Source organism: Passer domesticus, chromosome 10 (assembly GCF_036417665.1).
Source record: "Passer domesticus isolate bPasDom1 chromosome 10, bPasDom1.hap1, whole genome shotgun sequence".
Classification (NCBI taxonomy): Eukaryota; Metazoa; Chordata; class Aves; order Passeriformes; family Passeridae; genus Passer; species Passer domesticus.
In genome coordinates, this window is record NC_087483.1 from 56,600 (window position 1) to 190,163 (window position 133,564).

At 49.7% G+C, this 133,564-nt stretch overlaps 2 protein-coding genes and 5 long non-coding RNA genes across 9 annotated transcripts; 1 reads left to right on the plus strand and 6 right to left on the minus strand.

Annotated features, from left to right (window-relative positions):
- Positions 1-10,403: 10,403 nt before the first annotated feature.
- Positions 10,404-114,699, minus strand: LOC135308414 (uncharacterized). Of its 3 annotated transcripts, XM_064433323.1 has the most exons (10): positions 114,464-114,699; positions 113,770-113,868; positions 113,211-113,318; positions 112,851-112,922; positions 112,691-112,762; positions 112,567-112,602; positions 111,930-112,037; positions 111,293-111,467; positions 110,520-110,585; positions 109,824-110,067 (listed from the first exon to the last, which is right to left on the minus strand). In XM_064433323.1, the coding sequence occupies exons 1-9, from the start codon at positions 114,519-114,521 to the stop codon at positions 110,561-110,563; spliced, it is 753 nt and encodes a 250-aa protein (XP_064289393.1). In that variant the 5' UTR covers positions 114,522-114,699; the 3' UTR covers positions 109,824-110,067; positions 110,520-110,560. The 3 variants fall into 3 exon arrangements, with proteins under 3 accessions (XP_064289394.1, XP_064289393.1, XP_064289395.1); XM_064433325.1 differs by lacking the exon at positions 112,567-112,602; XM_064433324.1 differs by lacking the exons at positions 109,824-110,067; positions 110,520-110,585; positions 111,293-111,467; ... (2 more) ...; positions 112,691-112,762; positions 112,851-112,922 and adding exons at positions 10,404-12,891; positions 12,979-13,050; positions 13,139-13,210.
- On the minus strand, positions 13,863-17,015 carry LOC135308415 (uncharacterized). Its single transcript, XR_010368851.1, has 5 exons — positions 16,621-17,015; positions 14,874-14,945; positions 14,601-14,672; positions 14,412-14,513; positions 13,863-13,970 (listed from the first exon to the last, which is right to left on the minus strand). It is a non-coding gene; the product is annotated as an uncharacterized LOC135308415 (long non-coding RNA).
- LOC135309317 (uncharacterized) lies at positions 69,055-69,582 on the minus strand. The gene is made up of 3 exons (XR_010369639.1): positions 69,502-69,582; positions 69,320-69,391; positions 69,055-69,232 (listed from the first exon to the last, which is right to left on the minus strand). It is a non-coding gene; the product is annotated as an uncharacterized LOC135309317 (long non-coding RNA).
- Positions 82,984-95,527, minus strand: LOC135308413 (complex I assembly factor ACAD9, mitochondrial-like). Its single transcript, XM_064433322.1, has 16 exons — positions 95,426-95,527; positions 95,151-95,257; positions 94,338-94,438; positions 93,599-93,677; positions 92,518-92,692; positions 91,846-91,919; positions 90,549-90,624; positions 89,789-89,859; positions 89,339-89,458; positions 88,585-88,713; positions 87,752-87,831; positions 87,136-87,262; positions 86,354-86,431; positions 84,426-84,554; positions 83,612-83,684; positions 82,984-83,161 (listed from the first exon to the last, which is right to left on the minus strand). Exons 1-16 carry the CDS (start codon positions 95,445-95,447, stop codon positions 83,061-83,063), a joined length of 1,542 nt encoding a protein of 513 aa, XP_064289392.1. The 5' UTR covers positions 95,448-95,527; the 3' UTR covers positions 82,984-83,060.
- Positions 99,545-103,793, plus strand: LOC135309367 (uncharacterized). The gene is made up of 3 exons (XR_010369642.1): positions 99,545-100,120; positions 100,890-101,456; positions 103,620-103,793. It is a non-coding gene; the product is annotated as an uncharacterized LOC135309367 (long non-coding RNA).
- An 858-nt stretch (positions 114,700-115,557) lies between the features above and the next one.
- LOC135309368 (uncharacterized) lies at positions 115,558-117,381 on the minus strand. Its single transcript, XR_010369643.1, has 3 exons — positions 117,114-117,381; positions 116,602-116,776; positions 115,558-116,077 (listed from the first exon to the last, which is right to left on the minus strand). It is a non-coding gene; the product is annotated as an uncharacterized LOC135309368 (long non-coding RNA).
- Positions 117,382-117,727: 346 nt separating this feature from the next.
- On the minus strand, positions 117,728-118,403 carry LOC135309316 (uncharacterized). Its single transcript, XR_010369638.1, has 3 exons — positions 118,214-118,403; positions 118,010-118,081; positions 117,728-117,927 (listed from the first exon to the last, which is right to left on the minus strand). It is a non-coding gene; the product is annotated as an uncharacterized LOC135309316 (long non-coding RNA).
- Between the last annotated feature and the right edge of the window lie 15,161 nt (positions 118,404-133,564).

The following is a 133,564-nucleotide window of genomic DNA, read 5'->3' on the forward strand; positions in this document are numbered from 1 at the left end:
CCTTATTTTAAGTGAAATTATTTGTGTTTAAAATTATCTGTCATCTTTCTCAGTTTTGTTTTAAAATATTTATCCAAGATTCAAGGTTTTAAGAATTGTTGATGTTGAGTTTATAATCTTTGTTATTTTTAGTTTTTGTAAGTAATGCTGATAGATAGTGATTGTTGTTAATACTAGATGAATACTTTGGGAAGGTTGTCTTAACCCCTTCAAGCACTTCTTGTTAGGGAGTTTTCAGATTTTTGTGATGAAAATTGTTGTTGGTATATTGTAACATTTGCAGCCGACTTTCATGTGCTTTCCTTTCATGTGTTTTTCTATGTTTTTTGTGTGATCACCTACAAGACACATGTCTCTTCAGGATCCTGTCTTTTTATTTCCTAACTATTTAGATGTTTCTGAGGGTTTTTATCCAAATTGCCAGTTTTGTGGTTCTTTTAATTATTATTACAGGAATACTCCAGCAGAGAATTCAAGAAGTTTGCTGTGTTTGGAAAATCTTTGTCTTGACAGAAACTTCAGAAGGATTCAATTATTTGCTAGTTTAATTAGTTTGTAACCCTAAGGTTTCTTGTTTATAACAGTTGTTTTTAAAAGCCCTGTTTAAAAAATGTGTTAAGTGACACTCACCAATTAGAGTTCGGGCTCTGGCCAAGTTCTAACTCTATTTGGATGGAGTGACTGACAGTCAACCCAGATGTTTTCTGCATCAAAAAGTATTCAAGTCCTTTTGACTTGGCAATTTGACCATCTATGACAGCTGAGCCATTTTCAAAAGTGATTTGGAGAAACATGAATCCGGACATGATTTCTCCAATTCTCTGTCATTTTAAAGTTTGTCAGCTGTCGCAGACTCTGGGATAAGAGTTCAGTGCTATAGTGTTTAGTAATTTTTTGATCTTGTATGTGTTGTTGATTGTGTGTATTATCTAAATTAATTCCTAATTACTCTTAACATTTCTTTATGTAACATTACAAAATGAAACCAGGACCCATTCTTCACCTCCAGGATTTTGAGAAGATTCTTCAGTCCTGCAGGGATGTGGGATTTGTTTGTGTTTTAACAGGTGCCCTGTCTCAGCTTGAAAAGAAAACGGGGGAGCTCAGGGTATTGGAGTGGCTCTCTCCACCGCTACAGCAACAGAAAACTGTGAGACTGAAAATTGAAATGATTGCATCCCTCATAAAGAAAGGACGTCTTAGAGCAATCCAAGTTACAGGAGCAGAGCCTTCCACGATACGATTGCCCATCAAAAAGGGACACGCTTGACTGGTATTTGGTAAACTCTGGGGAGCTCCAGGAAGCCCTTTTAGGAGCTGGAGCTGTCGTGGAGATTGGGAAACTGCATCCTAGTCCCCTCCAATGGATGACAGAATGGGACTGGATAACAAAGCCCATTCGGAGTCTGTCACCATTAAGGGGGGCTATCATGGCCTTTACGGACGCTGGTAAAAAGTCCAGGAGAGCAGCCGTGACATGGAAACAGCAAGGACAGTGGCGACAACATTTGTTAGATGCAGATGCCAGGGACAGTCTACAGACATTGGAACTTTTAGCTGTAGTATAGGCAATGATGAATTTAAAAGGTCCTTTGAATATTGTGACTGACTCCCTTTATGTAGCAGGAGTAGCTGCCAGGGTACTATACTGGGGGAGGAGATATCTTTGTGTTTCTCCAACAGGACCCTTGTGGATCCCCGAAAAGTGGACTCGAGCTGTACCAGATGTTCAGGACCATCGCGGCCTTGTCACCGGAGGACAAAGAGAGGGTGCACAACAAACTGACGCTGATATTTGCAGCGCCTCCAGCCCTACTCTAACGACGCGCGACGTGCCTGCGTTCATCTTCCTGACGATTGGATCGAGTGGTGTCAGGACCTTACGGTAGAAGTTAAAGCCCCTCAATCACAGCCATGCCTGGACTGGGGACAATAAATGCGCTGCATAGATCGCGCTAGACTGTGGAGGCTGTAATAAGGTGTTTTGGTTGGAGCAATCGACCATTCGGCAGAACTGGTGCCCAAGCTGCCGATTCTCCTGGAACTTGCAGAACTCGTGGCAGCGAGCACTAAGGGATTTTACAGGGCTTGATTTGAGAGAATCGTTAGGCTTGTATGAAGCCCCGGAGCAAATTATTTTGGCATATGTTATTTGGCAACTTAAGACCTTGTGTGAGCGAGCTGAAACAGGTAGTAGTAGCCACACTTTTACCTGGAGGGGCAGCTAATAAGGCCATGAATTTGGGCAAGCAATTAGGCTGCTGGGCCAAAGACGAGCTGAACGCCACCTCCCAGGTATTGGACATGCTGTCTCAAGATGTACAAAGTGTAAATTACGCAGTATTGCAGAATAGAGCAGCAATCGATTTCTTATTATTAGCTCAAGGCCATGGTTGTGAAGAATTTGAGAGTATGTGTTGTATGAATTTATCAGATCATTCTGTATCAATATGCTATAGAGATATTGTGTGATAGTATTGCTAATGCTTGTATTACCATGCTTGCTTAATTGCATACAAAGAATAGTGAGTCAGATGATAGAAAGGGCTTAGAAAACAACACTTCTGGCCCAAAAAGAAAACGGGGGAAATGTTGAGAGCTTTGTAACAAGCTAGCTCCCAGCTAAAGCTCACAGTGAGATTAATTTGACCAAGATACCGAATGAAGGGAGTTGCTATCCCAATTAAACTGTGTCCTTGGCCCACGGATGAAGTAATGCACAGACACAGGTGGTGGAGCAAATAGCCTGGGAAAGTGGAATAGTTATACTAAAAACAGCACGTAGTTAGCTGATAGCTAGTTAGCCAATGGTGAGCTGGGATTTTGCACTATGCATGAGCTAATTAAAAGGTGTATAATAATCGGTGATTCGGGAATAAAGACGAGACTCGTCGAGCATCATATGGTGAGCAAGTCTTCCTTCTCCATCAACGTTACATGGTTTTCAGAGTAACTGTAATCTGCAGACCAGGGCTGTCCAATTCCGCAGGGGAATATCATGGCCCTGTTCAGCCAAGAATCCTTCTACACCTTGGAATAAAAGGCAGTGCCCACTGCAAAGACATTTCCCTGTCCTGTGGGCTCCATAAACCACACATGAACATGGCACTTTTCCTGAGTGCTTCCCAAAGCTTCTCTGCAAAAAGCACTGGAGAAGTGCATGGGGTAAGAGTTCTGCAAGTGCCAGGCTCTTCTGCAGCAGAAAAGGTCTAAAAAAATCAAAATTCTAGCAAGCAAAATAAATCCATCCTTTAGGGCTTGTAAATACTCCAATGAATCTCAGTTACTTTGGGACAAAAACAAACACAGGGCAAACTTTCCCAAGTATGGTTGCATGACAAAATTCCCATTTGTCTGCTCCTGTTTGTGGGAGAAGACAAGGTTACAAGCTGCCCAGCTGAAGAAAGAAAGGAGGATCTACACTTCCCTGTCATATTTTCCTACTGACAAAGGAATTAAGACAGAGAATTTGGGTAAATGGAGGGATAAGACTGGAGTACGGATGAAGTTTCACATCTAAGATACTTCATTTGCTAAAATAGAAGCACTTTTGTTGTACATGGATCTCCTTGCTGAACCTCTTTGTCTTCAAACTCCCTTCCTCCATGGCAGAACTGAGCAAGCTCCATGTGTCAGAGCTTCGAGTTAAAAGCTCTGTGAAGAGTTAGTTTTAATGGATCCATTTCCAGTCCGTGGGGTTGCTGTCATGAGGAGCTCAGGTGGCTTTTTGTTGAGATCAAAATCAATGTGCCATTTGTCCCAGCTCCACCTGTCCTGAGGCAGCACTGGCTCCACTGTGCCATTTCTAATGAAAATTGAACCTCCTAAAGAAGCCAGGCCAAAATCACAAGAGAGTAGTCACAAAAATTAATTTCGGCAGTTTGCTGGGTATTGATCAAACAGCTACCAGCATCCCAAAGTCCAGGCAACAGTTAACAAGGCTCTTTGCTCTGTAGGCAGCCTTTCAATTGGTAGTGTTTCATACCCATGCAGAAGAACAAAAAGCCACTTCCACTGTAGAAACATGAGCTGCAGCTACGCAGTAAGTTGTGCTCAGTAGCTGACCTGCTGCTTTAGTTTTGGGGCAGGAGATACTGCCATAAAATTTCACAAGAAAACTATCAAGTATCTAAACTATGCAGCATTATGTTATTTTCTACCTCCAGTATTGCCAGCACATAGCTTAAGGAAGACAGGTATTTACCAGCCACCATAGATGAAAAAATTAGAATGAAAAAAGGGCTTTTAAGGAAATCAGAGTGATGGCCACCAGTCATTTTCCAGCTTTGCAGGATTTTGGTTCAAAGTCAATCTAAACAATCCAGCATATGTCTAGCAAGAAGGAAATCACAATTCAGGTTTGCTCCTACACCCAAGCTTTGCTATATCAAAGATAGATGGTTTTCTTTTCCAGCTCTCAAGAGATGTGTCATAATTTCCAAATAAACAAAATATCATACATAGAAATATTTCATAGATTGTAGCAGTTTGTTTGGGTGAGGCTCCCCAGGGAGTCCCCGGAGGGCTCCCTGGGCTGTTAGTTCGCTGGCAGCAGCAGGCACGCAAGGAGACTCCACACAGCTTCTGAGGGTGCTGATTAGATGAGGGTTTATTGGGGGTCCCAGCTCCGAGAGTAACATGGTTTCTGAGGGAGAAGGGGGAAAGGGAAAGGGAGGGTGAGCCTAGGGGGAGCCTAGGGGAGAGACGGGCCATGAGAGAATCTGGTCCTCCTCACACAGCTTAAGAGGGAAATTCAAAGTGGGCACGAAATAAGATTTGGGCCAATGGGATTACAGATTCATGAGACTTCAGGGGAGGAACACAGCTTGGAATAAATCATACATTTTTGAGGGGTACATTTTCGAGATAGAGCATACCATTTGAATGAAATGCAACACCACAATAGATTAATAAGATAGATGATAGATAGATAGATAGATAGATAGATAGATAGATAGATAGATAGACAAGGAAAATAGAGATATATGAATGCACTTGCCTGTATAACTTTGTATAGAAAGGGATGGGGATGTGACAGGTTATTCTTTTCTACACACGGGAAACAATCTTTTTCCCAGAAAAATCAGCTTCCTTCTTCAATGACCACCAGGGTATCTGAAGACCCCACCAAGATGGCCCTGTGATGCCAATGGCCTGTGCAATCCAGCAAGTCAAGAAAGTAAGGCCTGCCTCTTAATACTACAGTGGTGTTAAAGAGGTTTATTCTCGGTTTTTGGTACCAAGAGGAACAAACTGAAGCCCCTTGCCATAAAATGCCTGCACAAGCACCAGTGCAAATCACAGCCAAAGGAAGGATGAAGCCAAGGTGTCCCACAACCACAGCCCAAGTGGCCAGAGATCCTCCTTCAACCGTGGCTGCATTGAAGCCCCACTGACTGCCAAGAAGAAAAGCGCCCTACTTAGAGCAAGCAAACTTAACCCTCTGCCAGGACACAAATTCAGAGGGAAAAAAATTTTAAAACACCCACACCACCAGACACACTTCCCAGTGAGAAGGGTTGGAACTCTCTGCCCCCCAGCACTTGCCCGGCAGGCAGGTTCACAAAGGTGCTGGGAGCTAAGCTGTGCCCTGCGAGGGAACAGAGCCAGCCTCCCTTCAGTGGGAGAAGGCGCGGCCTCAGCTGTAGCCCCGGGTGCCTGCGGTGGCCCAGGGCACGGCCATGGCTGTCAATGTGTTGGGCTGCAGCACAGGGCAGGCCGGAGCTCAGCAGCCTCAGCAGAGCCCAGGGCCGCGGCCCTTCCCTGCCGGGGCCCGAGCCTGGCCCGGCCCGGCCCGGCCTGAGCAGCCCGGACTGGCCCAGGGGATGGGCTGCGCCCGCCCGCTGTGCCCACAGGCTGGGCCCAAGCCTTTGCAAGAGGCTTTCTCCCAGCTTGGCAAAACCTCGGCCAAGTGTCCCTGTGCTGTGCTGAGAAGAGTAAAAAACCACTTCAAATTTAACCCTGCTGCCCAACGCATGAGGGATCCCTGCACACCTTAGGAGAGGCCATCAATACTCCTTTGTGCCTCATGAGGGATCCCTGCACGCCTCTGCAGGGACCCCAAAATATCCCAGTGTGGCTCATGAGGTCCAGGCCCAGCTGATGCCAAAGAAGGAAACGTGTCCTCAGCGCAGGGACGCTCAGCATGGGCTCCCCCATCCCCTCAGGGCCCCGCCGCTGGGCACAGCAGCCCCTGCCTGGCTCCTGCCTGCCCACACCGTGGCCATCCACGGCTGCTCCTGGGCACGGAGCTCAGCCAGTGCTGATGCCAGGTGGGCTTTGCTGCTGCTACCACATGGACATAACTGTGAAAACTCTATTTCTTTATTTAAACATAAAATGTGGGACAAGCCCTGCCCTGCCAGACAAGGGGTGCCCACCTTCAGTCCTGGCCGGGGAACAGGACCAGGGGGCTCAGTGGGAGAGGGTCTCGTTGAGGAGGGGTGGGTTTTGGGACGGCCGCATGGTGGGGATGCAGCCATGGCAAGGCAGATAGGGGCAGAAGTGAAGAGCTGGGGTAAACTATCAGGTTGTCATTGCCTCTGTTTGTAGGTTTGTCTTCTGAAGATACACACGAGCACCTGTGAAGAGAGGAGGTGGCTGAGGCCACAGCTGCCAGTGGCACACAGGGAGCCTCCTGCACAGCAGGGCCCATAACTGGCAAGGCTCCCCAGCACGGCTGGAGCTGCTGGCACAGCTGGGCCCAGCTGGACAGCTGCCCCTCAAGGCCCCGGCCAGCAGGGCACGGCTCTGGGCAGGGTCCCTGGCCAGGAGCGGGCCCCAGAGCGCCTCTGCCTTTCAAGGGCAATCTCGGCCCTGCTCTTTCTCCTCCCCACCTCCCTCTGCCTCTGCCCTGTGCCCCTGGGGCTGCTCTTGGCCAGGCAGCCTCAGTGGGAGCCAGCTCTGGCTGCAGCCCCAGCGGGGCCCCCAGGACAAGGCCCAGCAATTAAGAGGCCAATGGAAGCACTGGGCAGCAGCAGAACCCTCAGCAGAGTTATTTGGACAATCATGGACTGGCCACAACTCCACTGCAGCCTCAAAGGGCATGTTCCCTGTCCACGTTAGACTTTCAAAAGAAGCTGTTGGAGGGGGAGAGCACAAAACACTCACTGTTTTCTGTTCCAAGAATACCAGATTCCAATGCAGCACAATATGAAGACAAGCTCCAAAGAAAGCACGCCTGCCAGTAACCCTCGCCAACAGCCTGTTCCCTGACAGAAACCCCTTCTGAGGCCATCCTGGGCATTGGGAACAGGTCTTGTGGTGCCGGCTGCATCTGTGGGAGCAATGGGGAGCGTGAGCCCGTGCTGTCCTGCACTGCTGAGCTGGCAGCACGGTGGATACGGGCAGGACGTTCTCTGTTTCCCCCAGAGCTGGGGCCTGCAGGCACCTTGCCGGCCCTGGCACAGGCTGTGCCAGCCAACAAAGCCCAGCAGGCCGGGAGGAGAGCCCGGGGGCAGCGCAGCTGCTTGGGCAGTGGCTGCTGCCAGGGACACGGGCCAAAGCCATCCCTGAGCAGCCACTGCCACCCCTGGCCCTCCCTGTCCCGTGACAGCTCCCCCAGCCCCAGGGGACAGGCTCAGGCCCTGTCAGGACCCAGCGCAGCCCCTGCCCAGTCGGGAGCCAGGGCTGGCTCTGGCCCTGGGCTGGCGGCAGGGCTCCCGCTTGGGGCTGCTCCTGTGCCTTGGGCCTCTGGGCACTCAGGGCCAGCTCCGCAGCAGCTGCAGCGCCAGGGACGTTGCTGCACCAGTCCCGTTTCCCCGGGGCTCTGAACCAGCTCCAGAGGCCTGGAAGCCCAGGCGCCTCCAGCTTTGGCTGCTGCCGGGCCGGGCAAGGGCAGGCCCTGGGGGAAGAGCTGCTGCCACACAGCCCCGGCCAGGGCTGAGCCCGGCACAGCAATTACCTGCTGTGCCTGTGCCCATGTCTGGCATCGCCTTCCTTCCTGCAGCTGGGGCTGGCACCGAAGATAGAGTGCTTCCTTCAGGAAATGCCACCTTCCACTGAAGCACTATGTCCCTCTCTTGACAAAGGAAGGGAGACAGCTGCATCAGATGGGGCTGTTTCCCACTTGGGCGGTGGCATCAGAGGTAATATTTGTGAAATTTATGGAGCAGGAAAATAGCCAGATTACAGTGGCATGATGAGAGCACTTCCACCTCCAAACAGCCACCCTTTTCCTAATCTGCAGGGCTGGATATAGTGGAGGATCTCAGGGTGTGCTACAGTTTGGGCTGCCTGTCAGTTACAGAATCACAGAATCATGAGGTTGGAAGAGACCTCTAAGATCATCAAGTCCAACCTATGCCCTAACATCTCAACTAGACTATAGCACCAAGTGCCATGTCCAGTCTTTTTTTAAACACATCCAGAGATGGTGATTCCACCACCTCCCTGGGAAGACAATTCCAGTGCTTTATTATTCTTTCAGTGAAAATTTTTTTCCTAATATCTAACCTATACTTTCCCTGACGTAGCTTGAGACTGTGTCCCCTTGTTCTGTCAGTTGCTGCCCGGTGGAAGAGACCGACCCCCACCTGTCTACAACCTCCCTTCAGGAAGTTGTAGAGAGCAATAAGGTCACATCTAAGCCTCCTCTTCTCCAGGCTAAACAACCCCAGCTCCCTCAAACGTTCCTCGTAGGGCTTGTTTTCCAAGCCCCTCACCAGCCTCGTTGCTCTCCTCTGGACACGCTCAAGTATCTCAATATCCTTCCTAAATTGAGGGGCCCAGAACTGGACACAGTACTCAAGATGTGGCCTCACCAGTGCCGAGTACAGGGGGAGAATGACCTCCCTGCTCCTGCTGCTCACACAAGTCCTAATGCAGGCCAGGATGCCGTTGGCCTTCTTGGCCACCAAGGCACATTGCTGGCTCATATCCAATCGGCTGTCAACCAGCACCCCCAGGTCCCTTTCTGCCTGAACACTATCCAGCCACACCGTCCCCAGCCTGTAACGCTGTAGGGGATTTGTGTGGCCAAAATGCAGAACTCGGCACTTAGACTTATTAAACTTCATACTGTTGGACTCTGCCCATCCATCCAACCGACTAAGGCTCTCTGCAGAGCCTTCCTTCCTTCCAATAGATCAACACAAGCTCCCAGCTTAGTGTCGTCTGCAAATTTACTAATGAAGGACTCGATGCCCTCATCCATGTCATCTATAAAAATATTAAATAGAACTGGTCCCAGTACAGACCCCTGAGGGACACCACTGGTGACTGGCCGCCAGCTGGATGCAGCACCGTTCACCATCACTCTCTGGGCCCAGCCATCCAGCCAGTTCCTAACCCAGCGAAGAGTGCTCCTATCCAAGCCACGGGCTGCCAGCTTTTCCAGGAGTGTGCTGTGGGAGACAGTATCAAAGGCCTTGCTGAAGTCTAAATAGACAACATCCACAGCCTTTCCTGCATCCATCAGACGAGTTACCTGGTCATAGAAGGAGACCAGGTTGGTCAGACATGACCTACCCTTCATAAACCCATGCTGACTTGGTCTGATACCCTGGCCATCCTGTAAGTGCTGTGTGATAGCACTTAGTATGAACCGTTCCATTATCTTACCTGGTACTGAGGTCAGGCTAACTGGCCTGTAATTACCAGGATCCTCCTTCCCACCTTTTTTGTAAACAGGTGTCACATTGGCCAGTTTCCAATCATCTGGAACCTCACCAGTGAGCCACGACTCCTGGTAAATGATGGAGAGCGGCTTGGCAACCTCATCTGCCAGCTCCCTCATCACCCTAGGGTGAATCCCATCTGGTCCCATTGATTTATAAATATCCAAGTGTCCCAGCAGTTCTCTGACTGCCTCCTCTTGGATAATAAGAGGACCATTCTGATCCCTGGCACCACCTACCAACCCTTGAGGACAGTTGTCATGAGGATAAGCTGTCTTACCACTAAAGACTGAGGTGAAGAAAACTTTAAGCACTTCCGCCTTTTCCGCATCTTTAGTAACTAGTTTGCCTGCTCCATCCAATAAGGAACCGAGGTTGGTTATACCCTTCCTTTTACCATTAATATATTTGTAAAAACTTTTTTTATTATTTTTAACAGAAGTTGCCAAGTTGAGTTCAAACTGAGCTTTGGCCTCCCTAATTTTTTTTCTACATGCCCTGGCAGCACCCTTAAATAATTCCTCAGAAATCACTCCCTCCTTAAAAAGATGATACATCTTTTTCTTATTTCTAAGTTCCTTCAAAACCTCATTACTCATCCAGACTGGACGTTTGTCTCGTCTACTCATCTTTCGGCACAGGGACAGTCTGTTCTTGTGCCCTCAAGATCTCTGCTTTGAAGCACACCCATCTCTCCTGGACTCCTTTGTTTTTAAAGGCTCTTTCCCAAGGAATTCTCTGGATAAGTCTTTTAAATAGGCCAAAATCTGCCCTCCGGAAGTCCAATGTAGAGATCTTATTGATATTCCTCCTTATTTCACCAATTATTGAGAATTCTATAGTTTCATGATCACTATGCCCCAAGCGGCCTACAACCTCCACATCACCTACCAGTCCATCTCTATTTGTAAACAATAGGTCTAACATAGCCCCTCCCCTGGTGGGTTTGCCCACCAGTTGTGACAAAAAGTTATCCTCCACACATTCTAAAAACCTTCTAGATTGCTGGTTTTTTGCTGTATTGAGTTCCCAGCAGATGTCTGGTAGGTTGAAGTCACCCACAAGAACAAGGGCTGATGATCCTGAGACTTTGTTCAGTTGTTTATAGAATAAGTTGTCCACCTCTTCATCCTGGTTGGGTGGACGATAGCAGACTCCCAGTAGGATGTCAGCCTTGTTGGCCTTCCCCTTAATTTTTACCCATAGGGACTCAACTGCATCATCCTTAGTCTCAATACCTGTGACATCCAAAACCTCCCTAATATAAAGGGCCACCCCTCCACCTCTTCTCCCTTTTCTGTCTTTTCTGAAGAGCTTGTAGCCATCCAGTGCAGTGCTCCAACTATGTGAGTCATCCCACCACGTTTCTGTGATGGCAACTACATCATAGTCCTGCTGATGCACCATGGCCTCCAGCTCTTCTTGTTTGTTACCCATGCTGCGTGCATTGGTATGCATGCATCTCAGCTGGGCTGCTTTCTCCCCTAACACAGTCTTACCACCCTTGGGCCTGCTTCCAAACAGCCCAGTTGCATCCCCTTCCCCCTTCAAACCTAGTTTAAAGCCCTCTCAATAAAGTCTGCCAGTTCATGAGCTAAAAACCTCCTACCCTTAACAGAGAGATGTACCCCATCTGATTCCAGTAGAGCAGGTGCCATAAAGGTTGCTCCATGATCAAAGAATCCAAAATTTTGCCGATAACACCAACCCTTGAGCCATTTCTTACTGATATACGTTTTCCTATTCCTTTCATTATTTTTCTCTGCCACCAAAGGGACTGAGCAGAACACTACCTGTGCACCTGTCCTATCAACCACTTGACCCAGTGCCCTAAACTCCCTTTTAATCACCTTGACACTCCTCTTTTCAATCTCATCACTGCCAGCTTGGAGTATCAGCAGTGGGTAATAATCAAAGGACTGAATCAGCCTAGGAAGTTTCTCAGTGATGTTTTGTACCTGGGCCCCAGGGAGGCAGCAGACCTCCCTGTGGGATGGGTCAGGTCAACATACGGGGCCCTCCGTCCCCCTCAGAAGGGGATCACCCACCACGATTACCCTTCTTTTTTTCTTGACATTAGAGGTGGTAATCCTTTTTTTAGGCAAGTCATAATTGGGAGGCTCACTGGGTAGGTGATTTTCCTCTAAATCATCTCTCTGGCTGTCTAGATCCAGTGCCTCATACCTATTCTGAAGTGGCACCTGGCTAGCGGATGGGGGGCAGGAGGGACTTTTGTTATTACCACCCCGAGCAGGGACCCATTTCCACTCCCCTTCATCTACCAGCTGCCCCTCTATTGCCTGAGAGTGAAAGACATATGAGCCCTCTGACTCCTGGTGGACCTCCCTTAAAGATGTAAGGGCTGAACTCCACCAGTCTATTTCCTTTTCACTATCCCTGATACTCCTTAACCTTTCGACTTCTTCCCTAAGCTCAGCCACTAGCGAAAGGAGGTCATTCACTTCTTCACACCTCAGGCAGGCCTTCTCCATAACATCCCCTGAAGCCACTGATAAGCTCAAACACTCCGGGCAGGAATGGGTCTGTACGGACGCATCCTTTTTGGAGGGTTCTACTTGATCATGTACACTTGTACCAACCACAGATTTTGACTGGGTTAAAACCATTGCCTAAGAGAAAGCCCAAAATCAATCAACCAATAAAACAATACTTCACCAAGCTAGCTGGAACCTGCAGCCCCACCTGCTTGCCCTGCCTGCGCGAACTGCTGCGCAAACTGCTGTGACCCTGTTTACCTGCTCCTGTTCGCCGCACTCTGGGTCGCCGCGCTCCCCAGAGGTCTCCTATAATGGGTAACTCCGGAACAAGGAAGCTCCACCTCCTGCTCCTGAGTGGCTCACAAAGCAAAGCCCCACACCTGTTCAGTATTACCTATAATGGGTCACTCCGGAACAAGGAAGCTCCACCTCCTGCTCCTGAGTGGCTCACAAGCAAAGCCCCACGCCTGATGCCAAATGCCTTCCTACAGAGGCTGGGCAGAAGCTGCAGCCAGGCCAGGCTGGGAAACAGCCCTGCAGGGCGTGAAAGCAGCAGCGGGGCAGTGAGGCTTCCATGGATTCCTTCCCGCTGTGCCGGGCATGGTGTGTCCAGATGTGCAGCCATAGCCCCTGTGTGCTGAGTCCCAGGGGAAGCATGAGGGAAATGCACCCACCTTCTCTTGTCTGCAGGGGTTCCTTCAGCTCTTGCCTAATCTGTTTGGATGGTTCCAGGGATATCTTATCTGTTGTATCTTGGATTTTCCCTGTTGGAGTACCTTAGAGAAAAATATTTCCATTTCCCAGGAATGGATCCCACAAAAGCAAGGCTCGGCCTGTGGGGCCAGCAGGGACACACTACTCACCACTGTGATGGGAGCTGGGCTTGAGTGCAACATCCAAGGTAGGAGCTGGAGAAGTCCTCCCTGTAGACACATCTGTAACACAACACCCACAGAAGCTTCTGTCACCTGGTGCCTGCCCGCTTGTCTACAATTCTTCCTTGGTGGCACACTGAGAACATACCTGCAGGAGGCTCCAAGGGCTTCAAAACTTTATTCATCCAAGCTGATGGAGAAGCCTTCCCAGCAACCTCATCTGGAACGGAGCACAGATGAGAACACTTTCCAGGGTGTGCTGGGATCCCCTTCTGCCACAGGGAACTGGGCACTGCACGGCGGTCAGCTAAGGCTGTGGGAGCCAGATGTGAATAGATATGGCCAAAGCTGCACAGGGGCCTGGGGAGCTCTGGGCTGGCTCCTGGTCACTCTCCACACTCTTTCCCTGCCCTCAGCAACATCCCTGGGAGGGGTGGCTGGAGCAGCGCAGGGCCCCCGGGTTCACTCCCTCAGACACAGAGGAAATCCTCTCTAAAACCCCGGGGAAAACTGCAGCAGGCAGTGCCACAGCTATCCATCCCGCCCTCTGTCCCTCCTGTCCTCCTTCTGCTGGGAAAGCTACTAGATCCCAAGGGCAAACAGCCAGGCCCTCTCAGGACACACTGCAGCCTTGCTCTCCCCCTCTGTCCTTTCCCCACCGTGGGCACCCCGTGCAGTCGCTGCCAGATTTCAGGAAGTGTCTCCCACGGAGGGACCCCAGCAGGACTGCTCAGGACCCGAGTGCCCTGAGCCTGCTCGGGATAATTCCCCTGGGCTGTGCCGCTCTAGTCCAGGCTGTGCCTGCACTGCCAAGCAGCAGAGAGGGCAGCTCAAGCCTCAGCAGGTCTCAGGCCCAGAGGCACAGCAATTACCTCCTGGGCCTGGGCCTGGCATCGCCTCTCTTCCTGCAGCAGAGGCTGGCACGGAACCACTGCTTCCTCTGGGAAACGCCGCCTTATGCCCAGCCTCTGCATCCACTTCTGGAGAAAGGAAGAGGGACAGCTGGATCAGGTGGGGCTGTTCCCCACTGGGGAGGTGGCGCCTTCAGGAGGGAATGCTTGTCAAAGACATGGCTAAGAATCAGGAAATCCCTATAAACATTTTGGGAAGGCCAGGGCCCTCCCTTCTCCAAACTGCTGCCCTTTCTGTTCTACCCGGTGACTGGAAAATTGCAGGGGATCTCAGTCCTGTGCTGTAATTAGGTGGCCTGTCAGCTGATGCCAAATGCCTTCCTGCAGGGGCTGGGCAGAAGCTGCAGCCAGGCCAGGCTGGGAAACAGCCCTGCAGGGCGTGAAAGCAGCAGCAGGGCAGCGAGGCTGCCATGGATCCCTTCCCACTGTGCCAGGCACGGCGTGTCCAGATGTGCAGCCAAAGCCCACAGATGCTGAGTCCCAGGGGAAGCACGAGGGAAATGCACCCACCTTCTCCTGCCTGCTGCATTTCCTTCAGCATTTGCCTCATGTTTTTGGATGGATCATGGAGTTTCTGGTGTCCTGTAGCTTGGTCCTTCCCCCTCAGAGGACCTTGGAGCAACAGAATTCCATTTCCCAGGAACAGATCCCTCAAAAGCAGGGCTCAGCCTGTGGGGTCAGCAGGGACACACTACTCACCCCTGCGATGGTTGCCAGGCTTCTGTGTAGGAATCAGCAAAGGAGCTGGACAAGTCCTCCCTGCAGACACACCTGTAACTCAACAGCCACAGAAGCTTCTGCCATCTCTGCTGATCTGCACGGGCACCACTGAGCCGCAGGAGCGGTGAGGGGATCGCACAGGGCGAGGGCACACACGTGCATGGTTCTGTGCTGGCACCTGCAGCGATGCCTCCCTGGCCCAGCTTTGGGCTCTGAGCTGGCAGCTCTCCCAGGGGAAAGGCCTTGACCTACCCTCGGCATCTCCCACAGCCTCAGTCCTGGACGTGGCTTGGGAAGCTGCACCACCTTCACCAGCAGGTTCAGCTGCAAAGAAAGACAGGACAGAAGACCTGTAAATCCACCAACAGAAACACCAGCCAAACCTCACTAAAAAGTCACGACTATCCTTGAAGTAAAATAGACTGATGCATGTTCAGACCTAAGCTTGTAAGCTGTAAAACCAATTGTTATGAGAAGTAAAATATTTTATTTTAAACTGTATTATTCATGAGGTTGTTTTAAGTGAACTGAATATTTAGATTGTGATATGCAAATTTATTTCAAAAAATAAAATATTTTTGTGCTTTTGTCAGAATAGAGAAAAGAAACAGAAGTAAAAGCTAATGAAACACTGTAAAGAATATATTAGAACAAGTAATATGATGCGTGAAAAATCTGAAAAAATTAAGTATATAAGATACAAACCAGATTTAAGTTCCAAGAAACATTAAAAGTAAAATTAAATCAGATAGCGTATAACAAAAGCCATTAGATATTTAATAAGGATCAAATTAAACTAAAGGAAAACAGCCAAGTATTGCTGAAGGAAAGAGAAGTGTACAGACTAATTACAACTTCAGAGCTAAAATGTCAAAGAAATAAAACTATAACAATTAGAAATGAGGAGATGCTATCATAAATCCCGAAAAACAATTTAAAAGGCTCTTCTAAATCTTATGAAGTAAATACTGAGAATGAGACGAATGACACCAGTGACTAGATCCCAAGGTGTAAGCTCTGCTACCAAGAAGATACACATCTTGGCCCTTTGGCTGCAACCCAAAGGGGCTTTGAGAGAGCTAGAGAGTTAAAACTGCAGAGGATTATTGTCACTGTATCAGTCATCCAAGCCCAAAAAGAATGAGCCATATGCACACTCCCAAGTTAGTGCAGTACGCTATAAGTTTAACAAAATCAGAATGTGCACTATGAGTAGTAAAAGACACTGCAATAAAGAAAATGTGGAATAGAGCAAAAAGAATAAAATGGCAAAATTTGTAAGCAATATATTAAAACCTTTTCTTCTGTAAGAGCTAGAGAAGAAATAAATCCTGAGAGTAGAATATAGCAAATTGCTCGAGAGTTAAGAAAACAAGTACATGAGACAGTTGTAAAGACGTATTTTAGCAGGCAACATAAGAATACATGAAAAACTTATTTTACAAATATTACCAGCCTTAAACGACTATGGAGTCAAAATATATCTAAATTACAATAAGCACATGCATTGATATAAAAAAATATAACTGACAATCCAAAGAAAAGAAATTAAAGATTTAGAATAATCTACCTTATGAGAAGAGCTGTTAATTTTAGACCCTGACTAGTAGTATAAAAGTGTAGTTGTTAAGTTTTATAAATACTAAATATAAAATTCAAAAATAAGTAAGCTTTGTCAAAGTGTATCCTAAAAGTACAAATTTAATAAATTAATATAGAAAGGGATGGATTCTGATAGATTGTATGTACAAATTCATGCTGAGACTACAGTAATCTCGCCTAATGAAAATCCTAGCATACCAAAAGAGGGTTCTGGGCAATCAACATGCACCAAAATCCTAGCCTGAATATTCGTCCCCGGAAATGCTGATTCCAGAAGATTATTTGTCTGACCAAACCTCTGCAATGTGCATTCAATTTGCATCATCTATAAGATAAATGTGTGCCTCCTAGAATGCATATTCCAGGAGATTTTCTTCTAACAATGTGAATTATTTACCAGTTTTGGGGAAACTCTCAGCAAGAGCTGCAGCAAGAAAGGAAAAACTACATGAAAATGCAAAAAGGATAAGATCAACCATAAGAAAGCAGAAAAACGCCTGCCCCCAACAACCCTTGGAGCTTGGAAATGTACAAAAACACTTTGTGAGAGCTGTCCCTTAGTGATGCACAGGGGAGAGAAATGCCCCACCTGTCTCACCTGACGCTGTCAGCCTGCTTCAGGGCCAATCTGATATTTGCTTCTAGACATTCTAAGACTGTATTTTAATTATGAAATAAATTCTCCTTATTAATCAAAAAAAGCTAATTATTTAAAACATGCGGGACACCTGGGACCCTCATCAGGGACCCCAAAATATCCCTTTGTGCCTCTTCAGGTCCAGGCCCAGATGATGCCACAGAAGGAAATGTGCCCTCAGCCCAGGGATGCTCAGCATGGGCTCCCCCATCCCCTCGGGCCCCGCCGCTGGGCACAGCAGCCCCTGCCTGGCTCCTGCCTGCCCACACTGTGGCCATCCACGGCTGCTCCTGGGCATGGAGCTCAGCCACTGCTGCTGCCGGGTGGGCTTTGCTGGTGCTACCACCAGGACAATCTGGTCACAGCTGCATCTCTCTACTGCAATAGAAGAGCTGATTTGGGAAGTGCTGTGTTGCCCCATTTCTTCAGCCCCACTAGCTGCCCACACCCACAGTGGCACTGGGCTGCCCCCAGAAAACTGTCGAATCTGGGCTGTGGCTGCAGGGCACAGCTGCTCTACAGCACAGGTGGACTGCCTTGGGGGAAGCACTGCCCTGAGGGTAGGAACAAGGAACAGGGAGAGGTCTTCTCTATGTTTTCCAAAGGTGATTACTCTACAGACCATCAGGGCCAGACCAACACTGCATTAAAGGCATACACCAACTTCCAAACTTGGCAGGGTCCCAGGGGAGGATACAATCTTTAGCCAATTGGGAGAAACTGAGGGTGGAACACCAGGCGGGGAATACAAGGTTTAAACCAATTGGGGATTACAGGGGAGGGGAAGAACTTAAACAAACCAATGGGGTTCCGAAGGATGCAAAATTGATAGGGAAGTTTCTAGAGCAAGGGGCAGGCTTGGAGAGAGACTGACATGCAATGGGAGGAGGAACAGTGAACAAAAGGGCAGGTCTTTGGAGAGATGGACAAGTGGGGCAAAACCAACATCACAGGGGGGAAAGGAGCAACCCATTGGTAATAAAATATGCTATAACAATAGAAAATAAGGGGAGGGGTATAAAACTGACTGCTAGGACTGAATTACAGTCAAAAATTTTGTTATATTTCTCCAATTACTGTATCATGAAAGAAAACCAAGCAAATTAAATGTTGCAGCAATTTTAATGAAGTAGCTGAAAAGTATATGAAATTGAATCCAGTCAAAATATTGACAATATAATTTGGTTATGATAAGGGATAATTTGGTTCTTATAATAGCGCATAAGGAAAAATAACCGTGCGGGGTACACGGGGGGTACGGAGGGCAGGGCTTGACCCCTGTCCCCTCACATACAAATTGCCAAGCTTGAAATTCTCCTTTTTACACTGTACATCATCACCATCTCCTCCCATTTTCAATTTGTCACACTTGTATCTCCACCTTCATTATCACTTTTACCACGCATGCTCCACCGTTTTTTAGGTGGTTGCACTGTTCTTTGGGGTCATCTCTGATGAAGGCCTCTCCTCTTCCTCGATGTCCTTTGATTCACCTTTTGGATTACACATGCGCACCAAGCTGGTATAATGTAAGCCAAAGCTAATATCGTACAAGCCAATACTATGTTCTAGCATCAAAGCAATAAATCTCCTATAATTAACATTTTCCTGGATGTCCAACCAAACTTTCCTCTCTTCCAACTAAATTCAGTAATACTTATCTCTTGCTTCTTCCTGTTCTGAACATCTGCAGGAGAACGGGGGGAGCCCCTCCTCTCCCTTTCTTCCTTGGCATTACACCTTCTAACTGTTTTACTGTTTCAAAATATTAATTATTATATCAATATTCATTACTTTACAATTTTATCAGCAGGAATCACACCTATTTATTACAACATGAACTGCAATGGAGAAGCTCTGAGTCAAGGCTCGGATGAGCTCTTCAAATAATTTCCTGTCAGAAACAGATAGCCAAACTTGCCCTTATCCCATGCAAACAGAGGGTTCCAAAAATAGCAACACCTTCCGAGGCCCTTCTGGGCATCGGGAACACGTGTTGTGGTGCCGGCTGCATCTGTGGGAGCAATGGGGAGCGTGAGCCTGTGCTGTGCTGCACTGCTGAGCCGGCAGCACGGTGGATACGGGCAGGACGTTCTCTGTTTCCCCCAGAGCTGGGGCCTGCAGGCACCTTGCCGGCCCTTGGCACAGGCTGTGCCAGCCAACAAAGCCCAGCAGGCCGGGAGGAGAGCCCGGGGGCAGTGCAGCTGCTTGGGCAGTGGCTGCTGCCAGGGACACGGGCCAAAGCCGTCCCTGAGCAGCCACTGCCAGCCCTGGCCCTCCCTGCCCCGTGACAGCTCCCCCAGCCCCAGGGGACAGACTGTCAAAAAGTCCACAGCCAGCAAAGAGATTGTCCCAGGAATTGTGTGCTGCTTTTCCTTCCTGCAGTTGGTCCCAGAAACATCCCTCAGACTGCTGTAAATGGCCACACGTGGTCTGATCAGCCCCTATGCTTTTCCAGTCTGCTCTCCGAAATTCTGCAACATATCCACCAATAAATTCCAGGTTACCTCTGTTTATTGCACACTACAGTTTCCTTCATTTTTTCCGAATAGCTGGAAGTTTCTATATATAGCAATGCCCTTGAGGATCTCTGATTCTTTTCAGTATTTTTTTTTTCTATTCAGACATATGAAACAGCCTTATTGGTTTTTATTTTGGCAGGTCTGTTTTTTTTCTTAGCATGATGGTTTACTTATTACCTATATGTAAACTTGTTATTATTTATGGTTATTCATTCCCCAAGTAATTATTTTCACAATCTGTCATTCACTTCCTAGTTAATGTTCCATACATGAACAACTTGGACTCTCTTTTTATAGGAATAGAAAGATCTCAGAAAGCTGAATTTTTTATTTTGATGACACTCTTTCTGCCCACTCCCACCTATAACGGTGATTCCTTTTGAAACATATCTGAGGACATGTGGAGTTTTTGGGAAATGCTTAGCTTAACCTGGGTATTGGATTATTATTTTCAGTGCTATAAACCTACATTGCTTCAAGGTTCACACCATGGTCCTGATTTGTGGCTCAATGCATGGATGCCTGCCTGAATTAAAACAATGTTTGTGAGGCAGCTGAAGAGCTTAGACCTCAGAGATTAAAATTCCTAGGAGGAGGAGGAGAAAGAAGAAAGGATAAAATCCTGATTCAAAGGGTTTTTTCTCACTTCTAGTATGCCAGAAGTATGGTAGACTACACCTGTCTTCAGATGTCATTTACTGACAGAAAAAACTCTCTACAGTGCCAGATTCCAGGAGAAATGACTCAACACTTTGCCTCCCAATGCATCAGCTTTAATTCTAGTGAGAGGTAGCCTTAATTACAGTCCAATTAGAGCAAATCAACAAAGCAGTCTTGCCGTTGTGTGAGTGGCAAGAGGAATTTGCTTGTGAACAGATGACTATGTCCCACTCAGTAATGAACAAAATTTGCCTTGACTTGGAAGAAAGTAGACAAGGAGCAATGCAGTATTTGGGGTTTATCCAGGGATAAATGGGGCAAGAAGCTGTAACAACTTACCTGTTTTACAGAACACAAGTACTGATATGGCCAATAATGCACCCACATGAAGGGATCTTCAGGACATTCCTTTATTTCTCTAACCAGGAATGGGCAGCAAAATGCTGGCATTTATCTGAACTGGAAGCCGTGTTGCTCTCCTTTTTCTCCTTGAGCACACTGTGTGTTATTTGCAGACTTCACTGTCCAGCCCATCAATCCTCTTGTGGCCAATTGCTAAATGGCACAAGTACCAAAATACAGGTGCCAGCACAATCAGCCCAGCACTAATGCAGCACTGCTTTGATGGTGCACAGGAGCACAGAATGGCTTGGCTTGGAAGGGACATTTAAAGGCCATCTAGTCCCAATGGCCTGCAATGAGCAGGGACACATTGAACTAGGTCAGGTTGCTCAGAGTAGGAGCTTGAATGTCTGCAGGGATGGATGTCCACCTCTCTGGGCAACCTGTGCCAGGGTTTCATAACAAACAGTGTAAAAAATGTGTTTCTTTCATCTAGTCTGAATTGACCATCTTTTAGTTTAAAAGACCCTCGATCTTGTCACAAAAGACTTTACTAAAAATTCTGTCCCATCTCTTTACAAGCCCCCATAAGGCCCTGAAAGGCAGCAATCAGGTGTCCCTGGAGTCTTCTCTCTTCCAGGCTGAACACTGCCAGCTCTCCCAGCCTGTCTCCAAAGCAGAAGGGCTCCAGCCCTCAGAGCATTTTGTCCCTCCTGTGGACTTGATTCAACAGGTCCATGTCCTTCCTGTCTTGGGGACCCAGAGCTGGATGCAGTACTCTGTCGTGGGAGAGACTGAGACACTACAAAGCAACACACTCCATTTCCAGAAGGCTTCAAACCCTGTTTTAATTCTAGCCTGCATGCTTTTTCTCCATTCTTACAAAGCTCTTAAGTTTACACTTTATTCATTGGTCACGAGAGACAAGCAAAATGCTCATTGGAATAGGGAGTTGCAGGTTTCTCTTATTTATCTTTCTTTCTTGGTTTTCATGTCAAAAACATTGGTAGGAAATTCTTCCAGGGGTAAACATGGATCTTGTTATCAAACTTCTCGATGTCTCACAGAGGCCACTGTAAAACCTCTTCCACAGTACTCCAGGTGGGGTCTCACCAGAGCAGAGAGGTGGAATCACCTCCTTCAACCTGCTGGGCACTCTCCTTTGGATGCACATGGCTGCCTCATGTCCAGCCTCTCATCTAGCTGCAACACCAAGTCCTTCTCGGCAGAGCTGCTCTGCATCTCTTCATGCCCCAGCCTGTGAGATCAGCTGGGCTGGGACTGTGTCACAGCCCTTGGGCAGAGCAGCTGGGCAGGATGAGCTCCCTTCCGAAAAAGGCAGATCCAGCTCCAAAAACAATTCCACCCTGGCCATGAGGTCACAGAAGGCTCTGAAATCACAGAGGTGCCAGAGCCCCGCGGTTGCACAGCAGCACAAGGAGCCAGCAGTCAGTCCTTGAGCACAACTGTTGCGGCAGCAGCGGCGGTGGCAGCAGCGGTGCTGATGTTGGCACAGCGGTGTCAGGACAGTGGTGGCAGCAAGAGCTGTGGGACTGGCAGAGGGCAAGGCAGCATGGCCCTTGCTCTGCGCCTCTTCCTCCTGCTCGTCCTGGCCGTAGCCCTGTCTACCAGGGCTGCCCAGGCTGCTCCACTGCCAGTGTGGCGAGCAGGTGAGCCAGCAGCCTGGCTGCTCTTTCCCGGGACAGCGCTCCCTGCTCCCTGGGAAGTGCTGGGGATGGTTTTGCCCAGGGCTTTGGGGAGGGTTTCCCCTGTGGGAGGGAGAGAGCCCCCATGGTCCCTGGGCTCCTCCAGCCACCACTCCAGGGATGTTGCACAGGGCCTGCAAAGAGGGTGGAGAGTGACCAGAGCCAGTCCAGAGCTCCCCAGGCCCCTGTGCAGCTTTGGCCTTGTCCACTGACATCTGGCAGCCAAGGCCTTACCCGACCCCCTTACAGTGCCCAGTTCTCTAAGGGAGAGGGGAATCCCAGCACACCATGGAAATGGGTCTGATCAGATCTGTGCTCCCCTCTAGATGAGCATACTAGGAAGGCTTCTTCAGCAGTTTGGCTTAATGAAGATTTCCAGGGTCTTAACCCTCCAGCAGGTATGTTGTCAATGTTGCTAAAAGAATAATCATTGAAAACCTGGCAGGAAGCAGGTGACAGGAGCTTCTGTGGCTGTTGAATTACAGGTGTGTCTGCAGGAAAGACTTTTCAGGCTCCTTTCCTGGTTGCTGCACACAAGCCCCGCTCCTATGGCAGGGGTGAGTAGTGTGTGCCTGCTGACCCCACAGGCTGAGCCCTGGTTCTGTGGGATCCATTCACCTGAAATGCAAATGCTTTTGTTAAGGTCCTCCGAGAGGGAGGAACAAACCTAGAGGAGACAGCAAGTCCCTGGAGGCATCCAAACAGATGGACAGGATCTGGAGTGACCTGGAGAGACAACGTGGTGGGTGCATTTCCCTCATGCTTCCCCTGGGACTCAGCAGCCAGGGGCTTTGGCTGCACATCTGGACACGCCATGCCCGGCACAGCGGGAAGGGATCCATGGCAGCCTCGCTGCCCCATGCTGCTGCTGCTGCTTTGACGCGCTGCAGGGCTGTTTCCCAGTCTGGCCTGGCTGCAGCTTCTGCCCAGCCTCTGCAGGAAGGCATTTGGCATCAGCTGCCAGGGAGCCCAAACTGCACCATGGCCCACCCTGAGATCCCCTGCACTTTCCCAGTCTGTGAGCGCATCTGGAGGGGCAGCTCTTTGGAGGAGGCAGGGCCCTGGTCTTTCTCCTTAATCTTATCCATTACTTAGACAAGCATTGCCTCCTGAGGATGCCACATTCCCATTGGGAAACAACCCCACCTAATTCACCTGTCCTTTTTCCTTTCTGCAGACATGGAAGGAGAGCCTGTGCTGAAGGCTGAGTTTCCCAGAGGAAGCAGTGGCTCCATGGTAGCCTCTGCTGCAGGAAGGGAGGCGATGCCAGGCACAGGCCCAGGAGGTAATTGCTGTGCCTCTGGGCCTGAGCCCTGCTGAGGCTTGAGCTGCCCTCTCTGCTGCTTGGCAGTGCAGGCACACAGCATTACCTGACCCCCTTGCAGTGCTCGGTTCCCTATACAAGGGGATCCCAGCACAGCATGGAACAGTTCCCATCTGTGCTCCTTTCTAGATTGGGAACGTGACTTCCATCACTGGGAAACGCTGTTAAAGCACAGTTTAAGGATGTTGGAGCTTGGTGATGGTAGGTTTTCAGCAACCCTTTGCTAACAGAGCAATCATTGTCCAAGTGTAATCATTGTCCAGAGTAATATTCCTCTGTCATTTCCCTTGAGATCCTCTGAAGTTTTTGGATTGTGGAAATCCTAGCCTCCAAATTTCTACTCTTGTACCCTACAGTGATCCCACAGGATTTCTGGCAGTGGGAGGAAGGAGCATTTATCTGTCCATCTTCCTCCCGTGTGCAATGCCAGTGTGTCCTTCCATGTGCTCTGTGCAGCCAGGGAGAAGAGCAGAGAGGGAAGGGGCCGGGCCCAGGGCTGTGCCCCGGGGCTGAGCCTTTGGCAGCTCCTTTACCGACCCCAGGGAGCCTGAGCTGCTCTTGCTGCCACTGCCAAGCCCTGGCCCTGCCCAGGTCTGGGTTTAGAGCTGCTGGCAGCTCCAGGGAGTCCTTTCTGCCCACACAGCCCCCCAAGGGGCCCCTTCCATCCCAGTGTGGGGCCACTGCAGGCACGAGGTCCCCCTGCTCCTGAGTGGGAGGCAGAGCTGAGGGAGTGCTTTGGAGGGCACCAGTCACCCAAGTGCCCTCACTGCCACTCAGGCCTGAAGGAGAATCTTCAGCAGGGTCACAGCAGCTCTTCTGTCCTGCCGTTCTTTGCAGCTAACCCGGTTGGTGAAAGTGATCTGGCTTCCCAACCCACGTCCAGGACTGAGCCTCTGGGAGATGCTGAGGGTAGGTCAAGGCCTTTCCCCTGGAAGAGTTGCCAGCTCAAGAGCCCAAAGCTTGGCCACAGAGGCAGCGCTGCAGGTGCCAGCACAGAACCATGCACGTGTGTCCTCTTGCCCTGCACGATCCCCTCATGATTTCTGCTCAGCACTGGCAGCTGTCTGGGGAAGGGAGGGCCCTGGCCCAGACACAAAAGCCCAGATACTTTGTAAATATTTTCCCAATTTTTGATAAGCATGCTGCCTTGAAGATGCCAGCAAAGGAATGGGGAATGGTTCCATCTGATCCAACTGTCCTTTTTTGTTTCTCAAGTGATGGACCAAAAGGCAGGGCTGAAGGAGGTGTTTCCCCAAGGAAGCAGGGGCTCATTGGCAGCCCCTGCTGCAGGGAGGAAGGTGATGCCAGACATGGGCACAGGCACAGCAGGTAATTGCTGTGCCGGGCTCAGCCCTGGCCGGGGCTGTGTGGCAGCAGCTCTTCCCCCAGGGCCTGCCCTTGCCCGGCCCGGCAGCAGCCAAAGCTGGAGGCGCCTGGGCTTCCAGGCCTCTGGAGCTGGTTCAGAGCCCCGGGGAAACGGGACTGGTGCAGCAACGTCCCTGGCGCTGCAGCTGCTGCGGAGCTGGCCCTGAGTGCCCAGAGGCCCAAGGCACAGGAGCAGCCCCGAGCGGGAGCCCTGCCGCCAGCCCAGGGCCAGAGCCAGCCCTGGCTCCCGACTGGGCAGGGGCTGCGCTGGGTCCTGACAGGGCCTGAGCCTGTCCCCTGGGGCTGGGGGAGCTGTCACGGGGCAGGGAGTGCCAGGGGTGGCAGTGGCTGCTCAGGGATGGCTTTGGCCCGTGTCCCTGGCAGCAGCCACTGCCCAAGCAGCTGCGCTGCCCCCGGGCTCTCCTCCCGGCCTGCTGGGCTTTGTTGGCTGGCACAGCCTGTGCCAGGGCCGGCAAGGTGCCTGCAGGCCCCAGCTCTGGGGGAAACAGAGAACGTCCTGCCCGTATCCACCGTGCTGCCAGCTCAGCAGTGCAGGACAGCACGGGTTCACGCTCCCCATTGCTCCCACAGATGCAGCCGGCACCACAAGACCTGTTCCCAATGCCCAGGATGGCCTCAGAAGGGGTTTCTGTCAGGGAACAGGCTGTTGGCGAGGGTTACTGGCAGGCGTGCTTTCTTTGGAGCTTGTCTTCATATTGTGCTGCATTGGAATCTGGTATTCTTGGAACAGAAAACAGTGAGTGTTTTGTGCTCTCCCCCTCCAACAGCTTCTTTTGAAAGTCTAACGTGGACAGGGAACATGCCCTTTGAGGCTGCAGTGGAGTTGTGGCCAGTCCATGATTGTCCAAATAACTCTGCTGAGGGTTCTGCTGCTGCCCAGTGCTTCCATTGGCCTCTTAATTGCTGGGCCTTGTCCTGGGGGCCCCGCTGGGGCTGCAGCCAGAGCTGGCTCCCACTGAGGCTGCCTGGCCAAGAGCAGCCCCAGGGGCACAGGGCAGAGGCAGAGGGAGGTGGGGAGGAGAAAGAGCAGGGCCGAGATTGCCCTTGAAAGGCAGAGGCGCTCTGGGGCCCGCTCCTGGCCAGGGACCCTGCCCAGAGCCGTGCCCTGCTGGCCGGGGCCTTGAGGGGCAGCTGTCCAGCTGGGCCCAGCTGTGCCAGCAGCTCCAGCCGTGCTGGGGAGCCTTGCCAGTTATGGGCCCTGCTGTGCAGGAGGCTCCCTGTGTGCCACTGGCAGCTGTGGCCTCAGCCACCTCCTCTCTTCACAGGTGCTCGTGTGTATCTTCAGAAGACAAACCTACAAACAGAGGCAATGACAACCTGATAGTTTACCCCAGCTCTTCACTTCTGCCCCTATCTGCCTTGCCATGGCTGCATCCCCACCATGCGGCCGTCCCAAAACCCACCCCTCCTCAACGAGACCCTCTCCCACTGAGCCCCCTGGTCCTGTTCCCCGGCCAGGACTGAAGGTGGGCACCCCTTGTCTGGCAGGGCAGGGCTTGTCCCACATTTTATGTTTAAATAAAGAAATAGAGTTTTCACAGTTATGTCCATGTGGTAGCAGCAGCAAAGCCCACCTGGCATCAGCACTGGCTGAGCTCCGTGCCCAGGAGCAGCCGTGGATGGCCACGGTGTGGGCAGGCAGGAGCCAGGCAGGGGCTGCTGTGCCCAGCGGCGGGGCCCTGAGGGGATGGGGGAGCCCATGCTGAGCGTCCCTGCGCTGAGGACACGTTTCCTTCTTTGGCATCAGCTGGGCCTGGACCTCATGAGCCACACTGGGATATTTTGGGGTCCCTGCAGAGGCGTGCTGGGATCCCTCATGAGGCACAAAGGAGTATTGATGGCCTCTCCTAAGGTGTGCAGGGATCCCTCATGCGTTGGGCAGCAGGGTTAAATTTGAAGTGGTTTTTTACTCTTCTCAGCACAGCACAGGGACACTTGGCCGAGGTTTTGCCAAGCTGGGAGAAAGCCTCTTGCAAAGGCTTGGGCCCAGCCTGTGGGCACAGCGGGCGGGCGCAGCCCATCCCCTGGGCCAGTCCGGGCTGCTCAGGCCGGGCCGGGCCGGGCCAGGCTCGGGCCCCGGCAGGGAAGGGCCGCGGCCCTGGGCTCTGCTGAGGCTGCTGAGCTCCGGCCTGCCCTGTGCTGCAGCCCAACACATTGACAGCCATGGCCGTGCCCTGGGCCACCGCAGGCACCCGGGGCTACAGCTGAGGCCGCGCCTTCTCCCACTGAAGGGAGGCTGGCTCTGTTCCCTCGCAGGGCACAGCTTAGCTCCCAGCACCTTTGTGAACCTGCCTGCCGGGCAAGTGCTGGGGGGCAGAGAGTTCCAACCCTTCTCACTGGGAAGTGTGTCTGGTGGTGTGGGGATTTTAAATTTTTTTCCCTCTGAATTTGTGTCCTGGCAGAGGGTTAAGTTTGCTTGCTCTAAGTAGGGCGCTTTTCTTCTTGGCAGTCAGTGGGGCTTCAATGCAGCCACGGTTGAAGGAGGATCTCTGGCCACTTGGGCTGTGGTTGTGGGACACCTTGGCTTCATCCTTCCTTTGGCTGTGATTTGCACTGGTGCTTGTGCAGGCATTTTATGGCAAGGGGCTTCAGTTTGTTCCTCTTGGTACCAAAAACCGAGAATAAACCTCTTTAACACCACTGTAGTATTAAGAGGCAGGCCTTACTTTCTTGACTTGCTGGATTGCACAGGCCATTGGCATCACAGGGCCTTCTTGGTGGGGTCTTCAGATACCCTGGTGGTCATTGAAGAAGGAAGCTGATTTTTCTGGGAAAAAGATTGTTTCCCGTGTGTAGAAAAGAATAACCTGTCACATCCCCATCCCTTTCTATACAAAGTTATACAGGCAAGTGCATTCATATATCTCTATTTTCCTTGTCTATCTATCTATCTATCTATCTATCTATCTATCTATCTATCATCTATCTTATTAATCTATTGTGGTGTTGCATTTCATTCAAATGGTATGCTCTATCTCGAAAATGTACCCCTCAAAAATGTATGATTTATTCCAAGCTGTGTTCCTCCCCTGAAGTCTCATGAATCTGTAATCCCATTGGCCCAAATCTTATTTCGTGCCCACTTTGAATTTCCCTCTTAAGCTGTGTGAGGAGGACCAGATTCTCTCATGGCCCGTCTCTCCCCTAGGCTCCCCCTAGGCTCACCCTCCCTTTCCCTTTCCCCCTTCTCCCTCAGAAACCATGTTACTCTCGGAGCTGGGACCCCCAATAAACCCTCATCTAATCAGCACCCTCAGAAGCTGTGTGGAGTCTCCTTGCGTGCCTGCTGCTGCCAGCGAACTAACAGCCCAGGGAGCCCTCCGGGGACTCCCTGGGGAGCCTCACCCAAACAAACTGCTACAATCTATGAAATATTTCTATGTATGATATTTTGTTTATTTGGAAATTATGACACATCTCTTGAGAGCTGGAAAAGAAAACCATCTATCTTTGATATAGCAAAGCTTGGGTGTAGGAGCAAACCTGAATTGTGATTTCCTTCTTGCTAGACATATGCTGGATTGTTTAGATTGACTTTGAACCAAAATCCTGCAAAGCTGGAAAATGACTGGTGGCCATCACTCTGATTTCCTTAAAAGCCCTTTTTTCATTCTAATTTTTTCATCTATGGTGGCTGGTAAATACCTGTCTTCCTTAAGCTATGTGCTGGCAATACTGGAGGTAGAAAATAACATAATGCTGCATAGTTTAGATACTTGATAGTTTTCTTGTGAAATTTTATGGCAGTATCTCCTGCCCCAAAACTAAAGCAGCAGGTCAGCTACTGAGCACAACTTACTGCGTAGCTGCAGCTCATGTTTCTACAGTGGAAGTGGCTTTTTGTTCTTCTGCATGGGTATGAAACACTACCAATTGAAAGGCTGCCTACAGAGCAAAGAGCCTTGTTAACTGTTGCCTGGACTTTGGGATGCTGGTAGCTGTTTGATCAATACCCAGCAAACTGCCGAAATTAATTTTTGTGACTACTCTCTTGTGATTTTGGCCTGGCTTCTTTAGGAGGTTCAATTTTCATTAGAAATGGCACAGTGGAGCCAGTGCTGCCTCAGGACAGGTGGAGCTGGGACAAATGGCACATTGATTTTGATCTCAACAAAAAGCCACCTGAGCTCCTCATGACAGCAACCCCACGGACTGGAAATGGATCCATTAAAACTAACTCTTCACAGAGCTTTTAACTCGAAGCTCTGACACATGGAGCTTGCTCAGTTCTGCCATGGAGGAAGGGAGTTTGAAGACAAAGAGGTTCAGCAAGGAGATCCATGTACAACAAAAGTGCTTCTATTTTAGCAAATGAAGTATCTTAGATGTGAAACTTCATCCGTACTCCAGTCTTATCCCTCCATTTACCCAAATTCTCTGTCTTAATTCCTTTGTCAGTAGGAAAATATGACAGGGAAGTGTAGATCCTCCTTTCTTTCTTCAGCTGGGCAGCTTGTAACCTTGTCTTCTCCCACAAACAGGAGCAGACAAATGGGAATTTTGTCATGCAACCATACTTGGGAAAGTTTGCCCTGTGTTTGTTTTTGTCCCAAAGTAACTGAGATTCATTGGAGTATTTACAAGCCCTAAAGGATGGATTTATTTTGCTTGCTAGAATTTTGATTTTTTTAGACCTTTTCTGCTGCAGAAGAGCCTGGCACTTGCAGAACTCTTACCCCATGCACTTCTCCAGTGCTTTTTGCAGAGAAGCTTTGGGAAGCACTCAGGAAAAGTGCCATGTTCATGTGTGGTTTATGGAGCCCACAGGACAGGGAAATGTCTTTGCAGTGGGCACTGCCTTTTATTCCAAGGTGTAGAAGGATTCTTGGCTGAACAGGGCCATGATATTCCCCTGCGGAATTGGACAGCCCTGGTCTGCAGATTACAGTTACTCTGAAAACCATGTAACGTTGATGGAGAAGGAAGACTTGCTCACCATATGATGATCGACGAGTCTCGTCTTTATTCCCGAATCACCGATTATTATACACCTTTTAATTAGCTCATGCATAGTGCAAAATCCCAGCTCACCATTGGCTAACTAGCTATCAGCTAACTACGTGCTGTTTTTAGTATAACTATTCCACTTTCCCAGGCTATTTGCTCCACCACCTGTGTCTGTGCATTACTTCATCCGTGGGCCAAGGACACAGTTTAATTGGGATAGCAACTCCCTTCATTCTGTATCTTGGTCAAATTAATCTCACTGTGAGCTTTAGCTGGGAGCTAGCTTGTTACAAAGCTCTCAACATTTCCCCCGTTTTCTTTTTGGGCCAGAAGTGTTGTTTTCTAAGCCCTTTCTATCATCTGACTCACTATTCTTTGTATGCAATTAAGCAAGCATGGTAATACAAGCATTAGCAATACTATCACACAATATCTCTATAGCATATTGATACAGAATGATCTGATAAATTCATACAACACATACTCTCAAATTCTTCACAACCATGGCCTTGAGCTAATAATAAGAAATCGATTGCTGCTCTATTCTGCAATACTGCGTAATTTACACTTTGTACATCTTGAGACAGCATGTCCAATACCTGGGAGGTGGCGTTCAGCTCGTCTTTGGCCCAGCAGCCTAATTGCTTGCCCAAATTCATGGCCTTATTAGCTGCCCCTCCAGGTAAAAGTGTGGCTACTACTACCTGTTTCAGCTCGCTCACACAAGGTCTTAAGTTGCCAAATAACATATGCCAAAATAATTTGCTCCGGGGCTTCATACAAGCCTAACGATTCTCTCAAATCAAGCCCTGTAAAATCCCTTAGTGCTCGCTGCCACGAGTTCTGCAAGTTCCAGGAGAATCGGCAGCTTGGGCACCAGTTCTGCCGAATGGTCGATTGCTCCAACCAAAACACCTTATTACAGCCTCCACAGTCTAGCGCGATCTATGCAGCGCATTTATTGTCCCCAGTCCAGGCATGGCTGTGATTGAGGGGCTTTAACTTCTACCGTAAGGTCCTGACACCACTCGATCCAATCGTCAGGAAGATGAACGCAGGCACGTCGCGCGTCGTTAGAGTAGGGCTGGAGGCGCTGCAAATATCAGCGTCAGTTTGTTGTGCACCCTCTCTTTGTCCTCCGGTGACAAGGCCGCGATGGTCCTGAACATCTGGTACAGCTCGAGTCCACTTTTCGGGGATCCACAAGGGTCCTGTTGGAGAAACACAAAGATATCTCCTCCCCCAGTATAGTACCCTGGCAGCTACTCCTGCTACATAAAGGGAGTCAGTCACAATATTCAAAGGACCTTTTAAATTCATCATTGCCTATACTACAGCTAAAAGTTCCAATGTCTGTAGACTGTCCCTGGCATCTGCATCTAACAAATGTTGTCGCCACTGTCCTTGCTGTTTCCATGTCACGGCTGCTCTCCTGGACTTTTTACCAGCGTCCGTAAAGGCCATGATAGCCCCCCTTAATGGTGACAGACTCCGAATGGGCTTTGTTATCCAGTCCCATTCTGTCATCCATTGGAGGGGACTAGGATGCAGTTTCCCAATCTCCACGACAGCTCCAGCTCCTAAAAGGGCTTCCTGGAGCTCCCCAGAGTTTACCAAATACCAGTCAAGCGTGTCCCTTTTTGATGGGCAATCGTATCGTGGAAGGCTCTGCTCCTGTAACTTGGATTGCTCTAAGACGTCCTTTCTTTATGAGGGATGCAATCATTTCAATTTTCAGTCTCACAGTTTTCTGTTGCTGTAGCGGTGGAGAGAGCCACTCCAATACCCTGAGCTCCCCCGTTTTCTTTTCAAGCTGAGACAGGGCACCTGTTAAAACACAAACAAATCCCACATCCCTGCAGGACTGAAGAATCTTCTCAAAATCCTGGAGGTGAAGAATGGGTCCTGGTTTCATTTTGTAATGTTACATAAAGAAATGTTAAGAGTAATTAGGAATTAATTTAGATAATACACACAATCAACAACACATACAAGATCAAAAAATTACTAAACACTATAGCACTGAACTCTTATCCCAGAGTCTGCGACAGCTGACAAACTTTAAAATGACAGAGAATTGGAGAAATCATGTCCGGATTCATGTTTCTCCAAATCACTTTTGAAAATGGCTCAGCTGTCATAGATGGTCAAATTGCCAAGTCAAAAGGACTTGAATACTTTTTGATGCAGAAAACATCTGGGTTGACTGTCAGTCACTCCATCCAAATAGAGTTAGAACTTGGCCAGAGCCCGAACTCTAATTGGTGAGTGTCACTTAACACATTTTTTAAACAGGGCTTTTAAAAACAACTGTTATAAACAAGAAACCTTAGGGTTACAAACTAATTAAACTAGCAAATAATTGAATCCTTCTGAAGTTTCTGTCAAGACAAAGATTTTCCAAACACAGCAAACTTCTTGAATTCTCTGCTGGAGTATTCCTGTAATAATAATTAAAAGAACCACAAAACTGGCAATTTGGATAAAAACCCTCAGAAACATCTAAATAGTTAGGAAATAAAAAGACAGGATCCTGAAGAGACATGTGTCTTGTAGGTGATCACACAAAAAACATAGAAAAACACATGAAAGGAAAGCACATGAAAGTCGGCTGCAAATGTTACAATATACCAACAACAATTTTCATCACAAAAATCTGAAAACTCCCTAACAAGAAGTGCTTGAAGGGGTTAAGACAACCTTCCCAAAGTATTCATCTAGTATTAACAACAATCACTATCTATCAGCATTACTTACAAAAACTAAAAATAACAAAGATTATAAACTCAACATCAACAATTCTTAAAACCTTGAATCTTGGATAAATATTTTAAAACAAAACTGAGAAAGATGACAGATAATTTTAAACACAAATAATTTCACTTAAAATAAGGCCATTTATCTAATGCCATCTCTTAATGAATAGAAGAGAGCAAAGACCATAAAAACCATAGTATACAGAAATATTACAGTTTAAATCTTCCCACATGTAGTCCAAACAGAAACTAGGAAGTTTACTTAGACTCTGCCCCCTAAAAGGTTGTCCTCGCCTTAGGCAAGGGAAAGGTAATAAAGTCATCAAACTTAAAGCCATCAAACCCAAATACTCAATCACTTTTAAAAGCAAACACATTTACAAAAAAACTGGTAAACTAATTGTGAAGTCTGTGGAACAGTTGGGTGAAATGCCTTGTATAACATCTGCTGTATGATGCACTGTGTGAATTTTCAGAAGTTTTCTATCCTGACCTTGAAGGAAATTCCTGACCTGTTTTTTCTCAGACACTTGTTTGAATTGCTGCGATGGGATGGCTGCTGTGGTTGCTAGGCAGCTGTGACAGGGCAGTCCTTTGAGGAATGTCTGCTCGCGCCCGTCTCCGCCTGCTCCGGCAGAGCCTCAGTCTGCGCTATCCCGGGGGTGCGGAAAGGAACGCCCTCGCCTGAACCCGCGCAGCCCCGATCTCCTTTGGGCTCCGCTCTGCCTGGATCTCCGCTCGGGCTGGTTCCCCCTGGCTCTGCGCCAACACCCGCAGCCAGCGGGAGCACGTCCCACACCACTGGTGCTTTTGTGCACTTGCAAAAAGTGAAAAAGCCCTCCTAGTTCCAGCTTTCGGGTTTCGCGTTACTGGTGCGCGTCCGCCGCCGCTACCATTGGCACTGCGCTTATCGCTGCCACGTATTCGGCCCCCGCGTCTCGCTTTGGCTGGCCCGGTCCCGGCAATCTGTGCGCTTTCCCTACGAACAGCTGCCGTGCGAGTTTTTGTCACCGTGCGCGTCACTGGACCCACGGTGCGCGTAACCGCCGCCGGCACCGAGCACGCCGCCGCCACAGCGCTCGGTCCGCTCTGCCGCCGCACTGCTGGGAGCGCCGCCGGCACCGAGCATGCCGCCGCCGCAGCGCTCAGCCCGCTGCGCCACCGCACCGCTGGCACCGCCGCCACCATACGCGTTTCCCTCATGGTCCCGAACTTACACCACTCTGTTAACTCACGTACTTTACAAGGATCTTGAGAAACGCCTTGTGCACACCCGCAAGCTAACAACTGCGGGAGCTCTTTCTGCAAGTCTATGTCCTTAATCTGCTGCTTTTTTAAAAAGCAAATAAATAAATCATATGCTGCTTGCCTTTCCATTTCTAATCAGCGCTGTTGCAAGGCTTACAGACTTTGGCAGCACGTAGGCTAGGACTATCTATATAGCTCCTAGGGCCGCGACCCGCAGTGGTCGTTTGCCGTCCCCCCCCTTGCTTCAGAGAGACCCACTCCTACTTCCCCATCCGTGGCAGCCGTGTCCATCCGTAGTCGTCTTACGGTCGACGTCGGGGTCAGCCATTTGATGGAGAAGGAAGACTTGCTCACCATATGATGATCGACGAGTCTCGTCTTTATTCCCGAATCACCGATTATTATACACCTTTTAATTAGCTCATGCATAGTGCAAAATCCCAGCTCACCATTGGCTAACTAGCTATCAGCTAACTACGTGCTGTTTTTAGTATAACTATTCCACTTTCCCAGGCTATTTGCTCCACCACCTGTGTCTGTGCATTACTTCATCCGTGGGCCAAGGACACAGTTTAATTGGGATAGCAACTCCCTTCATTCGGTATCTTGGTCAAATTAATCTCACTGTGAGCTTTAGCTGGGAGCTAGCTTGTTACAAAGCTCTCAACATAACGTCCTCCAATAGGAACAAGATAGACCATGTGCTGTCCTCAAATAGTGCAACAAGGAAGAATGAGCATTGTGCCAGGATGAAACCAAATGCGCCAAGCTCATCGTGGGAGCTGCTAATTTGGCACACCTTAGCTAAAGATGCTTATAGTGTGACAACCAATCAGTAATTAAGATGTATGTGTGAATATAGCTACTTAACCAATCAGCATTATGCACCAGTGGCGTGAGACAGTGTATAGAGAAGGATAAATATGCCAAAGTTGCTTAATAAAGGAGGATGACATGCAGCCACATTTGTTGTGAGTGTCATTACTCAGCCGACTCTCCGTGGGACCCTCCTCACCACATTGCTGTGGGCACTGGCTGTTATTCCAACACCTGTGTCATTTGTTCTACTGGAATCCTTGTGAGAAAGGTTGTTCTTCGCTATTGAGATTTTTAGTGACATTTTTGATCTCAAACATCCCAAAGTTTTCCATCTCTCAGGTTTCTGATGCTGGTTTTTCCTTTCCAGTCTGTTGTTGGCCAAGGAAGATGCTGCTTAGATTCTGCAGGCCCCCATACATGGATACTGTTACAGGTAAAAATCGATCCAGCCAATTGAATAAAAAAAAAATATAAATTTATTCACAACGATATACAGTCCCGACAGCCAACAATCAAGGACAGCACTGACCCTGGGATGGAAGCTGGGTGAACACAGATCCGCCTTCTATCGCACCCAATCCCCCCTGTTCACCAATGCCGCTTGGCAGAATCCCTTCTTATACTCTTTTTCTAGCCCGTGGCGGAGTCCCTTTGTCTTTCCTCAGGGTTCTTCATATTCATGATGCCTCTATTCTCCGTCCTGTGCTGGACAGAACCTTGTCCGGGAACTGATGTGCATCCACTCTTCGGTTACCGGAATCCCGTATGCAGATGTATGTCCTTGATGGTCCCCTCTGTCTAAGATGAACATCTCCATGGGCCATCATGGCTGGGCCTCCTCCTGTTCACACCAGTGAGAACGACAATCTCCTGTGCCGGCTGGGTTCACTTCCTATGTTAATGACACTCCTCCTACCCGACTGCCAGCTGCGGTTTCCTCACCCTGTGAAGCAATCCCCTCTTCCCTTGCTACTGTGATTTCAAGGTTTGATATTTTATTCTTATAAATATATATATATATTCTATCAGCAGGAATTACCATAATATACATAACAGGTACCAAGCTGAAAGTTCTCCAGTGCTCCACAGCAGCCCAGTTATCCACAGGAGGGCCAAGAGCAGCTCCAGAAGCTCCAAGGGATTCTAACAGGTGAATTTCTGTCCCTCAGGAAGGCAGGGCTGGGTCTGAAGTACAGGGTCTGACTCTGCACCCAGCTTGGCATGGCAGCAGCTGTCCCACACTTTGTGGAAGGCACATAACATGTGCCACTTGTAGTTCAGAACCGGCTTAGTCAGTCTTATAAACCTCTTAAAAAAAAACAAAAACAGAGTGGGCAAAAAATTATTTGTATTTAATTGGTTGGAGTGGTTTTGGCTTTTTTTTTCCTTGGTTCTTTGCTTTGGTGATCAGAGATCATGGAGGAAGAGACAGATTTTCTGTTCAACTTGCCTGTCAGTATGCAGGGGGCATGAAAAGAAGGTCAGCTTTTCACCAGCTGGTTAAGGAGCTCTAAAAGTAATTGTGCTGTCCCTAATCAGGGGGTGGGGGCACTGCTAACAGCCTGGATTGTCCCCACCTGTGTTCCCCTCCTTACCAAAGTGCTGTGTAGATCCAGATCCTTGTGCCTTGGCCCAATGGTGCAAAAATCCTCTCAACATCTATCTGTTTGCAAAAATTTGTTCTCATTAAGATGAAAAGCTGTATGGGTGGCCTGCAGCTTATGTTCTTTTGTTGCCTGGACCCCAGGCAGTGCTCACATCTAAATGACTGACCAGCCCCAAGCTGCTCTTAAGACTGATTTGATCAAAGGCACTGAAGCTCTGTTGAGTGCAAATTCTCCAGGAAAACAAGCACAGGAACTTGGATAATGTTGGTGGCAAAAGCAGAGTGCAGAGTTGAACCTCTGAGGACACCTCCCTGCTGCCTCCCCCCACCCTTTTATTTTAAATTCATTTCATATTCTGTCATGGTTTGACCCTGGCACAATGCCAGGGCCCCCATGATGGGTATATTTTCAAAATGGTTGTTGTGAGATGTGACCCGGGAACAGAACAAAGCAGGCTCCTATTCGGGGATGGAGGGAAAAACACAACACTTTATTTATTACAAATCTAGAAAGGAACACATACTAAACTAAGAATGAAAACCTTCCAGATACCTTCCTCCTCCCCCTCCCTTTTCTCCACAGATTCACCACCCCTCAAATTATCAACCCTCAAATCCATCAGGGAGAGAGGAGTCCTCCCTTGCCTCATAGGCCTCCCCCAGAAGCACAATTGAAACCTCCTGTGCTTCCGTGTCATCCATGGCCCCACCCAAAGAACATCGGCCCTCGTGACTTCTCCCCCCCATGTCCAGTGCTCTCACCACTGGACACGGGCCAGGACTGCTTTTAGGGCTCCCCGTTTAAAGATGCTCCACCCACTTCCAGAAGCAGCAGTCTCTCAACTCTTGGGACACCAGTCCCCCCCAAATTTCACCCCCTGGGGCTGAGGGGCCTCATGAACAGTCTCAACTTTGGGACACCAGTCCCCCCCACATTTCATCCCCCTGGGGCCGAGGGGCCTCATGAACAGTTTCAACTTTGGGACACCAGTCCCCCCCACATTTCACCCCCTGTGAGGCCCCCGAGGGGCCTCATGAGCAGAGATCTTCCTCTCCGTGGAGACAGAGGGCATCTCACACCCCTTTCAGCCGTCTCTGTTCACGCCGCTGCTTCACTCTTGACTCCTGGATGTTGCCTCCCCCTAAATACAGTCTCTGGATCACAGGGAAAAAAAACACGGGTCTGTCCATGGCTATACAAGAAAGAGTCCAGCCCAAGGCCACTCCATCATCTCTTCCACTCAGGATTCTTCTCTCTTCCAGCTTTCCTCACGCTTGCCCATCTCTCATCTCTCTCTCACCTCATCCTGATTCAGGAGGATTCAGTATTTGTAAGGTTTCTATTAATCTACAAAGGGGTTAAAATCTTCAACTCTGCCTGCCCAAGGACTCCCACATCTGCCGGGCACCTTCTCTCGCCGCATCCCCCGCTTCTGGCCGGCTGAGTTGCTAGCACAATTTCTGTCTCTCTCTCCGGGGGGGTTGCCCAGACATCTCAATTCTCATCAACCCCTGCATGTTCTCCTCCACCTCTGCACCTTTGGGGGCTCCCGGCCTCCTCCCTGTCATGGCCTCCCCCTCCCCCACCCAGACGCAGCTGGGCAGGGGAGAGGCCAGACCTTACTCACCAACGCCGGATTCCCAAAGAGGAAGTTCTCTGGGAATCTCCTGCTTTTAACCCCCGTGTGTTCTCAGAGGCGTATCCAGATCCTCAGTGGCAACATTACATGCCAATTTTGAATTTGGCCACTGATTGGCCCGACTTAGACCTTTCCAAAAACACATTTCCGGGCCAAACCACGACATATTCTGAGTGTGCGCTCTTGCATGAAATGGGTCCTCAGCAAGGAGCTGCTGGGCCTCCTGGCTGTGTCCCTTTGTGCTCCCAGTGCTTCTTGAAATAAATGGGGCAGGAGATCTTTCTCCTTTTTAATGCCTTTATTAAAAAGAATCAGCTCAGGTGGGGAGAAATCAAAGGGTCGCGCCCACGCCGCCGGTGCTCCCAGGAGTGGCACGGAGGAGGAGGATGATGCAGCTGTGTCCGCTGGTCTGCAGGCAGAGCTGGGGATTCCGTCCTCACCAGAGATTAGGAGATTCCGCCTTTTCGGTCCAACACCTCGGGTCCTCTCTCTAGTCAACATCCTTTCAGGTTAGGGTGAGAAGCAAAAAGGATCCAAGCAGGCACTGGACTACGCTCCCATCCTTAGACATCACCTAGGTCCCCTAGTTCTATGTTGGCTCCTTGTTTTTAGGGGTTTTCCTGGAAAACTGCAAAATTTGGTGCAATGCATTTCTCATCTGCATACCAGCTCTGATGCCACTCCCATTCTCCTGGTACCTGCAGGGTCCCTGTGTCACTCCCTGGCAAGCATCAGGGGGAATATGGTTAATCACCAACCATTAACAGGTAATTGAAGAAGAACTCTTAACAATGAAGCTAACTTAACAGCAACTGGTCCAACTTGTTTTAACTTTGCAAGCTTAAACAAAAATAGATAAGTTTTTATTCATAACAGTCCCCCCTCTTTTTCTTTGATCAGGCTTAAGCTTAAGCTTGCATCAACTTACAGTTTTTGCCTCATTAACATAGAATTTCTTATATTTTTTGTATTGATTATAAATTTCCTGAGCACTCTGGTGATCATATTTACCCAACTTCATTACTTTTTTTTGGTTTTTTCAGGTTAATCTCTTTAGAGATCCTTAGGTTATTCTGTACAGCAGATATCACTATTTTAATTAAGCAGGGAAATGAGAACAAACTAACAAGTGCACACACTGTGAAGGTTGTAGTTTTCTAACTTTTTTTGAAAGTCCATAAATTATCCCACCAACTGGAATCAAGTACAGGAGTCCTTTTTTGATTTCTTACATATGCCAGTTTTCTTATTTCATTTAAGATGTCTCTCATGACTGCTACAGTTAATTTGATTTGATAAATTACTGTTTTGGTTTGGGTGAGTTGGTCATTAATGTGATTAAGAGCTTATGTGGTCTGATTTAATATTATCTCTAATATTGCTTGTAACTTCATAATTTGGTTTAATATATACCGCTTCTTCAATTTGTTTTTCCTTAAATCATCGTATATAGGGACTCTTGTACTTGATCCAGATTCTTTGGGAAATATAAAGAAAGCTTGTTTTATAATTCTAATGATGCAACTGCCAGACCAGTCTCTTGGCAATTTAGTGGATGTTGTGGTACCATTGACCCAAAACAGGTGTTTAGGGGTTTCCCGAAATATATTAGCTTTTGTTGTGCTCTCCTAATATTTAGAAATATCTTTTCCTCTGACCAGATTTACCAGGCTTGCTTCAGTAGTATCACGTTCAAAGCACCACCAGGCCTCTTCTACAGGGTGCTCTCCCAGGAGTGGCTGCCTAAATGTGGCAGTGTTCTGGGCTGTGCAATATATTTTCTCATTCTCTTGATAAAGGATCAATTGGGAGAGGTTAACACAATTATAGTTTAAATTGGTGTGGACTCTCAGCAAGGAACTTACTTCTTTCTCATAGAGAGGTTGGTATCACTCACTGCACGGCTCTCTTGGGCTCCCCGGAACACCACCAGCAGTCAGAGCCATCGCTACTACCCTTCCCAAGAGTCCAGTATGGGTCATCTTGCACAGCTTGCCCACCTGGCCTTGCCTCCTGAGGATTTTACTGAGAAGAAGTTTCCAAGCTCTTTAGAGTCTCTTGCTCTTCTGGTTAAACCTCTCTTGATCTGTCTCTGCTAATTTGGTCTCTCCTAGGGGAGCACTCTGCAGAAGATTAACCTGGAGTCTTTGGTACTAAGTTGGGAGGACTTCACCAGAATTACTTATTAACGATTTTTAACTTTTACAAATTTCTTGAAACACTTTAAGACATGTTATGATTATAAACTTTTGTCTTATGCAGTTCATCAGTCTTTTTGATATGTCAACTTTAAGTCATTTGGTCCTTTTATAATAGTATATTCAGCTGAATTGGCTCCTGATGTGGTTGAATCTTGTCCTGAATTAGGGTGTGAGGGTGGTGTGGAATCTTGTCCAATACCAGAGGGAGACACTGACCAATCTTGTCCAATGCTCGGGGGTGGGACTGGTCTTTAATTCTCATGATGTGGGTCTAACCTTTTTCTCCGGTCCACACAGCAGAATTAGCGATGACTGGTACTTGAAAGGGGCCTTCAAATTTAGGCATTAATGGTCTACTATTCCAGGATTTTATCAAAACCCAGTCTCCTGGCTGATGTCATGTGCTTTTGTGTCAAGAGGGGAGGTTTGGGGAAGGTATCCTTTTTTTCTAAGTCTTTCTAGGGTTCTTCCAATGATTTCTAAATATTTTCTGGTAGCTTCTTCTCCTTCCAAATAGTCTCCTGTGCTATAGGGTGTTAACAAGAATGGCAGTCCAAACATCATTTCATAGGGTGAAATCTTTATATCAGACTGGGGTCTTGTTCTGATGCACAAGAGCGCTAGGGGCAAACACTTTAGCCAATTCATTTTTGTTTTTTGATTAATTTAGTCAATACATTTTTGAGAGTTTTGTTCATCTGTTCCACCCTCCCAGAACTCTGGGGGTGCCACGGAGTATGTAATCTCCATTTTATTCTTAAGGCTTCAATTACATTTTGCAATGTTTGGGCCACAAAGTGTGGACCTCGGTCTGAGTCTATGGTATTCACCATTCTGTATCTGGGGATAATGTTTTCCAAGATTACCTTTGCTACGACTTGGGCTGTTTCCCTTTTGGTTGGGAAGGCTTCTACCCAGTGAGTGAGATGATCCACTATAACTAGTAGATGTTTGTATCCTTGTTCTGGGGGCATCTCAGTAAAATTTATTTGTATGCTTTGGAAAGATCTTAGAGTTAGTTCCTTCCCTCCAGGTGTTACTTTTCTCATGACTTTCTGATTTACTTTTTGGCAAATTAAACACCCTTTTGTGATTGCTTTTGCTAGGTCACATACACCTATGCACAGGTTATTTCTTAGGAAATGATCACATAGTCCTTGGACTCCCCAGAGGGTTAATTTATGCAGTTCTGTTAGCACTGTCCCGGCAAGTGCTTTGTTTAAAAACACCCGTCCGTCTGATGTTAACTACTCCCTTCGTTGCCTTTGGTGTAACTTTAAATCTTTTATAGCCTTTAATTCTTTTTCACTAAATATGGGGTTTTCTCTTTCCTCCTCCTCGGGTGTGGTTACTGTTTTAAAAACTTTCACTGGATCCCCTGGTTCTAAAGATGCTTCCTTTGCTATCTGATCAGACAATCGGTTTCCTTTAACTTCAAGGCTGTGTCCTTTTTGGTGCCCTTTTATATCTACTACTGCTATTTCTGTTGGTTTCTGTAAAGATTCCAATACAGACTTGACTAGATTCTCATGAGCTAAGCTTTTTCCACTTGAGCTTAGATATCCACGCTCCTCCCATATTTTCCCAAATGTGTGTAATATCCTAAATGCATATTGGGAATTTGTAGAAATGGTTCCCCGGTCTCCCTCCAATAAGTCTAATCTTCTTTTCAGGGCATATATTTCACAACTTTGGGCTGACCAGGTTTGGGGTAGTTTTCCTTTTTCATCAATTTGTAAAGTTTTTCCATCTATGATGGCATAACCTGAATCTCTTTTTCCACCTACTACCCTTGAAGAGCCATCTATAAACAAAATTCTTCCAGTTGTTAGAGGTTGATCTTCTAAATCCTCTCTTTCTTTGGTTTGGAGACTGATCAATTCAAAGCATTCATGTTCTAGACTCTCTATAGGCTCTCCCATAAGGAATTGTGTTGGATTGAGGGCGTTTGATGTGATGAATTCTAAATGATCTGAGTTCATTAGTATTATTTCATATTTTAATATTCTTGCATTGGTTAGCCACTGTTGAGCTCTTTGGCTCAGCACTGTTTTAAGATCATGAGGGGTATGTACTTTAATTTTTCCTTGTAAAGTCAACTTCTGGGTCTCTTCTATCAGAATAGCAGTTGCTGCTACTGCTTGTATACAAAGTGGCCAGCCTCTAGCCACTGGGTCTAACAATTTGGAGATGTAAGGTACAGGTTTTCTGCAGCCTCCCCACTCTTGAGTTAGTACACCGTAGGCTAGACTTCCTTCAGCACTTACAGAAAGATCAAAGCTCTTCTTGAGGTCTGGTAAGCTTAGGACTGGAGCAGAAGACAACTTCTCTTTTAGGTTCTCTAGTTGTTGATCGTCTTCTGCTGTTCAAATTATGGGATCTGGGGCTACCAGCTTATCATATAAAAATTTCACACTTTGTGTGTATTGATCCAACTATAACTTGCAGTATCCAAACAGGCCTAGAAGCTTTCTCACATCTCTTTTTGTTTGTGGAGCTGGGAGAGAGAGGATGCCTGAAATTCTGTCAGGACTCAATTTCTTATATCCCTCTCCTATTATGTGCCCAAGGTATGTTACTTCTGATTGTATGAAATGTAGCTTCTCTTGGGAAACTTTTAATCTTTTCTCTCCCAGAAAATTCAAAAGTTTAATGCTAGTTGTTCTGACCTGATTTTTTCCTTTCCCTGATACCATCAGGTCATCAACATACTGCAGGATTTGTACTTCTTTTTCAGGAACAAACTGTTCTAACAAACCCTCCTAGGGCTTGTCCAAAGAGATGGGGTGATTCAGTAAACCCTTGCGGTAATTGGGTCCATCTTAGCTGTTGTTTTCTTTTTGTACTTGGGTCTTCCCATTCAAAGGCAAACCAATCTCTACATTCTGCTGCCAGAGGACACGCCCAGAAAGCATCCTTCAAATCTATAATAGTGAACCAAACATGTTCTCTTGGAATTCAGCTTAGAAGATTATACGGGTTGGGCACAACCGGATGTCTAGCAATGGTTTTCTTGTTTACCTCTCTTAGGTCTTGTACCAGCCTGCATTTCCCTTCAGCTTTCTTAACTGCCAGTACAGGGGTATTGTGTGGTGACATACAGGGTTCCAAACTTCCCTCTTGCAGCAATTGTTCAATAACTATGGCCAGCCCCCTCTTTCCTTCCAGGGAAATTGGATACTGTTTGACCCATATGGGTGAAGTATCGTCTTGCATTTTTATTGTTATCGGAGGAATGTCCCGCTTTCCTCCTTCAGCCCACACCTCTGGGCTTATTTCAGCAACATCACCTTGGGATAACTTCATTATTTGTACCACCATCTTCCCTTCTCTCGGGACAATTCCTACTCCCAAATGAACTTGTAGATCTCTCCCTAACAAACTTTTTTCTAGTTTAGGCAGGTAGATCAAATTTGCTTCACACTGCCTTGAGTTTCCGATTATTTTTACATTCTCGATCACTGAGGCTCTAAATGGTTTCCCTTCAGCCCCTAATACTTCACAAAATTTTCTACCAATTACCATACCTTCTGGTATTTTGTTGAGACAGGACTTGTCTGCTCCTGTATCAACCAAAAATTCAAATTCCCTATTTTGGGTTCCCACTTCCAAGTTTACCAAGGGCTCCTCTAGATGTTGCATTGGGTCCTCTAAAGTACAGAGCCCTTGACACCCCTAATCATCATCTCTAAGCATTTTCTCTAAGGCTTCTTGTTCTTTGGCTATTGCTTTATCAAGGGTCAGCTTTTTACAAAACCTTCTAATGTGCCCAGTCTGCCCACAGTAACAGCAACGCCTTTCACTTGAAGGGACTTGAGGCCTCTGTTCCTCTTGTACCTGATGGTACTGGCCTATCCTTATCTGCTCCTGGTGGTGGATTCCTCTACTCTTTTGTGGCCTTGGACTGTAGGAAAGAATCGTTTGCTCCAACACTTTCTCTAGCTATAGAGACCATGATCCTAGCTTTGGCCTTTGCTTTTTCTTCTTCCCTCCTTAAATACACTTTCAATGCTTCCTTCAATAACTCATTAATGTCTTTTTCTTGCCAATCTTAATTCTTTTCCAGTTTTCTCCATATATCAGGCCAAGATTTAGTAACAAACTGGACCTTTAATAGCACTTCACCCTCTTTGGTGTCTGGGTCAATTCTAGAATACAATTGAAAGTTCCGCTTTAGGCGATTAAGCCAAGTAGCAGGAGTTTCATCCTTCTCTTGTGCGCCCGCGAATGCCAATTTTGTATTAGTTCCTTTGGGAACTGATTCTCTGATCCTTCTAATGATCAGAGACCTGTACTCCATCATGGCTTTCCTCCCTTCCTCCTGATTAGGGTTCCAATTGGGATCCACTAGTGGCAATTTGTCTTCACCTGATGGCACTTGGGGTCCTGGACGATTACCTTTTTCCCAAATTCTTATGCTTGCGGCTCTAATCATTCGGGACTCTTCTGGGGAAAATAATATATTTAGAATAGAATTCATCTCCCCCCAAGTGTAGATATTTGGACCTAAGAACTGATCCACTTGGTTAGCAATGCCCACAGGGGCTTCAACTAAATTCCGTAACTCCTTCTTGAATGCTCTCACCTCAGAGGCAGTTTGAGGAGCGTTTACAAAAGCAACACCTCTTGCTACTGCTTCCATAGGAACTACTCTAAGAGGAAAAAGTCTCTCTACTTTGGAGGTCTTGGATCGGGTACCGCAGTATGGCCCATCTTCAGACACAAAATTACTCATTTGAGGGGTATTAGCACTAGCTTGGACCTGCTGTAGGTCAGCGGCTGTACCTGGTGATAAGAGGTTACTAGGTAAGGAAGCATTTGTGTCCCAGTTAGGAGGAGGGACAGCAGTAGGAGGGGCAGAAGAGCTTGAGTGCATGTTAAGTGGAGCTGGAGAAGGGGTGGAGCATGCAGCAGGTGGAGTAGGTATCAGTGGTGGTGCAGAAGCAGCTAAAGGAGTCGAAGGGGGTGGTGAGGGAATGGCCCCCATGGCCGCCGGGGGAAGAACTGGATCTGCTATTTGAGGTGCTCGAAGGAGAGGATTATAAGGTGGAGGGGCATCAGGAGGCAAGTAGTCTAGGGGGTCCCACCTTTCGGCAATCTCTTTAACTTCAGCATCCCCTCTTTCATTCCCCTCTTTCTTCCTCTGCACTTTACAAATTCGCACTCCTTCATCCTTGATGGTATTCAACCAACAAGCTACATAGAACAATTGCTCAGGATCAGTATCCTCTTGAGATGTCAGATACTGACTCAGTTGTTGACACATCCACTTGTCTTTTGTCCCACACCACAGCCATCCTCCTTGTACATCTAATTCTGGCCACGCTTCTAGACAATAGTGAATCATCTTAACTTTATCTAATCCTTCTGTGGCTTCTATAGAGTCCCATCTCTCTAATCGTTCACCTAGGGGACTGTGGGGAGGTATAGTTCTCAGTCTCTGGCCACTTTTCTTACTATTGCACCCTCTCATTTTTTCAGCCTCAAAAAAAATCACAAAGATGATTTTATCTTAAAGGAAATATATCTTACTTAAGAAGTCCCGACCTCCTCTGCCAAAACTCCAATTTCTCTGATCCTTTTCGTCAGGACTTTGTTGAGGCCTTGGCCTCGCGTGCCCTGACTCAACAAACAAACAAAAGAACCAAAAAAATTCCTCGAGACCCTGGCTTCTGAGGCTGTATGCCTGACCTCCTTCATCAGGACTTTGTTTGCCTGCAGGACTTTTAGACTTGCCCAAATTCTTCTTGGGACTTCTGAGTTTGCCTAACCTCTCTTGTCAGGACTTAAAACAAAAGTATTGCCTGATTTTCAGTTTGCCTGACCTTCCCCTGTCAGGACTTATGCTTCAGGGCTTGAAAAAACTCAAGATAGGCTTCCTCTGCCAGAACTTGTGCCTGACCTCTGTCATCAGGACTTAAAAACAAAACTGCCTGATATTCTAAATCACCTAACTTCCTTCGTTAGGACCTGTATCAGGGCCTTTGGGGTACATGCCACTCACACAGCTATTTCCTCTGCATGCCCGGAGGGGAGTCCTCTTTACCCCTTTGGAGGCGCCTCAATCACCAATTCCACTCGCTTCCCCCTGTTCCCGGCCGGCTCCCTCGCAGGGGTGCGGAACTGTGGTACTGAGGGGTCCTCGCTCGCTTCGAGGGGCCGAGCTGCCGGCCCTCGTCTCACTCACACACACTCGCTGGCCTCCCTCTCTTGCCGCCGGATACTCTCACCAATCCGGCGCTGCTCCGTGTCACTGTCCCAAGCCGATCTTCTCTGGTCCTGATATCCAGCTGTTCTGCAGGTCCAGGGTGGGCGGCCGTCCCAGTCCTGGTGTCCTCTTCAGGTGTGGCTATCCCGGACGAGCCGCCAAGCTGAAATGAATGGGACAGGAGAACTTTCTCCTTTTTAAAGCCTTTATTAAAAAGAATCAGCTCAGGTGGGGAGAAATCAAAAGGTCGCGCCCACGCCGCCAGAGCTCCCAGGAGTGGCACGGAGGAGGAGGATGATGCAGCTGTGTCCGCTGGTCTGCAGGCAGAGCTGGGGATTCCGTCCTCACCAGAGATTAGGAGATTCCGCCTTTTCGGTCCAACACCTCGGGTCCTCTCTCTAGTCAACATCCTTTCAGGTTAGGGTGAGAAGCAAAAAGGATCCAAGCAGGCACTGGACTACGCTCCCATCCTTAGACATCACCTAGGTCCCCTAGTTCTATGTTGGCTCCTTGTTTTTAGGGGTTTTCCTGGAAAACTGCAAAATTTCGTGCAATGCATTTCTCATCTGCATACCAGCTCTGATGCCACTCCCATTCTCCTGGTACCTGCAGGGTCCCTGTGTCACTCCCTGGCAAGCATCAGGGGGAATATGGTTAATCACCAACCATTAACAGGTAATTGAAGAAGAACTCTTAACAATGAAGCCAACTTAACAGCAACCGGTCCAACTTGTTTTAACTCTGCAACCTTAAAAAAAATAGATAACTTTTTATTCATAACACTTCTGGTCTGATTTGGCTGGGAAACTTGTCCATCCTGCCTCTGTGGCTGCTCCCTGTCATTCTTATGCACAGCCCTTTCCCGCTGCTTGGCATTTAAATACTCTGATTACTTTATTGGGTAACTTGCATCTTGCACTCCATGACATTAAATTGTGTTTACTCAGACTCTGCGTTATCCTGAGTTTCTGGAACACATTTCTAAGCCTTCCAGCTGTAGCCCAAGGGAAACTGTTTCTGCCTTACATCACAAAATTGGCAGATTTTTTGCAAAGACAGCCCGTTACAAAGGACTTGCTGTGTGCATTAACATCTGAGGGGCTGCTTTCAAAGACAGGCAAAAAACCCATGAACAAACAGCAAACCAACCAAACAACATATTATTAAAAATTACTTTATTTTTACCTCTTATTTTTAATCTTTTCCAAGCTGGCCTCCTTTTCCGCTGCAGTGTTGTTCTTTGGACAGAAAAGCCCCCTTGCCAGATGATGCGACTTCACAAGGAAAACAGAACTCACACACAATGCATATATGAAACCTAAACGTGGAGATTCCCATTATCACAATCATCATCAATGATTTTCAGTGTGTTTTGATGTCAGATTGTTTCCAGAAGGGTGAGAACAGTATCTCAGATCTCCTGGCTAGTTTGGTGTCATACCCACTTATTATGTCTCCTTTCTTATTATCTTTCCTTTCTGCAGTTTTGTAGTTGCTCTGCCCATTTGTTGCTCTTGGATCACTGCCTCCTTCACCTGATTTTTACCTTTTTCTGGATTTGTGGGGATTTTTCTGTTGGTTTTGGTTTTTCTTGGTGGTTGTTTTGTTTGCCTGATTTATTTGGTCAGTTTTGCTTTTGTTTTGTGGGTTTTTTTTGTTTTTTTAATTTACTTAACAGCGGAATCAGCTTGTGATTTCTGTTGTGAAGTTCTGATACACAGGTGTAGCACATAAATGCTGTTTATGTTTTTACAGTCATCTCAGACACAGACCGGCAAGATCCTTGACTTTGAGAACTGAGTGCTCTCAGACAGCAAATTGTGCATGAATAGGAAACTTGTAGCTCCTGTCTCCATTATACACAGCAAAATGTAAAGTGGTTGGAATGATACCCATTCTAGCCTTTATTTTGCCTTCTTTTGCTGCCATGCATCAAACTGTGTCAGACTCATCAATGACCCGGGTTCTTCCAGGATGGGGTGTGCAAGAATGATCCCTCAGCTCGTGTGTGGACCTGGTGTGAACCAGGCTAGAGACGTGACTGTCATCCATAGCCAGCCCCTGTCTGCCAAGAGAACAGGGAGCTGCAGCTCTGAGGAACTCAGGGGTTAGGCAGCAAACAGCCCAAATGCCTAGTTTATATCAGTTACTGGTCAGGAGGATTTACTGCTGAGAGATTTTTATTTTCCTGCTTAGAGCTGGAATAAAAGAACCCTGGCAGTTTGCTTTAGCTGTGAAGAGACTCTCTTCAACAGGTTCCAGCTCTGCTGCTTGTTTCAATTAAAAGCAGAGCCAAACTCTTCTGTTGGTCACATCAACATAAGTTTCAGGAGTCTGTGAAAGATATAAGAGTGTCAAAATTATTTCATTTTCTAGTACTTACAGTCTTCTAATTAAGTCATGAGGTAATTATGCCATCATTCACTCTATCAAATAACTGGAAAAACACTGGAAAAGAAGGGGTTTTTACACTAAGTTTAGAAAAAGTAAATTAATTTCATAAAGAAAACCATGTAGTAAGAATACAGTAATTTAAATTCCTCAAATTCCTTTGATGATGGAGCCCTGAACCCCAGTCATGTGCAGTGCAGCCTTGTTGTGGTGTGTTTTTTGTTTTATTAGCTTGTTTACTGTTTGATTTGTAATTTTGTAGTTTCCTTATGCCTTATGCTGTTCCTTTTGTCCCTGCCCTTTTCCCAGAATTTTCATCACTTTTTCTTTTATTAGATGCCAGTTTCTCCCTGAGCCTGCCTCCCCTCCAGAATCTTCCCTGTCAGTTTTGTATTTCTTCAAAGTTTATCAGTTCACTGAAACCATTTTTCTCCCTTGAAATTCATTATTTGTTTATACATTTTATTCCCTGTTTTGTTTTTCACTCCCAATTCTCCTGATTTGTCAAAGATGGTATCCTCCCCTGAGACCTGCACCTGTATATAAGTCACTGTGTGCTCCCAGTTCGGGGTCCAGGGACGATGAAGAGGGGAAGTATTACCATCAAATAAAGTTACCCCAGGACCTGTGTGCTGCTTTTGGTTTCATGCTGCGCCGACACTGGTAGTTGGGACTTAGGGGAGCACGGGGCAGGGGGATTGTCACTCCGCTGTCACCATCCAGCCACGGCCGAACAACACAGCCTGAGCTCTCCCTTTGAGGCCAGAGAACTGCCAAGGCTCAGGGCTGGGATGAGCCTTCGCCCGAAACCTGCTCCAAGACTGATTGGGAATCAATCCAGAGCAGGGCTCACACAAAGAGCAAAGTCTCAAGGCCAAAGCCAAACCTTCATCACGTTGGATTTGTTTTCACACTGAACTGGAGCAAATTTGCTTGACCTGCAATATCACTGTTACCATGAATCTTTACATGAGGTACTAAATAAGCACTGCCCTGTCCTGACCTGTCTTGAGCTGTGCTGCCAAAATACTGTGGAGAACTTGCTCTGCCTCTGCCCTGTGCCCCTGGGGCTGCTCTTGGCCAGGCAGCCTCAGTGGGAGCCAGCTCTGGCTGCTGCCTCAGCGGGGCCCCAGGACAAGGCCCAGCAATTGAGAGGCCAATGGAAGCACTGGGCAGCAGCAGAACCCTCAGCAGAGATATTTGGACAACCATGGACTGGCCACAGCTCCACTGCAGCATGACTCCCAGTCGGGCTACCTATGCTAAGAGCAGAGTTATAAGAAAACTGTGGAGAAAAATCAACAACTTACTGTCTGTTCTCATACAGCTTGCGAATGCCAAAATAGCAGCCTATCAGCACAAGTGGCACAGTGAACAGTATCACCACCGTGCCTATCATGCAGGACCTGCGCACATCCGGGGGGCAGACAATTCTTGGAGTGTTCTGTGGATTCTGGGCATTTGTATCTGACTTGCCAAGCACTTCTGTGGGAGCAATTGAGAGCATGAGCCGGTGCTGTGCTGCACTGCTGAGCTGGCAGCACGGTGGATACGGGCAGGACGTTCTCTGTTTCCCCCAGAGCTGGGGCCTGCAGGCACCTTGCCAGCCCTTGGCACAGGCTGTGCCAGCCAACAAAGCCCAGCAGGCCGGGAGGAGAGCCCGGGGGCAGCGAAGCTGCTTGGGCAGTGGCTGCTGCCAGGGACACGGGCCAAAGCCATCCCTGAGCAGCCACTGCCACCCCTGGCCCTCCCTGCCCCGTGACAGCTCCCCCAGCCCCAGGGGACAGGGTCAGACCCTGTCAGGAGGCATGGGAGCCTTACACTCCCCCTCTGCCCTTTCCCCACCATGGCCACGCTGTGCAGCTGCTCCCAGGTTTTGGGACGTGTCTCCCATGGAAGGAGCCCAGCAGGACTGCTGAGCTTGGCTGAGCCTGGCACAGCAATCACCTTCTGTGGCACTGTCTGGCACCTCCCGTCTTCGTGCATCGGTGGCTGGCACTGAGCCATTGCTTCCTCCAGGAAGTGCTGCCTTCTGTAAAGCTTTTTGGTCCATGTCTGGAGAAAGGAAAAAGGACAGCTGGATCTGGTGGAAGCATTCCCCATTGTGGAGGATGGCAGCTTCAGGAAGTATTACTTGTCTAAGACATGGATTATGATCAGGAAGTGGCCAAGGCTCTTGCGGCTGCCACACAGCCCTTCCTCCTCCAGACCGGTCCCCTTTCTAATCTGCTTGAAACTGGGAAATTGCAGGGGATCTCAGGGTGGGCATGGCCCATGGTGCAGTTTGGGCTCCCTCGCAGCTGATGCCAAATGCCTTCCTGCAGAGACTGGGCAGAAGCTGCAGCCAGGCCAGGCTGGGAAACAGCCCTGCAGGGCATGAAAGCAGCAGCAGCAGCAGCAGCGAGGCTGCCATGGATCCCTTCCCACTGTGCCGGGCACGGCGTGTCCAGATGTGCAGCCAGAGCCCCCGGCTGCTGAGTCCCAGGGGAAGCATGAGGGAAATGCACCCACCACGGCGTCTCTCCAGGTCACTCAGCATCTTGTCCAGAAGTTTGGCTGCCTCCAGCGACTTGCTGTCTCCTGTGTCTTGATTCTTCCATGTAGGATGACCTTAATGGAAAACGATTCAATTTCTCCTTTAGGCCCGAGTGGCAGTGAGGGCACCTGGGTTCTTGGTGCCCTCCAAGGCACTCCCTCAGCTCTGCCTCCCACTCAGGAGCAGGGGCAGGGGGAGCACGTTCCTGCAGTGGCCCCACACTGGGATGGAAGGAGTCCCTTGCAGGGCAGTCAGGGCAGAAAGGACTCCCTGGAGATGCCGGCAGCTCTAAACCCAGCCCCAGACAGGGCCAGGGCTTGGCAGTGGCAGCAGGAGCAGCTCAGGCTCCCTGGGGCCAGCAAAAGAGCTGGCTCAGCCCCGGGGCACAGCCCTGGGCCCGGCCCCTTCCCTCTCTGCTCTTCTCCCTGGCTGCACAGAGCACACGGAAGGACACACTGGCATTGCCTAGGAGAGGAAGATGGACAGCTAAATGCTCCTTCCTCCCACTGAGAGCAATCCTGTGGGATCACTCAAGGCTCCAGAAGGGAACAGGCCAAGGCTTCCTGAATCTTTCAGTCCTGAGATTATGTTAAGGGAAATGGCTCATGAGTGATCTCTTGCCACATGGACATAGATTATTTTCTCTGGAAAGGCACACGGAGAACTTGCCTCCAGCAATCTCCAGGGGTTCCAAGCCACCATCCAATAGGGCATCCAGGTAATCCATGTCACCATCCCAATCTAGAGGGGAGCAAAGATCACACACATTACCATGTGTATGGGATGTGTATGATGGGATCCCCCTCTCCCTTAGGGAACTGGGCACTGCAAGGGGGTCGGGTAAGGCTCTGGGATCCAGATGTCAGTGGACAAGGCCAAAGCTGCAGAGGAGCCTGGGGAGCTCTGGACTGGCTCCTGGTCACTCTCCACCCTCTTTGCAGGCCCTGTGCAACATCCCTGGAGTGATGGCTGGAGCCGCCCAGGCCCTGTGGGGGCTCTCTCCCTCCCACAGAGGAAACCCTCCCTAAAGCCCTGGGTAAAACCATCCCCAGCGCTTCCCAGAGAGCAGGGAGCGCTGTCCCGGGAAAGGGCAGCCAGGCTGCTGGCTCACCTGGTCCCCGTGCTTGCAGCGGATCAGCCTGGGCAGCCCTGGCAGGCAGGGCCACGGCCAGGAGGAGCAGGAGGAAGAGGCGCAGAGCAAGGGCCATGCTGCCTTGCCCTCTGCCAGTCCCACAGCTCTTGCTGCCACTGCTGTCCTGACTCCGCTGTGCCAATGTCAGCACCGCTGCTGCCACCGCGGCTGCTGCCGCAACAGTTGTGCTCAGGGACTGACTGCTGGCTCCTTGTGCTGCTGTGCAACCGCGGGGCTCTGGCACCTCTGTGATCTCAGAGCCTGCTTGTGACCTCATGGCCAGGGTGGAGATGTTTGGAGAACTGAATCTGCCTTCTTTGGGAGGGAGCTCATCCTGCCCAGCTGCTCTGCCCAAGGGCTGTGACACAGTCCCAGCCCAGCTGATCTCACAAGCTGGGACATGAAAGGATGGAGAGCAGCTCTGCCAAGAAGGATTGGGGGTACTGCTAGAAGAGAGCCTGGACATGAGCCAGCCATGTGCATTGAAGGGAGAGTGCCCAGCAAATTGAAGACAGTGATTCCCCACCTCTGCTCAGGTGAGTCCGTACCAGGAGCACTCTGGAAGAGGTTTTACAGTGACTTCTGTGAGCCATTGAGAGGTTTGATAAGAGGATCCATGTTTACAACTAAAATAATTTTCTACCAATGCTGTTGACATGGAAACCAAGAAAGAAAGAAGAATAAAGAAGAGAAACCTGCAACTCCCTATTCCATTGAGCATTTTGCTTGTCTCTCGTCACCAATGAATAAAGTGTAAACATAAGAGCTTTGAAAGAATGCAGAAAAGGCATGCAGGCTAAAATAAAAACAGGGTTTGAAGCCTTCTGGAAATGGACTGTGTTGCTTTGTAGTGTCTCAGTCTCTAACACGACAGAGTACTGCATCCTGTCCCCAAGGCAGGATCAAGTTCATCAAGTCCAGAGGAGGGACAAAATGCTCTGAGGGCTGGAGCCCTTCTGCTTTGGAGACAGGAGCTGTCTCCTAGGAGAGCTGGCAGTGTTCAGCCTGGAAGAGAGAAGACTCCAGAGAGACCTGATTGATGCCTTTCAGTGCCTTCTGGGGTCTTGTAAAGAAATGGGACAGAATTTTTAGTAGAGCCTTTTGTGACCAGACCAAGGGGGAATGCTTTTAATCTAAATAACGGTTGATTCAGACTAGATGAAAGAAACTCATATTTTACACTATTGCTTTTGAAACCCTGGCACAGGTTGCCCAGAGAGGTGGACATCCATCCCTGCAGACATTCAAGCTCCTGCTCTGAGCAACCTGACCTAGTTCAAGGTGTCCCTGCTCATTGCAGGGCATTGGGATTGATGGCCTTTAAATGTCCCTTCTAAGCCAAGCCATTCTGTGCTCCTGTGCACCATCAAAGCAGTGCTGCATTAGTGCTGGGCTGATTGTGCTGGCACCTGTATTTTGGTACTTGTGCCATTTAGCAATTGGCCACAAGAGGATTGATGGGCTGGGCAGTGAAGTCTGCAAATAACACACAGTGTGCTCAAGGAGAAAAAGGAGAGGAACACGGCTTCCAGTTCAGGTAAATGCCAGCATTTTCCTGCCCATTCCTGGTTAGAGAAATAACGGAATGTCCTGAAGATCCTTTCTTGTGGGTGCATTATTGGCCGTATCAGTACTTGTGTTCTGTAAAACAGGTTAAGTTGTTACAGCTTCTTGCCCCATTTATCCCTGGATAAAACCCAAATACTGCATTGTTCCTTGTCTACTTTCTTCCAAGTCAGGGCAAATTTTGTTCATTACTGTGTGGGACATAGTCATCTGTTCACAAGCAAATTCCTCTTGCCACTCTCACAACAGCAAGACTGCTTTGTTGATTTGCTCTAATCAGACTGTAATTAAGGCCTACCTCTCAGTAGAATTAAAGCTGATGCATTGGGAGGCAAAGTGTTGAGTCATTTCTCCTGGAGTCTGACACTGTAGAGAGTTGTTCTGTACTACATCTGAAGACAGGTGTAGTCTACCATACTTCTGGCATACTAGAAGTGAGAAAACAGCTTTTGAAACAGGATTTTATCCTTTCTTCCTCCACCTACTCCTCCCAGGAATTTTAATCTCTGAGGTCTAAGCTCTTCAGCTGCCTCACAAACATTCTTTTAATTCAGGCAGGCATCCATGCATTGAGCCACAAATCAGGACCATGGTGTGAACCTTGAAGCAATGTAGGTTTATAGCACTGAAAATAATAATCCAATACCCAGGTTAAGCCAAGCCTATTGGTTATTTCCCAAATAACTCTACCTATCCTCAGAGATGTTTCAAAAACGATCATTGTAAAGGCTAGGAGCGGGGAGAGAGAATGTTATCAAAATTAAAAATAGAGCTTTCTGAGCTCTTTATATTCCTATAAAAAGAGAGTCCAAACCGTTCATCTATGGAACATTAACTGAGAAGTGAACAAAAGACTGTCAAAATAATTGCTTGGGGAACAAAAAACGCATAAATAAATACAAGCTTAAATGTAGTGTTGCAGTGTTGGTCTGCCCCTGATTGCCTGTAGAATAATCACCTTTGGAAAACATAGAGAAGACCTCTCCCTGTTCCTTGTCCCTACCCTCAGTGCAGTCCTACCCCCAAGGCAGTCCACCTGTGCTGTAGAGCAGCTGTGCCCTGCAGCCACAGCCCAGATTTGACAGTTTTCTGGGGGCGGCCCAGTGCCACTGTGGGTGTGGGCAGCTAGTGGGGCTGAAGAAATGGGGCAACACAGCACTTCCCAAATCAGCTCTTCTGCTGCAATAAAGAGATGCAGCTGTGACCCAGTGTCCTGGTGGTAGCACAAGCAAAGCCCAACTGGCAAAAGCACTGGCTGAGCTCCATGCCCAGGAGCAGCCGTGGATGCCAGCTCTGGGCCCAGCTGTGCAGGAGGGTCCCTGTTTGCCACTGGCAACTGGGACCTCAGCCACCTCCTCTCTACACAGGTGCTCCTGTGCATATTCAGAAGACAAGCAGAAAAGCAGAGGCAATGAGAAGTTGACAGTTTATGCCAGGTCTTCGCTTCTGCCCCTATCTGCCCTGCTGTGGCTGCACCCCTGCCATGAGGCCGTCCCAAAACCCACCCCTCCACAACGAGACCCTCTGCCCCTGAGTCCCCTGGTCCTGTTCCCCGGCCAGGACTAAAGGCGGGCAGCCCTTGTCTGGAAGGGCAGGGCTTGTCCCACATTTTATGTTCAAATAAAGAGATGGAGTTGTCGCAACTATGTCCGAGTGGTAGCAGCAGCAAAGCCCACCAGGCACCAGCAGTGGCTGAGCTCCGTGCCCAGGAGCAGCCGTGGATGGCCACGGTGTGGGCAGGCAGGAGCCAGGCAGGGGCTGCTGTGCCCAGCAGCAGGGCCCCGAGGGGATGGGGGAGCCCATGCTGAGCGTCCCAGGGCTGAGGGCACATTTCCTTCTGTGGGATCATCTCGGCCTGGACCCCGTCCAGGGGCATGCCCAGGAAAAGAGGGAAACCACCTAGAAAGTGCTTGCCTTGAGATCAATGGAATGAGGCTGGACTCTGAAGGAAGTCCTTCATAGCCTGAGGGGTGAGCTCAGAGCCCAGAGACAGAGACTGAGCCTGTGGCACCCGCAGATCTCTTATGAGCAGAGAGGCCATTTGCCCCCAAGCCTCATCTGTTCACCCAGGGACACGTGGTGAGCACACACCGAAGATGGCTCAGCCCTGTTGCTGCTCCCTGAGTGTTATGTTTGGCTCCCTCTAAAAGGCACGCAGGGGCTTTAGGTCATCTCGGTGCTGTGCAAGGGGCTGGGGGCACCCAAAATTGTGCAGGGAATTTACTGTATGTGGAAAGGTGTGCAGGGGTCAAGGGACACCTGTAAATAGAGCAGGGGTCTGGGGTCTCTTGTGAGGAACACAGGGGGATTTTAGGGTGGCTGAGGGTATAGCCATAAGATGTGCAGTGGGTTTGGGTGTCCCCTAAAGTGTGCAGCTCCCCTGATGGCCTGTGTTGCATTACTTTTGTAAGCGATGGCATCAAGTCCTCCACTTTTGAAATAGGGGTCAAAGGCCAGCACAGTGCACAGCACGGACTTGGTGGGAGCGGGGCAGGGCTGGGGCTGCCGGCAATAGTGGGAATGGCCAACGTGAGTTGAATTTTGGATGTGACATTGCTTTGGCATGTAGAACCATGAAATGTCTCACATGCCCAATATTGTCTAACTCACTTCTGGTGAAAAAGAGCTAGATTGCACATAGCTACCAGCAGGGACACACTCTCCTTGCTGGAAGGGCACCTCTTGAGATCCTTTGCCACAAAAACCTGCCCCGGCCATGAGGTCACAGCAGGCTCACGGGTCACAGCAGGCTGAGGACACAGCAGGCCCTGAGGTCACAGAGGTGCCAGAGGTGCCAGAGCCCCGTGGCTGCACAGCAGCAAAAGGAGCCAGCAGTCAGTCCCTGAGCACAACTGTTGCGGCAGCAGTGGCGGTGGCAGCAGCGGTGCTGACGTTGGGACAGCGGTGTCAGGACAGTGGTGGCAGCAAGAGCTGTGGGACTGGCGGAGGACAAGGCACCATGGCCCTTGCTCTGCGCCTCCTACTCCTGCTGCTCCTGGCCATGGCCCTGCCTGCCAGGGCTGCCCAGGCTGCTCCGCTGCAAGCGCGGGGAGCAGGTGAGCCGGCAGCCTGGCTGCCCTTTCCCGGGACAGCGCTCCCTGCTCCCGGGAAGCGCTGGGGATGGTTTTGGCCAGGGCTTTAGGGAGGGTTTCCTCTGTGGGAGGGACAGAGCCCCCACAGGGCCTGGGCGGCTCCAGCCATCACTCCAGGGATGTTGCACAGGGCCTGCAAAGAGGGTGGAGAGTGACCAGGAGCCAGTCCAGAGCTCCCCAGGCCCCTGTGCACCTCTGGCCTTGTCCATTGACATCTGGCTCCCACAGCCTTACCGGACCCCCTTGCAGTACCCAGTTCTCTAAGGCAGAGGGGGATCCCAGCACACCATGGAAATGGGTCTGATCAGATCTGTGCTCCCCTCTAGATGAGCATGCTAGGAAGGCTTCTCCAGGAGCTTGGCTTAATGAAGATTTCCAGGGTCTTAACTCTCCAGCAGGTATGTTGTCAATGTTCCTAAAAGAATAATCATGGACAGCCTGGTAGGCACCAGGTGACAGGAGTTTCTGTGGCTGTTGAGTTTCAGGTGTGTCTGCAGGAAAGACTTTTCAGGCTCCTTTCCTGGTTGCTGCACACAAGCCCCGCTCCCATGGCAGGGGTGAGTAGTGTGTGCCTGCTGACCCCACAGGCTGAGCCCTTGTTCTGTGGCATCCCTCCCGGGGAAAATGCAAATGCTTCTCTTAAGGTCCTCCAAGAGGGAGGAACAAACCTAGAGGAGACAGGAAGTCCCTGGAGGCATCCAAACACATAGGGTTTCGATAGGGTCCTGAGTGAGGTGGACAGGCAGCGTGGTGGGTGCATTTCCCTCAGCCTTCCCCTGGGACTCATCACCCGCGGGCTTTGGCTGCACATCTGGACATGCCGTGCCCGGCACAGCGGGAAGGGATCCATGGCAGCCTCGCTGCCCCACAGCTGTTGCTTTCATGCCCTGCAGGGCTGTTTCCCAGCCTGGCCTGGCTGCAGCTTCTGCCCAGCTTCTGCAGGAAGGCATTTGGCATCAGCTGCGAGGGAGCCCAAACTGCACCATGGGCCATGCCCACCCTGAGATCCTTTGCAATTTCCCTTCACTGGGGAGCTCCGGAGGGGTGGTGGTTTGGAGGAGGGAGGGCCCTGGTCCCGCTCCAAAGCTTGGATGACTTCCTGAACCTTATTAATATCTTCAACTAGCATTGCCTCCTGAAGATGCTGCCTTCCCATTGGGGAAGAGCCCCACCTGATTCATCTGTCCCTTCTCCTTTATGCAGAGATGGAAGGAAAGCCTGTGCTGAAGGCTGAGTTTCCCGGAGGAAGCAGTGGCTCATTGGCAGCCTCTGCTGCAGGAAGGGAGGCGATGCCAGGCACAGGCCCAGGAGGTAATTGCTGTGCCTCTGAGCCTGAGACCTGCTGAGGCTTCAGCTGCCCTCTCTGCTGCTTGGCAGTGCGGGCACACAGCATTACCTGACCCCCTTGCAGTGCTCGGTTCCCTATACAAGGGGATCCCAGCACAGCATGGAACAGTTCCCATCTGTGCTCCTTTCTAGACTGGGAACGTGACTTCCGTCATTTGTTAAAGCACAGTTTAAGGATCTTGGAGCTTGGTGAAGGTAGGTTATCAGCAACCCTTCGCTAACAGAATAATCATTGTCTAAGTGTAATCATTGTCCAGAGTAATATTCCTCTGTCACTTCCCTTAAGATCCTCCAAAGTTTGATGGATTCTGTAAATCCTAGCCTCCAAGTTTTTACTCTTGTACCCAACAATGATCCCACAGGATTGCTGTCAGTGGGAGGAAGGAGCATTTAGCTGTCCATCTTCCTCCCGTGGGCAATGCCAGTCTGTCCTTCCGTGTGCTCTGTGCAGCCAGGGCGAAGAGCAGAGAGGGAAGGGGCCGGGCCCAGGGCTGTGCCCCGGGGCTGAGCCTTTGGCAGCTCCTTTACCGACCCCAGGGAGCCTGAGCTGCTCCTGCTGCCACTGCCAAGCCCTGGCCCTGTCCGGGGCTGGCTTTACAGCTGCTGGCAGCTCCAGGGAGTCCTTTCTGCCCCGACTGCCCCGCAAGGGACTCCTTCCATCCCAGTGTGGGGCCACTGCAGGAACGTGCTCCCCCTGCTCCTGCTCCTGCTCCTGAGTGGGAGGCAGAGCTGAGGGAGTGCCTTGGAGGGCACCAAGAATCCAGGTGCCCTCATTGCTACTTGGGCCTGAAGGAGAATCTTCAACAGTGTCACAGGAGCTCTTCAGTCCTGCCTTTCTTTGCAGATGAACCTGATGATGATCCTGATGATGAATATGAGCCTGTTGACGAAGACTATCCTGTGAATGGAGATGACTTGGATTCCCAACGCATACCCATTACTGAGCCTCTGGGCGATGCTGAGGGTAGGTCAAGGCCTTTCCCCTGGGTGAGCTGCCAGCGCAGAGCCCAAAGCTGGGCCAGGGGGGCATTGCTGCAAGTACCAGCACAGAACCATGCACGTGTGTGCCCTCTCCCTGCGCAATCCCCTCCCTGCTCCTGCGGCTCAGTGGTGCCCGTGCAGATCAGCAGAGATGGCAGAAGCTGTTTTGTTACAGGTGTGTCTGCAGGGAGGACTTTCCCAGGTCCTTTGGTGGATGTTGCACGCAAGCCCAGCTCCCATCACAGGGGTGAGTAGTTTGTTCCTGCTGACCCCACAGGCTGAGCCCTCGTTTTGTGGGATCCTTTCCTGGGAAACGGAAATATTTCTCTTAAGGTCCTCCAAGACGGAAGAAGAAACCTACAGGAGCTCGTACATCCCTGGAGGAATCCAAATATCTGGAAAAACTCCTAAGTGATGTGGACAGCCAGCGTGGTGGGTGCATTTCCCTCAGCCTTCCCCTGGGACTCAGCAGCTGGGGGCATTGGCTGCACATGTGGACACGCCGTGCCCGGCACAGCGGGAAGGCATCCATGCACCACAGGCCATGCACACCCTAAGATCCCCTGCAATTTCCCAGTCTCTGAGCACATCTGGAGGGGCCGCTCTGTGCAGGAGAGAGGGCCCTGGAGCAGCTCCAAAACCCCGGCCATTCTCCTTATCCATGTCTTTGACAAGTGTTGCCTGGAGCAGAAGGGCACAGCACAGAGGAATTATGGCATGCAGGCTCAGGGGTTTGGGTACTGAGCAGGCCTGTGCCAAGGGGCAGCAAGGTGCCTGCAGGCCCCAGCTCTGGGGGAAACAGGGAGTGAGGACGTCCTGCCCGTATCCACCGTGCTGCCAGCTCAGCAGTGCAGCACAGCACGGGCTCACGCTCCCCATTGCTCCCACAGATGCAGCCAGCACCTCAACACATTCTGACATCATCTGGAAAAGCATGAGAAGAGTTTTCTGCTGGGGAACACCTTGTTTGATTAAGTTGATGGCCATTGTGGCTGGTGCGGCACTGTGCCTGATGATGTGCTGTGCAGGAATCTGGTATTGCTGGAAGAGAAAATCGTGAGTGTTTTGCGATTCTCCACCTCAAACAGCTACCTTTACAGGCTGCTCATAGTCAGGGAACATTCCCAGAGAGTCTGCAGTGGAGTTGTGGCCAGTCCATGATTGTCCAAATAACTCTGCTGAGGGTTCTGCTGCTGCCCAGTGCTTCCATTGGCCTCTCAGTTGCTGGGCCGTGTCCTGGGGGCCCCGCTGGGGCTGCAGCCAGAGCTGGCTCCCACTGAGGCTGCCTGGCCAAGAGCAGCCCCAGGGGCACAGGGCAGAGGCAGAGGGAGGTGGGGAGGAGAAAGAGCAGGGCCGAGATTGCCCTTGAAAGGCAGAGGCGCTCTGGGGCCCGCTCCTGGCCAGGGACCCTGCCCAGAGCCGTGCCCTGCTGGCCGGGGCCTTGAGGGGCAGCTGTCCAGCTGGGCCCAGCTGTGCCAGCAGCTCCAGCCGTGCTGGGGAGCCTTGCCAGCTCTGGGCCCTGCTGTGCAGGAGGCTCCCTGTGTGCCACTGGCAGCTGGGGCCTCAGCCACCTCCTCTCTTCACAGGTGCTCCTGTGCATGTTCAGAAGACGCAACTAAAAACAGAGGAAATGAGAACCTGAAACTTTATCCCAGCTCTTCACTTCTGCCCCTATCTGCCCTGCCATGGCTGCATCCCCGCCATGAGGCCGTCCCAAAACCCACCCCTCCTCAACGAGACCCTCTGCCCCCGAGCCCTCTGGTCCTGTTCCCTGGCCAGGAATGAAGGTGGGCAGCCCTTGTCTGGCAGGACAGAGCTTGTCCCACATTTTGTGTTTAAATAAAGAAATAGAGTTTTCACAACCATGTCCGGTTGGTAGCACCAACAAAGCCCACCCGGCAGCAGCAGCACTGGCTGAGCTCCATGCCCAGGAGCAGCCGTGGATGCCCACGGTGTGGGCAGGCAGGAGCCAGGCAGGGGCTGCTGTGCCCAGCGGCGGGGCCCCGAGGGGATGGGGGAGCCCATGGTGAGCGTCCCTGGGCTGAGGGCACATTTCCTTCCGTGGCATCATCTGGGCCTGGACCTGAAGAGGCTCAAAGGGATATTTTGGGGTCCCTGCTGAGGGGTGCAGGGATCCCTCATGAGGCACAAAGGAGTATTGATGGCCTCTCCTAAGGTGTGCAGGTATCCCTCATGCGTTGGGCAGCAGGGTTAAATTTGAGGGGGTTTTTTACTCTTCTCAGCACAGCACAGGGACACTTGGCCGAGGTTTTGCCAAGCTGGGAGAAAGCCTCTTGCAAAGGCTTGGGCCCAGCCTGTGGGCACAGCGGGCGGGCGCAGCCCATCCCCTGGGCCAGTCCGGGCTGCTCAGGCCGGGCCGGGCCGGGCCAGGCTCGGGCCCCGGCAGGGAAGGGCCGCGGCCCTGGGCTCTGCTGAGGTTGCTGAGCTCCAGCCTGCCCTGTGCTGCAGCCCAACACATTGACAGCCATGGCCGTGCCCTGGGCCACCGCAGGCACCCGGGGCTACAGCTGAGGCCGCGCCTTCTCCCACTGAAGGGAGGCTGGCTCTGTTCCCTCGCAGGGCACAGCTTAGCTCCCAGCACCTTTGGGAACCTGCCTGCCGGGGAAGTGCTGAGGGGCAGAGTGTTCCAACCCTTCTCACTGGGAAGTGTGTCTGGTGGTGTGGGGATTTTAAATTTTTTTCCCTCTAAATTTGTGTCCCGGCAGAGGGTTAAGTTTGCTTGCTCTCAGTAGGGCGCTTTTCTTCTTGGCAGTCAGTGGGGCTTCAATGCAGCCAGGGTTGAAGGAGGATCTCTGGCTGCTTGGGCTGTGGTTGTGGGACACCTTGGCTTCATCCTCCCTTTGGCTGTGATTTGCACTGGTGCTTGTGCAGGCATTTTATGGCATGTGGCTTCAGTTCATTCCTATGCCACCAAAAACTGAGAATAAACCACTTTTACCCCACTGTAGTATTAAGAGGCAGGCCTTACTTTCTTGTCTTGCTGGATGCACAGGCCATTGGCATCACAGGGCCTTCTTGGTGGGGTCTTCAGATACCCTGGTGGTCACTGGAGAAGGAAGCTGATTTTTCTGGGAAAAAGATTGTTTCCCATGTGTGGAAAAGAATAACCTCTCACTTCCCCATCCCTTTCTATATAAAGTGATTCATATATCTCTATCTGCCTTGTCTGTCTATCTATCTATCTATCTATCTATCTATCTATCTATCTATCTATTTATTTATCTATCTCTATCTATCATCTATCTATCATCTATCATCTATGTTATTAATCTATTGTGATGTTGCATTTTATTCAAATGGTATGCTCTGTCTCAAAAATGTACCCCTCAAAAATGTATGGTTTATTCCAATCTGTGTTCCTCCCCTGAAGTCCCATGAATCTGCAATCCCATTGGCCCAAATGTTATTTCGCACGCACTTTGAATTTCCCTCTTAAGCTGTGCGAGGAAGACCAGATTCTCTCATGGCCCGTCTCTCCCCTAGGCTCCCCCTCTCTCCCCCTCCCTTTCCCTTTCCCCCTTCTCCCTCTGAAACCATGTTACACCTGGGGCTGGGACCCCCAATAAACCCTCATCTAATCAGCACCCTCAGAAGCTGTGTGGAGTCTCCTTGCGTGCCTGCTGCTGCCAGCGAACTCACAGCCCAGGGGGCCCTCCGGGGACTCCCTGGGGAGCTCCTCGCAAAGAAACTGCTACAATCTGTGAAATATTTCTATGTATGATATTTTGTTTATTTGGAAATTATGACACATCTCTTGAGAGCTGGAAAAGAATACCATCCCTCTTTGATACAGCAAAGCTTGGGTGGAGGAGCAGACATGATCTGTGATTTCCTTCTTGCTAGACACATGCGGGCTTGTTTAGATTGACTTTGAACTGAAATCCGGCAAAGCTGGAAAATGACTGGTGGCCATCACTCTGATATGCTTAAAAGCCCTTTTTTCATTTTAATTTTTTTCATCTATGGTGGCTGGTAAATACCTTTCTTCCTTAAGCAATGTGCTGGCAATACTGGAGGTAGAAAATAACATAATACTGCATAGTTTAGATAATGAATAGTTTTCTTGTGAAATTTTATGGCATTATCTCCTGCCTCACAACTAAAGCAGCAGGTCAGCTACTGAGCACAATTTACTGCATAGCTGCAGCTCATGTTTCTACAGTGGAAGTGGCTTTTTGTTCTTCTGCATGGGTATGAAACACTACCAATTGAAAGGCTTCTTACAGAGCAAAGAGCCTTTTTTAGGGTAGCCTGGACTTTGGGATGCTGGTAGCTGTTTGATCAATACCCAGCAAACTACCTAAATTATTTTTCGTGACTACTCCCTCGTGATTTTGGCCTTGTTTCTTTAGGAGATTCAATTTTCATTTAGAAATGGCACAGTGGAGCCAGTGCTGCCTCAGGACAGGTGGAGCTGGGACAAATGGCTCATTGATTTGGGTCTCAACAAAAAGCCACCTGAGCTCCTCATGACAGCAACCCCACGGACTGGTAATGGATCCATTAAAATTATCTCATCACAGAGCTTTTAACTTGAGGCTCTGACATATGGTGCTTGTTCAGTTCTGCCATGGAGGAAGGGAGTTTGAAGACAAAGAGGTTTAGCAAGGAGATCCATGTACAACAAAAGTATTTGTATTTTAGCAAATGAAGTATCTTAGGATGTAAAACTTCATCCGTACTCCAGTCTTATCCCTCCATTTACCCAAATTCTTGGTCTTAATTCCTTTGTCAGTAGGAAAATATGACAGGGAAGTGTACATCCTCCTTTCCTTCTTCAGCTGGACAGCTTGTAATCTTGTCTTCTTCCACAAACAGGAGCAGCCAAACAGGAATCTTATCATGAAAGCACACTTGGGAAAGTTTGCCCTGTGTTTCTTTTTGCCCTGAAGCAACTGAGATTCACTGGAGTATTTACAAGCCATAAATGATGGATTTATTTGGGTTGCTAGAATCTTTCATATTTTATGACTTTTCTGCTGCACAAGAGCCTGGCACTTGCAGAACTCTTGCCCCATGCACTTCTCCAGTGCTTCTTGCAGAGAAGCTTTGGGAAGCACTCAGGAAAAGTGCCATGTTCTTGTGTGGTTTATGGAGCCCACAGGACAGGGAAATGTCTTTGCAGTGGGCACTGCCTTTTATTCCAAGGTGTAGAAGGATTCTTGGCTGAACAAGGCCATGATATTCTCCTGCGGGAATGGGACAGCCCTGGCCTGCAGATTACAGAGTTACTCTGAAAACCATGTACTGTCCTCGAACAGGAACAAGATAGACCATGCACTGTCCTCAAATAGATACAACAAGGAAGAATGAGCATTGTGTCAGGATGAAACCAAATGCGCCAAGCTCGTCGTGGGAGCTGCTCATTTGGCACACCTTAGCTAAAGATGCTTATAGTGTGACAACCAATCAGTAATTAAGATGTATGTGTGAATATAGCTACTTAACCAATCAGCATTAAGCACTAGTGGCGTGAGACAGTGTGTAGAGAAGGATAAATATGCCAAAGTTGCTTAATAAAGGAGGTTGACATGTAGCCACATTGGCTGTGAGTGTCGTTACTCAGCCAACTCTCCAAGGAATTGGGACCCTCCTCACCAAGGAATTGTCATTGCTGTGGGCACTGGCTGTTATTCCAACACCTGTGTCATTTATTCTACTGGAATCCTTGTGAGAAAGGTTGTTCTTCGCCATTGAGATTTTTAGTTGACATTTTTGATCTCAAACAGCCCAAAGTTTTCCATCTCTCAGGTTTCTGATGCTGGTTTTTCCTTTCCAGTCTGTTGTTGGCCAAGGAAGATGCTGCTTAGATTCTGCAGGCCCCCATACATGGATACTGTTATAGGTAAAAATCGATCCAGCCAATTCAATAAAAATAAAATGTAAATTTATTCACAACCGATATACAGTCCCGACAGCCAACAATCAAGGACAGCACTGACCCTGGGATGGAAGCTGGGTGAACACAGATCCGCCTTCTATCGCACCCAATCCCCCCTGTTCACCAATGCCACTTGGCAGAGTCCGTTCTTATACTCTTTTCCTAGCCCGTGGCAGAGTCCCTTTGTCTTTCCTCAGGGTTTTTCATATTCATGACGCCTCTATTCTCCATCCGGTGCTGGACAGAACCTTGTCTGGGAACTGATGTGCATCCACTCTTTGGTTACCGGAATCCCGTATGCAGATGTATGTCCTTGATGGTCCCCTCTGTCTAAGATGAACATCTCCATGGGCCATCATGGCTGGGCCTCCTCCTGTTCACACCAGTGAGAACGACAATCTCCTGTGCCGGCTGGGTTCACTTCCTATGTTAATGACACTCCTCCTACCCGACTGCCAGCTGCGGTTTCCTCACCCTGTGAAGCAATCCTCTCTTCCCTTGCTACTGTGATTTCAAGGTTTTATATTTTATTCTTTTATATATATATATTTGTGTTCTATCAGTACGAATTACCATAATATACATAACAGGAACCAAGCTGAAAGTTCTCCAGTGCTCCACAGCAACCCAGTTATCCACAGGAGGGCCAAGAGCAGCTCCAGAAGCTCCAAGGGATTCTAACAGTTGAATTTCTGTCCCTCAGGAAAGCAGGGCTGTGTCTGAAGTTAAGGCTCTGACCCTGCACCCACGTTTGCATGGCAGCAGCTGTCCCACACTTTGTGCAAGACACATAACATGTGCCACTCTTAATTCAGCACTGGCTCAGTCAGTCTTATAAAGTTCTAAAAAAAGCTTTGACTGGTCAAAAAATTATTTGTATTTTAGCTGTTTGGGTTTTTTTGTTGTTGTAGTTGTTGTTGTTGTTTGTTTTGGTTTTTTGGGTTTTTTTTGTGGTTCTTTGCTTTGGTGCTCAGAAATCATGGAGGAAGAGGCAGATTTTCTGTTCAACTTGCCTGGCAGTGTGCAGGGGGCAAGAAAAGGAGATGACTTTTTCACCAGCTGGTTAAGGAGCTCTAAAAGCAATTGTGCTGTCCCTAATCAGGGGGTGGGGGCACTGCTAACAGCCTGGATTGCCCCCACCTGTGTTCCCCTCCTTACCAAAGTGCTGTGTAGATCCAGAGCCTTGTGCCTTGGCCCAATGGTGCAAAAATCCTCCCAACATCCCTCCGTTGGCAAAAATAAAGGCTTTGTGCTCATTAAGGTGAAAAGCTGTATGGGTGGCCTGCAGCTTATGTTCTTTTGTTGCCTGGACCCCAGGCAGTGCTCACATCTAAATGACTGACCAGCCCCAAGCTGCTCTTAAGACTGATTTGATCAAAGGCGCTGAAGCTCTGTTGAGTGCAAATTCTCCAGGAAAACAAGCATAGGAACTTGGATAATGTTGGTGGCAAAAGCATATTAAAGAATGGTACCAATTCTAGCCTTTATTTTGCCTTCTTTTGCTACCATGCATCAAACTGTGTCAGACTCATCAATGACCTGGGTTCTTCCAGGATGGGGTGTGCAAGGATGATCCCTCAGCTCATGTGTGGACCTGGTGTGCACCAGGCCAGAGACGTGACTGTCATCCATAGCCAGCCCCTGTCTGCCAAGAGAACAGGGAGCTGCAGCTCTGAGGAACTCAGGGGTGAGGCAGCAAACAGCCCAAATGCCTAGTTTATATCAGTTACTGGTCAGGAGTATTTACTGCTGAGAGATTTTTATCTTCCTGCTTAGAGCTGGAATAAAAGAACCCTGGCAGTTTGCTTTAGCTGTGAAGAGACTCTCTTCAACAGGTTCCAGCTCTGCTGCTTGTTTCAATTAAAAGCAGAGCCAAACTCTTCTGTTGGTCACATCAAACCAACATAAGTTTCAGGAGTCTGTGAAAGACCTAAGAGTGTCAACATTATTTCATTTTATAATACTTACAGTCTTCTAATTCAGCCATGGGATACCTTGGCCATCACTGACTATATCAAATAACTGGAAAAAGCACTGGAAAAGAAGTTTTATTACAATTAAGTTTTAAAAACTAATGAAGAAATTTCATAACAAAAGCCATGTAGTAAGAATACAGTAATTTAAACATCTCAACACTCTTTGATAATGGAGCCTTGAACACCAGTCATGTGCAGTGCAGTCTCAGCTGTCCCTTTGAGGCCAGAGAACTGACAAGGCTCAGGGCTGGGATGAGCCTTCGCCCAAAACCAGCTCCAAGATTGACTGGGAATCAATCCAGAGCAGGGCTCACACAAAGAGCAAAGTCTCAAGGCCAAAGCCAAACCTTCATCACGTTGGATTTGTTTTAACACTGATCTGGAGCAAATTTGCTTGACCTGCAACACCACTCTTACTGTAAAACTTTACATGAGGTACTAAATAAGCACTGTCCTGTCCTGTCCTGAGCTGTGCTGCCCAAATGCTGTTGAGAACTTGCTCTGCCTCTGCCCTGTGCCCCTGGGGCTGCTCTTGGCCAGGCAGCCTCAGTGGGAGCCAGCACTGGCTTCTGCCCCAGCGCACCCACAGAACAAGGCCCAGCAAATAAGAGGCCAATGGAAGCACTGGGCAGCAGCAGAACCCTCAGCAGAGTTCTTTGGACAACCATGGACTGGCCACAATTCCACAGTAGCATGACTCCCAGTCATGCTACCAATGCCAGAAGTAGAGTTATAAGAAAACTGTGGAGAAAAATCAACAACTGACCGTCTGAGCTCGTACAGCTTGCGAATGCCAAGATAGCAGCCTATCAGCACAAGTGGCACAGTGAACACTGTCACCACCGTGTCTATCATGCAGGTCCTGCGCACATCCTGGGGGCAGACAATTCTTGGGAGGCGCACTGGATCCGGGGCATATATTCCTGTTTCATTGATAACGTCTGTGGGAACAATGGGGAGCGTGAGCCTGTGCTGTGCTGCACTGCTGAGCTGGCAGCACGGTGGATACAGGCAGGACATTCTCTGTTTCCCCCAGAGCTGGGGCCTGCAGGCACCTTGCCGGCCCTTGGCACAGGCTGTGCCACCCAACAAAGCCCAGCAGGCCGGGAGGAGAGCCCGGGGGCAGCGCAGCTGCTTGGGCAGTGGCTGCTGCCAGGGACACGGGCCAAAGCCATCCCTGAGCAGCCACTGCCACCCCTGGCCCTCCCTGCCCCGTGACAGCTCCCCCAGCCCCAGGGGACAGGCTCAGGCCCTCTCAAGAGACACTGGAGCCATCACCTGCTGTGCCAGTGCCTGGAACTGCCTGTTCTCCTGCAGAAGAGGCTGCCAATGAGCCGCTGCTTCTTCCTGGAACAGCCACTTTCTGTGCCAGATTTTGGGTCATCGCTGGAGAAAGAAAAGGGACAGATGGATCAGATGGGACAGTTCCCCATTGGGGAGGTGTCATCTTCAGAAGCTAACACTGGTGAAAGTCATGGACAAGGATCACGAAATCAGATGAGCTTTTGGGATTGGACAGGCCCCTCCCTTCTCCAAACCACCACCTCTTGTGATCTGCCTGGAGACTGGGAAATTGCAAGGGATCTCAGGGTGGGCATGGCCCATGGTGCAGTTTGGGCTCCCTGTCAGCAGATGCCAAATGCCTTCCTGCAGAGGCTGGGCAGAAGCTGCAGCCAGGCCAGGCTGGGAAACAGCCCTGCAGGGCGTCAAAGCAGCAGCAGCAGCGAGGCTGCCATGGATCCCTTCCTGCTGTGCCGGGCACGGCGTGTCCAGATGTGCAGCCAAAGGCCCTGGCTGCTGAGTCCCAGGGGAAGCAGGAGGGAAATGCACCCACCACAGCATCTGTCCAGGTCACTCAGCATCTGGCCCAGATGTTTTCCTGACTCCAGGAACTTGCTGTCTCCTCTTTGGTACTGACTGTTGGAGGACCTTAAAAGTACTTCCAGTTCATGTGGATGGATCCCACAAAAATAGGACTCAGCCTGCGGTGTCAGCAGGGACACACTACTCACCCCTGCCATGGGAGCTGGGATTGTGTGCAGCATCCAGCCCTGGGGCTTGAAAAGTCCTCCCTGCAGACACACCTGTAACTCAACAGCCAGAGAAGCTTCTGTCACCTTGTTCTTCCAGGCTTACAATAATTATTCTCTGAGGGAAACTGGTGAACTAACCTGCAGAAATTCCCAAGGGCTCCAAATCATCTTCCATCCCCACTGCTGGAGAAGCCATCCCAGCACCCTCACCTAGAAGGGAGCACAGATCAGAAGTGTTTCCATGGTGTACTGGAATCTCCTTCTGCCTTAGGGATCTGGGCACTGAAAGGGAGGGAAATGCACTGACCATGGCGTCTCACCTGTGCACTCATCATCTGGTCCAGATGTTTGGCTGCCTCCAGGGATTTTTTGTCTTCTGTATCTTGGGTCTTGTCTCTTCGAGGACATTAGAGAAAGGTAGTTACTCTTCATGAGGATGGGTCGGATAAGGCCATGGGAGCCAGATGTCAATGGCCATGACCAAAGCAGTACCAGGGGCTGGGGAGCTATGGCCTTGCACCGGTCACTCTCCACACTATTTCCGAGCTCTGTGAAACATCCTTGGAGTGGAAACTGAGGAAGCCCCAGACCTCTGGGGTCTCCCTCCCACAGAGGAAACCCTCCCAAAAGCCCTGAGCAAAACCATCCCCAGCACTTACCGGTGAGCAGGGAGCGCTGTCCCGGGAAAGGGCAGCCAGGCTGCTGGCTCACCTGCTCGCCGCGCTTGCAGCGGAGCAGCCTGGGCAGCCCTGGCAGGCAGGGCCACGGCCAGGAGCAGCAGGAGTAGGAGGCACAGAGCAAGGGCCATGGTGCCTTGTCCTCCGCCAGTCCCACAGCTCTTGCTGCCACCGCTGTCCCGACACCGCTGTCCCAACGTCAGCACCGCTGCTGCCACCGCCGCTGCTGCCGCAACAGTTGTGCTCAGGGACTGACTGCTGGGTCCTTGTGCTGCTGTGCAACCACGGGGCTCTGGCACCTCTGGCACCTCAGAGCCTGCTGTGAGCTCATGGCCAGGGTGCAGTTGTTTCGGGAGCTGGATCTGCCTTCTTCGGGAGGGAGCTCATCCTGCCCAGCTGCTCTGCCCAAGGGCTGTGACACAGTCCCAGCTCAGCTGATCTCACAGGCTGGGACATGAAGGGATGGAGAGCAGCTCCAGCAAGGACTTGGGGTTGCTGCTAGAAGAGAGGCTGGACATGAGCCAGCCATGTGCGTCCAAGGGAGAGTGCCCAGCAGGTTGAAGGAGGTGATTCCACCTCTCTGCTCTGGTGAGACCCCACCTGGAGTACTGTGGAAGAGGTTTTACAGTGATTTCTGTGAGCCATTGAGAAGTTTGATAAGAGGATCCGTGCTAACCCCTGAAAGAATTTTCTACCAAGGTTGTTGACATAGAAACCAAGAAAGAAACAAGGATAAATAAGAGAAACCTACAACTCCCTATTTCAATGAGTATTTTGTTTGTATCTCGTGACCAATGAGTAAAGTGTAAACTTAAGAGCTTTGTAAAAATGGAGAAAAAGCATGCAGGCTAGAATAAAAACAGGGTTTAAAGCCTTCTGGAAATGGACTGTGTTGCTTTGTAGTGTCTCAGTCTCTAACACGACAGAGTACTGCATCCTGCTCTGGGTCCCCAAGACAGGAAGGACATGGACCTGTTGGATCAAATCCAGAGGAGAGACAAAATGCTCTGAGGGCTGGAGCCCTTCTGCTTTGGAGACAGGCTGGGAGAGCTGGCAGTGTTCAGCCTGGAAGACAGAAGACTCCAGGGACACGTGATTGATGCCTTTCAGTGCCTTCTGGGGGCTTGTAAAGAGATGGGACAGAATTTTTAGTAGAGCCTTTCATGACCAGACCTAGGGGGAATGGTTTTAATCTAAAAGATGGTCAATTCAGACTAGATGAAAGAAACACATATTTTACACTATTGCTTTTGAAACCCTGGCACAGGTTGCCCAGAGAGGTGGACATCCATCCCTGCAGACATTCAAGCTCCTGCTCTGAGCAACCTGACCTAGTTCAAGGTGTCCCTGCTCATTGCAGGCCATTGGGACTAGATGGCCTTTAAATGTCCCTTCCAAGCCAAGCCATTCTGTGCTCCTGTGCACCATCAAAGCAGTGCTGCATTAGTGCTGGGCTGATTATGCTGGCACCTGTATTTTGGTACTTGTGCCATTTAGCAATTGGCCACGAGAGGATTGATGGGCTGGACAGTGAAGTCTGCAAATAGCACTCAGTGTGCTCAAGGAGAAACAGGAGAGGAACATGGCTTCCAGTTCAGATAAATGCCAGCATTTTGCTGCCCATTCCTGGTTAGAGAAATAAAGGAATGTCCTGAAGATCCCTTCATGTGGGTGCATTATTGGCCATATCAGTACTTGTGTTCTGTAAAACAGGTAAGTTGTTACAGCTTCTTGCCACAATTATCCCTGGATAAACCCCAAATACTGCATTGCTCCTTGTCTACTTTCTTCCAAGTCAGGGCAAATTTTGTTCATTACTGAGTGGGACATAGTCATCTGTTCACAAGCAAATTCCTCTTGCCATTCACACAACGGCAAGACTGCTTTGTTGATTTGCTCTAATCAGACTGTAATTAAGGCCTACCTCTCACTAGAATTAAAGCTGATGCATTGGGAGGCAAAGTGTTGAGTCATTTCTCCTGGAGTCTGGCACTGTAGAGAGTTGGTCTGTAAGTAAATGACATTTGAAGATAGGTGTAGTCTACCATACTTCTGGCATACTAGAAGTGAGAAAACAGCTTTTGAAACAGGATTTTATCCTTTCTTCCTCCTCCTCCTCCCAGGAATTTTAATCTCTGAGGTCTAAGCTCTTCAGCTGCCTCACAAACATTGTTTTAATTCAGGCAGGTATCCATGCATTGAGCCACAAATCAGGACCGTGGTGTGAACCTTGAAGCAATGTAGGTTTATAGCACTGAAAATAGTAACCCATTACCCAGGTTAAGCCAAGCATTTCCCAAATAACTCCACATGTCCTCAGAGATGTTTCAAAAGGGATCACTGTTATAGGTGGGAGTGGGAAGAAAGAGTGTCCTCAAAATTAAAAATACAGCTTTCTGAGATCTTTATATTTCTATAAAAAGAGAGTCCAAATTGTTCTTCTACGGAACATTAACTATGAAGTGAATGACAGATTGTCAAAATAATTCCTTGGCGAACCAAAAAAAACCATAAATAAAAACAAGTTTACATTTGATAATAAGTAAACCATCATGCTGAGGAAAAACCCAGACCTGCAAAAACTAAAATGAATTAGGCTGTATCGTCTGTCTCAATACAAAAAAACCCAAATACTGAAAAGAATCAGAGATCCTCAAGGGCATTACTAAATATAGAAACTTCCAGGTACTGGGAAAAATGAAGGAAACTGTAGTGTGCAATTCAGAGATGTAACATCGAATTTATTGGTGGATTTGTTGCAAAATTTCTGAGAGCAGAGTGGAAAAGCATAGGGGCTGATCAGAGCACGTGTGGGCATTTACAGCAGTCTGAGGGATTTACAACTGGAGGGAGGAAAAGCAGCACACAATTCCTGGGACAATCTCTTTGCTGGCTGTGGACTTTTTGACAGTCTGTCCCCTGGGGCTGGGGGAGCTGTCATGGGGCAGGGAGGGCCAGGGCTGGCAGTGGCTGCTCAGGGATGGCTTTGGCCCGTATCCCTGGCAGCAGCCACTGCCCAAGCAGCTGCGCTGCCCCCGGGCTCTCCTCCCGGCCTGCTGGGCTTTGTTGGCTGGCACAGCCTGTGCCAAGGGCCGGCAAGGTGCCTGCAGGCCCCAGCTCTGGGGGAAACAGAGAACGTCCTGCCCGTATCCACCGTGCTGCCAGCTCAGCAGTGCAGCACAGCACGGGCTCATGCTCCCCATTGCTCCCACAGATGCAGCCGGCACCACAACACGTGTTCCCGATGCCCAGAAGGGCCTCAGAATGGGTTGCTGTTGGGGAACCCTTTATTTCCATGTGATAAGGGCAAGTTGGGCCATCTGTTTCTGCCAGGAAATAATTTGGAAGTGCTCAACTGAACCTTGAATCAGAGCTTCCCCACTGCAGTTCATGTCTTTGATTGTAATTCGGTCCTAACAGACAGTTTTATAAACCCCTCCCCTTATTTTGTATTGTTATAGCATATTTTATTACTAATGGGTTGCTCCTTTCCCCCCTGTGATGTTGGTTTTGCCCCACTCGTCCATCTCTCCAAAGACCTGCCCTTTTGTTCACTGTTCCTCCTCCCATTGCATGTCAGTCCCTCTCCAAGCCTGCCCCTTGCTCTAGAGACTTCCCTATCAATTTTGTATCCTTCGGAACCCCATTGGTTTGTTTAAGTTCTTCCCCTCCCCTGTAATCCCCAATTGGTTTAAACCTTGTATTCCCCGCCTGGTGTTCCACCCTCAGTTTCTCCCAATTGGCTAAAGATTGGATCCTCCCCTGGGACCCTGCCAAGTTTGTAGGTTGGTGTATGCCTTTAATGCAGTGTTGGTCTGCCCCGATCGTCTGTAGAATAATCACCTTTGGAAAACATAGAGCAGACCTCACCCTGTTCCTTGTTCTTACCCTCAGGGCAGTCCTACCCCCAAGGCAGTCCACCTGTGCTGTAGAGCAGCTGTGCCCTGCAGCCACAGCCCAGATTCGACAGTTTTCTGGGGGCGGCCCAGTGCCACTGTGGGTGTGGGCAGCTAGTGGGGCTGAAGAAATGGGGCAACACAGCACTTCCCAAATCAGCTCTTCTGCTGCAATAAAGAGATGGAGCTGTGACCCAGTGTCCTGGTGGTAGCAGCAGCAAAGCCCACCCGGCAGCAGCAGTGGCTGAGCTCCGTGCCCAGGAGCAGCCGTGGATGGCCACGGTGTGGGCAGGCAGGAGCCAGGCAGGGGCTGCTGTGCCCAGCAGCAGAGCCCCGAGGGGATGGGGGAGCCCATGCTGAGCGTCCCTGGGCTGAGGGCACATTTCCTTCCGTGGCATCATCTGGGCCTGTTCTTCCTCCAGGGGCATGCCCAGGAAAAGAGGGAAACCACCTAGAAAGTGCATGCCTTGAGATCAATGGAATGAGGCTGGACTCTGAAGGAAGTCCTTCATAGCCTGAGGGGTGAGCTCAGAGCCCGACAGAGACTGAGCCTGTGGCACTCCCAGATCTCTTATGAGCAGAGAGGCCATTTGCCCCCAAGCCTCATCTGTTCCCCCAGGGACACATGGTGAGCACACACAGAAGGTGGCTCAGCCCTGTTGCTGCTCCCTGAGTGTTATGTTTGGCTCCCTCTAAAGGCACACAGCAGCTTTGGATCATCTCTGTGCTGTGCAAGGGGCTGGGGGCCCCCAAAAATTGTGCAGGGAATTTACTGTATGTGGAAAGGTGTGCAGGGGTCAAGGGACACCTGTAAATAGAGCAGGGGTCTGGGGTCTCTTGTGATGGCACACAGGGGGATTTTAGGGTGGCGGAGGATACCCATAAGATGTGCAGTGGGTTTGGGTGTCCCCTAAAGTGTGCAGCTCCCCTGATGGCCTGTGTTGCATTACTTTTGTAAGCTATGGCATCAAGTCCTCCACTTTTGAAATAGGGGTCAAAGGCCAGCACAGCGCACAGCACGGCCTCGGTGGGAGCAGGGCAGGGCTGGGGCTGCCTGCAATAGTGGGAATGGCCAACGTGAGTTGAATTTTGGACGTGACATTGCTTTGGCATGTAGAACCATGAAATGTCTCACGTGTCCAATATTGTATAGCTCGCTTCTTGTGAAAAACAGCTAGATTGCACATAGCTACCAGCAGGGACACACTCTCCTTGCTGGAAGGGCACCTCTTGAGATCCATTCCCACAAAAACCTGCCCCGGCCATGAGGTCACAGCAGGCAAACGGGTCACAGCAGGCTGAGCTCTCAGCAGGCCCTGATGTCACAGAGGTGCCAGAGGTGCCAGAGCCCCGTGGTTGCACAGCAGCAAAAGGAGCCAGCAGTCAGTCCTGGAGCACAACTGTTGCGGCAGCAGCGGCGGTGGCAGCAGCGGTGCTGACGTTGGGACAGTGGTGACAGGACAGCGGTGGCAGCAAGAGCTGTGGGACTGGCAGAGGGCAAGGCACCATGGCCCTTGCTCTGCGCCTCTTCCTCCTGCTTCTCCTGGCCGTGGCCCTGCCTGCCAGGGCTGCCCAGGCTGCTCCGCTGCAAGCGCGGGGAGCAGGTGAGCCGGCAGCCTGGCTGCCCTTTCCCGGCACAGCGCTCCCTGCTCCCTGGGAAGCGCTGGGGATGGTTTTGCTCAGGGCTTTGGGGAGGGTTTCCTCTGTGGGAGGGAGAGAGCCCCGACGGGCCCTGGACAGCTCCAGCCACCCTTCCAGGGATGTTGCACAGGGCCTGCAAAGAGGGTGGAGAGTGACCAGAGCCAGTCCAGAGCTCCCCAGGCCCCTGTGCAGCTTTGGCCTTGTCCACTGACATCTGGCAGCCAAGACCTTACCCGACCCCCTTGCAGTGCCCAGTTCCCTAAAGCAGAGGGGGATCCCAGCACACCATGGAAATGGGTTCTGATCTGATCTGTGCTCCCCTCTAGACGAGCATGCTAGGAAGGCTTCTCCAGCAGCTTGGCTCCATGAAGACTTCCAGCCTCTTAACCCTCCAGCAGGTATGTTGTCAATGTTCCTAAAAGAATAATCATTGACAGCCTGGTAGGCACCAGGTGACAGGAGCTCCTGTGGCTGATGAGTTACAGGTGTGTCTGCAGCAAAGACTTTTCAGGCTCCTTTCCTGGTTGCTGCACACAAGCCCCACTCCCATGGCAGGGGTGAGTAGTGTGTGCCTGCTGACCCCATAGGCTGAGCCCTGGTTCTGTGGGATCCTTCCCGGGGAAAATGCAAATACTTCTCTTAAGGTCCTCCAAGAGGGAGGAACAAACCTATAGGAGACAGGAAGTCCCTGGAGGCATCCAAACACATGAATAGGGTCCTGAGTGATGTGGACAGGCAGCGTGGTGGGTGCATTTCCCTCATGCTTCCCCTGGGACTCAGCAGCCGGGGGCTTTGGCTGCACATCTGGACACTTCCTGCCCGGCACAGTGGGAAAGGATCCATGGCAGCCTCGCTGCCCCGCTGCTGCTGCTGCTTTCATGCCCTGCAGGGCTGTTTCCCAGCCTGGCCTGGCTGCATCTTCTGCCCAGCCTCTGCAGGAAGGCATTTGGCATCAGCTGACTGGCTGCCCAACCTGCACCATGGGCCATGCCCACCCTGAGATCCCTTGCAACTTCCCGGTCACAGGGCATTTCCAGAGGGGTCGTGATTTGGAGGAGGGAGGGCCCTGGTCCCGCTCCAAAGCTTGGATGACTTCCTGAACCTTATTAATGTGTTTGACAAGCATTGCCTCCTGACGAGGCCGCCTTCCCATTGGGGAAGAGCCCCACCTGATTCATCTGTCCCTTTTCCTTTCTACAGAGATGGAAGCAAAGCCTGTGGTGAAGATTGAGTTTCCCGGAGGAAGCAGTGGTTCTGTGCCAGCCTCTGCTGCAGGAAGGGAGGCGATGCCAGGCACAGGCCCAGGAGGTAATTGCTGTGCCTCTGGGCCTGAGCCCTGCTGAGGCTTGAGCTGCCCTCTCTGCTGCTTGGCAGTGCAGGCACAGCCCCGACAAGACTGGCACAGCCCAGGGGAATTATCCCGAGCAGGCTCAGGGCACTCGGGTTCTGAGCAGTCCTGCTGGGGTCCCTGCGTGGGAAACACTTCCTGAAACCTGGGAGTGACTGCATGGAGTGCGCATGGTGGGGAAAGGACAGAGGGGGAGAGCAAGGCTCCAGTGTGTCCTGAGAGAGCCTGGATATGTGCCCTTGGGCTGCGGAAGCTGTCCCAGCAGAAGGAGGGACGGAGGTTGGGAGGGACACTTGTGGCACTGCCTGCTGCAGTTTCCCCCAAGGATTTAGTGTGGATTTCCTCTGTGGGAGGGAGAGAGCCCCCACGGGCTCTGGGCTCCTCCAGCCACCACTCCAGAGATGTTGCACAGGGCCTGCAAAGAGGGTGGAGAGTGACCAGAGCCAGTCCAGAGCTCCCCAGGCCCCTGTGCAGCTTTGGCCTTGTCCATTGATATCTGGCTCCCACGGCCTTACCCGACCCCCTTGCAGTGCCCAGTTCCCTCAGGCAGAGGGAGATCCCAGCACACCATGGAAATGGGTCTGATCAGATCTGTGCTCCCCTCTAGACGAGCATGCTAGGAAGGCTTCTCCAGCAGCTTGGCTCCATGAAGACTTCCAGCCTCTTAAGCCTCCTGAAGATATGTTGTCAATGTTCCTAAAAGAATAATCATTGACAGCCTGGTAGGCACTAGGTGACAGGAGCTCCTGTGGCTGTTGAGTTACAGGTGTGTCTGCAGCAAAGACTTTTCAGGCTCCTTTCCTGGTTGCTGCACACAAGCCCCGCTCCCATGGCAGGGGTGAGTAGTGTGTGCCTGCTGACCTCACAGGCTGCGCCCTTGTTCTGTGGGATCCATTCACCTGAAATGCAAATGCTTCTCTTAAGGTCCTCCGAGAAGGAGGAACAAACCTAGAGGAGACAGGAAGTCCCTCGGGACATCCAAACACATGCACAGGATCGGGAGTGACCTGGAGAGACAACGTGGTGGGTGCATTTCCCTCATGCTTCCCCTGGGACTCAGCAGCCGGGGGCTTTGGCTGCACATCTGGACACGCTGTGCCAGGCACAGCAGGAAGGGATCCATGGCAGCCTCGCTGCCCTGCTGCTGCTTTCATGCCCTGCAGGGCTGTTTCCCAGCCTGGCCTGGCTGCATCATCTTCCCAGCCCCTGCAGGAAGGCATTTGGCATCAGCTGACTAGCTGCCCAAACTGCACCATGGGCCATGCCCACCCTGACATCCCCTGCAATTTCCCAGTCTCTGAGCACATCTGGAGGGGCAGCTCCTTGGAGGAGGGAGGGCCCTGGAGCAGCCCCAATAACCTGGTCTTTCTCCTGAATCTTGTCCATTACTGAGACAAGCATTGCCTCCTGAAGATGCCACATTCCCATTGGTGAACAGCCTCACCTGATGGGGCATTCCCTTCTCCTTTCTGCAGAGATGGAAGGAGAGCCTGTGCTGAAGGCAGCATTTCCCAGAGGAAGCAGTGGCTCCATGGCAGCCTCTGCTGCAGGAAGGGAGGCGATGCCTGGCACAGGCCCCGGAGGTAATTGCTGTGCCTCTGGGCCTGAGCCCTGCTGAGGCTTCAGCTGCCCTCTCTGCTGTATGGCAGTGCGGGCACACAGCATTACCTGACCCCCTTGCAGTGCTCAGTTCCCTATACAAGGGGATCCCAGCACAGCATGGAACAGTTCCCATCTGTGCTCCTTTCTAGACTGGGAACGTGACTTCCGTCATTTGTTAAAGCACAGTTTAAGGATGTTGGAGCTTGGTGATGGTAGGTTATCAGCAACCCTTCGCTAACAGAATAATCATTGTCTAAGTGTAATCATTGTCCAGAGTAATATTCCTTTGTGATTTCCCTTAAGATCCTCCAAAGTTTGATGGATTCTGGAAATCCTGGCCTCCAAATTTGTACTCTTGTACCCAACAATGATCTCACAGGATTGCTGCCCGTGGGAGGAAGGAGCATTTAGCTGTCCATCTTCCTCCCGTGGGAAATGCCAGTGTGTCCTTCCATGTGCTCTGTGCAGCCAGGGAGAAGAGCAGAGAGGGAAGGGGCCGGGCCCAGGGCTGTGCCCCGGGGCTGAGCCTTTGGCAGCTCCTTTGCCAGCCCCAGGGAGCCTGAGCTGCTCCTGCTGCCACTGCCAAGCCCTGGCCCTGCCCGGGGCTGGCTTTACAGCTGCTGGCAGCTCCAGGGAATCCTTTCTGCCCTGACTGCCCTGCAAGGGGCTCCTTCCATCCCAGTGTGGGGCCACTGCAGGCACGAGGTCCCCCTGCTCCTGAGTGGGAGGCAGAGCTGAGGGAGTGCCTTGGAGGGCACCAAGAACCCAGGTGCCCTCACTGCCACTCAGGCCTGAAGGAGAACCTTCAGCAGGGTCAAAGGAACTGTTCTGTCCTGCCTTTCTTTGCAGATGACCCTGATGATGATCCTGATGATGAAGATGAGCCTGTTGACAAAGATGATCCTGTAGACGAAGACTATCCTGTGAATGGAGACGATCTGGATTCCCAACGCATACCCATTACTGAGCCTCTGGGAGATGCTGAGGGTAGGTCAAGGCCTTTCTCCTGGGAGAGCTGCCAGCTCAGAGCCCAAAGCTGGGCCAGGGGGGCATCGCTGCAGGTGCCAGCACAGAACCATGCACGTGTGTGCCCTCACCCTGCGCGATCCCCTCACCGCTCCTGCGGCTCAGTGATGCCCGTGCAGATCAGCAGAGATGGCAGAAGCTTCTGTGGCTGTTGTGTTACAGGTGTGTCTGCAGGGAGGACTTTGGTGGATGTTGCACGCAGGCCCAGCTCCCATGGCAGGGGTGAGTAGCGTGTGCCTGCTGACCCCACAGGCTGAGCCCTCGTTTTGTGGGATCCATTCCTGGGAAATGGAAATATTTATCTTAAGGTCCTCCAAGAAGGAAGAAGAAACCTATAGGAGCTAGTACATCCCTGGAGGAATCCAAACATCTGGAAAAACTCCTGAGTGGTGTGGACAGCCAGCGTGGTGGGTGCATTTCCCTCAGCCTTCCCCTGGGACTCAGCAGCCGGGGGCATTGGCTGCACATCTGGACACGCCATGACAGGCACAGTGGGAAGGCATCCATGCATCACAGGCCATGCACACCCTAAGATCCCCTGCAATTTCCCAGTCTCTGAGCACATCGTGAGGGGCCGCTCTGTGCAGGAGGGAGGGCCCTGGAGCAGCTCCAAAACGCTGGCCATTTTCCTTCTCCTTATCCATGTCTTTGACAAGTGTTGCCTGGAGCAGAATGGCACAGCACAGAGGAATTACGGTGTGCAGGCTCAGGGGTTCGGGTACTGAGCAGGCCTGTGCCAAAGGGCAGCAAAGTGCCTGCAGGCCCCAGCTCTGGGGGAAACAGAGAACATCCTGCCCGTATCCACCGTGCTGCCAGCTCAGCAGTGCAGCACAGCACGGGCTCACGCTCCCCATTGCTCCCACAGATGCAGCCAGCACCTCAACACATTCTGACATCATCTGGAAAAGCATGAGAAGAGTTTTCTGCTGGGGAACACCTTGTTTGATTAAGTTGATGGCCATTGTGGCTGGTGCGGCACTGTGCCTGATGATGTGCTGTGCAGCAATCTGGTATTGCTGGAAGAGAAAATCGTGAGTGTTTTGCGATTCTCTGCCTCAAACAGCTTCCTTTAAATGCTGCTCATAGTCAGGGAATATTCCCAGAGAGTCTCCAGTGGATCTGTGGCCAGTCCATGATTCTACAAATAGCTCTGTGGAGCTTCCATTGGCCTCTTAATTGCTGGGCCTTGTCCTGGGGGCCCCGCTGGGGCTGCAGCCAGAGCTGGCTCCCACTGAGGCTGCCTGGCCAAGAGCAGCCCCAGGGGCACGGGGCAGAGGCAGAGGGAGGTGGGGAGGAGAAAGAGCAGGGCCGAGGTTGCCCTTGAAAGGCAGAGGCGCTCTGGGGCCCGCTCCTGGCCAGGGACCCTGCCCAGAGCCGTGCCCTGCTGGCCGGGGCCTTGAGGGGCAGCTGTCCAGCTGGGCCCAGCTGTGCCAGCAGCTCCAGCCGTGCTGGGGAGCCTTGCCAGCTCTGGGCCCTGCTGTGCACGAGGGTCCCTGTGTGCCACTGGCAGCTGGGGCCTCAGCCTGCTCCTCTCTCCACAGGTGCTCCTGTGCATCTTCAGAAAATGATCCTAAAAATAGAGACAACGACAACTTGACAATTTATCCCAGCTCTTCACTTCTGCCCCTATCTGCCCTGCCGTGGCTGCACCACCATAATGAAGGCATCCCCAAATCCATCCCTCCTCAACGAGACCCTCTGCCCCGGAGTCCCCTGGTCCTGTTCCCCGGCCAGGACTGAAGGTGGGCAGCCCTTGTCTGGCAGGGCAGGGCTTGGCCCCTATTTTATGTTTAAATAAAGAAATAGAGTTTTCACAGCTATGTCCATGTGGTAGCACCAGCAAAGCCCCCCCAGCACCAGCACTGGCTGAGCTCCATGCCCAGGAGCAGCCTTGGATGGCCACGGTGTGGGCAGGCAGGAGCCAGGCAGGGGCTGCTGTGCCCAGCGCAGGGCCCCGAGGAGAAGGGGGAGCCCATGGTGAGCGTCCCTGGGCTGAGGGCACATTTCCTTCCGGGGGATCATCTGGGCCTGGACCTTACGAGGCACAAAGGGATATTTTGGGGTCCCTGCAGAGGCGTGCAGGGATCTCTCATGAGGCACAAAGGAGTATTGATGACCTCTCCTAAGGTGTGCAGGGATCCCTCATGCGTTGGGCAGCAGGGTTAAATTTGAGGGGGTTTTTTACTCTTCTCAGCACAGCACAGGGACACTTGGCCGAGGTTTTGCCAAGCTGGGAGAAAGCCTCTTGCAAAGCCTTGGGCCCAGCCTGTGGGCACAGCGGGCGGGCGCAGCCCATCCCCTGGGCCAGTCCGGGCTGCTCAGGCCGGGCCGGGCCGGGCCAGGCTCGGGCCCCGGCAGGGAAGGGCTGCGGCCCTGGGCTCTGCTGAGGCTGCTGAGCTCCGGCCTGCCCTGTGCTGCAGCCCAACACATTGACAGCCATGGCCGTGCCCTGGGCCACCGCAGGCACCCGGGGCTACAGCTGAGGCCGCGCCTTCTCCCACTGAAGGGAGGCTGGCTCTGTTCCCTCGCAGGGCACAGCTTAGCTCCCAGCACCTTTGTGAACCTGCCTGCCGGGCAAGTGCTGGGGGGCAGAGAGTTCCAACCCTTCTCACTGGGAAGTGTGTCTGATTTTTTTCCCTCTAAATTTGTGTCCTGGCAGAGGGTTAAGTTTGCTTGCTCTCAGTAGGGCGCTTTTCTTCTTGGCAGTCAGTGGGGTTTCAATGCAGCCAGGGTTGAAGGAGGATCTCTGGCTGCTTGGGCTGTGGTTGTGGGACTGGCTTCATCCTTCCTTTGGCTGTGATTTGCACTGGTGCTTGTGCAGGCATTTTACAGTAACTGGCTTCAGTTCTTTCCTCTTGCCCCCAAAAACCGAGAATAAACCTGTTTAGCACCAATGTTTGGGCTCCCAAACAGAACTGTTCTCATTCTACGAGTGTCACAGACATATTTTATGAAAAATCCTTTTTCCAGGGTCTTTTCTCCTGTGAAGCTGGGAAGCTTCAGCTTCTCCATGTTTTGTTGCTTTGGAATGTGATTTGGAGAATTGTTACCCAGCATGTGAAATTGTTTTTACTTGATGAGCAATGACAGCCACCTGTGTTAAAGCTGTGAACAGTCACAAGATTTTGTTATTCATTCCTTTGCTTTCCCTTCCAGCTTTTTGATGAATTCTTTCTCTCTATTTAGTATAGTTGTAGTGTAGTACTTTAATATAATATCCTCATATATCAGCCTTCTGAAACATGGAGTCAAGATTCTCATCTCTTCCCTCATCCTGGAATCCTCAAACACAGGTATACCCAAGTCTTTCAGGCTTGCTCAGTGAATGAGCAGCTGATTGAAGTACAAAAATACTGAGAAACCCCACAGTCCCTTCCTAGGAAGAAACATCTCCCCATCTAAACCTCACCTGTCTTTATCCAGTTACAGGGGAAACAGACATATATATATATATATATATATATATATATATATATATATGTATGTCTGCAATAAAATAACTTCAGCTTTAAATGAAATCTCTGTATTTATCCTTTTCCTATGAAATTTTGGTTAGAAAGAAGTTTTATTTTACACAGTTACATTTAGTCAGGACGTTAAATAACAGATGCTTTTAAGATGCCAAATACTGGAACTGCAGCAAATTCCTCCCTGACTGACATTCATGTGTGCCTGCTCTCAGGGAGGAATCAGAAGGTCCTGTCCAGAGGGTGAGAGCAGATGTATGCCCTCTTCTCCAGGATCTGCTTTGCAGCTTTTTTAATGGAATCATCCAGGTTTTCATCAGCATCTGTGGAGAAAGAGAGAAAAGTCAACTAAGGGACCACAAAGAGCTGTTGTAAATCTCTTTCAAGAAGTGTTTTTGAACACAAATGCAAGAGTGTGAGGGCCAGGAAGAAATTGAATATTTTCTTCTGAAAAAGATTGGTTATTACAGACTGAGCTTCAGAGAGCCAATGCCCAACTGGTCAGTACTTCCCAAAGAGTCCAAATCCCTCATTTCTATCAGCTACTTGTCAGAAGTATATACATGAAATGTAGATATTATATTCCTCAATAAGGAACGCTGGCAGTTGGCTTTAGCTATGAAGTGAAGAGACTCTTTTCAACAGGTTCCAGCTCTGCTGCTTGTTTCAATTAAAAGCGGAGCCAAACTCTTCTGTTGGTCACATCAAACTCACCTTTTTTTGATTACAGTCTGAAAGACAGAAGAGCGTAAGAACTATTTTATAGTACTTACATTTTTCTAATTGAGCCATGGCATAATTATTCTTGAAATAGGCTTCTGTGCAGAAGATATTTGTAAGAAGCACCTGGAAAAGGAGTAAAACTGAGTTTAAAAATAGTGAATGAATTTCATAACAAAAACCATGTAGTAAGAATACAGTAATTGAAACATCTCAAAGCTCTTTAATGATGGTGCCCTGAACCCCAGTCATGTGCAGTGCAGCCTCAGCTCTCCCTTTGAGGCCAGAGAACTGCCAAGGCTCAGGGCTGGGATGAGCCTTCACCCAAAAGCTACTCCAAGACTGATTGGGAATCAGTCCAGAGCAGGGCTCACACAAAGAGCAAGGTCTCAAGGCCAAAGCCAAACCTTCATCATGTTGGATTTGTTTTCACACTGATCTGGAGCAAATTTTTCTTGACCTGCAACACCAGTGTTACCATGAAACTTTACATGAGCTACTAAATAAGCACTGTCCTTTCCTGTCCTGAGCTGTGCTGCCCAAATACTGTTGTGCTTATGTGTTTTTATTAATGATTACATGGAAAGAGCTTGGGAAGAACTGCATGGTGTTAACAGATTTGAGAGAATGTGCAGAGTTGTGGTGAGGTTCTAAATGTCTGTGTATGTGTTAAAGAAGTATTTTAAACATGTTGAAAGTGTGCAGCTCAACAAGCAGAGCCCCTGAGAGGCTCCTGCACTCTGGCAGGTTTAGCCACGTTCTGCTGCACTTTTATGGGAGAGTTTGCTGTAATTCCCCAGAGATGCAGCCTGCCTGCTGCCAGGAGCACAGCCTGAGTGGGAATGGTTGGTGCTGAGGGACACTCACCTCGTGGTCATGGTTCCTGAGCCCGATGCTGATGGAGCGGCTGGCCCGGGAGATGGCTGCAGTCATTGCATACAAATTAATCACCACATCTGCCACTCTCTTCAGCACCAGCTGCTCATCTACTATTGTCTGGGAGAGAGAAAATCATTATCTGCTTGTGGTTTGTCAATTTAAAACTTTAACCAAATATCACTGTCCATACTTCATGTTTAGGTCCAGCTTTATTTCGCATAAACCGGTTCTAGCCTAGGTCAGAAATTATCATTGTTAGTTTTGGGTTTACTAAGCTGCACCTTTTAAATTCTACTTGTAAAATTGTAATATTGATGTATGTCTTAAACCACTTTGTTAAATGCCTGTAGCAGCAGGATTTGTGCTTACACAAGAAGAAAACAACCAATTCACTGAGGGTGCTGGTACTTTGGTTTTGGTTCTAACAATGTAACTTGCCCATTATACTGAGTACCTAATGTCAGTGTGTTTTCTCACACCCAGTGAGAAGGTGTCATGTGAACGAAGTGCTGGTCCTGCCACACTCAGTCCCCTGCAGGTTCCAGTGGGGCCCTGAGGATAAACTATTCAGTAACTGTCGTGGTTTGGCCCGGAAATGTGTTTTTGGAAAAGTCTAAGTCGGGCCAATCAGTGGCCAAATTCAAAATTGGCATGTGGTGTGGCCATTGAGGATCTGGATACGCCTCTGAGAACACACGGGGGTTAAAAGCAGGAGATTCCCAGAGAACTTCCTCTTTGGGAATCCGGCGTGGGTGAGTAAGGTCTGGCCTCTCCCCTGCCCAGCTGCGTCTGGGTGGGGGAGGGGGAGGCCATGACAGGGAGGAGGCCGGGAGCCCCAAAAGGTGCAGGGGTGGAGGAGAACATGCAGGGGTGGAAGAGACTTGAGATGTCTGGGCAGCCCCCCCGGAGAGAGGGACAAAGATTGTGCTGGCAACTCAGCCGGCCAGAAGCGGGGGATGCGGCGAGAGAGGTGCCCAGCAGCTGTAGGAGTCCTTGGGCAGGCAGAAGTGAAATTTAACCCCTTTGTAGACTAATGGAAACCTTACAAATACTGAATCCTCCTGAATCAGGATGAGGTGAGAGAGAGATGAGAGATGGGCAAGCGTGAGGAAAGCTGGAAGAGAGAAGAATCCTGAGTGGAAGAGATGATGGAGTGGCCTTGGGCTGGACTCTTTCTTGTATAGCCATGGACAGACCCGTGTTTTTTCCCTGTGACCCAGAGACTGTATTTAGGGGGAGGCAACACCCGGGAGTCAAGAGTGAAGCAGCGGCGTGAACAGAGACGGCTGAAGGGGGTGTGGGATGCCCTCTGTCTCCACGGAGAGGAAGATCTCTGTTCATGAGGCCCCTCGGCCCCAGGGGGTGAAATTTGGGGGGGACTGGTGTCCCAAGAGTTGAGAGACTGCTGCTTCTGGAAGTGGGTGGAGCATCTTTAAACGGGGAGCCCTAAAAGCAGTCCTGGCCCGTGTCCAGTGGTGAGAGCACTGGACATGGGGGGGAAAAGTCACGAGGGCCGATGTCCTTTGGGTGGGGCCATGGATGACACGGAAGCACAGGAGGTTTCAATTGTGCTTCCGGGGGAGGCCCATGAGGCAAGGGGGGACTCCTCTCTCCCCGATGGATTTGAGGGTTGATAATTTGAGGGGTGGTGGATCTCTGGAGAAAAGGGAGGGGGAGGAGGAAAGTATCTGGAAGGTTTTCATTCTTAGTTTAGTATGTGTTCCTTTCTAGATTTGTAATAAATAAAGTGTTATGTTTTTTTTCCCTCCATCCTCGAATGAGAGCCTGCTTTGTTCTGTTCCCGGGTCACATCTCACAGCCACCATTTTGAAAATATACCCTTCATGGGGGCCCTGGCATTGTGCCAGGGTCAAACCATGACAGTAACAAAGACAACAGACAAAATAAATAGTTACCTTGCCAAACCTACTTAGCAGGCCCCTGACTGTAGTTCCAAAATAATAAACGTTTTCTTCAAGTTTCTTGGCATTCTCCTATAAAACAAAACACAAAATAGAACAATTTGAGTAGTCTTATAACAGAAAAGCAACATACCCCCACCCCCTTTAAAGAGGATTCTGGATTTTCTCTTTTTTAACATTCATCCACCTTGCTGCTAAAAGCCAGACAGGCACATTTCTTTCTCTCAAAGATCCATTACAATTTTCTGGAGTTTACTCTCAGTAACTTTTAGTATAGGCTTATGATAACAAAAGTAACTAACAGAACGCCCCATGAAAAATATACCTTATCTTTTTCCTATTAACAGAACATTCATTTTTTGGTCATAAAAACCTTCTCCTAAGTGATTAAGCAAGTATGTGTATGTGTAATTCACAGTCATTCTGACCTGAAACTCTGTTCCAATTAAACAGGAAAAACTCCTGTTTTGTAACTAACCTTATAACAAAGGGCAGCTATTAAAAACGCTTTCATATGGTGAAGGCTCAATTTATACAAATTATCCAAATGGATCTAAAACTGGATTTGGTATAAACACAGGCTTAGAGCAGCCTTCATCCTCCCTTGATACCTGGACAATAACTGTAACTTCTTACCCTGTCATGGTGCCAACATCTGCTTACCCTGGAAAATCTCACTGCCCCTAGGTATACATTTTGGTTTGCAAAAACAGGAGATCAAATTGTGGCAAGCAGCAAAGGGAACAAACACAAGAGCTCAGCAGAGAGGCCCTTACCTGGAGGCTGGGATGCACCACCCCACTGTCACCTACAAGCCCCAGATCCACCTTCCTGCCCAGGGTGTCCTGTAACCTGGTCAGGAACTCCCCCAGCGCCACTCCCACGTTTCCTTTCTTGATTGCTCTGAAATGTTGGGGAAAGAATGGCTGTTAAAAAAAATTCCAAGAGGTTCAGACACAACCAGTTGGAATTCCAAATACTTTAGCACCAAGTCCTGATCCACTGCTGTGAAGTCTGGAGAACAACTGTGGAGCCTTAAGAGTCATCAGCTGCTCTCCAAGACACCCACAAGGAATTCCAGAGACCAGTACTCAATATGCACAATGCAGCTGTTGTGTCAATACAACTTCATTCAGATACAAAATATTAATTACTGGTCTTGAAAGAAATAATTACAGCTTGTGTAAAAGTCCAAGATAAAATGCATTAAATGCTACAATTCCTAAATCTATGAACCATCCCATTAAAAACACAGAGTCCCTGTAACAGTGAACTTTTACAGACAATAAATAGAAATACTGCAGGTATTCCCTGCAGTTTGTCCTCTTATCTATAAAGTTATCTGATTCTGTTTAGTTTATTTAAAACTATTAAGAATAAATAAGAACATACTTAATTTTGTCAGTTAAGATCTTCCCTGCATGCTGCATCCCTGTCAGTGCAATGTACATTCTCAGGATTTCATTGGTGCCCTGGAAAAAGCAGAAGAGAAAGTGAGAAGGTGGGTAACCAGAGTTTACAATAGTGTTTTCCAAGCAGGTCTGTTGTGCCCCTGTGCTCTTCCCACTGCTCCAGTATCACATGATGACTCTCCCCACACATAAACTGCCGCCTTTTGCTTTATCTCAGTTTTAATTCTGATTTCATGGGGCATTGCAGAAGTTGAGCCCCTCATCATTAAACACACAAATATACCCCAATGTAAAAGAAAACAGACAAAATGCATTTTGATTAAAAATGCTCTGCACTGTTCCAGTGAAGGAATATTTGAATAGTTGTAGAACTGCTCAAAATGAGCTGAGTTAAAATCAAGTCTGACAGTGACTCTGATGTGCACATGATGGGTCACTGACAATCCAGCTTGGAAAGAGAACAAGCTTCAGAACCAACCTTTCTTTTAATTTAAATAGCCATCAATAAGTTAATTAAATGTCTAAGTTGATCTTTTATGAGTTTCTCTGCTTCTCTTGTGAGAAGCACACAAGAGGAAAGGTTACTGCTGTAACTCACACTGTGGTCAGTCTGTAAAAGCCATCATAGCTTATTTTATTATAGGGAACTACTATTGATATTCCAAAGAAAACAAGGTTAGTCCTGCAGTTTTACTGTTAGAGACTTTGCAGCTGAAGGAACAAGATCCTGGTCAATCAAACCTTCAGGTTTCTACTCCCCTTTATAGGAGGTGTGAACTGCAGTTTGCAGAAAAAGGGGATCCTGGTACTTGCCTCAAAGATGAGCAGGATCCTGGTGTCTCTGAGGTAGCGTTCATAAGGATAATCCTTCATGTAGCCAAGGCCTCCAAGGATCTGCAGAGCCTCACTCACACATGCCCAGGCACCTTCAGAGCTGAACACCTGCCATGGAACAGGGTTTGATCAGCAGAGAGTAGATAATAAATCAGCAATAAACACAGGATGCCCTGCTCTGGGGTTGTATCCACAGGACACTGCTGCAGCGTTTTCTGTGTGTTACACCGGTCCTGGAGCAGTATCCCTGTGGCTCAGGGGTTTGTCAAATTTAGTGATGCAATGCACAGGGCACTCTCCACATTCCAGGGACAGGGGCAGCCCCACACAGGGAGAGCAGCTGCAGCTGCTTGGCTGGAGCCCAGAGCAGGAGTTTTCTGCAGTGACCATGAGGGACACCCTGACAGCCACAGCCTGGATATTCCACAGGGTTTGTTGTGCCATCAGCTCCCTGGGAAAGCTGGCACAGCAGCAGCTTGGCCAGGATGGCAGCTGGAGTGTGACTGAGTGTCCCAGTGCTCATGTGAGGCCTCCTCAGACGCCAGCTCAGCGGCTGTGACATTCTCAACCTGTTCCCTGCAGGTTTTATTTTGCACGAGTCTGAGCTTGTGGGGTACAGACAGAACAGTATCTGTCATTCCACCTGGCTGCAGTGCTTCTCTCCTCTAAATGCAGCCCTGAGTTCTCAGCCCTCTGCAGGCTGAACACTGAGCCTTTTCCCAGCCCTGGTTACCTTGACCATGGCAGCCTCGACGGAGCAGTCAGGGAAGCCTGGCCTGTCCATCATCCCTGCAGTCAGGTAAGCCATGCTCTCCATCACGTAGGCTTTCACAGCCATCAAACAAAACTTCTCCTGCCACACAGCAACAGGAGGAATCGTACAGAAATTCAGATGCAAAAGTCCACAATCAACCCTCAAACTTAAAAAGACCTGCAGTTCTTATATGTTTTACATCATCAAATTAATCAATCAATAAAAAGTACCACTTTGAAACAACAATAAATAAAAAATACTTTTATATATTTATCATTCTGGACATTTAAAAGATCAGTGTACAGAAGTCAGCACCAGGTTCACACAAATTTCTAGCAAATCCTTTAAACCAGTACAGCCAAAATACACCCAATGCAATCTATGTCCTGGCACTTCACACAGAGATTTAGGTGTTTCATGTTTTGTTACCTGAATTAATCCAAACTGGCTGAGTTTCTTATTGAATTGTTTCCTGGTGCAAGCATACTCTGATGTCAGTTCTTCAAAGAAAGAAAAACAAGTCATTCTCAGAAGGGCTGTGACAGACCATTCCAGCAGCTGGTGTCCTTCCCTGGGCGGTGACATTCCAGTCTGTGCCCAGGAGCCCCCTGGCTGTTCCAGAAGCAGCACTTTGTGAAAATCACGCTCACACTGATGTTGTTGACCAAGTGTGGGACCAGCCTGTCAAAGGCTTTTGAACCAGAGGTATGAACCTGTACTCTTAAGAGAAGTGATCAGGTTTGGTGCTAATTGGTTAGAGAGACTTCTGTTACTGTTTTGGCTAATAATTGGCAGAAAGCAGTTTTAGCCCTAGTTACTGTGTGCAGCTTTGAGCCAGTTATTCAGGTGGGAGGTTCCAGGGGAGATTACACCTTCTAAAATCAATAGTACAGAGGTTTTTTTGTTGGGAATAACATTTTACCTCAGGGAAGTCCAACAGAGGCAATAACCTCCCACTCTATGAACTGAATCTACACTGTACAAAAGGAAAAAGACCTTTATTTCAAAACCTCTGCAAGCAGGCTTTTAATTTAATTTTTCAAAACCATATTTTCGTGTTTTAAAGATATCAAAGCCTGTTATGACAAGGTCAAGACTCCTGCTCCCACTCTGAATGTCTTGCATGATCTGCCTCAGGCAGAGCAGTTTCTGCTGGCACCTAGCCATGCAGAGCTCCCAATTCACCCACCTATCAACTTCTTAATCATTCCAGCAGATGCACTGCCCATGCTAAATCTTCCACTGTTGAGGATATTCATGGCAACCTGTGAAGAAACAGATGGGGTTTAGGCCACATTCTCCTTAGGTCACTGGTTCCTGCTTCTGTGTTCCCTGGATTTCACTCCTCACTGGGACACACTGCCAGTCCTGGAGAGTGCCCTCACATCAGCCACCACAGCTCTCAGCATCCCAAGGAAAATGCTTCAAAACTGGGCTTTTCCTGCCACCCATTACATCCAATTTTGTATCTGAAGTAGATGATCCGGTGACTTGGAAATAATCTCTAATTAGATGAAGGTAAAATGTAGATAAAAATGCATTTATCTGCAGCTGGTAAACAACATTCCAGCTGGACAGCACGGCTCCAGTTTATCAGATGAAGAAAACCACAGTATTTCTCCTTGCAGCTGACCTGTGATGGCTGCTCTCTGCCTCAGGTGGCTTTCAGCAACACATCACAGAAGGGATAAGAAAGGAGGTATAGAAATGAAATACAGACCAATAACGTAAAAAAAATAGATTTTGGAGTCTGGTGTCTGTAGTGTTGTTTCTCAACATGGGTGACTCATGTCAAAGCCTGTTAGGAAAGAAGTCACTGTCCTACATTTTAACTTGTCAGGAAGGCACCATAACAATCTTCTTTTAATCTCTACTACATTAAGGAAAATAATTTCTTTTAGCACTTAGGCCTGGACTTGCCTGCTACAGCAGGAATAAGAAATGGAGAAGGAGTAAGAGCAGGTTAGCAACTCCCCAGGTCACACTCTCAGAGAAAGGTTACACAGCAAGGCCACCTGTGGTTTTCTCTCCTGGGGTCCTACCAGCATTTCCCTGTGCAACAGGGCAGCCCTGGAGAAGCACCTGACAGCCAGGGCACCTTGGAGCTGGGCATGCCTCCAGCACTCCCTGTGACATCCACACAGCCTGTGCCAGGGTGTCTCCCTTCCCACATTCTGCTCTGGAACCAGCAGAGGACATGTCCTCCATTCAGGGCAGAAGGGCAGCTGAAGTCACTCCCTCTTCTGAGGGGACACCACAACAAACAATCAAAAGCCCAACAAGAAGAGAAGAAACACAGAAATCTGAGATGATGGCACACTGTGCACTGTCCAGTGACACCAATTTACAGATCAATGGGGGAATCTCTCCTCCTGTACCCTAGAGTGTGGCAGTGCTCACACCACCCACAAGGAAACTTCAGCACGGGGGGAAACAGCCTCCTTCAGACTTCTATAAATCACCAGTAGTTATTCTCCACTGCTTACCTTAAATCCCCCTCCAACTTCTCCAATTACATTCTCTATAGGCACTTTGGTGTTTTCAAAATGTACTTCACAGGCTGAAACACAGAATTAACACTTGATCAAATATGACACAGAAATACTTAAAAGACATTCAGGAACTTAAGTCACTATTTGTAGCAGGAAATGAAGTCTTCCTAATGCATTGTTTATGACAGAATTATACATGCTTCGCCAAAGAAGTGAGAATTTGGGAAAAGGCTGTAGTTGACATCAGTTATTGATGTAAAATATTTAAAATATTATGAATATACACTGTGTAAACAGAGAACTACAGTTTGGTCTTTATTTCTAGCTCTAAGGAACTGACTGAACAGTCACCAAGATGGTGAAAAGATGCAATCATTACAAAGCTTAGAAGAGCTGAAGAACGTGGACTTCTAGATTAAACCTATTGGCCACTGAGTCTCCTGAATGATTTCTTTCACTGCACAGTGAATGAACTCCACAAATTGGATTTCTTATTTCAGACCCTGCGTCAGGAAGGGCTCCTGGGAAAAGCCAGCTAAAGAAACATGAAACTTATACTGTAACATGGAATACGTATTGATTTGCCCCTGAATTCAGATGATCCAACCAAAATAAAACCTTAAACTATGAAAACAAGTTCTGCTAACAGTTTTAGGTGGCTCTTACTGTTGGAGCCTCGAATGCCCAGTTTATCCTCGGGTTTCCCATGGGTGACGCCCCCAAAGTCCCGCTCCACGATGAAAGCAGTGATTTTATCCTTCACCTGCCCGTCCTTGTCCACAATCTCTGTCCTGGCAAACACTGTGAAAATACTGGCCAGGCCACCATTGGAGATCCAGACCTGTTTTGAGAGAGGGAAGATGTGTAAGAAAGGTAAATGTGCTGATTTTGTGGGCACAGCCCTCCAGGGTTTTGTAACAGGCTGGGAAAAGAACAGAGTGCTGAAAAATTGCTATTCCTTCCCTTCAGTTCTAATGAGGGTCTGCTCCCAGGGTGAGCACATTTCTGAGGAGAGCTGACCACATGTGCTCAGTTTAGAGCAACTTTAAAACCAGAATGTAGTATCAATATGCATTAAATTAAAATCCACAGTGCATTTCCACAAAAGCTGGTCCATCCTGCTGCTGCTGGCACCTGAGAGATACAGGAGCAATGCAGACTGGACAAACCCTGTGGCCAAAAATTAACTCTGATGAGAAATTCTCTGATCAGCCTCTCCCCCAGGGTGGGTCTCTTCACACCACAAATGGATCAACAACTACAGACCAAGTCTGCAACGCATCCAATACTGCTGAAACCAGGACATCTCTGATTTCTTCAAGACTGGCTTTTGTCACGGTTTCTTTTAACAGAAAGGTTCCAGGCAGACCTATTTCTAATTAAATATCAAGTTGTATTTTAAAATCTAGCCTGCAGAATGAAGAGATGTCAAATACAGGTTCAGGTTTCCTTTTACCTAAGCTGTCATGGAAGGGGCTGATTTACTAAGAAACCAACCCGCCCTGAAGCTGAACACACAAATGGCCAACAGAGAAAGAACCCAGGGTAGTTTTCCATTTTCCTTACCAGGAGTTTAATGCAGTAATTCTCTAACAATAATTTTCTAGTCCCTTTGTGCCTAATCTTTTTGACAGGGTCATTCTCCTCTAGCTTGGAAACCTCCCAGTTCCAGACTGATGCAAAAGACAAGAACACTTCCTACATTTGTAAGAAACCCCTTTCCTGTTCCCAGTCTGTGAGTAGGTACCTTGGAGCCATTTAACAGGAAGTGTTTCCCATCTTCACTCAGGGTTGCCCTTGTCTGGATGGATGCAGCATCACTCCCACTAGAAAACAAACAAGTTACGAATGTTTAAACAAGTAAACATGCTTTAAAAAAACAAAACTGCATATTCCCCCTCTTCCTATTCTGTAAAAAGGAGGGGGTCTTAAATAGCAGTATATAAATTTTAGCTTTTAACTAACAAGGAAGCTCACTAGATTGAACAGTTCTAAAAGTTACCTGAGGGGACATTTCTTCTCATTACCATGTTATCAGGATTATAACCTGACCAGACTGTGTAGAATGCCACAAAAGCAACATTTTGGAGCTACACTTTGAGCTATGTGAACACACAATGAGCCTCTCACTTAAGTGACAACAAAAATTCTTCCTTTTAGTTTTGGTAGCTCCTTCAAAACAGGCTTTTATATTTTGAATAAGAACTGAAAGCATCCCAGAACAGTCACAGCACATTATTTCTGACGTAGCACAAAGCATCCTTTCAAGTAAATGAATTCCTGGGATGAGAACAAGAATCAAGGATTTCATGGACACTGCCAAAAGCAGCATGTTGGGGAAAGAGTAATTGGAGTGTTCCTTGAAATACCAAAACTAAGCCACAGATGTATATACTGAAGCCATGGGCCCCAGATAAAGAAGCCTGAAGGTATGAAGCAATGCAGCTAAGGCAGTGAGCCCCTGTGGGGCTGTGGGGCAGCAGCACCTGCCGGGCTCGGTGAGGCAGAAGGCAGCAATGTGCTCCCCCGAGGCCAGGCGGGGCAGGTACTTGGCCTTCTGCTCCTCGGTGCCAGCAATGAGGATCCCCTGCAGAAACAAGCACAGGAAACTTTGCAGCATCACCCTGTGGGAAAAGAGAGGGAGCTGACAAGCTCCAGCATGTTCAGAAAGCTTCATCTGCAAGTTTTATGGCATAGCAAGAGACAGTTTAATCAACAAGACTGTATTATTTGTCAGTCATTAAAATATTTTTTCATTAGCATTCTCTGCTCAATTCGACAAGGAATCTTCTCTTGCTATAACAAACTGAGTGTGGTTTCAAGCTTCTTTCTGCCATCCACCCAGCACTAAAAAGGTAAATACCTATGGCTATATTCAAGTTCAAAACTGACACACTTTCTCTCAGATGAGTTATCTCCTCTAGGCCCCCCAACATGCAGCCCCAGCCAGCCAAAGTTCCTCTTTTCTGAATTCTTTCCTTCCTCATCACCTGAGCCCCCCTGATACTGTTTCAATTCTATTTATTCTAGGTACTTTAGACAAGTTTAGCCAATTTAAAAAAAAACAACTTGGACTCATTCACCTAAGAACAATTATCCTAATAGTAACTTCCTTGTGTACTTCCTATGCAGCCTTTCTGTCTCACACTGAACCAGTGGCAGAGGCTGCTGCAGACACCAACAACCTGATTTATGCTTTGCCAGTAATTCTGATTTGCTCCCCCTAAGCCCCACATTTTTCACTTCACCTTTTCCATGCAATCTGTGCAGAAGCCCTGGCCCCAGAGCAGCAGCATTACCTTCAGCCCAATGGCCTGGTGAGCTGCCAGGGTCACTGCAATGGAGCCATCCAGGGAGCTGATTTCTCCCAGACGTGCATACATGGTGTTTGACAGGCCCAGCCCACCTGGAACAGGCACCAGGTTTTATTTCAGTACATTTTTTGTGCCACTTCCCCGCTCCCCCAAAAATCCATTTCAAGTACAGAAATACAGGAATGTAGCAGCTTTAACTGGAGAGGTACAAAAGTGGCACAAAATGCACCCCTAGATGTTCTTCTGTGGCATTTACTCACCATATTCCTCTGGAATCTGCATGCCAAAGAGACCCAGGTCCTTCAGTCCTTGTAAGGTTTCGGGTGGGATTTTTGCATCTTGATCAATTTTCTTCGAGTCCACTACAAATACAGAATTTTTTTCTCATTTAACACTGTGTTTCTCAGTGCCCAGAGCAGCTGGGAGGCTACAGGATTCCCCCACCAGGGCCACAGTCACTCATGACCCTTCTCATTCCCAGCTTCACAAGAATTTCTTCTTTCTAGCTTCAGCCTGACCATCCTGTTTGTCCTCACCACATATTCAGGAAAAAGACTTGGAAATGGGAAAAATACAGCATTTATTTCATTTTCTCAAACATTTCTACTGGTTCTGCATGCCAGCAGATTCCAAGACTGGAATAAGCAAAGTATTTTCAGGATTCTCTATCTGAACTAAGTCTAGGTCGTGAATACAAGAAAAAAAAAAGTACATAAATGAGGAAATTAGAAAATCTTGTTCTTAGGAGATTTTAGATTCTTGGGGGATTAAGAGAGCTGTTCTGTACCATGGCAGTGAAAACAAACAGGAATCATACTTTCTCCAGACTCCATAATTTGACCCTTTTATTCCTTCCCTAAACATCAGGCTGTTTACTCCATGAACCATGTTCCCCCCCACAGAGCAAAGAGTTAAAAAATGTAATTTGAATAAATCCCTTATTTACTGTCAGTGAGCAACACTACAATTTTACAGTTAAAATCACCTGGATCTCGCCAATTGTGATGTGTGACAATCACTGGCTTCTCCAAACTCCTACAGAGTTTGGAAAACCTCTGTCAATGGGAAGGCTGAGACAGTGCTGTTTAACTGCCCCAGAAATTGCTGTCTGTGCAAACCACTGTTCTGCAATTGCTCTGGAATTGGCTTATCCAAGGCAGCACGAATGGAAGGACACCCTGCAATGCTCTCTGGAATGCAGACGGGTAATAAGGCCTTTCCCAAATGGAATTATTACTCTAATACTCAAAAAACAGAAATGCTTTTGATTTTTCATAACTCCTCAACGAGCCAGCATTTCTGAGTATCTCTGCTGCGTTTTGCCACGGTCAGTTTTAGCAGAGTAGGACAGCTATAAAGTTCTAGGAACTAGAACTAGGAAAAAAAAAATCACAATGTATGAAGTAGTTAGAAGCACAATTCAGCTGAGCTAAAACCAATTTCAAATCCTATCTTTATCCCAGAATTCTTTTACATCCTTGGTTTTTCCCCTGTTTTGGAGATTTAATTCTTCTGATCAGCACCCAAATACTTCCCAAAAAAGCCACAAATGGAGATGCTACAGAATCAGCATCACTGTGTGAGCAGCAATAAATGCATAAACTAAATTAAATGTTTGAAACACCTTATGGAACTGCTATAGTGAAATAATTTTGTAATCACTAAATCACTTGCATGGATAAAACCACAATAATATACCTTCTTCATTGAAGAACTTTTCAACAGGTCCCACAAACTGGTTGATTTCTGCCAGTTCTTCATTGCTAATTTCTGGGTAAGGAAAAACTTCTTCCTAAAATAGGAGAATAGGAGAATTATTTAATAATTTTTAATACACGAACCATGCAGTTAAAATAAAAATCATGGGAGATATGCCTTGCAAAGACTCTAAAACACTGTGCAAATTAAGAATTGTGGAAAATGTCCCGAAACAGAAATAGGGCTCCACAGGACCCAACTTTATTTCACATCAAAAACAGACCAGAGGGTGTTAACTGAACAACAGAAACACGAGGGAGAAATCAAGAGATCTTTTAAGAACCACGAGGATGCAAAAGTTCTTCATCACCCATGAGTTTTAACCCTATTCAGGGACTGATAAAAATGAGTTTGATGTTTCCAAAGCTCAGCCCATGAGCACTGTCCCTTGCGAACACCCAGCACATTTCACCTGCTAATGCCTCGAGGACAAAGGTGAGTGAGCCCCACCACTCCTTATCATCCCCAGGGTGTTCTGGCCATGAACTGGAAGCAGCACAGCCTGACAGGTTGGAATTGGTAAAAAATACAAACAAGGAACACAAGGAGTGGGAGGCTACGTGAGAAGAACACTTCTGATTTTTACTGCCTTTCCCCTTTTAAACAGAAGAATTTATCTCTGTCCACACAAATCTGTTCATGGTACTCTGAGCAATATATCAGCATCAAAAATTCAGGACCTGTGAAATGTTAGAGGTTTTCAGAAAGCTGCTGTGTTGAAACTTGAGAGAAGAAACACTCCAGACATATCTGTAGAGGGGTTTAACACAGTGGAGCCTGAGTGCTGCCTGTTTTAACACCTTATCTGACAAGCTCCATTGCAGGAGACTTTATTGCTCAACTTATTTCAGTGGATTTGAATTATTTCTTCTTTCCATTTACTTCACCCTGCAATCTCTGATAAATGCACACTCTAAGCCCTGCAGTAACAAACTCTGCTTAATACAGCGTTCCATCTCAGATTTTAACTTCTTTGTCCAGTGGCACCTCAAGGCACCACAAGAACACCAATCTTTCCTACCAAAACTGTAGGCAGAGATTTACAAGAAGCCTCCATCCTTGAAGAACAACCAGAGGACGAAGCCATCCAAGTTCAGCGGCATGCCCAGAGGGGGAGCACGGCGACGGGCAGCGCCCAGGGGACCCGCGGGGCTGGCAGGCACAGGGGCTCTCGGCGTTGTTTGGGTCACTCTGAGCCCCATCGCCTGTTCTGTGTGCAAAGGCTCCCTTGAGTTACCCGGCTGCAGCTGAGGGACACACAGAGCCAGGGCAGGGAGCTCCGCAGGGCTGGACCCGGGGGCTGCGGGGCAGCCGGGCCGGGCCGGGCCCTGCCGAGGGCTCACAGCAACGCCCGCAGCCCGGGCTGGGATGAGCAGCTGGGAAAGGCCCTGGCGCTGCTGCGGACGAGCCCCCGGTGAGTGCCAGCCCCGCTGTCCGCCGGTGAAAGGGCAGCGACCCCCGGGCGCGGCCGGCCCCCACCGCCCCCCGCGGACCCACCTTGCGCAGCGTGCCGAGGAACAGCTCCTTGGCGAAGGCGCGGCGGGGCGCGGCCGTGCGCAGGCCGCGGGGCCGGCCTGGGGCTGGGGCTGGGGCTGGGGCTGGAGCTGGGGCCGGGCGGAGCGCAGGGCCCGCAGCAGCAGCAGCACCGCGCTCATGGCCGCGCTCGGCGCTCCGCTGACGGCACCGCCGAGCGCCCGGCCCCGCCGGGGCGGGGCACGGCCCGCAGCCCCACAGCCCCGCGGCCTCACCGCCTCACAGGGCGGCGCTTCGCTCGCAGGAGCCGCGGGGATGTGCTCCATCCGGGTGACCTGCGGCGGGCACGGCCCCACAGCCCTGCGGCGCCTTGCTTCGCTCGCAGGGCCCGCAGTAACGCCGCTCACGGCTTCCTCACGGCTTCCCGGGTGCCCTCCCCTCCCCGGCCCGGCAGCTCTTGCCCGAGCCGCACGGTCCCGCCGAGAAGCAGCTCTTGGTGCAGCCTTTGAATCGGCCTCATGAAGCGAAAGCAGCGGCGCAGGCCAGCCCGCGAGCAGCACCGCAGGCAGGGATCGCTGCTTCCCCTCCTGGAGCTGCGGGACACGCTGGGCTGCAGCGTGGAAATCGCCCCCGAATCTCCTAAATCCAAGCCTGACTCCCCCTCCTCCGTGTGTCGGGAGCCGGGGCAGGATGGTGTGAGCAGCTCCAACCTCCCCTGAGCGGCCCCGCACTCCTGCAGCCCTTCCCGCACATAAACAAGTGTCAAAGACCTGTCTGCTCGCTGTACCCTGCGAGAGCGCTGCCCTGCACCGAGCATCCCCCTCCTCCTTCACTTCCCCTGCCATCCCTCTGGCAGCAGGTTTTGTCTTTTTTTAAAAAACCCAGGTGCCAAACCTGTGTGAAATTACTGATACTCACTGAAATCTGGCTGAGAAGCACTCAGTGCTCCCCTTCTGTACGGGAGGTCACGGTCAGTTTTGTGGCACCATCACCCCACAGCCGCTGCCTCACCTGCAGGTGGCTGGGGCTGCTCACCGACACAGAAGGGCTGTTAAAGGCATGTTGAGCTTCATTTACTCAAGGGTAGAATTAATTTGTTTGAACTATTTATTTCAGATAAAATAAGCCCTTTAAAAGCTGCCGCTACTCTGTCATTTTAGGCATCTCCATGTCCACCTGCCTTGACTTTGCTTTGGTCTGTGTGGAACTGCAGAATGTTACAAAATGGCATTTGCAAAAAGAACAAGTAAACACAGGCTTAATGAACTCACTTATTTTGCTTCCTTTACTTATGACTCATAAAATGAAAATCCTTTAATGTTGTAACACAAATAAATTGCCATGTTGGTTGCCTCTCGACTGTACTGCAAGTAGGGAACAAGAAGGGCTGAGAGTGAGGGATCAGGAAAAGGTGAGGATGTGCTCAGCTCTCATTAAGTAACATTATCCTGCTTCTTTTGGTTTTGAAAGGTGGAAAAGCAAGAGGTGATGTCTAATGCTCCCGGGCAGCAAACAATGGGTGGGGAACGCTGAGCTGGGTGCAGCACTTGGCAATCTTTGGGGTGCAGTGATGAGGTGCCAGTGCTTGATGGTATGGATAGAAGGGAACACGCCTCAGCCTTGTGACACGTGGGGTTAATGGGGCAGAGCCACACCATGTCCCTCTGAGGGGACCTGGGTGGCACTGCCACACCAGTGCCACATCCCAGCTCTGGGCAGGAGAGGTAAAAAATGATAAAAAAATTAGTTTTTTATCTTCCTGGGCAGGAGAGGTGCAGGTCCCACAACACCTGCCAGACTGAATATCAGGAATGAAAGGGTTAAACTGAGGCCACCCTCTCCTGAGACAAGTCAGGCAGGTTCTGGTGATGTAGGGGTGATGTGGCAGCTTGAAAGAAAGGATAAACAGAGCGTGGTACAAACTGCTTGAAGAAAATGATCCAAAGAGTGAAAACAAGGCTGGGCAGTTGGGAAGCACAGGGAAAAGATGCCTCATCATGAAGTCCACAAGAACTGAGGCAGCAGCCAGCACACCCCACCCTGTGTGTTCACTCAGCAAGCATGAGGATGGCATTGTGGGGATATCCTAAATAAATCAACACCTGGGGTTTTCCAGTCACAGGGGGTGATATCACACCCACAGCACGAAACTGCAGGTGGACCATCACTGGCACGGAGAATGCTCTGTCCCTGCGCTGGCACCAGTGGTGCCACACCACAGATCTTCTCCCATCCAGTGCTGTGTGTAACCACAGCTGAAATCACACTGCTGGCAGCTGCAGTTCTCTGCAGAATCCCTCCACCCTGACCTGACACATCTTCAAACTGCCTTGCACAGAACTGCACCATCTACTAAAAAAAAAGTTAAAACAGTATTTTTCTCTTTTGCTTCAGCAATATGCCCAACCTTTTCCTTTCCCCACTTTTATTTATGACTCCTCTCTGCTGTCTCTGCCACTGAGATATTCATCCACGTGATATTCATCATTTCAGGTTCCCTTCCTGGGCCATCCAATCCCTCAGCTGTTACAGCTCCTCATAACCCACATTTTGTGAACAACCACAACTCCCACAGTGATGTCCATTTCAGCCCATTCCACACAGAAGCGGAAAAATTTCTTCCTGAGAAGGAATTAATGCAAGAGAAGTGGAGATCAGTAAATGACTACAATAAAAATACCCTTCAGCTTTCCTTTTTATTCTTCCATATTTTTCCAGCAGCTGCTTAAAAACTGGTATTCAGCAATAAAATGACCTGATAACATTTAGGTCTTTGAGACATAGATATTTTATTTACTGAAAAAGTGTTACTAAACCACTTTACAAAAACATTCACCAGGCTTTGCAGCACTTCCAGGAAAATACATACAATTCCTCTTCTCTTTATGCAATCATTGTTTGCTCCTGTTCAAGCTGACAGATGGTATGAAAATTTTGCACTTGACATCCATAATTGTCTTTCCCACAGGCGTGTGCTCATCGATGATGTGCTCATTGCATCACCTCCTGACTTGGAACATTTTTTTAAAAAGCTGTTTCACATATGAAATCCTGGGAAAGGTGAGGGCAGGGACGGGTATTTCCACTTTTGCTCCTGGTTGTGGGCTGTGCAAGTGATGTGATGTGTTTGAAACCCAGATGTTAACATGGTCACTGTATAAATACATCAATAAATTCGTCCAGGCTCTTGTCCATCCACACTGACTGGACTGTGGCCATCTAAGAAACCACCTGAAAAATAAAGACCCATTCTGTTAGTCAAAGGGACTCTCACAACGTCAGGTGGCACTTGCAGGGAAATTGTCCATCAGCTCTGCCATGTTAGATTAAAAGGAAGCACTAAATTGCCTCATGTTTTGAAGTATTTTATATTTTATTTCACGCTATAATTTTTTTTAACAGCCAAATAAGATTTAGTTTCTCAAGCAAGGGAAAATGTGCCGGAGAGTGTATTGAAATCAAGTTTCTGGCTCAGCGAGGGGAGGTGACCTGAGCTCAGTGCAGGAAAGAAGCTGTTGCTGTAGGACTGCACCCAAGGAGCTGTGGGCCAGCCTGGAGAGTGCTGCCTTTATGTCACACACAGGGGACAGTGATGAGTGAGAGGCCAAGGCTGGCTATAAAAAGACCTTGCAGCAACTGGATAAAGCACATCTTGGCACTATTAATGGATACAGAAGGGACATGGGTCAAGAAGCTCTTTGCCAAAATAACCTTCATTGCACTGTAATGTCAGAGACAAGGGAAGAGCTCCATGAACTCAAGAACATTTCATTAATAATTATTAGTACAATATTAATAAACTATTATTTACATTATTTATATAAAATAATTTAAGTATTTCTATTAAATAATTTATTTATATATTTATGTTAAATATTTCTATTATTAATTTAATTTATTATTTATTTATTAGTTCAATGAGGCATCTGTTTCTCCCTTTACTCATCTGGGAAGAGAAACAGATGACCCAAAATGCCAGTGCTTTTTCACCAGCTTTTTTTCAAAGGCATTTAAAATTCCTGCAGTCAGAGGAATTGCTGAGGACATGTCCCCTGTGGTTCACTACTAATATATAGACAGGTTGGGTTTGTGTGTTGGTTTTTTTTTGTTTGTTTGTTTTGTTTGTTTTTTTTTTTTGTTTGTTTGTTTTTGTTTTTTTTTTGTTGTTGTTGTTATTGTTTGTTTTTTGGGTTTTTTGTGGGTTTTTTTGCATGAAGCTATGCTGGCAGTCTGGAAATTTGTGAGGAGGGTAATGGAATATTGCAACAGCCCAGGAAACTGCATATTGTACTAGTAGAAAAAAAATAGGAAGAGCAGAAACAAAGTTTCCTCCTCCTTTAGGCACAAAATACACAAACAAAAGATTTTGAAAATGTACAGATTGGCATAGCAGAGGAGTTAGCACATAATCAAGGACATTTTTAAAACCTGCTGAAATGCCATGAAAATTCAGGGCTATAAACACGTGGGATGCTCCAAGTCTGAATTGGAATATTCAGCGCATTCGTCACTGGGCTGGAAAATGTTGCTGCTCTTCCAGTTTCAGGGGTTGAAGGACAACAGAAGCATCTCAAACTCTGCTGATTGCAGGGGTGTGTTTGGTTGGTTGGTTTTTTGGGGTTTGGTTGGGGTTTTTTTGGATGTTATTTTTAATTACAGCAGAGTCATTTTTTGGAGCCTGGTATAAGGGCTGAGGCAGAAGCAGAGACACGAGACTACCAGAAAGATGGCAAGGACAATATACAGGATGAATCATTAAATAAAAATGTTCTTCCTTGTTGGAGATGGACATAAAGAAATATTAGCCAGCAAGTGAAGGAATATCAGCCAAGAGAACACAGGGAGCTGGTGGGGGGGGAAGATGCTCAGGGGGTGGGCACCTCCCTTCAGGGCCCCACACTCAGCTGAGCTCTGCTCCTATAAAAAATCACTACAAAGTCAGACTGGCAATGGTTAAATGAACTAATTTCCAGCCTTGGTTCACTCTGATCCCACTGCTGAGTCACAGAACTCCTGCACGGTCCCTGCTTCTCCCACTTCCCTGGACACTCACCCAGGGCCCATCTCCTCATCAGAAACCAGGCACTGTGCTGTGGCAGAGCTGAGAAACTGCAGAGAAAAGACATTTCCATCATGCCCTCCTAATATTTCATTTGCCTTGGAATGAATTTCCTCTGCTCATCTTGTTAAAGACAGATTATTTTTGCTTTGCTCATTACACAGACCTGTCTAAAGCACTGTGTCCAAGGATGAAAAATAAATGAAAGCTCCAGTGGTGCCGTTACCCAGCAGAGCTGATGGATTGCACTCTCCTGTGGCTGCTTTCAGCTGCTGTGTCTCGTGAACCATGCTGCTAATTTCACATCTCAGTTACTGCAAAAATGCTAAATAAAGGTTTTGTTGTTGGTTTTTTTTTTCCATTTTATCCCTAAAAATGTGTGATTATTCACATGGCAAAAATGATAAATCTAAAGATTTGAAAAAGTGAAGAAGTGATGGCTTCAAGTCAGCATCACCCACACACAACTTTCATTTAAGTCTTGCTTAGCTGAGAAAGTACTTCCAGCAGAAATATTAATTTAAGATTTTCCTAACTTTCATGACCAGCCTCATCCTGAAGTTGATTTACTTTTGCTGAGTAATACAGGATTTGTCTTTAATTCTTGAAATAATAGGAAACAGAAAGAAGGCTTACTTAAAAAAACTACACCTAAAATGAATTTTTTGTGTGGTTCAGATATTTCTATTAAATTGGTTGTGCTATGTTCCCTTCCAGGAATTTTACATCAACAAAATATGGCACCAAAATCACTAAGCAGGGTAAAAATCCAGAAAGATTCCTTTGGAAAAGGTGTATTTAATGCAGCTGTAACACAGGGTGGAGATGAATAAAACACTACACAACTATTAAAATAAATATATGCTAAAATACCATACCTGTTTTTATGAAACTCTGAATGAAAATCAATCATTAAGGCCAACTGGAAAAAAACAAAGTTAAATAGAATTCATTGATTGTTAAGTCAACAAAAATCTGAAGAAAGATACAGATAAAACATTTGAAGATCTTTATTTTGTTTTTCTGTCCTTTTAATCTTGCATTTCTTTATTTCAACCAAAAAAAAAAAAGGCAAAAATTCTTGGGAAAGAACCTGTTTTTAAAAAGTTGCTATCTAGAAGAGCTTGAGAAGTTGTTTATTGCATGATGACTCATTCCCACAATCTGTGAGTGCACTGCCACGTGCAAACCTCTTGTCTTCTCAAAATCTGCTAAAGTTCTACAAATCCTAATTTCTAAACCAGGAATAGAAGCATCAGTGAAGAACAGCTCTGCAAATTCTTCTACTTCCACTAGAGGATGTTTCACTGATCACCTTCAAAGGGCTCCCACAGCTCAGAGAGTGGCACAGAGGATGATGGTAAGTGGGAACTTACCTACCAAAAAAAAAAAAATTGATGAAGATGTGCATCCTGAAATTACAGCCCTCCAGAAAGAGGTCATAGTTGACTATTCCCACAAAATAATTCAAGAATGTCCTAAAATTTGTAGAAAACAGAAGCAAACATAGTGTTTAGTTTAACTGACAGCTGAGCATTAGCTTGGCCAGGCTTTCCAGAACACACTACAATCTCCTGGAAAGGCTGGAAATGCACCAAGTTCAGGGCACAATGGAATATCCACAGGTGATTATCAAAGTGTAACTGCAATTCAAACACTGGGAAGGTCACGTGTGGCAAAGGATCCTTCAGGGCTGGAAACTGAGACACACAAACAGAGGACAAGGAGTAACTGGGCAGTACTTACTCGGTGCTGGGCTGAGGGGTCCGGGGCTCCCTGCCCGTGGCCACGAGGCACTGCCAGCTCCTGGGAGTTCCACGGAGCAGCCCAGGACTTGACTGCAGCGGCGGCGGCTGACCTCTGAGTCTCTGACTCTCCCGGCAAGCTGCGGCCAGCACCGCCGGCAGCACTGAGGGGGGGAAGGGCACCCTCCCGCTGGGAGACTTCCTGGGGAGAGTGCTTAAGGCGGAATGCCTTCAGAAGAGCGAGGATCCACGGAGCTGTTTGAAGAGGAGCCGGGCTGCGACCCACAGGAGAAAAAGGCAGGACCGCGTCGACATGGAAAACGATAGGGTTTTATTGAAAGTGCGTCGAGTGCGGACAAAAAGGCATACCCGGCAAGGCCTTATAACCAGAACACAATGACCAATCTAAATTTTCGAGAGGAGGGAATAACACGTAACAAACATCTCGGATCTCCAGTGGGAATAAACTGAGGGTTGAACCCTGACCCCTGATCCAATCATTCAATGTCCAAGGCAGAAGGTTCTGGATGGAAGGGTGTGGGCACCGAGTAACAGACAGGCAGCCAGGGAGGGATTAGGAGAGATAAATCGTAGGGAAAGGGAGGGGAAAAGTGCAACTGATGGGGCGATCAAGACTGGGAGAGAGAGAGAGCCCGGGCAGAACCATAAACAGGAATGGGGGGTACAGTAATAAACCAACTTAAAACTAATGCACCCCAACATCTCCCCTTTTTTGTTTAAAAAGAAAAAGGAGGAGTGGGGTAACTTAAAAACCATCTTCTGAGGATTCATCTGACCAAGGGTGGTCTTCTAACTGCTCGTCTTCTTCGGAACCTTCTTCTTCCTTACTTTCATCCATAACCTTTTCTTCGACTACCACTCGATTGACTTCCGCAGCAGACATCAACTTAACTATAAGCCCTTTAAGAATTCTCCAAACGACAGAAATTGCAATTGAAATGACTACTAAAATGAAAAGGACTAAAACAACAGTTTTTAAAATAGAAACTACCCAGCCCGAGAGACCCCATCCCGTAAAGATGCCCCCCAACCAGTCTGATGTTTTCTCTTTAATGTCGCTGATCATTCCCTTCATTCGGTCAATAGATCTTCTGGCGTCCTCGGCTCTGGATGTTAAATTGAGGCAGCAGAGCCCCTCGAACTCTTCACATCGGTGATCATGGAGCAGCAATAGAAAATCTATTGCTGCTCGGTTTTGGAGAGTCGCCTGCCTTGTTATTTCTTCGTCTGCTAGGAGGTTACTTAAAGCGGCTGAGGTAAAATTTGCTTGTTTGGCTACCCAACACTCTAGGTGGGCTAATTCACCTAGAGACTTCGCAATAGACACCCACGGGAGAAACACTGTCCATGCGACACCTTCTGGCTTTGACCAATGAACAATTTGGGAGTCGCACTGTTCATTTACATCTTTAAGATCTCTTGCTACGCGGACCGAATTGTGTGCGACAATCTTCTCTTTCCAATCTTTAATTTGGGAATTGTTGGGAGCAAACAGCGTCAGCCGTCCAAATGTACACGGGCCTCCTAGAAGGCGAGAGGGGATGCCTGCCCATGCTCGGTCCCCGCAAATGAAAAATACACCGTTGGGAAGGGATCTGGGTTTATCTTCAAAGGAGAGGGAGGTGGTAATATGGGAGGTAACAGAACACCAATTCCCCGCCGCGTAGTTTTGATTTGGTTCTATGATTGGTGTAAAAGATTTTTCGTCGCGGTCGTGGAAAGGGAAAAATTCAACACACAAATTTGCTGATGCGGAGCCGAGCAATTTAAATTCAGTGGGGTCAGATTTAGATATGTTCAATTTGGACATTAGCCTCCTCCAGATTAAATTGGGATTGGGACCAGAGGGACGGAGAACTTTATTTTGGGAAAGGGGTTTAAGGGAGGAGTAAAGGGGCTCGGGAAACTCCTTTGGAGGAAGCGGGATCCCCACAAGGCAGGTCGACAAGGGGTCTGCTGCCGAGGCGGTGGTGAGGCACAAATGATCCCTGCCGAGGGCGCTAGCGAGCATTCTCCAAACGTTTTGCTTAGGTTGAGGGACAATCCATGGGCTCGCGATGGCAAAAAGGTTCCAGAGAATGATCAGCTCGATGTGGGTTATGGGGATGGGCATTCTCGGGCTTTCTGAAAAGAACAAGACAAAAAGTCATAAAGGTAACATATCAGGAATGGTTCTGCTCCGGGAGGTCTAAACCTCCTTCAAAAGGTCTCTTTTTTCTCCTCCAACAGGCTTCTTCGACCTGTGCCGCTTTCTTAGTTGGAACTTGACTGGAGGCGGTGTATGGCCTGACCCATTTGGAAGGGACCCACTTTGGACCCGAGGGAGTGGAAACGCAAGCGTATCCCCTCCCCCAGGTGACAAGGTCAAAGGGTGCTTCTGTCCTCCAGGTCTCGGGGTCCTTGACGAGAACTGGAGGCTTCTCTTTCGGCTGCAGTTGTTGGTGTTGCCCGAAGCGCCGAACAATTGGTGGATTTAGGTTCTCGAAAGAGCAGTTTAAGAAATTGATCGTAAAAAGGGCCCTGGCAAGGCGGACCTGGGGGGACTCCATCTTCATTGCCTCACGTTGTTGTTGAAGGACCCTTTTGAGGCTCTGATGGGTCCGTTCCACTACAGCTTGACCCGTTGGGGAATAGGGGATGCCGGTTTTATGCTCTATTCCCCATTGCTGCAGGAAGTTGCGCAGTTCCCTGGACTTGTATGCTGGGCCATTGTCAGTTTTTAATATTTTTGGAACGCCCAGCGTGGAGAAGGCTAGAAGTAGGTGTTTCTTGGTGTCATTTGCCTTCTCCCCTGTGTGGGCGGAGGCAAAAACCGCGCCGGAAAAGGTATCTACTGATACATGGACAAACTTCAGCTTACCAAACTCGGGGATGTGGGTAACATCAGACTGCCACACCTCGCAACTCGCCAATCCTCGGGGGTTAGCCCCCGTGTTGACAGACGGGAGCTGGAAGGATTGACAGTGGGGGCACGTGGCCACAATGGCCTTGGCCTGGTCACGGCTAAGTTGGAACTGCCTGACCAGACCCGGCGCATTCTGATGGTAGAGCTGGTGGCTGATCTTAGCCTGGCGGAACACGTCTGGGAGCGGGGCCACCTGCACAGGGGCAGCGAGGGCATCCGCCCTCCTGTTCCCCTCAGCAATGAACCCTGGCAGGTTAGTGTGGGACCGCACATGCATCACATAAAATGGTTGCTCTCGGTGAGAGACTAATTTTATTAATTTGGTGAGCAACTGATAGAGGGCTATGTTGGACACCTCCTGCAGAATCGCTTGTTCTGAATGGGCAACTACGCCTGCTACATAAGCGGAATCAGTGACCAAATTGAATGGTCCAGGGAACTTCTCAAAAGCCCTGACAACAGCATCCAACTCAGCTACTTGAGGTGATCCTTCTACCTCTTTGATGTCAGCTTCCCACCGCTGAGTCTGCGGATCCCGCCAAGTCATAACTGACTCGTGGGATGCGCCGGATGCGTCAGTGAAAACGGTCAGAGCCTTTAGAGGAGTTCTACTCTGAACCTGCTGAAGAGATAATTTAAACTGGACTTCCGAATTAAAAATTTTGTGAGCCGGCCGATGAATAGAAATCTGACCGGTGTAGCTGTCCAGAGCGAACTGCAGGGCCTCATTCTCTTGGAGAAGGTGTTCCAACATAGCTTTTGAAAAGTGGGCCGAATCTAATTTTAGTGGAATATGAATGCATGTGAAGTCCACACCTGCCAGCTCCCTGATCCGAAGGCGAGCCTTACGAATCAGTTCCGCCACCAGCTCTTGTGGCCTCGTCATCCTTTTGGACCTTTGGTGACTAAGGAACACCCACTCTATAATCAAGAGAGTGTCCCTAGCCCCCTGGTCCTTTTTGGTGTTCTTGATGTCTTCCCACTGGAAGGTCATCCCATGGAGGTGTGGCAATTTCCCGAGAATAATGAATTTGAAGGGCAGGCTCGGCTGGTAACGATGGGCCTGCCTCTCTGAGATGGACTTTTGGATCTTTTCCAATGCAGCTTGCGCTTCTTGGGTGAGCGACCTAGGAGAACTAAGCTCCTCTCCCCCTTTCAATAAATTGAAAAGGGGGGCCAGGTCTTCGGTGGGAATGCCTAGCCAAGGTCTTACCAATTCAAAGACCCACACAGCTGTTGGGCGTCGGAAAGCGTTCGAATGGAATTCCGAATTGTAATTTTTTGTGGTGTGATAGTTGTTTTGCTATAACCAGAATACAATGACCAATCTAAATTTTTGAGAGGAGGGAATAACACGTAACAAACATCTCGGACCTCCAGTGGGAATAAACTGAGGGTTGAACCCTGACCTCTGGTCCAATCATTCAGTGTCCAAGACAGAAGGGTCTGGATGGAAGGGTATGGACACCGAATAACAGACAGCAACCAGGGAGGGATTAGGAGAGATAAACCGTAGGGAAAGGGAGTGGAAAAGTGCAACTGACGGGACAATCAAGAAGAGGGAGAGAGAGAGAGCCCGGGCAGAACCATAAACAGGAATGGGGGGGTACAGGAATAAACCAACTTAAAACTAATGCACCCCAACATAGCAGCTTTAAAAAAAAAAAATAATCTTTTTTTATCCTTTTCGTATGAAGTTTTGGTTACAAAGAAATTTTATTTTACACAGTAATATTTAGCAAAGACATTAAATAACAGATGCTTTTAAGATGCCAAATGTGGGAACTGCAGCAAATTCCTCCCTGACTGACATTCATGAGTGCCTGCTCTCAGGGAGGAATCAGAAGGTCCTGTCCAGTGGGTGGGAGCAGATGTATGCCCTCTTCTCCAGGATCTGCTTTCCAGCTTTTTTAATGGAATCATCCAGGTTTGCATCTGCGTCTGTGGAGAAAGAGAGAAAAGTCAACTAAGGGACCACAAAGAGCTGTTGTAAATTTCTTTCAGGAAGTGTTTTGGAACACAAATGCAAGAGTGTGAGAGCCAGGAAGAAACTGAACATTCTCTTCTGAAAAAGATTGGTTATTACAGACTGAGCTTCAGAGACCCAATGCCCAACTGGTCAGTACTTCCCAAAGAGTCCAAATTCCTCATTTCTATCAGCTACTTGTCAGGAGAAATACAGATATTATATTCCTCAATAAAGAACCCTGGCAGCTGGCTTGAGCTATGAAGCGAAGAGACTCTTTTCAACAGGTTCCAGCTCTGCTGCTTGTTTCAATTAAAAGCGGAGCCAAACTCTTCTGTTGGTCACATCAAACCAACATAAGTTTCAGGAATCTGTGAAAGACCTAAGAGTGTGATAACCTAACATTATTTCATTTTATAATACTTACAGTCTTCTAATTCAGCCATGGGATAATTAGGCCATCACTGACTATATCAAATAACTGGAAGAAGCACTGGAAAAGAAGTTTTTTTACAACTAAGTTTTAAAATCTAATGAATGAATTTCATAACAAAAACCATGTAGTAAGAATACAGAAATTTAAACATGTCAAGCTCTTTGATGATGGAGCCCTGAACCCCAGTCATGTGCAGTGCAGCCTCAGCTCTCCCTTTGAGGCCAGAGAACTGCCAAGGCTCAGGGCTGGGATGAGCCTTCGCCCAGAAGCGGCTCCAAGACTAATTGGGAATCAATCCAGAGCAGGGCTCACACAAAGAGCAAAGTCTCAAGGCCAAAGCCAAACCTTCATCACGTTGGATTTGTTTTCACACTGATCTGGAGCAAATTTTTCTTGTGCTGCAACACCACTGTTACCATGAAATTTACACGGGCTACTAAATAAGCACTGTCCTGTCCTGTCCTGAACTGTGCTGCCCAAATACTGTGGAGAACTTGCTCTGCCTCTCCCCGTGCCCCTGGGGCTGCTCTTGGCCAGGCAGCCTCAGTGGGAGCCAGCACTGGCTGCAGCCCCAGCGGGGCCCCCAGGACAAGGCCCAGCAATTGAGAGGCCAATGGAAGCACTGGGCAGCAGCAGAACCCTCAGCAGAGTTATTTGGATAACCATGGACTGGCCACAGCTTCACTGCAGCATGATTCCCAGTCAGGCTACCAATGCCAGGAGTAGAGTTATAAGAAAACTGTGAAGAAAAATCAACAACTGACCGTCTGAGCTCGTACAGCTTGCGAATGCCAAGATAGCAGCCTATCAGCACAAGTGGCACAGTGAACACTGTCACCACTGTGCCTATCATGCAGGTCCTATGCACATCCTCGGGACAGACAATTCTTGGGAAGCGCACTGGATCCGGGGCATATATTCCTGTTTCATTGATAATATCTGTGGGAGCAATTGAGAGCATGAGCTCGTGCTGTGCTGCACTGCTGAGCTGGCAGCACGGTGGATACGGGCAGGACGTTCTCTGTTTCCCCCAGAGCTGGGGCCTGCAGGCACCTTGCCGGCCCTTGGCACAGGCTGTGCCAGCCAACAAAGCCCAGCAGGCCGGGAGGAGAGCCCGGGGGCAGCGCAGCTGCTTGGGCAGTGGCTGCTGCCAGGGACACGCGCCAAAGCCATCCCTGAGCAGCCACTGCCACCCCTGGCCCTCCCTGCCCCGTGACAGCTCCCCCAGCCCCAGGGGACAGGCTCAGACCCCGTCAGGAGGCATGGGAGCCTTGCACTCCCCCTCTGCCCTTTCCCCACCATGGCCACGCTGTGCAGCTGCTCCCAGGTTTTGGGACGTGTCTCCCATGGAAGGGGCCCAGCAGGAATGCTGAGCCTGGCTGAGCCTGGCACAGCAATCACCTTCTGTGGCACTGTCTGGCATCTCCTCCCTTTGTGCATCGGTGGCTGGCACTGGGCCATCACTTCCTCCAGGAAGTTCTGCCTTCCGCAAATGTTTTCGGTCCACATCTGGAGAAAGGAAAAAGGACAGCTGGATCTGGTGGAAGCATTCCCCATTAGGGTGGTGGCATCTTCAGGAAACTGCACTTGTCAAAGATATGGATAAGTATCAGGGAAAGGCCAAGGCCCTTGGGGCTGCTCCAGGGCCCTCCCATCTCCAAATAGTTGCTTCTCCGGATCTACCCAGAGACCAGGAAATTGCAGGGGATCTCAGGGTGTGCATGCCCTTTGGTGCAGTTTGGGCTGCCTGTCAGCTGATGCCAAATGCCTTCCTGCAGAGGCTGGGCAGATGCTGCAGCCAGGCCAGGCTGGGAAACAGCCCTGCAGGGCATCAAAGCAGCAGCAGCAGCAGCAGCATGGGGCAGCGAGGCTGCCATGGATCCCTTCCCACTGTGCCGGGCACGGCGTGTCCAGATGTGCAGCCAAAGCCCCCGGCTGCTGAGTCCCAGGGGAAGACTGAGGGAAATGCACCAACCACGTTGTCTCTCCAGTTCAGTCAAGATTTGGTCTGCTTGTTTGGATTCCTCCAGGGACTTACCCTGTTTTGTAGGTTTTTTCCTCCCTCTCAGAGGACCTTAAGAGAAAGTATTTCCATTTCTCCAGAAACGGATTCCACAGAACCAGGACTCAGCCTGTGGCATCAGCAGGGACACACTACTCACCCCTGCCATGGGAGCTGGGCTTGTGTGCAGCAACCAGACCTGGAGCTTGAAAAGTCCTCCCTGCAGACACACCTGCAACTCAAGAGCCACACAAGCTGCTGTCACCTGTTTCCTGACAGTTTGTCAATGATTATTCTCTGAGGGGAAGTTGAGAACTTACCTGCAGAGGTTACCAAGGGTTCCAAACCATCTTCCATCCCAGCTGCTGGAAAAGCTATCCCAGCACCCTCACCTAGAAAGGGAGCATAGATCAGACCCATTTCCATGGTGTGGTGGGGTGCCCCTCTGCTTTTGGGAACTGGGCACTGCAAGGGGGTCGGGTAAGGCCGTGGGAGCCAGATGTCAGTGGACAAGGCCAAAGCTGCACAGGGGCCTGGGGAGCTCTGGACTGGCTCTGGTCACACTCCACCCTCTTTGCAAGCCCTGTGCAGCATCCCTGGAGGGGCAGGCACTGATACACAGCAGCAGAGAGGGCAGCTGAAGCCTCAGCAGGGCTCAGGCCCAGAGGCACAGCAATTACCTCCTGGGCCTGTGCCTGGCATCGCCTCCCATCCTGCAGCAGAGGCTGCCATGGAGCCACTGCTTCCTCCGGGAAACTCAGTCTTCAGCACAGCCTTTGGTTTCATCTCTGCAGAAAGAAAAAGGAACATTTGGATTAGGTGCAGATGTTCCCGTCTCTGGGAGTTGGAATCTTCAGGAGACAATACTGGTTAAATTGATGGATAAGGATCTGGAAATCATAAAAACTTTTGGGATTGGACAGGGCACTCTCTTGTCCAAACAGCTGCCATTCCTGATCTGCCTGGAGACTGGGAAATTGCAGGGCATGTCAGGCCACCAATGGTGCAGTTTGGGCAGCCTGTCAGCTGATGCCAAATGCCTTCATGCAGGGGCTGGGCAGATGTTGCAGCCAGGCCAGGCTGGGAAACAGCCCTGCAGGGCGTGGAAGCAGCAGCAGCAGCAGGGCAGCGAGGCTGCCATGGATCCCTTCCCACTGTGCCAGGCACGGCGTGTCCAGATGTGCAGCCAAAGCCCCCGGCTGCTGAGTCCCAGGGGAAGCATGAGGGAAATGCACCCACCACGACGTCTCTCCAGGTCACTCAGCATCTTGTCCAGAAGCTTGGCTGCCTCCAGCGACTTGCTGTCTCCTGCGTCTTGGTTCTTCCATCTAGGAAGACCTTAATGGAAAGTGATTCAATTTCTCCATCAGGCTGGAGTGGCAGTGAGGGCACCTGGGTTCTTGGTGCCCTCCAAGGCACTCCCTCAGCCCTGCCTCCCACTCAGGAGCAGGAGCAGAGGGAGCACGTGCCTGCAGTGGCCCCACACTGGGATGGAAGCAGCCCCTTGCGGGGCAGTCAGGGCAGAAAGGACTCCCTGGAGCTGCCAGCAGCTGTAAAGCCAGCCCCGGGCAGGGCCAGGGCTTGGCAGTGGCAGCAGGAGCAGCTCAGGCTCCCTGGGGCCAGCAAAGGAGCTGCCAAAGGCTCAGCCCCGGGGCACAACCCAGGGCCTGGCCCCTTCCCTCTCTGCTCTTCTCCCTGGCTGCACAGAGCACATGAAAGGACACACTGACATTCCACATGGGAGGAAGATGGACAGCTAAATGCTCCTTCCTCCCACTGACAGCAATCCTGTGGGATCACTCAGGGCCTCAGTGTGGATCCGCCCAAATTTTTCAGATTCTTTCAAGATTATGTTAAGGGAAATGGCGTTTAACTGAGCTCTTGCCGCATGGACACTGATTTTTTTCTCTGGAAAGGCACACGGAAAACTTGCCTCCAGCATCCTCCAGGGGTTTCAAGCCATCATCTGATAGGGCATCCAGATTATCCATGTCAGTATCCCAATCTAGAAGGGAACAATCATCAGAACCATTTCCATGGTGTTCTGGGATCCCCCTCTGCCTTAGAGTACTGGGCACTGCAGGGGGGTCAGTTAAGGCTGTGGGAGCGAGATGTCAGTGGACAAGGCCAAAGCTGCACAGGGGCCTGGGGAGCTCTGGGCTGGCTCCTGGCCACTCTCCACCCTCTTTGCAGGCCCTGTGCAACATCCCTGGATGGGTGGCTGGAGCAGTCCAGGACCCGTTGGGGCTCTCTCCCTTCCCACAGAGGAAACCCTCCCTAATGCCCTGGGCAAAGGCATTCCCAGCGCTTCCCGGGGAGCAGGGAGCGCTGTGCCGGGAAAGGGGAGCCAGGCTGCCGGCTCACCTGCTCCCCGCGCTTGCAGCGGAGCAGCCTGGGCAGCCCTGGCAGGCAGGGCCACGGCCAGGAGCAGCAGAAGGAAGAGGCGCAGAGCAAGGGCCATGCTGCCTTGCCCTCTGCCAGTCCTGCAGCTCTTGCTGCCACCGCTGTCCTGACACCACTGTCCCAACGTCAGCACCGCTGCTGCCACCGCCGCTGCTGCCGCAACAGTTGTGCTCAAGGACTGACTGCTGGCTCCTTGTGCTGCTCTGCAACCATGGGGCTCTGGCACCTCTGTGACGTCAGGGCCTGCTGTGACCTCATGGCCTTAGCTGTACCCTCAGCGTGTGCCCCCAGCTGTATGTATGGACTGCCCCGAATGTAAATGTTTTGCTTCATCAATGAGCCATTGCTCAGCAAAATTATTATATTTCCTGCTGACATTGCTGGTCACGCTGTGTTGCTGGAGATGGTCTTGATTGTTTTACGGTTTTCCTGGGCATGCCCCTGAAAGAGCTCCAGGCCTAGATGATGCCACAGAAGGAAATGTGCCCTCAGCCCAGGGACGCTCAGCATGGGCTCCCCCATCCCCTCGGGGCCCCGCCGCTGGGCACAGCAGCCCCTGCCTGGCTCCTGCCTGCCCACACCGTGGCCATCCACGGCTGCTCCTGGGCATGGAACTCAGCCACTGCTGGTGCTGGGTGGGCTTTGCTGGTGCTACCACCTGGACACTGGGCTGACAGCTCCATCACGTTATTGCATCAGAAGATCTGGACCAAGCCCTGCCCTGGAATAGGTGGTGTGGGATTGAGGCTCTTTCATTGTCTTTTGGAGGCCTGGTCTGAGCATTTGGGGCATGCAGGAGTGGGATGTGCTGGTCCTAGGTGGGTATGGAAGGTGCTAAACTGGTTCTGGGTTGCTCCACAGGTGGGGATGGACTGGGAGAGTGTGGAGGCATCTTGAAGATCCCCATGGGTAGCAGAGGCAGCTCAGGGATTCCTGTAGGGAGTGGAGGTGGCACTGGGATTTCCACTGCAATTTCCACAGGGATTGATTGATTGATTTCCTCCTCGAGGCCAGCTGCTCTGGGATTGTCCTCTGAGGGCTTTTGATGGGGCTGCCCAGGTTCTTATCACTGCTGGAGGAGCTACTCAAGTTATCTGGGAGTGAGATCCAGCCACTGTCCTTCAGCTGCAGTCCAGAGGCGCTCCTGTGGAGAGAGGAGGTGGCTGAGGCCCCAGCTGCCAGTGGCACACAGGGACCCTCGTACACAGCAGGGCCCAGAGCTGGCAAGGCTCCCCAGCACGGCTGGAGCTGCTGGCACAGCTGGGCCCAGCTGGACAGCTGCCCCTCAAGGCCCCGGCCAGCAGGGCACGGCTCTGGGCAGGGTCCCTGGCCTGGAGCGGGCCCCAGAGCACCTCTGCCTTTCAAGGGCAATCTCGGCCCTGCTCTTTCTCCTCCCCACCTCCCTCTGCCTCTGCCCCATGCCCCTGGAGCTGCTCTTGGCCAGGCAGCCTCAGTGAGAGCCAGCACTGACTGCTGCCCCAATGGGTCCCCAGGACAAGGCCCATCAATTGAGAGGCCAATGGAAGCTCTGGGCAGCAGCAGAACCCTCAGCAGAGATATTTGGACAACCATGGACTGGCCACAACTCCACTGCAGCCTCACTAGTAATGTTCCCTGACTATGAGCAGCCTTTAAAAAGATAGAGAGGACAGATCAGCAACAACTTACTGTTTCTCTTCCTTCCACCACCGAAACCCAACATTGCACAGCACCATGGAAAGTGGCACAGTGAACAGTGTCACCACCGTGCCTATCATGCAGGACCTGCGCACGTCCTGAGGGCAGACAATTCTTGCATTGTTCCGTGGATTCCAGGCGTTTGTGTCTGACTTGCCAAGCACTTCTGTGGGAGCAATGGGGAGCGTGAGCCCGTGCTGTGCTGCACTGCTGAGCTGGCAGCACGGTGGATATGGGCAGGACGTTCTCTGTTTCCCCCAGAGCTGGGGCCTGCAGGCACCTTGCCGGCCCTTGGCACAGGCTGTGCCAGCCAACAAAGCCCAGCAGGCCGGGAGGAGAGCCCGGGGGCAGCGCAGCTGCTTGGGCAGTGGCTGCTGCCAGGGACACGGGCCAAAGCCATCCCTGAGCAGCCACTGCCACCCCTGGCCCTCCCTGCCCCGTGACAGCTCCCCCAGCCCCAGGGGACAGAGTCAGGCCCTCTCAGGAGACACTGGAGCTATCACCTGCTGTGCCAGTGCCTGGAGCCGCCTGTTCTCCTGCAGAAGAGGCTGCCACTGAGCCACTGCTTCTTCCTGGAACAGCCACCTTCTGTGCCAAGTTTAGGGTCATCACTTGAGAAAGAAAAGGGACAGATGGATCAGATGGGACGGTTCCCCATCGGGGAGGTGCCATCTTCAGAAGGTAACACTGGTGAAAGTCATGGACAAGGATCACGAAATCAGATGAGCTTTTGGGATTGGACAGGACCCTCCCTTCTCCAAACCACCACCTTTTGTGATCTGCCTGGAGACTGGGAAGTTGCTGGGGATCTCAGGGTGGGCATGGCCCATGGTGCAGTTTGGGCTCCCTGTCAGCAGATGCCAAATGCCTTCCTGCAGGGGCTGGGCAGAAGCTGCAGCCAGGCCAGGCTGGGAAGCAGCCCTGCAGAGCGTGAAAGCAGCAGCAGCAGCGGGGCAGCGAGGCTGCCATGGATCCCTTCCCGCTGTGCCGGGCACGGCGTGTCCAGGTGTGCAGCCAAAGGCCCTGGCTGCTGAGTCCCAGGGGAAGCATGAGGGAAATGCACCCACCACAGCATCTGTCCAGGTCACTCAGCATCTGGCCCAGATGTTTTGCTGACTCCAGGAACTTACTGTCTCCTCTTTGGTACTGCCTGTTGGAGGACATTAAAAGTACTTCCAGTTCATGTGGATGGATCCCACAAAAATAGGACTCAGCCTGCGGTGTCAGCAGGGACACACTACTCACCCCTGCCATGGGAGCTGGGATTGTGTGCAGCATCCAGCCGTGGGGCTTGAAAAGTCCTCCCTGCAGACACACCTGTAACAGCCAGAGAAGCTTCTGTCACCTTGTTCTTCCAGGCTTACAATAATTTTTCTCTGAGGGAAACTGGTGAACTAACCTGCAGAAATTCCCAAGGGCTCCAAATCATCTTCCATCCCCGCTCCTGGAGAAGCCATCCCAGCACCCTCACCTAGAAGGGAGCACAGATCAGAAGTGTTTCCATGGTGTACTGGAATCTCCTTCTGCCTTAGGGATCTGGGCACTGAAAGGGAGGGAAATGCACTGACCAAGGGAGGGAAATGCACTGACCATGGCATCTCACCTGTGCACTCATCATCTGGTCCAGATGTTTGGCTGCCTCCAGGGATGTTTTGTCTTCTGTGTCTTGGGTCTTGTCTCTTCGAGGACATTAGAGAAAGGTAGTTCCTCTTCACGAGGATGGGTCGGATAAGGCCATGGGAGCCAGACGTCAATGACCATGACCAAAGCAGTACCAGGGGCTGGGGAGCTGTGGCCTTGCCCCGGTCACTCTCCGCACTATTTCCTAGCTCTGTGGAACATCCTTGGAGTGGAAACTGAGGAAGACCCAGGCCCCTGGGGTCTCCCTCCCTCCCACAGAGGAACCCTTCCCCAAAGCCCTGTCAAAACCATCCCCTGCGCTTCCCGGGGAGCAGGGAGCACTGTGCCGGGAAAGGGGAGCCAGGCTGCCGGCTCACCTGCTCGCCGCGCTTGCAGCGGAGCAACCTGGGCAGCCCTGGCAGGCAGGGCCACGGCCAGGAGCAGCAGAAGGAAGAGGCGCAGAGCAAGGGCCATGCTGCCTTGCCCTCTGCCAGTCACGCAGCTCTTGCTGCCACCGCTGTCCTGTCACCGCTGTCCCAACGTCAGCACCGCTGCTGCCACCGCCGCTGCTGCCGCAACAGTTGTGCTCAGGGACTGACTGCTGGCTCCTTGTGCTGCTGTGCAACCACGGGGCTCTGGCACCTCTGGGACCTCAGAGCCTGCTCTGACATCATGGCCAGGGTGCAGTTGTTTCGGGAGCTGGATCTGCCTTCTTCGGGAGCGAGCTCATCCTACCCAGCTGCTCTGCCCAAGGGCTGTGACACAGTCCCAGCTCAGCTGATCTCACAGGCTGGGACATGAAGGGATGAAGAGCAGCTCCAGCAAGGACTTGGGGTTGCTGCTAGAAGAGAGGCTGGACATGAGGCAGCCATGTGCATCCAAGGGAGAGTGCCCAGCAGGTTGAAGGAGGTGATTCCACCTCTCTGCTCTGGTGAGACCCCACCTGGAGTACTGTGGAAGAGGTTTTACAGTGACCTCTGTGAGCCATCGAGAAGTTTGATAAGAGGATCCATGCTAACCCCTGAAAGAATTTTCTACCAAGGTTGTTGACATGGAAACCAAGAAAGAAAGAAGGATAAATAAGAGAAACCTGCAACTCCCTATTTCAATGAGTATTTTGTTTGTATCTCGTGACCAATGTGTAAACTACAAACTTAAGAGCTTTGTAAGAATGGAGAAAAAGCATGCAGGCTAGAATAAAAACAGGGTTTGAAGCCTTCTGGAAATGGACTGTGTTGCTTTGTAGTGTCTCAGTCTCTAACACGACAGAGTACTGCATCCTGCTCTGGGTCCCCAAGGCAGGAAGGACATGGACCTGTTGGATCTAGTCCAGAGGAGGGACAAAATGCTCTGAGGGCTGGAGCCCTTCTGCTTTGGAGACAGGCTGGGAGAGCTGGCAGTGTTCAGCCTGGAAGACAGAAGACTCCAGGGACACGTGATTGCTGCCTTTCAGTGTCTTCTGGGGGCTTGTAAAGAGATGGGACAGAATTTTTAGTAGAGCCTTTTGTGACCAGACAGAGAGGGAATGGTTTTAATCTAAAAGATGGTCAATTCAGACTAGATGAAAGAAACACATTTTTTACACATTTGCTTTTGAAACCCTGGCACAGGTTGCCCAGAGAGGTGGACATCCATCCCTGCAGACATTCAAGCTCCTGCTCTGAGCAACCTGACCTAGTTCAAGGTGTCCCTGCTCACTGCAGGCCATTGGGACTAGATGGCCTTTAAATGTCCCTTCCAACCCAAGCCATTCTGTGCTCCTGTGCACCATCAAAGCAGTGCTGCATTAGTGCTGGGCTGATTATGCTGACACCTGTATTTTGGTACTTGTGCCATTTAGCAATTGGCCACGAGAGGATTGATGGGCTGGACAGTGAAGTCTGCAAATAACACTCAGTGTGCTCAAGGAGAAACAGGAGAGCAACACGGCTTCCAGTTCAGATAAATGCCAGCATTTTGCTGCCCATTCCTGGTTAGAGAAATAAAGGAATGTCCTGAAGATCCCTTCATGTGGGTTCATTATTGGACATATCAGTACTTGTGTTCTGTAAAACAGGTAAATTGTTACAGCTTCTTGCCCCATTTATCCCTGAATAAAACCCAAATACTGCATTGCTCCTTGTCTACTTTCTTCCAAGTCAGGGCAAATTTTGTTAATTACTGTGTGGGACATATTCATCTGTTCACAAGCAAATTCCTCTTGCCACTCTCACAATGGCAAGACTGCTGTGTTGATTTGCTCTAATCAGACTGTAATTAAGGCCTACCTCTCACTAGAATTAAAGCTGATGCATTGGGAGGCAAAGTGTTGAGTCATTTCTCCTGGAGTCTGGCACTGTAGAGAGTTCTTCTGTAAGTAAATGACATTTGAAGACAGGTGTAGTCTACCATACTTCTGGCATACTAGAAGTGAGAAAAAACCCTTTGAATCAGGATTTTATCTTTCTTCCTCCACCTCCTCCTCCCAGGAATTTTAATCTCTGAGGTCTAAGCTCTTCAGCTGCCTCACAAACATTCTTTTAATTCAGACAGTCATCCATGCAGTGAGCCACAAATCAGGACCATGGTGTGAACCTTGAAGCAATGTAGGTTTAGAGCACTGAAAATAATAATCCAATACCCAGGTTAAGCCAAGCCTATTGGTTATTTCCCAAATAACTCTATCTATCCTCCGTGATGTTTCAAAAACAATCATTGTGAAAGGTAGGAGCGGGGAGAGAGAATGTTATCAAAATTAAAAATAGAGCTTTCTCAGATTTTTATATTCCTATAAAAAGAGAGTCCAAACTGTTCATCTATGGAACATCAAGTAAGAAGTGAACAAAAGACTGTCAAAATAATTGCTTGGGGACCAAAAATAACCATAAATAAAAACAAGTTTAAATATAGATAATAAGTAAACCATCATGCTGAGAAAAAAAAACAGACCTGCCAAAACTAAAACCAATAAGACTGTTTCATCTGTCTCAATTAAAAAAAAAAAAAAAAAGAAAATAAAACCTGAAAATAATCAGAGATTCTCAAGGGCATTACTATATATAGAAACTTCCTGGTATTGGGAAAAACATGAAGGAAAGTGCAGCATGCAATTTACAGATGTAACCTAGAATTTGTTAGGGAGGGCCAGGGGTGGCAGTGGCTGCTCAGGGATGGCTTTGGCCCGTGTCCCTGGCAGCAGCCACTGCCCAAGCAGCTGCGCTGCCCCCGGGCTCTCCTCCCGGCCTGCTGGGCTTTGTTGGCTGGCACAGCCTGTGCCAAGGGCCGGCAAGGTGCCTGCAGGCCCCAGCTCTGGGGGAAACAGAGAACGTCCTGCCCGTATCCCCCGTGCTGCCAGCTCAGCAGTGCAGCACAGCACGGGCTCACGCTCCCCATTGCTCCCACAGATGCGGCCGACCCCACAACATGTGTTTCCCATTCCCAGAAGAGCCTCAGAATGGGTTGCTGTTGGGGAACCCTCTGTTTGCATGTGATAAGGGCAAGTCTGGCTATCTGTTTCTGCCAGGAAATTATTTGGAAGTGCTCAACTGAACCTCGACTCAGAGCTTCGGCACTGCAGTTCATGTCTTTGATTGTAATTCGGTCCTAGCAGTCAGTTTTATACCCCTCCCCTATTTTCTATTGTTATAGCATATTTTATTACCAAGGGCTTGCTCCTTTAGCCCATTTGTTGGTTTTGCCCCACTTGTCCATCTCTCCAAAGACCTGCCCTTTTGTTCACTGTTCCTCCTCCCATTGCATGTCAGTCCCTCTCCAAGCCTGCCCCTTGCTCTAGAAACTTCCCTATCAATTTTGTATCCTTCGGAACCCCATTGGTTTGTTTAAGTTCTTCCCCTCCCCTGTAATCCCCAATTGGTTTAAATATTGTATTCCCCGCCTGGTGTTCCACCCTCAGTTTCTCCCAATTGGCTAAAGATTGTATCCTCCCCTGGGACCCTGCCAAGTTTGGAAGTTGGTGTATGCCTTTAGTGCAGTGTTGGCCTGCCCCTGGTCGTCTGTAGAATAATTACCTTTGGAAAACATAGAGCAGACCTCACCCCGTTCCTTGTCCCTACCCTCAAGGCAGTCCTACCCCCAAGGCAGTCCACCTGTGCTGTAGAGCAGCTGTGCCCTGCAGCCACAGCCCAGATTCGACAGTTTTCTGGGGGCGGCCCAGTGCCACTGTGGGTGTGGGCAGCTAGTGGGGCTGAAGAAATGGGGCAGCACAGCACTTCCCAAATCAGCTCTTCTGCTGCAATAAAGAGATGCAGTTGTCACGCGAGTGCCTGGGAGGTAGCACCAGCAAAGCCCACCTGGCAGCAGCACTGCCTGAGCTCCATGTCCAGGAGCAGCCGTGGAGGCCAGGACTGGGCCCTGCTGTGCACGAGGGTCCCTGTGTGCCACTGGCAGCTGGGGCCTCAGCCACCTCCTCTCTTCACAGGTGCTCCTCTCCATCTCCAGAAGAGCAGCCTAACAACGCAGGCAGCGAGAATTTGAGCCATGACCTCAGCTCTCCACTTCTGCCCCTATCTGCCCTGCCATGGCTGCAGCAGTGTCACGAGGCCATCCCAAAACCCACCGCTCCTCAACGAGAACCTCTGCCCCTGAGCCCCCTGGTCCTGTTCCCCGGCCAGGACTGAAGGTGGGCAGCCCTTGCCTGGCAGGGCAGGGCGTGGCCCACATTTTATATTCAAATAAAGAGTTGGAGTTTTCAGTTATGTCCGGGTGGTAGCACCAGCAAAGCCCACCTGGCAAAAGCACTGGCTGAGCTCCATGTCCAGAAGCAGCCGTGGATGGCCACGGTGTGGGCAGGCAGGAGCCAGGCAGGATTTATTTCTTCTCTAGCTCTTCCAGAACAAAAAGTTTTAATATATTGCTTACAAATTTTGCCATTTTATTCTTTTTGCTCTATTTCACATTTTCTTTATTCCAGTGTCTTTTACTACTCATAGTCCACCTTCTGAATTTGTTAAAATTATAGCGTACTGCACGAACTTGGGAGTGTGTATATGGCTCATTCTTTTTGGGCTTGGATGACTGATACAGTGACAATAATCCTCTGCAGTTTTAACTCTCTAGCTCTCTCAAAGCCCCTTTGGGTTGCAGCCAAAGGGCCAAGATGTGTATCTTCTTGGTAGCAGAGCTTACACCTTGGGATCTAGTCACTGGTGTCATTCGTCTCATTCTCAGTATTTACTTCATAAGATTTATAAGAGACTTTTAAATTGTTTTTCAGGATTTAGGATCGCATCTGCTTATTTCTAATTGTTATAGTTTTATTTCTTTGACATTTTAGCTCTAAAGTTGTAATTAGTCTGTACACTTCTCTTTCTTTCAGCTATACTTGGCTTTTTTCCTTTATTTTCATTTGATCCTTATTAAATATCTAATGGCTTTTGTTATATCTTATCTGATTTAATGTTACTTTTAGTGTTTCTTGGAACGTAAATCTGGTTTGTATCTTATATACTTAATTTTTTTCCGATTTTTCACGAATCATATTATTGTTCTAATATATTCTTTACAGTGTTTCATTAGCTTTTACTTCTATTTCTTTTGTCTGTTATAACAAAAGCACTAAAATACTTTTTGAAATAAATTTGCATATCACACCTTAAATATTCAGTTCACTTAAAACAACCTCATGAATAATACAGTTTAAAATAAAATATTTTACTTCTCATAACAATGGGTTTTACAGCTTACAAGCTTAGGTATTAACATGCATCAGTCTATTTTACTTCAAGGAGTAGTGGTGACTTTTTAGTGAGGTTTGGCTGGTGTTTCTGTTGGTGGATTTACAGGTCTTCTGTCCTGCCTTTCTTTGCAGCTGAACCTGCTGGTGAAGGTGGTGCAGCTTCCCAAGCCACGTCCAGGACTGAGGCTCTGGGAGATGCTGAGGGTAGGTCAAGGCCTTTCCCCTGGGAGAGCTGCCAGCTCAGAGCCCAAAGCTGGGCCAGGGGGGCATCGCTGCAGGTGCCAGCACAGAACCATGCACGTGTGTGCCCTCGCCCTGTGTGATCCCCTCACCCCTCCTGCGGCTCAGTGGTGCCCGTGCAGATCAGCAGAGATGGCAGAAGCTTCTGTGGCTGTTGAGTTACAGGTGTGTCTGCAGGGAGGACTTCTCCAGCTCCTTTGCTGATTCCTACACAGAAGCCTGCCTCCCATGGCAGGGGTGAGTAGTGTGTCCCTGCTGACCCCACAGGCTGAGCCCTGCTTTTGTGGGGTCTGTTCCTGGGAAATGGAATTCTGTTGCTCTAAAATCCTCCAAAACGGAAGGACCAAGCTACAGGACACCAGAAACCCCATGATCCATCCGAAAACATGAGGCAAATGCTGAAGGAAATGCAGCAGGCAGGAGAAGGTGGGTGCATTTGCCTCATGCTTCCCCTGGGTCTCAGCATCTGGGGGCTTTGGCTGCACATCTGGACACACCGTGCCCGGCACAGCAGGAAGGGATCCATAGCAGCCTCGCTGCCCCGCTGCTGCTTTCACGCCCTGCAGGGCTGCTTCCCAGCCTGGCCTGGCTGCAGCTTGTGCCCAGCCCCTGCAAGAAGGTATTTGGCATCAGCTGACAGGCAGCCCAATTGCACCACAGGCCTGAGATCCCCTGCAATTTTCCAGTAGCCGGGTAAAACAGAAAGGGCAGCAGTTTGGAGAAGGGAGGGCCCTGGCCTTCCCAAAATGTTTATAGGGATTTCCTGATTCTTAGCCATGTCTTTGACAAGCATTCCCTCCTGAAGGCGCCACCTCCCCAGTGGGGAACAGCCCCACCTGATCCAGCTGTCCCTCTTCCTTTCTCCAGAAGTGGATGCAGAGGCTGGGCATAAGACGGTGTTTCCCAGAGGAAGCAGTGGTTCCGTGCCAGCCTCTGCTGCAGGAAGGGAGGCCATGCCATGCACAGGCACAGGAGGTAATTGCTGTGCCTGTGGGCCTGAGCCCGGCTGAGGCTTCAGCTCCTCTCTCTGCTGCTTGGCAGTGCGGGCACAGCCTGGATTGGACCAGCACAGCCCAGGGGAATTATCCCGAGCAGGCTCAGGGCACTCGGGTACTGAGCAGTCCTGCTGGGGTCCCTCCATGGGAGACATGTCCTGAAACCTGGCAGCAACTGCACGGAGTGCCCACGGTGGGGAAAGGGCAGAGGGGGAGAGCAAGGCTGCAGTGTGTCCTGAGAGGGCCTGGCTGCTTGCCCTTGGGATATGGGAGCTGTCCCAGCAGAAGGAGGGCAGGAGGGACAGAGGGAGGGATAGCTGTGTCACTGCCTGCTGCAGTTTTCCCCGGGGTTTTAGAGAGGATTTCCTCTGTGTCTGAGGGAGAGAACCCGGGGGCCCTGGGCTACTCCAGCCACCCCTCCCAGGGATGTTGCCGAGGGCAGGGAAAGAGTGTGGAGAGTGACCAGGAGGCACCCCAGAGCTCCCCAGGCCTCTGTGCACCTTTGGCCATGTCCATTCCGATCTGGGTCCCATAGCCTTACCCGACCCCCCGGCAGTGCCCAGTTCTCTGTGGCAGAAGGGGATCCCAGCACAGAGGCTTCCAGGCCTCTGGAGCTGGTTCAGAGCCCGGGGGAAACAGGACTGGTGCAGCAACGTCCCTGGCGCTGCAGCTGCTGCGGAGCTGGCCCTGAGTGCCCAGAGGCCCAAGGCACAGGAGCAGCCCCGAGCGGGAGCCCTGCCGCCAGCCCAGGGCCAGAGCCAGCCCTGGCTCCCGACTGGGCAGGGGCTGCGCTGGGTCCTGACAGGGCCTGAGCCTGTCCCCTGGGGCTGGGGGAGCTGTCACGGGGCAGGGAGGGCCAGGGCTGGCAGTGGCTGCTCAGGGATGGCTTTGGCCCGTGTCCCTGGCAGCAGCCACTGCCCAAGCAGCTGCGCTGCCCCCGGGCTCTCCTCCCGGCCTGCTGGGCTTTGCTGGCTGGCACAGCCTGTGCCAAGGGCCGGCAAGGTGCCTGCAGGCCCCAGCTCTGGGGGAAACAGAGAACGTCCTGCCCGTATCCACCGTGCTGCCAGCTCAGCAGTGCAGCACAGCACGGGCTCACGCTCCCCATTGCTCCCACAGATGCAGCCGGCACCACAAGACCTGTTCCCAATGCCCAGGATGGCCTCGGAAGGGGTTTCTGTCAGGGAACAGGCTGCTGGCTAGGGTTTCTGGCAGGCGTGCTTTATTTGGAGCTTGTCTTCATGTTGTTCTGCATTGGAATCTGGTATTCCTGGAACAGAAAACAGTGAGTGTTTTATTGCCTGCCCCCTCCAACAGCTTCTTTTCAAAGTCCAGCGTGGACAGGGAACATTCCCATTGAGGCTGCAGTGGAGTTGTGGCCAGTCCATGATTGTCCAAATAACTCTGCTGAGGGTTCTGCTGCTGCCCAGTGCTTCCATTGGCCTCTCAATTGCTGGGCCTTGTCCTGGGGGCCCCGCTGGGGCTGCAGCCAGAGCTGGCTCCCACTGAGGCTGCCTGGCCAAGAGCAGCCCCAGGGGCACGGGGCAGAGGCAGAGGGAGGTGGGGAGGAGAAAGAGCAGGGCCGAGATTGCCCTTGAAAGGCAGAGGCGCTCTGGGGCCCGCTCCTGGCCAGGGACCCTGCCCAGAGCCGTGCCCTGCTGGCCGGGGCCTTGAGGGGCAGCTGTCCAGCAGGGCCCAGCTGTGCCAGCAGCTCCAGCCGTGCTGGGGAGCCTTGCCAGCTCTGGGCCCTGCTGTGCACGAGGGTCCCTGTGTGCCACTGGCAGCTGGGGCCTCAGCCACCTCCTCTCTGCACAGGAGCACCTCGGGACAGGAGTTGTTAGACAGTGGCTGCACCTCACACCCAGACAGCGTGAGCAGCTCCTCCAGCAGCAGGAACGGCCCGGACAGCCCTCTCAAGTCTTTTGTGAAGAGGACCCCAGAACAACCAACTACGAGGGAACCTCCTTTTACCCTGTAGATCCCACTGCCACCTGCTCTCCCATGGGCCTCCCCAAGCTGCCTTCATCCGTTTTTTTTCTCTCCATCTGTCCCATCCCAGCCAACTCGAGTACCTCTAGGGACCCCAGGACCAGCCCAGCACCCTCCAGCCCTTCCTGAGACCAACACATCCCTCCCTCTGCCCCTGAGCCCCCTGGCCTTTCCCTCTAGGAATCACAGAAGGTGACACCCCCCCACACACCCCTCCCCCCCACCCCCCCGGCTTGCAGGTTAGGCAATGGCCTATTCTTCTGTTGAAATAAAGAGAAGGATCTTTGTTCTGGTTGGAAAGCAAAACCAGTGAGAGACTCCAAGTCAGAAATACAATTTATTAGAAAAAGGGAAAAAAATCAAAACACATACAATAATACAAAAGAAAAATCACTGACAGGCTCAGAATACAGCCTGCTGACACCCTGCTAGTTAGGGTGGTGGTAGTAGTCCAGATGAAATGGACTTGTGGAAGTGGTGATCCTGTAGAAACAATCTGGTAGCTCTCATCCTCTGGAAAAGCAGTGGGTATGGGCGGTGGTCCCTCTGGAATCCAGTGGAAAGACTGCTTGTTGTGTCCCAAAACCCAGATTATATCCAGCTGGGGATGCTTAGCTCCTCCCCCATGGGCAGAGCATCTCACAGTGGGCTGATGTCATTCTGCCTCATGCTGTGGGTCCTTGATTAGCCATGAAACAGAAATGGCTCTGGGAGGGAGTTAGCTCTGAGTCATGTGGCAAGACATTGATGGGCCCATTAACAGGAGATAAGGAAGAAACAATGCCCCTCCTGGTTTCAGCAGCTCTTGAGGATGGCATTAGAATACATCTTTACACTGCAACCTAGGACAAGTGGTCACTCCAGTGTCCAGGTGGCAGCAGCAGCAAAGCCCACCCAGCACCAGCACTGACTGAGCTCCATGCCCAGGAGGAGCCGTGGATGCCCACGGTGTGGGCAGGCAGAAGCCAGGCAGGGACTGCTGTTGAAATGGAGGTTTTGGGGGGTTTAATTAAGTTAGCAATATGGACTAAGCATTTAAATTTTAAATTGTAGAATTATGTGTTGAATTTTAACCTTTTACTTAAGAAACCTCTGCCAAGGTACAAAGGGCATAGGAAAATGCAAATTTCTGACGCTTCTTGCTATGAAGGACAATACCAGTGTCATAAACAGGGCAGGAGATCTTTCTCCTTTTTAATGCCTTTATTAAAAACATTCAGCTCAGGTTGGGGAGAAACGACAGGTTGCCCCTACCCCCGCTGCTCCCAGGAGTGGCACGGAGGAGGAGGATGATGCAGTTGTGTCCGCTGGTATGGAGGCAGAGCTGGGGCTTCCATCCTCGAGGGAGTAGTGGGAATTCCACTTTTTTGTTCTAACATTCCAGGTCCTCTTTCTAGCTGACATCCTTTCAGGTTAGGGTGAAAAGTAAAAAGGATCTTAGCAGATACTAAGGATTAAATTCCTCACCTTTAGATATTACTTAGGTTTCATAATTCCATGTTGGCTTCTTGTTTTTAGGGGTTTTTTTCCTGGAAAATTGCAAAATTTGGTGAAATGCATTCTCATCTGCATACTAGCTCTGATGTCACCTCCCCCTGCTACCTTCAGGCTCCTGGGAAGCAGCAGGGGGACAACTGCGCTTGATTTCTAACCATTAACAGGTAATTGAAGAAAAACTGTTAACAAGAGGTGATTGCAACATGAAGCTGTCAACAACAAATAGTCAACATTTCAACTCTCAGCAACTGGCCCAACCTGTTTAACTTTGCAGCCTTAAAGAAAAGTGGATAATTTGTGGGGGCGAACACACCAGGTGTGGAGACACGAGGCTTGACTCCATTTCAGAAGGCTGATTTATTATATATTCTATTAAAATAGTACATTAAAACTATACTAAAAGAACAGAGAGGAAAAAATGACCAGAAGGCTACAAAGAAGAAGAACAGAATGGAATGCATAACAAAAATCTTGTGACTGCTCACAGGCTCAACACAGTTGACTGTGATTGGTCATCAAGTGAAAACAATCCACATGGACCAATGGAAGATGCACCTGTTGCATTCCACAGCAGCAGCTAGTTATTGTTTACATTTCTTTCCTGAGGCCCTCAGCTCCTCAGGAGGGGAAAAATCCTAGGAAAGGATTTTTAATAAAATATCATAGCTACTGATAACTTTTTTACTCATAACACCAGGAGAAGACCAGGGAATGCAGGAAGCCTAGACTAAGGAGCTCCTCTGTCTCCAAGCTGATCCAAACCAACAGACGTACTCAGATAAGCACCAGGGGACCACAGTGCACGCAGAAAGGAGAAAAGTTCAAAAGTTCAGTCATGAGGAAGACCACAGCCTTCGGCCTCAGAGACCACCAAAGACCCCAGTGTGACCACCACAGGAAACAACGTGTGCCCAGGAGGGCGTGGATCTCATCGCCATGTGAGGGGAGGACAGGCGGGGCCAGGGGTTGAATATGCACAAAGAGATTGTGTAATGCATTGCATATGGAACATGTTTGTGAACAAAGATGTGGCTCAGACCAGGGCTCGGGGCACAAGTTTTCACAAGAGCCATCTCGCCTGTGCCAGGCCCTGACACGCATACCCACTTCATAACTACATCAGGTTGTGGAGTGTCGCTATAGGACATGAAATAAAACACAGACATGCATCTCTCCAAGGTAAAAAAGAGGGCAGTTGAATTTCTGACTCCAACATTTACAGATTTCCAAAAGTGAGAGTGGATTGGAGGATGAAAGTGCCACCTCTCCAATGACACTGGACAAACCAACAGTCCATCAAATTTCTCCTCCTGCAGAAAAGAATGCATAACAATAAGTTATTTGCATAAAGTGTGTGAGAAAGTTTGTTACAAGAATGTATAATATCAGAAGGCTGAGAAGAACTTGTCCTAGGGTGAGGTTATGATGCTTGCATCCCCAGTCGTGTGTTCTGTTAATGCTGGATATTACGTACTGTGCCTTCACGACTGGCTCTGAAGAGCAAGGTTTGTTTTGGTTTGTTATCAGCCTGCTCCCCCACGGCTGGCAGGACAGACAGACGGCGCAGTTCATAGTGCAGCTTTTGCTTTTTGCTTTGCTTTCTGTTGCTTGCTTTGCTCTTGCTTCTGCTGTGCTCCTGCTTTACTTTTGCTTTTTGGCTTCTGCTTGTTAGTTTAGCTAAGCAGTCCAGATTTTTCCCTGGACTGTTTTTCCTTTCACTTTTTGGAACCACTCACACCTGCTCCAGACTGGGACCTGGGAAACACCGAGAGTTTGCATCCTGTGGCTGCAGCAGCTATCCCCTGCGCCGGAGGGAGCGACAGCAGAGCCACCACTGCCAGGAAAGACTTTCTGAATTTGTCATCCTTTTCAGATGGGTGAAAGCATTGTCATCTGGTATTGTTCATTTTGTGTGCTGGGGGTGTTTTGCCTGTCAAATAAACAGGTTCTTTCCACTTCTCTCCAAGAAATCCTTCCCGACCCGCTGGGGGGAAGGGGCCATGTGGGGTTGCTTTCTGGGGGGGCCCCTTTGGAGGTTTTCTCCCAGATTTACCCTAATCCAGGACAGAACATTAAAAACCAGGGCGACAGTGGAGTCTATTTATTCTGCATATGGCTTCACTGTGACCAGCGGTGGGGCCCCGAGGGGATGGGGCAGCCCATGCTGAGCGTCCCTGGGCTGAGGGACATTTCCTTCCGTGGGATCATCTGGGCCCAGACCTCCTCCAGTGCCATGCCCAAGAAAAGAGGGAAGCCATCAAGAGCATCTCCAGGGAACAGCAATGTCAGCAGGCAAAACAAAGCTCCTCCCTAATTAACACACACTTGATAGGACCTAATTGATGGGCCATCACCAATGCAGGGTGCTGCACAGGGTCTGCTGCTCTCAGCCAGGGCCGGAAGGGAAGGGAAGGGAAGGGAAGGGAAGGGAAGGGAAGGGAAGGGAAGGGAAGGGAAGGGAAGGGAAGGGAAGGGAAGGGAAGGGCTGTGTGGCCTCAGGGTCCGACAGGGCTGGATAGCAGCCCCAGAGACACAACAACCCAGGTGCAACCAGACTTTATTTCCAGGTCGAAACACTCGGCATAGCTAGCCTGGACTTCCCTGTAGGGCACGTGGGGGCTTTGGAGTCCCCCTAAGCTGCACGAGGGGGTGAGGTCCCTCGTGGCACACCTAGGGATATTTTAGGTTTCCTCTGAGGCATGGAGGCCACTGGGGTCCCCTTCAAGTCGTGCAAGGGATTTGGAATCCTGTGTGAGGCATGCAGAGGGTTTGGGATCTCTCCCAAGGTGTGCAGGGTGCTGGGATCTCTCCTGTAGCACATGTCACGGTTCTGGGGTCTCATTTCACATGTAGAAAGGGCTGTGGACTCTCGTAAGCGTGCAGGTGCTTTGTGTCCCTCCTGCTGCACGCAGTGGGGCTGGAGTGTCTGCTGAGGCACGCAGGGGACGGAGACCTCCTGCAGTCCCTCCCGGGCCCGTGCGGCTCGGGGCTGCTGCGGCCCAGGGCCAGCCGCCGTGCCGGGATGGCGGTGGCGAGGCGCCGAGGTGGAGCTGCCCCGCCGGGTCACGCTGCACCGGCACGGCACGGGCGGTGCTGAGCCCGGGCAGGCGGCACCGCCAGCCCGGGGCCACAGCCCCGGCCCTGCCTCTTTTGGGGCCGGGCACAGACAGCCCCGCGGGACGGGCACCGCTCAGCGCCCGAGGGGACGGAACAGATGCCAGAGGAGCCCCAGGAGCCCTGGACAGGGCCCTGGCATTGCCCGCCCGGCTCCCCCAGGCCTGTGGCCATCCCGGGCAGCAGGGGCTCGCTCTGGGCCGTGCTCTCCCCGGCCAGCGGGGCTCCGGGCCAGCACCCGGCTCCTGCCACTGCCCTGAGAATGCTGAGGGGATTTCGGGGCAGAACTGAACTTGACAGGGACAGAATTCATAGGAGACTTGTTTTGGCCTTTTATAAGGTTAACTGAGAAACAACTTAAAATCCCAGGCTAAATCGTCTGCTTTAATGCGTGGGGATTTCTTCAAGACCCTTCCTAACTCCCGTGGTGCCGGGCCGGGCCGCGTCCCAACGAGCACCAACACCCAGCAGCTCGATGGATGCAGCACGGCTGGCACCAGGGAAACGAGTCAGTATCCCTACAGCTGCCCGCTCTGCCTGCAGAGCTGTCACGCAACAGCAATGTTCCAGAAGGCACAGGCATTTTTACATCCTCAGGACCCTGTGATCTTTGGTCCTGGTGGTGGATCAGACAGAAAAGCCAAATGTGACAGACTAAACTTGACTCTAAGAGAGGGATGCCTCAGCAGAGGGTCTGGGGACCTGTGGTGCCAGCCAGTGGCCCGGCACTCGGACACAGCAGGAAGACCCCAGACTATCACACTTCACCTGGGAGGGTAGAAAAGCTCAGGGGTTCTTTGTTCAAGGTCCTCCAGAGGCACCAGCTGAAGCTGCCACAGTTCCACCTTGATAAAATTGTTTAAAAAGATTCAGAGGTCTGACACTCTGCTGTGGAGGACATTCCACATGTTATATTTGCCAAATTTTCCAATGAAAAAAACCAAAAAAACAAACCCAAACAAAATTAAATAAAACCGCAATTTTAATTATGTAGCTTAATATATATACAATTGAATAAACTCAAAACACTGACTATATAATTTGGTTTAAATTACAAATAATTTGGTCCTGATAATAGCGTATAAGCAAAACTAACCATGTGGGGTATGCGTGGGGTATGGAGTGCAGGGCTTTTGGACCCCCCGTCACCTCACAGACTAGCTTGTCAAGACAAAATTCCCCTTTTTATGCTGTATGTCATTACCATCTCCTCCCATTTTTGATTCGTCACACTTGTATCACCGCCCTCATCATCACCTTTACCACTCATGCTCCACACTTCTTTAAGTAAGTTGTACCACTCTTTGGGGATCTTCTTTGAGGAAAGCCTCTCCTCTTCCTCCATGTCCTGGAGTTCATCTTTTGGATTACACATGCGCACCAAGCTGCTACAGTATAAGCCAATATTGTGTTCTGACATTAAAGCAGTGGATCTCATATAATCAACATTTTCCTGGTGTCCAACCAAATTCTCCTCTCTTCCAACTAAATTCAGTCATTGTTATCTCTTGCTTCTTCCTGTTCTGAACAGCTGCAGGAGAACGGTGGGGAGAGGGATAACCCCTCCTCTCCCTTTCTTGCTTGGCATTACACCTTTAACTGTTTTATTATTTCCAAATATTAATTACTTTATTAATATTGATTACTCTTTCAAATTTGTCAGCATGAATCATAACTATTTACCACACACAGTTCTCATCTTTTGGGCATTTAGGAGCTTTTGATTTTGTTTTGCACCCAAGAAAAATATAGCCCCAAATGTGCACAAATAACTCCTTTAGCATGTCCTCCTTTTCAGATGGTTTTTCCATTGTTCTCTGCTATCTTG

Excerpts from the sequence above, each read along its gene's own strand:
- LOC135308413 (XM_064433322.1), bottom strand. The coding sequence starts at position 95,447 with ATGCAGATTCCAGAGGAATATG. Across the intron at positions 90,625-91,845 it reads AAGTTGGAGGGGGATTTAAG|GTTGCCATGAATATCCTCAA; the intron begins GTAAGCAGTGGA and ends GTTTCTTCACAG. Across the intron at positions 84,555-86,353 it reads TGCTAAGTAGGTTTGGCAAG|ACAATAGTAGATGAGCAGCT; the intron begins GTAACTATTTAT and ends TCTCTCTCCCAG.
- LOC135308414 (XM_064433323.1), bottom strand. The coding sequence starts at position 114,521 with ATGGATAATCTGGATGCCCTATCAGATGATGGCTTGAAACCCCTGGAG. Across the intron at positions 113,319-113,769 it reads TGACCTGGAGAGACGTCGTG|AGATGAAACCAAAGGCTGTG; the intron begins GTGGGTGCATTT and ends TTCTTTCTGCAG. Across the intron at positions 112,763-112,850 it reads ACCCTTGGTAACCTCTGCAG|GTGTGTCTGCAGGGAGGACT; the intron begins GTAAGTTCTCAA and ends CTTGAGTTGCAG.